Source organism: Pituophis catenifer, unplaced genomic scaffold (genome assembly GCF_029215685.1).
Source record: "Pituophis catenifer annectens isolate HBS135680 unplaced genomic scaffold, rPitCat1.0.hap2 SCAF_2, whole genome shotgun sequence".
NCBI lineage: Eukaryota > Metazoa > Chordata > Lepidosauria > Squamata > Colubridae > Pituophis > Pituophis catenifer.
Window position 1 is genome coordinate 9,023,621 of NW_027256882.1, and position 144,179 is coordinate 9,167,799.

The 144,179-nt window shown below is 40.7% G+C and overlaps 3 protein-coding genes across 3 annotated transcripts; all 3 read right to left on the minus strand.

Moving 5' to 3' along the window:
• Positions 1–9,471: 9,471 nt before the first annotated feature.
• LOC139309823 (vomeronasal type-2 receptor 26-like) lies at positions 9,472–44,071 on the minus strand. Its single transcript, XM_070934026.1, has 6 exons — positions 44,036–44,071; positions 41,293–41,565; positions 31,996–32,790; positions 28,526–28,738; positions 24,861–24,987; positions 9,472–10,376 (listed from the first exon to the last, which is right to left on the minus strand). Exons 1-6 carry the CDS (start codon positions 44,069–44,071, stop codon positions 9,472–9,474), a joined length of 2,349 nt encoding a protein of 782 aa, XP_070790127.1.
• Positions 44,072–47,634: 3,563 nt separating this feature from the next.
• LOC139309824 (vomeronasal type-2 receptor 26-like) lies at positions 47,635–56,956 on the minus strand. The gene is made up of 7 exons (XM_070934027.1): positions 56,825–56,956; positions 56,361–56,539; positions 54,886–55,174; positions 53,429–54,223; positions 51,035–51,247; positions 49,004–49,130; positions 47,635–48,539 (listed from the first exon to the last, which is right to left on the minus strand). The coding sequence occupies exons 1-7, from the start codon at positions 56,954–56,956 to the stop codon at positions 47,635–47,637; spliced, it is 2,640 nt and encodes an 879-aa protein (XP_070790128.1).
• Positions 56,957–59,972: 3,016 nt separating this feature from the next.
• Positions 59,973–74,029, minus strand: LOC139309825 (vomeronasal type-2 receptor 26-like). Its single transcript, XM_070934028.1, has 6 exons — positions 73,812–74,029; positions 72,763–73,051; positions 69,060–69,845; positions 64,275–64,487; positions 62,300–62,426; positions 59,973–60,877 (listed from the first exon to the last, which is right to left on the minus strand). Exons 1-6 carry the CDS (start codon positions 74,027–74,029, stop codon positions 59,973–59,975), a joined length of 2,538 nt encoding a protein of 845 aa, XP_070790129.1.
• Positions 74,030–144,179: the final 70,150 nt, after the last annotated feature.

Here is a 144,179-nt window from a genome sequence, read left to right on the forward strand (position 1 = left end):
TAGCTGAAATGGCTAAAATTTCAGCATATCTGAAGGATCACACACAAGAAAGGTACATACAGGACTGGAGAAGATGGATTGATTATATACAAAATAAGTATCAGACCAAAAAATATCAAATAGCTTATGAATGATTTCTTTTATTTGTATAAGCGTTATATAAGTGATATTAGAAGTATTATGTTTAAGAAATAGGATTTTATATATGGGGGGTTAAGAAATTTTTTTTTAGGGGTGTTAGTTTAATGATTGGTTATGCAATTTAGTTTATTGTTAAAGGTCAATAGAAATACCTTGTGTTCTGCTCTGGGAAGTCGGGGAGGGGGAGGGGGGTTGGGAGGGGGGGTTGTGGGGAAATTGTGTTTGTTTTAAAACTTTTTCAATAAAAAAAAAAAGCTAGATTTTCCTTGACAGCATGGTTGATATTCTTATCCACACAAACATCTATGTTACAAGCACTGATTATTTTTAGATTGCTGGAGACAAAAATATTCTGTATCAATAAAATCTCTATCCCCATTGTTTAGTTTAAATGTTTCTCTGGAAAATCTGTGAATTTAATGCCAAGTAATTCTGCACTACATCCTGCAACATCTTGAATCTCCAAATACCTACGCAAGAGTCCTCTTTGTAGACTTTAGTTCAGCATTCAATACCATCATTCCAGACACTCTTCTAACTAAGCTAAACCAGCTACAGGTACCTGAACACACTTGTAAGTGGATCATAAGCTTCCTAACAAACAGGAAGCAGCAGGTGAAGCTAAGCAGAATCATATCAGATACCGGTACAATTAGCATAGGGCCCCCCAAGCCTTTGTGCTCTCCCCACTTCTCTTCTCTCCGTATACCAATGACTGCATCTCTAACGATCCATCTTTTAAACTACTGAAGTTCGCAGATGACACAACAGTGATCAGTCTCATTCGAGACAATGATGAATCCACATACAGACGGGAGGTTGAACAACTAGTCTCGTGGTGCGACTGGAACAATCTGGAACACACTCAAAACTGTAGAAATGGTGGTAGACTTTAGAGAAACCCTTCCATACTTCAACCTTTCACAATACTAGACAGTATAGTATCAACAGTAAAGACCTTCAAATTTCTAGGTTCTACCATATCGCAAGATCTAAAATGGACAGCTAACATCAAAAATGTCATTGAAAAAGCACAACAAAGAATGTTCTTTCTGTGCCAACCCAGAAAGCTCAAACTGCCCAAGGAGCTGCTGATACAATTCTACAGAGGAATTATTGAGTCTGTCACCTGCACCTCTATAACTGTCTAGTTTGGTTCTGCAACCCAACAAGACAGACACAGACTTCAGAGGATAGTTAGGACTGCAGAAAAAACAATTGCTACCAACCTGCCTTCCACTGAGGACCTGTATACTGCACGAGTCAAAAAGAGGGCTGTGAAAATAAGTGTTCAGCAGAAGCCGCCAAAGTAACAGAGCAATCTTTATCATGAGAGAATATCACTATTTTGGTACATGCTCCCATTCTAATGTGTATTCCAGTTTCCAGTTCCTCCAATGGACATAGTGAAAAGCAGCTCTTGAATTCCATAGAGAAGATGTGGATGGATCTATCCTGCACCCACTATCACCCCACTCATTTTACAATATAGAAACACACACACACACACACACACACACAAACCTGTGGGACTTTGTAGGTGCCTACTAATAATGACATCTGGATGGAAATCTCCCTATCAGCTGCATCAAGAAGAGCCAAAATGTTATCCTTTCTTCCACAGCTGTAGTTGGGAACATTGGCTTTTCCAGTAGAGAGCATGTCCAGCAAGACGTCTGATGTGCCAAGAGCTTTCAAATAGTTGTCATGGATATTGTAGCCAAGTGTGAGATTGCACAGGAGCTGGATAGTCTTGTTGATCTCTTGAATGGTGAAAATAAAGCGTTCTATTCCTTTGGAAGTATAAGTTTCACTAGTGTAAAAAAATGCTTTGGTTAATACAAGCATCATCAACAGTAGTAATGAAATACCTTTTTTTCAATTTCATTCTCTTTATCCACACAAGACTATTGAGTCTGAAGCTAATATTGATCGAAAACCAGAAGCAAATGATAGACACCCATCAACATTTAATATTTCTAAATGTTGAGAAAATGGGAAGGAGATAAGAATAAAAAATAGTCTATTATTTATAGCAACAGCAATTTTCATCAGCACAGTACCCACTCTGCAAAATAATTCCCTTTTTTAAAAGTACAACCATCCTTAAATGAAGAGGATATTTCATAAGTGACCCAGAAAAGCTGTTCTAAAAACAAGTCATCCTCTATTCCTATAAGGATCAGGCATTGAATATCAATGAGCAGTTACAAAAATATGAAATTGAGCTGGTCAAGGTTAATTACAACAATCATTATTTTAAACAAAAGTCATTATTAAAGTCAGATATTCTAGATTGGACTTGGAGAGGAACATAATGTGGACTTCTTTCAGGTATTTTTTTCTGCTCCATCTTTGTATTTGTGTCTCTTCCACTAAATAAGAGAAAAGAGGAAACCCATGGAAATCTGATCAATCAACAAAATTAATCTGTTCCTGAAATATAGGAGTGAGCAGAATAAGGAGAGAAAAAAATGAAAGAGTTAGAACTGCAGATAGAAGCAATACAATTTCATCACACTGAATAACTTACAAGTAAGACTGACTATAAGGAAGCTGGTTGAAAAACAACATTTTCTGGTTTTGTGTTACTGCACTGGTGACTATACCGATGAGATGGTCTCCTGGCCTGTAGTAGCTCCATGGTCTTTCCCTATCCACGTGCACCATATTCAGTGGGCACTTCATTCTAAGCTTCCCAGAGACTGTCTGGGACACCAGTAGCATCGAGAGCAGAAGCAGGAGGTCCATAATTTATAGTGCTGAATCAATCACCTGTTTCCAAAGAAGAGTTAGATGATTTCAAAGCACTCTCAGAAAATGGAATATCCAGGGGCTTTCCTTATTCAAACAGAAACAAATTGAGTTTTATCTGGAAAAGAGGAAAAGGTCCATTCAGCAGCACAGACCCTGCCTGTGTCCTAAATTTTGTGGAAACCATTCAGCATTTGTAGAGGCTTATATCTTTTTCTGATGCAACATCCATTCCATGTTGCTTCAGTCTGAAGTTATATCAAAGATATGAAAGGTATGAAAGGTAGAAAAGGTTTAAAAGTAGCAGTAGACATCTCAAAGTCTGGGACTTTGACAATTACAGTGAGTGATAATTTCTCCTCTTCCGGGGCTCCATGTACAGAGGGGAAGCTGGAAAAAAGGATTCTTGTGAAATTTTGCATATACACCCCTGGAGACACTCCTCTATAATGGTTGTTAGTTATCCTTCTTGTCATGTCATGTCCAGAAAGTGATGCTGGAGGAAGATACTTCAATCACCAAGGAATTGATTTCTGCTGTCTGCCATCGTGTCGTATGGTCTCCAGAGGTTGCTTGAGAAGTCACCTGGAGCTATGCAGTTTGGTGGCAATCTAGGTCCTTAACATTTAACTTTAGTGCTGTCTGATACCATCTGCACCCCTGAACCCCCCTTAATGTTAAAAGCAGGTCTTCTTTGTGATTTCCTTTTCTGTGAGGTCTCCACATATTAATCCTAATTTAGATCTGATTTTAAAATTCCTTATGCCTGAAGTGACATTTCATTTCCATCTGTTCTAGAAGTATAATTTTTTGGATGAGTGATGACTAAGAGGCAGAAAAGGGACAGTCTATAGACTGTATTCTTGGGTAAATGGGGAGAAATTTATAGAAGGGATAGAAATTTTTTTATTTTGCTTGACTCTCTGTTGACCTTCAATATTCATGGAAGACACTAAAATCCTTTGTATTTTGAAGTTTCGTAGTTTATTAAATAAAGAATGGATGTGAAGTCTGCAGCTGAGATGGTAGTGGTGCTCACAGAATAAAGGATGGTGTGACCTGATTTCTTGCCAGACCCACCAGGAAACTGGATTAGGAGTACATGGTGGTCCTTTCTCTACTTCTATGGATGTACTTGGAGGGATGGGCCTCATTTGACATTCCCATCTCTCAGGCTTATCCACACACACAAGTGCTTTGAGGAGCAGTTGGGAGACCTGTGTTCCTGATTTATCTGGGTGATTTATTGCTGAGGTTATGTTTCTTACCTGGAGAACAGATAGAAATGAATTGTCACTTCATATGTAGAGCTTCGCTTTGAATGGAGAACTGGGGGTTTGCTGGGGAAGGTCATCCAGAGCTGTGGAGTTTGATTACACTCGATGTTGATGACACAACTCTAATCCTGCCTGTCTTCTAGTTCAAATATCCTTGAACCAGTGGTGAAATCTAAAATATGTTACTACTGGTTCTGTGGGCGTGGCTTGGGGGGAAGTAATGTGACTGAGTGGGCGTGGCCAATTTTTTTTTCTTTTAAAACCATTTTTTCTACAACCTCTTCGTTGAAGAGGTTGTAAAAAAGTGCTTTCAAAAGGCTCGGACGATCCCAGCTGAGTTGCCTGATCGGCAGAGGCTTTTTTTTTCTTTTAAAAGCCTCTGTCGATCAAGCAACTCAGCTTGGATCATCAGAGGCTTTTAAAAGAAAAAAAGCCTTTGATGATCAGGCAACTCAGCTTGGATCATCAGAGGCTTTTAAAAGAAAAAAAGCCTTTGACGATCAGGCAACTCAGCTTGGATCATCAGAGGCTTTTAAAAGAAAAAAAGCCTCTGCCAAGCAGGCAACTCAGCTTGGATCATCAGAGGCTTTTAAAAGAAAAAAAGCCTCTGCCGATCAGGCAACTCAGCTTGGATCATCAGAGGCTTTTAAAAGAAAAAAAGCCTTTGATGATCAGGCAACTCAGCTTGGATCATCAGAGGCTTTTAAAAGAAAAAAAGCCTTTGACGATCAGGCAACTCAGCTTGGATCATCAGAGGCTTTTAAAAGAAAAAAAGCCTCTGCCGAGCAGGCAACTCAGCTGGGATCATCAGCTGATGATCCCTTTGACGATCCCAACTGAGCCATGCAATCATCAGAGGCTTTTTTTTTTTTACTTTTAAAAGCATTTTTTCATTTGAAGAAGTTGTAGAAAAAATGCTTTTAAAAATTAAAAGAAAAAGCCTCGGATGATTGTGCAGCTCAGCTGGGCATGGGGGTGGGGGGGAGGAATTTTTGCTACTGATTCTCCGAACTACCCCCCTCCATCGCTACCGGATTGGGTGATCCGGTACGAACTGGGAGCATTTCACCCCTGCCTTGAACCCTCCCTAATGTTAAGAGTAGGGTAGATGTTTGGCCATATTTGGTGACATCTGATCTGCTACTCAAAGGTTGTCCCATTGTATGGCCCTAGGCTTCTAGTCTCAGTGCCTGGCTAAGAGATCCTTGGTGGCTCTGGGTTTTGGCTCTTGCTTTGGAGTGCCAAGTTGATGGTAAGGGGTCCCATCCCTGATGTAATCTGCCACATTTTACTAAAACTAATGGGAATCTGAGTGACTATTTGTAAGAGCCCATGTTGGGGATTACTTCATGGTGTTAAGTGGGGTGAAAAAGCAATATTTCCCCACCTTCACTAGGTCTGCTGATAGCCACTCAGCAGCCATATTTAGGGTGACTTGGTCCTTATAGGTTAGGAAGAACATCTGCTGGGCCTCTGGGAGGAATTTTATCCACGCTGTCTGGATGATAAAATTACTGAGATTTGTCCTGATCTGAAGAAGGAAGATCAAAGTGCCTGGTGCACAGTCTGGTGTTGTGATCTGGGAGGAGTTTGAGTTGGTGACTCCAAAGGAAATGGAAAAGATTCCCTCAGAGATCCAGAAGCCTCCCACAATGCTGTTTTTTTAAGGGACCTGAACATGTTGCTCTTTCTACCTGCTTCAATTAGGGAAAGAGCTAAATAGAAAGATGAGGAGCACTGAGGACAAAGATGAGAGAAATTACACTGATAAAAGTTCTCAAACCAATTCACCTAAAACAGATTTCCAGATATTACACCATGGGCTTTTTACTGAAAAGCTTTGTAGAGTTGGAAATGTGAAAAATGTGATGAGACATTTTATTTTTATTTTTTTAAAACAAAAAGTTTTTTTTTATTTTTTATATTCAAACAACCAAACATTACACAATCAATTATCATGCATCATTTTATCCCCACCCAAACCCCCCTCCCCAATCCCCCCCCCGACTTCCCAGAGCAAAAACAGGATATAGGATTTAACAAACATAAGCTAAAATATGCTAGCTATTACAGAATTCAAAACTCTCTCACACTTGTTAACTCCCCTTTTAAAAATTATACTTCAACCTTCCTTTTATAAATTCTCTTATCACATTTCACATTTGTAAAAAAAAAAAACACTATGATCTTATTTTAAATATTTTAAAATCTCTTAATACAGAACATTCTCCAAAATATAAGTTTCAAAACTTTCAAAAAGTTATCCATTAAATTTTAAGTTATCCACCTTTAGACTTCAATACTTTAAAGCTACCATAAAATTCAGAAGTTATCCAACTTTAATTAAATCTTTTAACATCATGAGACAATCTCCAAAATATGACCAGTCTTTCTTTCTTTCTATATTTTTGCCTTTAAACTTCAATACTTTAAAACTACCATAAAATTCAAAAGTTATCCAACTTTAATTAAGTCTTTTAACATCATGAGACAATCTCCAAAATATGACCAGTCTTTCTTTCTGTCTATATTTTCCCCCAGTCCTTCTTCAATAATACTTTCTTCTTCAGCATTACTCCTCCCCTTGCACCAACTTTAATTAAATCTTTTAACATCATGAGACAGTCTCCAAAATATAACCAGTCTTTCTTTCTTTCTATATTTTTTCCAGTCCTTCTTCAATAATACTTTCTTCTTCAGCATTACTCCTCACCCTGCTTTTATTTTCAAAAATTTTGAGGTTTGAGATTGTAGTTGGTATGTCTTAGGAATTCGTTCTCTTCTTGGGGTTGTTTCCTTTAGTTTGAAGCCCCCATTTTGACTCTTCCTGCATTTGTAATCCATCAGTTTGTTCCTTATATATTGATTCTGTCTGTAGAGCCAAAACTTATCAAAATATTTATCAACCTGCAGTAAAGAGTCTTCTTGCTGTTTCTCAGTTAATTGAATGGAAGCCTCCTCCAGAACCTGTGATTTCGGTATAATAACCTCCATTTTAACCCCAACAATATCTCTTTTGTCCTCCAAAGGCACATTGTCCTGATTAATTTCTTCCTCTTTTCCAGCCAGCAAGTCATTATTATTCCCCAATTTAAAATCTTGAATAGTTCTTTTAATTATCTGTCTTATCTCAGCAGTAAAAGATTTTAAAAAGTCTTTTAAGTCCTTCGCAGTCACTACTTGTAAATTTGCTGACTCATATAATCCATCTTTAATTTCAGCCATTTTTCAATTGTCTCTTTATATTTGTATTAATTCGGCTATCAGGTCATTAACTCAAATTATTTCCAGGCAAGTTAGGGATGTAAGTTAGTTGAAATCAATACCACAGTCTTTTCCATTCCACTTCCACTTTAAATCTTTTTCTTGAATAACCCGATAGCTTTAACAATGTTACTGATATTAAAAAGGACTTTCACTTATAAGTGAAGGTGCCATCTTTCCCTTTTTAAACGGAGTTAACATACAATACTTGCATTTTTAGTCTCCTGGATTAATTCTGCCAGCATCCAAAATCCAAAATCCAAATTCTTTATAATCTTTCTAGTTGCTTTGCTGGTGTGGTCGCGACGCTTCGGTCTGCTTATTTTTAAGCAGACTCGTCCCGGCTCCGGAGCTTTGAAGGCCTTTCAGGGAAATCTCACCCTGCAAACCCCAGGCTTAAAAGAAAAAAAGCCTGGGGGTCTAGGGGAGCTCTACCCAGACCCTTCTGCTCTTCTCTCCGCCTTTTCCCTGGGGGAGAGTTTTAAAGCTGCTAGACAGCTGATTTTCGCTGTTCTAGCAGCTATACGGAGTCACGGGGCTGGAGCTCCTTTTAGGAGAGCGTTTCGCAGAGCCACCGGAAGTCTGTGATGGGACATTTTATTATGCTCAGTGGACATGTAATAAAGGTTTAAAAATTGTTTTTGAATACAGAGGATGTTAAAGATAAATATTCAATATTTTATTTGAGGATTGATGGATGATCATTTAGGAAAATATCATAGGACATTGCTTTAATATGTGATTATTGTGGTGAGATTATTCAATGCACAAGGAAACATTCAGAACTACCCAGCAGGGAGGAATGGCTTGTGAAATTGACAGAACTTCCTGAGATGGACAAACTGACTACTTTGAATGGAGAAAGGGTAACATTTACATATTTTGATGACTGGAAGCCCATTATGGATTTTTTGTGTAAGAATGAAGTTGTGATTTATGGTTTTCATACAGAGGAAAGTATAGATAAAAAGAGTCACAATGTAACTTTAGGAAGAGAGAGATTAAAATGTAATTGTACTTATAATTGCTGTGAAGAATATTGGAAGGTATTTGTTGATATATTTTTGACAGTTTAGACTACTTAACATTTCCTAAAGATTATTGCTTTTTCCCTACTTGTTTTTTGTAAACATTTGTCAACCCATGCACCCAAAATTGGTATGCTGCTTAAGTAAGAAAAAGTCCAGGGATAAAATAAAGCAAAAAAGATTTTAACCGGAGCCATAGATGTGAAAGAGTTCTCCAGGGAGTGAATTCAACCCACTGTTTTATGCAGGATTGCAAATTAAAGATTAGCTCAGCTATATTTAGACCAGCTGTCAACAAAATATATCATTCAAAGGAGAACTGAGAGAAGAAAAACAAATTTTAAAACTAAACAATTAGAGTTAAAAAAAATTAACATCAAATCTTTGAAAATTCATTAATCGCATACATGATTTCAAGAAAATTGGTACATGTATATGACTAACAGTTTCTCTCCAAAACAACAGAATAACAGAAGACATGGTACAAAACCTGACCATATTACTACATGTTTCTGTAGGTGCATCGCCAAACACAAACTTTCTTCACATTGGTTAAAGGTGCAGATTGTGACACAGTCCTTAAATGCTACATGTTTATCCAGGTCCAAGAACGGATCAGGAAAGCTGAGAATTTCTTGGGTGCTAGAAAGATACAGCCATGATAACGTAACATATTTATGCCCAAACCCATATCCCTCCCTTGCACCTCATTTATGGGACACTTAAATATGGATACTATCAATTCTTTAGAATTGTTTTGCAAAACAATTTATATGGCTGTATCTCAGCTCCCCTCTTATTTTATTTCTACATAATTTGACCAGATGGATAATCCAGATTATCCAGATCTTCCAATTATATTGGAAAAGGATGGAGGACACTATCTTCCAATTGCCTTTTGATTATTTCAGCTCAAAATTGTTGCCCCAGCTCATGTATGAGGAACAGCTTGAAGCAATTTATATGCTTGCCGTTTTGGAATGTGTTGAAATTCTTCTAACTCACATTTATACATTTCTTCTGGTCATAAGATGCTCCTTTGTATTCAGGTCTGGCCTCAGAACGATAATGTAACACTTGGGGATAAAGATGCAGACCAGCAGACCAGCACTGGAGGCCAAGATGGAGAAGACCTGCACAGCCACCATGTATTTCCCCTTGGTGCTCAAGTAGGTGGGCAGGAAGGCGATCCAGACATTGCAGAAGACCAGCATGCTGAAGGTGATCAGCTTGGCTTCATTGAAGGCTCCAGGGAGATTCCTGGCCAGGAAAGCCACTGTGAAGCAGATGACAGCCAGGAAGCCCATATAGCTGAGGGTGATGTAGAACATGAATACAGAGCCTTCATTGCATTGCAGGATGATCTCCCCAGGCTGGGAGTGAAAGTCCGAGTCACAGAATGGGGGAGAAATTCCCAACCAGATGGAGCAGATCATAATTTGGACACTAGAACAAGAAAGGATGATGGAGTTGGCCAAGCTCTTCCCCAACCACCTCTTCACTCGGTTTCCTGGTTTTGTGGCCAGGAAAGCCAGCACCACTGTGATGGTTTTGGCCAAGAGAGAAGAAACAGCAACTGAGAAGATGATGCTGAAAACTGTTTGTCGGAGAAGGCAGGTGGCTTTCCTTGGTTGACCAATGAAGAGAAAAGGAGACAGGAAGCAAAGCAGGAGGGAAGCCAGGAGGATGTAAGAGAGGTCTTGGTTGTTGGCTTTCACAATGGGAGTTTCTAGATGTTTAATGAATATAGTTAAAACAAGTCCTGTGGCTAAGAACAAGAATAGGGCAAAAGAGACCAGAATGATTCCCAGATGTTCTTCATAAGAAAGGAAGGTTATAACTTTGGGGATACATTGGATTCTGTCTTCATTTGGATATTTTTCATCTGGACACTTGGTACATTTGTCTGTATCTGAGTAAACCAAAAAAGCAATATTTTTTTAAAAAATATTCTGTACTTTCACCTTTCAAGAAACACTTTCCTGGGACAACATTTGTTACCAGCAGCATTTTCTGAGAAGCTTTGCTTAAAATCTCTACAGAAAGAATGTAAGAATATAATTTTCTTAAAAAAAAACAGTTTTATTTTTATAGTTTATGTAATTAGAAGTCCTGTAAACTGAATGATTTCTTGTGTCATTTTCAGAACCTACTTTATTAGAGGTAGATAATGAATCAATTATTCTTTCTAGACACATTTCCTGGATCCTTCCAGATGGCACTTCATAATATACTTGACTCAGGATGCCTATCTTTTGAAAACTAATTAGCTAGGGAAACAAATTTAGTTCTGCAGAGAATCTGGAATCCAAACTAAAAAGCAGAAGAGATTTTTTTTTTCTGGCAGTAGAGAAGCTTGTCCAATCTGCTACACCTTCCCTCAAGGTTTTCCTGCTATTCCTCCCTCTAAATAAGAAGTGGTGCAATTTGACGGTAATAGCCATAGTGCTTAGACTTATATACCACTTCATCTGCTTTACAGCTCTCTCTAAGCAGTTTAGAGTCAGTCTATTGCCCCCAACAATCTGGGTCCTCATTTTACCGACCTTGGAAAGGTGGAAGGCTGAATCAACCCTGAGCTGGGGAGAATCAAACTGTTGAACTGCTAACAAAAACAAAAAAACTATTGATCTGTCTTTTAACTTGCACTTTCGTGACAGTGTTTCAGGTGAATCCACTTCCATAAGTCCTGTCCTTTTCCTTGGTGTCCCCCACCTTCATGAATGGAGATGGTCCCCTCAGGACAAGGAATGCAGTCGTAGCAGCAAGCAGGCTCTCCTTCTTGCTTCTGCTTGACAAATCCAGGACGACAACTTTCCACACATTGGGACAGAGGGAGAGACTAAGCAAAACAAAAAGGATCACCAAAGAAAATTTGTTAGGACTCACTATCCAGGAAAAATGGAAGTTGAGATGACATCTCTGGACTCTAGACTAAGCATAAAAGGAAGAAACGCCAAAGAAAGTAGGTTGGGATGAAGCATGCATGAAAATGGATGTAGACATTAACATTAGCCAAATAGTTCCTGGGCTTCCCTTACATCAGGGGTCAGCAACCTGCAGCTCTAAAGCCACATGTGGCTCTTTCATCCCTCTGATGCGGCTCCCTGTTGCTGATCAGCTCCACAATTGATAGGGCTTTCGGTTAGGACAGGTAAAGGAAAAAAGAAGCTTGCATGGAAAGAGAAGTCTACATTTCTTATTAGTTAAATTTGGATCCTCCTTTTGGCAGAGGGATTTAACATAGGTAGCAAAAAATGCATTCTAGGTTTTTTAGATGACGTACCCTTTTACAAGCCAAAACCTAAATCTAAGTAGCATTTCATTTCAAATTCTCCCTTGTTATTTCCAAAATGAGGAAGGGCTTTTCTTTGGATCAAAGCCTTGTTTCGCTGCTTCAGTTTGCCGGGTGATGGGCATTATCTCACATCAAAACAGCCTTTATGATTTCATGTGATACATGAAACATCTTTGGAGCTTCTTCAGAGGAGCAGAAGGCCTATTGCTTATCCCGGTGTGGTGAAAGAGAGACATGGATAACTCTGGTCAGGTTTGGGCTGCTTAAAAAGATTATAGAACATCAGAGACCTTTCAAGAGAGACATTCCTCCACCTGGACAAGGTGAGGCTTATTTCTCACACAGACCAACTGGACCTCTAACCAGTCATGACTATATTTCATTTGATTCAGTTCAAACCTTAATGCAGACACTGCTTAAAAGAACTTGAGGCTATTAGAAACACAACTGCCAGCACTTGAATATTTCTCACCCACTTGATCCATGGTCTCCATCCTAAAGAATAATCACCCAGCATCCAATATTGGTCATGACTGAATCAGTTTAATAGGATATTCCTTAACATGGTATCTGAAGGACACTCTTGTGAATAGTATTGAAATCAGAGGTAGTATTAGGCAGTTTCTGACCAGTTCTGGAGAACTGGTAACAGAAAGTTGAGTAGTTCGGAGAACTGGTAAATACCACCTCTGACTGGCCTCACCTCCATCTATTCTCTGCCTCCCGAGTCCTAGCTGGGTATAAATGGGGATTTTGCAGTAACCTTCCCCTGGACTGGGGAGGGAATGGAGATGTTACAGTATCCTTCCCCTGCCATGCCCACCAAGCCATGCCCACCAAGCCATGCCAAACCCACCAAGCCACGCCCACAGAACTGGTAGTAAAATAAAATTGAATCCCACCACTGATTGAATCCATCTAACAAAATGTTAAGTTTTCTCTTTTGTACATTCAGCTCCCAGTGAGGCAACTTTCAATTTGAAATGGGTCATAATCTTTAGAAAAAAGCAAAAACACAGCAATATTTGACCCACCTTGTTGAGCAGATTTATCCATGAAAGAGCAAATTCGTTAATAATAACTCTCTGTCTATCAATACTCCCCAGTTTCCTTTTCATCAAATCCCCCTCAGGCGAAATCACCAAGAACTCAATGTCCATATCTGCCGCTATTTCTCCATTATGGTCCATGTAAAGATTCCAGAGGGAAAGATTGTAGAACTCATTCTTCTCCAGAAAGGGATGGAACTAGAATGGAAACATCCAGGAATTTTAAAAGCAGAAAACTTGGTTTCTTATCCCACCTATGTGGCTTTTTCTTCTAGTTATTTTTTTAAATTGCAAACATGCTTAATTAGGACAACAAGTGTTACCACTAAATTGTGAACAAGAAAGGTTCAGCAAAATTTGTCAATCGGATATTGAAACATTATGTATTGAAAAAATGTAATAGAGACATCTGATCAATTATAGAGAACATTCTACAGCAGGTATCAAATTAATTGAACAACAGCAAAAAAGAGATTATTCATGAAATCCTTGAAAAGAAAGGTTGATTACACAAAAGCATGGATTTTTTCTTTTCTTTTTTGTTTTTGTAAAAAAAAATATTTTATTTCTGTTAGGATATGGTTTGAGTCTAACAGGTTGTCCAGGCAATATATGTGTTCTGTGACTTTAATATGAATATGTATTGTGTGACTTTAAGGCTTTACTGCTGAATCATTGTACTGATGAGTCATGCTGTAATTAGTTGTAAATGTATTTAAGAAAGGTACTGTAATGTATTCAGTTGATGATATACTACTATTGTGTGAGGAGTTGCTACCATTGTGCTATCATCGTTGGGTGGATCTGCTACCATCGTGGTTTGTGAACCTGTGTGAGTTTGTTATTCTAACCAACTACTGTTTGTGTGGTAAGAAGATTTTTGTATCACTGGACTGATTTAACTGGCAAAGACTTGGATTGATTTAAAAGACTACGAGATTATTTTTTCACTATAAAGTAAACTTTTGATAAACCAGTTTACAAGTATCTTATTCATTGCTCGCAGCAACGTTTCTCTGTGCTCTACACTCTGCTGGTTGGTAACACAACAACAATATCCTTAACGATTTCAATGCAAACAATCTGTCTTCCATTAAACAATGTGTCGTCTAGGTACAAATATTTTGTGCAATAATAGCTAAAGTTTACAACCATATTCATTATCGTGTCTTCGATCTGTGACCGTAAATAAAAGTTGTTGTTGTTGTTGTTGTTGTTGTTGTTGTTGTTGTTGTTGTTGTTGTTATTATTATTATTATTATTATTATTATTATTATTATTATTATTATCTTGTTTATTGTCTATTCCAATTCATGAAGTCTTAAACACTGACAAAATGTAATCTTGTACCAAAAAGGATGAACTCTGATCTTGTGAAAGAAATCACATAGGTGGACATGTTGTAAACAACAAAGGAACATTTTGTATAATGTTCTGAACTAACTTTTACTCAGACTACTTGAAATGGACCTCTGTCCCAAGGATGAAGCTCTATTTCTGCTGGAGTAAACGGATGAAAGTTGTCTTCCTCATTCCAGCATGATTCATGAGCCACTCACACCGGGGAAAGTAGAACCCAGCTGAGGCTTGTTGTTCTTGGGGTATCCTTCAAATTTATAACAGTAAAATTCTATAGTGCTAATCGCAAACCATGCATACAGGAATAGTGTTAAAGGTGCAATCACCATTTTTTTTTAAATTACAACTGTTTAATATCAAAATATATCTGCTACCAGCTCCTTGGTAAATTATCCTCCCAGCAATTAGATTGGCCAAATCTGTTGGCTTCTTGTAGCACAAGGAGGTTGATATGATTCCTTTCTTTCCCTAATGGATTCCTTCTCCAGAGGAATTTAGTTTAGTTGGATCCTTGTTGGGACCCCATACCTGCCATGGCTGCAGCCTTGGAGCCTCCAGTGTCTCTTGGATCTCCTTCCTTCTCCTCCAGGACCTAGACGAATATGCAGCCTTCAAGACGTGGGCCAGAGTCATAAAGATAATGTAAACAGAGTCACTATTTTCAATAATCTTTCCATTCAAATCATCTTCTGTCTCCACTGGAGCTTTTTGGGTGCATCTTTTCCGGCCTTTGACGGAAAAAACATGCTTTGAAAAAGAGCACTGAAAATTCTTGTCTTCGTACTGGGAGTCTACAAAGGAAAAGGGTTCAAAAGCACCATATTTTGGGCTTGTTTTTTGCAGAAATTCAAAGCTCCAAATACTATGGATGTATTTGTGATATCCAAGATGAGTCATTATATAGTTTCCCAAACTTGTGGTGATCCAGATTTTCTCTCTAATGGGTCCTGACAAAATGTCAAGTGTTAGATGAAAAATATGAAACGTGTTTGAAACGATAATATGTTCTGTGAAGTGAACAAAGACATTGACTTGTTTCCACTGAGAAAAGCTGGAATCCCTCAAGGGTGCTAGACGTCCAGTTATTGAGAATTGTTGTGATATAACGACACAAATTCCATTCCTGACAAGCAAAGGAGGAAAAATCCTCAGGAAATTCTCCCCCTCCTCTGTGTCTGGAGCAAGGAGACCAATCAAAGTCCATCTGAATACTGAAACGCTTCTTTGAGGAGCATCCGGTGGAAAAAAGGGAATTTACTTTTATCACTCAGAGAATCTGAAGCAATTCTATGACTGATCTGGAAAAGCAAGGAAGAAGACAACTCCAAAATACGAGTTTTTAATAAATCTAACTTTTTGCTTTGATAAACTTCTTAGAATAGTTTGTTCATTGGCCATTGTTTAAAATATTAAACACAGAATATTAAGAAGACTTTATATAAAAATAGAAGATGAGCAACAAATTAACAAATTAGACTCACATGTGCAGATGTTAACAGAAATATATTGTTCCAATAAAGGTCCATATTATATTTAATTTTGGGAGATTGCTACATTGATCTCTGCTTCTATATATTCTTTCTGCAGTCATCGTTTTACTGTCTTCTCCAGTTGTACAAGAGAAAAGGAGACCATAGTTCCTCATATAATTTGTCAGTTGTATAAGGTGAGAGGTCTTTAGTTGAAATTTTGTCTAACAGACACATTTTTGGGAGTCTGTAGTTTCCATAGCTTTCATTTTGCACCAATAATTAATTATGTTAATTGATAACCCAATGAAGGAACTGCCAAACAAACTAACAGCCCATCAAAAACACTCCAAGACCATTCCCATCAGTGCTTACAGGACAAGTCATTTGAAGATAAAATTGAGAACATACCCCACACTTCTTACTAGCACCCTTGATCTTACCTAGTTTGGGTAATGAAACATCTGGAAGAAAATAACCAAGCTAAGAAAGGAACAAGAAGCCCTCATTCCAACACCAAGCTACAAATATTCTCATTTATCAATTTCATTTCTCTATTTCATTCCTCTATTGATGCAGCCTTCATCTCTCTATTGATTTCTAATGTGTATTACAATTTCCAGTTCCTCCAATGGACATAGTGAAAAGCAACTCTTGAATTTCATAGAGAAGGTATGGGTGGATCTATCCTGCACCTACTACCACCCCACTCACTTTAATATATAGAGAAACACACACACACAAACCTGTGGGACTTTGTAGGGGTTTATTAATGTTGACATCCGGATGGAAATCTCCCTGTCAGCTGCATCAAGAAGAGCCAAAATGTTGTCCTTCCTTCCACAGCTGTAGTTGGGAATATTGGCTTTTCCAGTAGAGAGCAGGTCCAGCAAGACTTCTGAAGTGCCCAGTGTGTTCAAATAGTTGTCATGGATATTGTAGCCAAGTGTGAGATTGCAAAGGAGCTGGATATTCTTGTTGATCTCTTGAATGGTGAAAATAAAGAGTTCTATTCCTTTGAAATTATAAGTGTCACTAATATAAAAAAAATGCTTTCGTTAATACAAGCATCATCAACAGTAATAATGAAATACCTTTTTTTCAATTTCATTCTCTTTATCAACACAAGACTTTTGAGTCTAAAGCCAATATGGATCGAAAACCAGAGGCAAATGATAGGCAATCATCAACATTTAATATTTGTAAATGTTGAGAAAATAGGAACCATATAAGAATCACAAATAGTCTATTATTTATAGAAGCAGTAATTTTCATCAGCACAGTACCCACTCTGCAAAATTATTCCTATTTTAAACTGCAACCCACATAAAAGGAAGAGGATATTTCATAAGTGACCCAGAAAAGCTGTTCTAAAATCAAGTCATTCTCTATTCCTATCAGGCACTGAATATCAATGAGCAGTTATAAAAATATGGAAATGATCTGGTCAGAGTTAACTACAACAATCACTACTTTAAACAAAAGTCAGTATTCAGGTCAGGTATTCTAGACTGGACTTGAAGAGGAAAATAATGTGTGTTCTTTCAGATATTTTTTATTGTTCCATATTTGTATTTGAGTCTCTTCCTCTAAATAAAACAAAAGAAGAAACCTGTGGAAATCTGATCAATCATCAAAATTAACCAGTTCCTGAAATCTAGGAGCAAGCAAAATAAGGAGAAAAGAATGAGAGTGTTAGAACCGCAGATGGAAGGAATATAATTTCATCACACTGAATAACTTACAAGTAAGACTGACTATAAGGAAGCAGGTTGAAAAACAACATTTGGTGTTTTAGTGTTACTGCACTGGTGACTATACCGATGAGATGGTCTCCTGGCCTGTAGTAGCTCCATGGTCTTTCTCTATCCACGTGCACCATATTCAGTGGGCACTTCATTCTAAGCTTCCCAGAGACTGTCTGGGACACCAGTAGCATCGAGAGCAGAACCAGGAGGTCCATAATTTATAGTGCTGAATCAATCACCTGTTTCCAAAGAAGAGTTAGATGATTTCAAAGCACTCTCAGAAAATGGGATATCCAGGGGCTTTTCTTATTCAAACAGAAACAAATTGAGCTTTATCTGGAAAAGAGGGAAAGGTACATTCAGCAGCACAGCCTCTGCCTGTCCCAAACATGTGCCACCCAAGGGGTTTATCCTTTTCTGATGCAAGATATTTTGCATGTTGCTTCAGTATGATGTTTACATCAAAGGCAGTCACTGTAGAAGTAGTAGATGTCAAAGACTGGGATGATGAAAATTGTAGTAAGAAGCAACTTCTCTGAGGACCCTGAAGTTCTTCCTGATCTCCATGAGCAAAGGGGAGGCTGAAAAAAGCATGTTAGTGAAAAATCACAGGTATATCCCTGAGGGCACTTTTTCATAGTCAGAAAATGTCCACTAAGTGAAGCTGGAAGAAGATAGTTCAATAACCAGGGAATTAACTTCAAAGTGGTCCCTTGTCTCCAAAAATTGCTGGGGAAGGTCACTCAAAGCTATGGTATTTGGTGCCACTCTATGTTGATATAACACTTAAGTGTATTCGTGCCTGTCTTCTAACCCCATGGGGGCAATCAGTATCTATGAGCCATCCCTAATATTACGAGTATAACCTGTTTTTGTTTTGCTTTTCCATTACACTTCCACAGGTTAATCCTAAACTGGAGCTGATTTATTGGCCAGAATTTTTTTTTTAATTTGATTTATATGCCGCCCTTCTCCGGAGACTCAGGGCGGCTTACAATGCGCTAAGCAATAGCCTTCATTCTTTTGTATATTTATACAAAGTCAGCTTATTGCCCCCACAACTGGGTCCTCAATTTACCTACCTTAGAAAGGATGGAAGGCTGAGTCAACCTTGAGCCTTGGCGAGATTCGAACCTGCAGTAATTGCAGGCATCTGGTCTTAATAACCAGCTTAATAACAGGGTGCCTTAGACCACTGTACTACCAAGGCTCTTGGTAGTACAGAATTGTGATTTCATTTCCCATACGTTCTAGCAATGTCAATTTTTGGATGAGAGCTAAGAGATAGGAAACTGAGCTCCTGTGGACTGTATAGTTGGGTCACTAGGGGGAAAGTTATATAGCAGATAGGAATATTTTCCCCCCTTGATACTCTCTTTGTTGTCCTTCCACATTCATGTAAGACAATGAGATCCTTCATATTAGGTAGGAAGAAAAATCAGGTCCAGTTCCAATCCGGGTGTTTTTCTATCGAAGCACTTGGTCTACCCCAATATGGGAGGGAGCATACTGCTTCTCTTTTGCCTTTCAGCTCTAATCCAGGAGCCCTCGGGCAGTCGCATTCACAACAATGAATGAATTATATTTGGTATAAAATGGTTTGTTGCGAATGTGACCACTTGAGGGCTCCTGGACTGGAGCTGAAAGGTGAAAGGGAAGCAGTATGCTCCCTCCCATATTGGGGTAGACCAGGTGCTTCGATAGAAAAGCACTTAATCTCTCCCCTGGCTCAAGCTGAAGATGAGAACTTGTGGCTCAGAGGTTAATACAACTGCCTAATATGCAAAGGCAGCCCAAGTTTGAATACAAGTATGGCTAGCTGAGGAGAGTTAAATAGCTTGAAATAGATCTATACTAGTCTCCCTTTATTTCTTTATCAGCAAAATAGTGTGTGTATGTGTGTGTGTGTGTGTGTGTTTGTTTTCTGAGGTTGTATGTAGGTCTTTGGTTATTCAGGTTTTCTCCCGCGTAAAATTGGAAGTACCTTGGTGACGTTTCGACGTAGTCTCATTCGTCATCTTCAGGCTGGTGTCTTCAGCCTTGTGCTTCTAGGAGCAATGTGTGATCGTGGTTGTTTCTTCTTTTCAACTGCCTTTGAACTTTGCAGTTCAAACTTTCAACTTTGCAGTTGAAAAGAAGAAGCAACCATGATCACACATTGCTCCTAGAAGCACAAGGCCGAAGACACTCAAGATGTTTGTATAGCCATAGTTGGGTGATATCTCAAATCACCACTTTCAGGCTTTATCAGACATTTTGTGTTGTCTGCTGTGAGACTTAAGGGAGACTGGGATAGTACTATTTCTGCCTTATGAGGCTTCTTCAGCCAGCCACACCCTTATTTTATGACTCCTCCCTGTAAAGGTCAAATATTTATTTTTATTTTGTTCTTTTATTCGTAGGTTTATATGTATAATACTTTTCTAGTCAGGGTTTTTTCCTACGTAGCTCAAGATGTTTGTATGTATATATATACATATATACATATATACATATATACATATATACATATATACATATATATATATATATATATATATATATATATATATATATATATATATATATATATGTGTGTGTGTGTGTAGGTCTTTGGTTATTCGGGTCTTCTCCCACGTAAAATTGGAAGTGTCTTGGCGACGTTTCGACGAAGTTTCATTCGTCATCTTCAGGCTGGTGTTCTCGGCTTCGTGCTTCCAGGAGCAATGTGAGATCTCAGCTGTCTCTTCCTTTTAACTGCTAGTGGGGGTGTGAGCTGATTGGGTGGGGACTTGGCTGTGTTCTGATTGGGTGGAGGTGTGTTCTGATTGGTTAGGGGCTTGGCTGTGCTCTGATTGGATGGGGGGTTGGTTGTGCTCTGATTGGCTGGGGGTGTGTTCTGTTTGGGTGGGGCCTTGGTTGTGCTCAGCTTAGTCTGAGTTGCAGGGGGATTTGAGCTGGTGAGCTGCGTTGTTGTTGTTTGGCTTCGTGTTTGTGGCCGTGCGAGCTCTTCATGCTGGGTGTCAGTCTGCTTCATGTATGGATTGGAGGGGTTTAAAGTGGCTAATGATGCAGCTGCGGTCTGGCTTCTGGTCCTTGGTTGTGGCTCATTATCAGTGTGGGTTTGAGTCTGCTTTCTGCGTGGATGTGTGGTGGTGACATCCTGTGTGGCTCTCGTGAGTGTGGGTCTGGTGTCATTCGTCGTGTTAGGGACTCGTTTGTCAATAAGGGCGGGTTTCCAAATGGCTGGTAGGCGGGAGGTATCGTCTCGTTTGTTCATGCTGTGTGGGCGTTTTTCTATCTCGATGGCTTCTCTGATTATTCTGTTGTTAAAGTGTTCAGTTTTGGCGATAGTTCTGGTCTTTTTAAAGTCAATATCATGTCCTGTGGCTTTAAGGTGTTGGACCAGGGAAGAAGTTGGTTCCTCTTTTCTGACTGAGTTCTTGTGTTCTTCTATGCGTGCACTTATTTGTCTGTTGGTTTGTCCGATGTATGTAGTGGGGCAGGCGGTGCATGGGATTTCATATACTCCTTGATTTTCTAACTCAATTTTGTCTTTGGGGTTCCTTAGGATGGTGGATATTTTTTGGTTTGTGCAGAATGCTGTCTTGATGTTATGTTTGTGGAGGATTTTGCTTATTCTGTCTGTGGTGCCTTTTATGTATGGGAGGAGGGCTTTGCCGTTTTCTTGTTCTCTGTCTTGGATTTTAGTGGGGGTTTCTTTTTGGATTAGGTTGGTGATCTTATTTCTTTGGAATCCATTGGATGTTAGTACGTTAGTAAGAGTGTGTAGTTCGGTTTTTAGGTGTTGTTCGTCAGCTAAGCGTTTTGTTCTGGAAATGAGTGTCTTGGCTACAGAGTTGATCTGGGCAGGGTGGTGCTGTCTCTTCCTTTTAACTGCTAGTGGGGGTGTGAGCTGATTGGGTGGGGACCGCTATCTGCACGCACTCTCACACCACCATCCTGCCCAGATCAACTCTGTAGCCAAGACCCCCAGCCAATCAGAGCACAACCAACCCCCCATCCAATCAGAGCACAGCCAAGCCCCTAACCAATCAGAACACACCTCCACCCAATCAGAACACAGCCAAGTCCCCACCCAATCAGCTCACACCCCCACTAGCAGTTAAAAGGAAGAGACAGCTGAGATCTCACATTGCTCCTGGAAGCACGAAGCCGAGAACACCAGCCTGAAGATGACGAATGAGACTTCGTCGAAACGTTGCCAAGACACTTCCAATTTTACATGGGAGAAGACCCGAATAACCAAAGACCTACATACAAACACCCGCAAAAACCTGAGAAAACAAATATATATATATATATATATATATATATATATATATATATATATATATATATATATATATATATATATATATATATATATTTGTTTTCTCAGGTTTTCGCGGGTGTTTGTATGTAGCTCTTTGGTTATTCGGGTCTTCTCCCACGTAAAATTGGAAGTGTCTTGGCGACGTTTCGACGAAGTCTCATTCGTCATCTTCAGGCTGGTGTTCTCGGCTTCGTGCTTCCAGGAGCAATGTGAGATCTCAGCTGTCTCTTCCTTTTAACTGCTAGTGGGGGTGTGAGCTGATTGGGTGGGGAAGCACGAAGCACGAAGCCGAGAACACCAGCCTGAAGATGACGAATGAGACTTCGTCGAAACGTCGCCAAGACACTTCCAATTTTACGTGGGAGAAGACCCGAATAACCAAAGATATATATATATATATATATATATATATATATATATATATATATATATATATATATATATATATATATATATATATAAAGTTTATTGTCATTGTACGTATTTACACAGTATACCCATACAACGAAATTTACATAACACCCAGAGACAAAGCCCAACACACATGACAATCTTCAGACACACACCACACACACCAAAAATTCCCCACCCCTAAACCACCCAAGCATCCACACAACAGACCAAGTAATGCTGACCAACAGCTCACTGATGGTGGCCCTTTAGTTCATTGTTGAGTGCAATAATGAACTAAAAAAAGGGGGGGGGAGAGACCTTAGCCTAGTTGAAAATTACAGACCAATCTCTTTATGTTGCATCACCTGCAAAGTCATGGAATCAATCATTAACCAATCTATTACCCTACACCTAGAGACAAACAGTCTACTTTCTAACAAACAATTCGGTTTCAGAAAAAAATTATCCTGTAATTTACAACTACTACATTGCAAAAACATATGGACTACACATCTCGATCAGGGCAAAGCAATAGACGCAGTTTACATAAACTTCTGTAAAGCCTTTGATTCGGTGGCATACGACAAATTACTTCTAAAACTAAAATCCTATGGCATTTCTGGACTCCTACATAAATGGATAGCTGCCTTCCTGTCAAACAGACAACAAGTGGTCAAAATAGGCAGCACTCTATCAAATCCTGTACATGTTAATAGCAGTGTTCCCCAAAGCAGTGTCTTAGGTCCAACACTCTTCATAGTTTACATAAATGACCTTTGTGATCATATTAAAAGCAACTGTGTTCTCTTTGCTGACGATGTTAAACTATTCAACACCACCGACAATGCAACTACCCTTCAAGAAGACCTTGACTATGTGTCAGATTGGTCTAACAAGTGGCAACTTCAAATCTCAACCAACAAATGCTCTGTCTTGCACATTGGCAAAAAAAATCAAAACATAAAATACAAATTAGATGGACATGATCTTGTAGATGACCCTCACTCTAGATTCACATTTTCACATTTCTTTTTAGCATAAGCTGCTCTTTTGTATTAAATTCTGGTCTCAGGGTGATAATGTAGCACTTGGGGAAGAAGATGCAGCCCAGTAGACCAGCACTGGAGGCCAAGATGGAGAAGACTTGCACAGCCACCATGTATTTCCCCTTGGTGCTCAGGTAGGTGGGCAGGAAGGAGACCCAGACACTGCAGAAGACCAGCATGCTGAATGTGATCAGTTTGGCTTCATTGAAAGCCCCAGGCAGATTCTTGGCCAGAAAAGCCACTGTGAAGCAGATGGCAGCCAGGAAGCCCAGATAGCTGAGGGTGATGTAGAACATGACAACAGAGCCTTCGTTGCATTGCAGGATGATCTCTCCAGGCTGGGAGTGAAAGTCTGAGTCACGGAATGGGGGAAAAACTCCCAGCCAGATGGAACAGATGATAATTTGGACAGCAGAACAAGAAATTATGATGGAGTTGGCCAAGCTCTTCCCCAACAACCTCTTCACCCGGTTGCCTGGTTTTGTGGCAAGGAAAGAGAGCACAACTGTGATTGTTTTGGCCAAAAGAGAAGAAATGGTAACTGAAAAGATGATGCTGAAAACTGTTTGTCGGAGAAGGCAGGTGGCTTTCCTTGGTTGACCAATGAAGAGGAAAGGACACAAGAAGCAAAGCAGGAGGGAGACCAGGAGGATGTAAGAGAGGTCCTGATTGTTGGCTTTGACAATAGGAGTGTCTCGGTATTGAATGAATGTAATTAAGACAAGGACTGTGGTTAGGAAGAAAAGTAAGGCAAAAGAGACAAGGATGATGCCCAGATGTTCTTCATAAGACAGGAAGGTTATAACTTTGAGGATACATTGGACACGTTCCTCATTTGGATATTGATCATCTGGACACTTGGTGCATTTTTCTGTATCTGAGAAAACCAAAAACCAATATTTCTTTAACATTCTGTCCTTTATGTTTCAAGTAACATCTTTTTGGGATAACAGCTGATGCCAACAGCATTTTGCAAAATGTATTTCTTAATCTCTGCTCAAAAAGAAAATAGGAAAAATATCATTTTCTAAACCATACAGAGCTAACATGTATGAAATTGGGGAAAAACCTAGCACCAAAATGATTTTCTGTGTATTCTGTTGAATTTTCATAGTAACCCAAGGTTATTAGAGGTAAATAATGAATCAGTTTATCTTAGAAGGCACTTTTTTTTTGGATCCTTCCAGATGGATCCAAAACTATACTGGACTCAGAGAATGCCTATCTTCTGGAATCTAGTTGGCTGGAAGAGAAAGGTAGGATCTTGCAAATAGTCTGGAATGACTACCGGAACCAGTGGTAATATAGGTGTGATGAGGTGCACCCATAACTGTCCATACCACTTCATTGTGGACCAGTGATACCTTCCAGTGATCCACAAGGGGAGGCCCATGTAGAGTGGTTTACAATAAATGGGTCTAAGACAATTCTCTAACTTTCAAAGAACTCAGATGTTTCTAGAAAGATAAATGTAGAAGGACACATGCAAACTAAAAAGCAGCATTTTCTCTGGCAGTAGCAAAACTTGTCCAATATGCCATACTGTCCAATCCCCATCAAGATCTTTACTATTTTCCATTTTGATAAGAAATCATGCAGTTTGAAAATAAACAAAAAATCAGTAGAGATTTGTTCTGTCCTTTAACTTTCACTTTTATGAAAATTGCCTTGGATAAATCCACTTCCTCAAGGACTTCCCTTTTCATTGGTGTCACCCACCTTCCTGAGTGGAGATGGTCCCGTCCGGACAAGGAACGCAGTCGTAGCAGCAAAATGGTTCACCTTCTCGCTTCTGCTTGGCAAATCCAGGATGACATTTTTCCACACATTTGGACTGAGGCAGAGACTAAGAAGAAAAATAAGGAATTCCAAAGAATATATGTTAGCACTAACCATCCTGATATGCTGACATACTCTTGAAATAAAAGTGACTGCTCAGTTTCTAGAACTGTAGTGATATGAGGTAGAGGTGAGGTCATAGGAATAGCAATAGCACTTAATTTAATTTAATTTCATTAATTCAATTTATATGCCACCCCTCTCCGAAGACTCAGGGCGGCTCACAATACATTTTAAAAAATCATTATAAGAAACATTTAAAAATTAAAAACATTAAAAACTCATTCACGCCATTCATGGCCTGATCTTGCCAGATCACAAGAGCGAGATCAACGGCCCCATGCCTGCCAGAAAAGCCATGTCTTCACTGCTTTTTGGAAGGCCAATAGGGTGGGGATGGTCTAGACCTCAGGAGGTAACTGGTTCCAAAGAGCTGGGGCTGCCACAGAGAAGGCCCTCCTCCACGGGCCCACCAGCCGGCACTGTTTAGCTGATGGGACCCGGAGGAGACCAACTCTGTGGGATCTTACCAGTCGCTGGGAGCTATGCGGCAGAAGGCGGTCTCGAAGATAACCTGGCCCTGAGCCATGTAGAGCTTTAAAGGTAATAACCAACACCTTGAATTGTGACCCGAGACCAATAGGGAGCCAGTGCAGCTCGCGGAGAATTGGTGTAATGTGGGTGTATCTAGGTGCACCTACGACAGCTCGCATGGCTGCGTTCTGGACCAACTGTAATCTCCAAACACTTTTCAAGGGTAGCCCCATGTAGAGCGCATTGCAATAATCTAACTGTGAGGTGACAAGGGCATGAGTGACTGTGAGGAGAGCCTTCCGATCCAAGTAGGGTCGCAATTGGTGCACCAGGCGAACCTGTGCAAAGGTCCCCCTAGCCACAGCTGTCAGATGTTGTTCTAATCTTAGCTGTGAGTCTAGGAGGACACCCAAATTGCAAGACTTAGACTTAGACTTATTTACCGCTTTACAGTGCTTTACAGCCCTCTCTAAGCAGTTTACAGAGTCGGCCTATTGCCCACAACAATCTGGGTCCTCATTTTACCCACCTCAGAAGGATGGAAGGCTGAGTCAACCTTGAGCCGGTGAGATTCGATCTGCTGAATTGCAGCTAGCAGTCAGCTGAAGTAGCCTGCAGTACTGCATTGCACCACATTGGCTCTGTCATGAGGTCATGAGAACATGTCTCTCAGAAAGTGTAAGCCAGAAATCTTTTGCTGCAATGCTTTAGTTTTCTGGGTCAGGACATTATCTCAGTAACAGTAACAGAGTTGGAAGGGAACTTGGAGGTCATCTAGTCCAACCCCCTGCTCACGCAGGAGACCTGTACTAGGGATTCGAACCTCCGAACTGCCGGACTTTCTGATCAACAAGCTCAGTGTCTTAGCCACTGAGCCACCTAGTCAGGCTAAGCAATCCAGTCATGTTGATTCCATGTCAACAAAAATTCTTGGACCTCCTTCATAGGAGCAGAAGATTGGAATAGATTGGAATAGATAATGCTGGCCAGATCTGGGCTTCTTAAAAACTTCTTGCCGTGCCCTTCTATGGGACACTGACCCCAACCAGGACAAGGTGAATCTGATTCCAAATCTTATTCCCCACTGGAACCAAAATGGCCTCTGGTCTGGATTCAATTTCATCAAATTCAGTCCAAACCTGAATTCAGGTACTGATCAACAGATTTGCCTTCTTATTTGCTATTTGAAGAGGGCTAAGGATTAGCCCTATCTAGCCCTTCATAGGAGCAGCAGGCCAATTGCACTATCCCAGTGGGATGTGAGATTGGAATAGATAACTCTAGCCAAGTCTAGGTTTCTTAGAAACTTCTTGACCTGCCTTTCTACGGGACACTGGCCCCAACCAGGACAAGGTGAATCCTAATTGTACTACAAACTAGGGCATAGAAAACCTTTACTAGACCAATTCTTGAATACAGCTCATCTGCCTGGAATCCACACTGTATATCTAATATTAACACAGTTGAGCGAGTTCAGAGGTATTTCACGAGAAGAGTACTCCATTCCTCTGCTCACAACAGAATACCTTAGGCCACCAAGCTTGAAATTTTGGGCTTGGACAACCTAGAACAGCGATGGCTAACCTTTTTGCCATCGCATGCCAAAAGCAGAGGGAATGTAGGGGGATCACATGCATGTGTGCCCACACCCATAATTCTATGCACCCTGCCCCCCCCCACACAGAAGAGCCTGTAGTACAGTAGTACAGTGGACTAAAGCACTGTTATTAACATCTGCTGCTTGCAATTACTGCAAGTTCAAATCTCACCAGGCTCAAGGTTGACTCAGCCTTCCATCCTTTCAAAGGTAGGTGAAATGAGGACCCAGATTGTGGGGGCAATAAGATGACTTTGTATAAAATATACAAAAGTATGAAGGCTATTGCTTAATGCATTGTAAGCCACCCTGAGTCTCCGGAGAAGGGTGGCATATAAATTAAAGCAAAAAAAATAAAAAATGTGTGCATGACCCCCCCTCACTACCACCGCTTTTGGCAAGTGATGGCATGGTGGGCCCGGTAGGCCCATTTTTTGTTCTCCTCAGGCTCCAGAGCCTTTCTAGGAGCCTGGGGAGGGTGAAAATGGCCTTTCCCACCCCCCTGGAGGCCCTCCAGAGGCCAGAAACAGACTGTTTCCTGACTTCCAGTGGGCCCAGAAGGTCCAAAAATCAGCTGGCTGGTGCACACATGCACGCCAGAGCTGAGCTCGTGTGTTCACCGATATGGCTTCATGTGCCAATTGTGGCATGCGTGCCATAGGTTCACCATCACAGACTTAGAACTACACCGCCTACAGTCTGACCTAAGCGTAGCTCATAAAATTGTCTGCTACAACGTCCTACCTGTCAATGACTTCTTCAGCTTCAACCTCAATAATACACAGGCAAACAATAGATACAAACTCAAGGTAAACCGCTTCAAACTCAATTGCAGAAAATACGACTTCAGCAACAGAGTGGTCAATGCCTGGAATGTTCTACCTGACTCCATTGTTACAGCCTCAAACTCCCACAGCTTCAACATTAAACTGTCTACTGTGGACCTCACCCCATTCCTAAGAGGTCCGTAAAGAGGGCGTGCATAAGCGCACCAGCGTGCCTACCGTTCTTGTCCCACTGTCCCATTTATTTGTACTAATTACCTATGCTCATGTCCATGTTTATACTTATACCAGTTATCTAGTACATGTTTGACAAATTAAATAAAATTAAAAAAATAAAATAGTTTGAAAGCTTATTTCCAAGTGGAACAAAAGGACAAAGCAAAAGAACAAAAGTCTTGATTCAACTTCATCAAATTCAGTCCAAACCTGAATTCAGGCACTGGTCAACAAATTTGGCTTCTTGTTTGCTGTTTGAAGACAAGGAAGAAGTAGATCACAATCCCTAGCACTTGAAAGATTAGCCCTCTCTTACCATTTTCATGCAGTTTCTCCATTTCAACACTGAGCCAGGGTGCATAGGCTTAGCCCAGTAAAATGGATCAGAGAAAAGACACCAATATTTCTCCTACCCTGTTGTGCAACTTTAGCCATGACAGATGATCTTGGTTGATAATAATTCTCTGTTTTTCAACAGTCACCAGTTTTTCTTTCACGGAGTTCTTCTTGGGGAGAAACACCCAGCTAAAGATACTCAGAACAGCCTTTAAATCTCCATTTTGGTCCAAGTACAGTTTGTATTCAGAAAGATTGCAAAACTCATTCTTCTCCAAAAAAGGATGGAGCTAGAATGGGAACATGCAGGCATTTCAAAAGCAGTAAACGTGGTTACTTATCCCTTTTGTCTGTTCTAACTTGAATCTTTCTTCTACGACAGTGGTCTAACTTGCAAACATTCTTGGTTGGGAGAACAGATTTAACCACTATCCTCAAAAATGACAAAGAATATTCAGCAAAATTTATCAATTGTATATTGACAATACATGGTTTGAAAACAATATGATTGACAACATTTGTCAGTTGTAAGAAACTTTCTAAAGCAGGTCATAAATAAACTGCACGAAGAAAGAGAATATTCACAAACTACTTGAAAACAACAAGTGATGACCAGAAAGCATGGATTTATTAAGAAGAAAGTTGGCAAAGCTAATCTCCTCCCAGGTAGACCAGATTATAAACATATACAGATGGGATCATTTTACTTTATTGTACGGTTACATTAAGAGAATATCTATCTATCTATCTATCTATCTATCTATCTATCTATCTATCATCTATCTATCTATCTATCTATCTATCTATCTATCTATCTATCTATCTATCACTTTTATCTACGTAACCTCCCTCCCTCCCTCCTTCTTCTATTATCTGTCTGTTTTTCTGTCTGTCTGTCTATCTATCTATCTTCTCTATCTTCTCTCTCTCCCACCACCATCTCTGTATCTTATCTATCTATCTATCTATCTATCTATCTATCTATCTATCTATCTATCTATCTATCTATCTATATCACTTTCATCTACGTAACCTCCCTTCCTCCCTCCTTCTTCTATCATCTGTCTGTTTTTCTGTCTGTCTGTCTATCTATCTATCCTCTCTATCTTCTCTCTCTCCCACCACCATCTCTGTATCTTATCTATCTATCTATCTATCTATCTATCTATCTATCTATCTATCTATCTATCTATCTTATATCTTTCATCTACTTAACCACCCTCCCTCCTTCTTCTATCCTCTGTCTGTCTGTCTGTCTTCTCTATCTTCTCTCTCCCCCATCATCTCTGTATCCTATCTATCTGTCTGTCTATCTGTCCGTCCGTCCATCCACCCATCCATCCATCCATCCATCTATCCATTCATCTATCTACCTATTCTATGGCTAAATATACAAGGTCCTTTCTATTGAAGAACTACAATTAGGTAACAACAACTGGCATGGAAGAGTAAGCCCATGTTATTAGTTAGATTTGGAGCCTCTTTCCCCCCAGAATGACTTAATGTAGTTAGCAATAAATTAGCAGTAGTAGTATTTTGATTTTATTTGATAATAATCGTATAATTAATAATTAATTGAATGATCATGTCATCCATGATTTGGATGAAATGGAATTGAATGGCTACTGGTTGGTAGCTGATATGAAATGAGGTGTATATGTATCGATGTGAATCGGCAGTGTGATGTTAACAGAAAGAAAGCAAATGCCTCCATGATCATCTCAGGAAATGAATATTGATTTGGTGGGGGAGATCCCAACTGCCCCTTGCAGGCACCACATTTGGAAATGAAAATATTGCAGGAAAAAACAGGATCGCTTTAGGGGCCAGTCATCAAGCCAAGGAGAAGCTGCTTTTAGCCTTGAGGACCCAGTTGTGGGGGCAATAAGCTGATTTTGTATAAATATACAAAAGAATGAAGGCTATTGCTTAGTGCATTGTAAGCCGCCCTGAGTCTCTGGAGAAGGGTGGCATATAAATCAAAAAATTTTTAAAAAAGAGAGAGAGAAGAACTATGTTGGGTTACTGGAGCAGAAAATCAGAAGGAGTCTGGGAACATCTTTTCCAACTAATAGAAGCTCTTAGATGGAGAATAACTGAGAGATGTTACACAAACACTTAAGATCTGTTCAATGTTATTCCAGAGTGTGGGACATGGAGAAATGAATTCAGTTAGGGTAGAGAAGATTCTGACTGAACAAGAGGGGGGAAAAAACCTCTTAAAAGAAGAGGAGTTTCAATGTTGAGCCAGATAATTTCAATCCCCAGTCAGAGAACTTTGAACTGGGACCTCTGCAAAAGAGAGAGAGAGAGAGAGAGAGAGAGAGAGAGGGAGGGAGGGAGGGAGGGAGAGAGAGAGAGAGAGTGAGAGGGAGAGAGAGAGAGAGAGAGGTTTTGCTAGGTAGTCTAAGGGATTCCTTCAAATTTATTATGATAAAATTCTATGATGCTAATTACAAACCCATGCATACAGGAATTTATTTAAAATGTGTGAATCATTTAAAAATTAGCAGTTTTTAATATCGGGAGGGAGGGAGGGAGAGAGAGAGAGAGAGAGAGAGAGAGAGAGAGAGAGAGAGAGAGAGAGAGAGAGAGAGAGAGAGAGGTTTTGCTAGGTAGTCTAAGGGATTCCTTCAAATTTATTATGATAAAATTCTATGATGCTAATTACAAACCCATGCATACAGGAATTTATTTAAAATGTGTGAATCGTTTAAAATTTAGCAGTCTTTAATATCGAACTATATATGTCATAATTTCCTTTCTTGGGAACATTATTGCTTAAGTGGTTAGATTGGCCAAACTTGTCGAACTTCTGCAGAGGTAGAAGAAAATGTGAGCGCATGCACGCACATGCTCGCTTCGCTCACACATGTGCTTTCTGTGCATGTGCACAGACTTCCATGCATGTGCTTTGCTCATGCACACAGCTTGCATGCATGCACACCGGGGTGGGTTCTACTTACCTTTACTATCGGTTCGCAACGGGTAGCATGCACAGATTGCTTCTGATGATGTCAGGGTCAGTGGGCGGAGCCTCCCATCAGTTTTACTACCGGTTCTATAGAACCAGTCCGAACCGGGGGCTACCCACCACTGATGCACGCGGCTTAGAAAACGTGGCTAAATAGGATGGCAGAGTGCTGGAGCGAGTGGGCGAGGCAGGTCGCAACTACCGTTTCACCCAAACCAGTCCGAACCGGCTGAATACGACCTCTGGACTTTTGTAAAACAAGTAGGTGGGAGAAGATCCCCCCTTCTTCTCCTTTGGATTCCTTCTCAAAAGGAACTAAGTTGAATGAATCCTTGTCAGGGCACCATTAGTATAGTATAACCTTTATTGTCATTGTACATCATGTATACAATGAAATTGGTTTTAGCCTCACTGGTGCAATCCATGACAAAAAAAAAAAATACAAACAACACAAATAGTATAAAGAATAATCCCTATGCAAGTAATTAGGGGGAAAAAAGAAAAATTAAAACTAGTCATACGTTTCTGCGTGTGCGTAGAGTGATTGTGGTTGTGTTTAAGAGTCTGACATACTTGCCACGGCTGCAGCCTTGGAGCCCCCAAACTCCCTTCGCCCTCTTTCCTTCTCCTTCTTGATCTGGAAGAATAGGCGGCATTCAAGGCATGGGCCAGAGTCTTAACGGGACTGTAAAAACGGTGGTAATTCATGGCCCACACCAGATTCTTTTTCTTTTGGGTCTCCAGTGGTGATTTCTCAGTGCATCTTTTCCGGCCTTTGACAGAAAAGGGGTGCTTTGAAAAAGAATAGAAAAATGACTGATGTCCAGAGGGCGGATTTAGAAAGAATTTGTCTATAAAGTCATCCTTTATCGGCCCCTTTTTTCTCTCAAAATCAACAGTCCAGATATTATCCACATATCTGAGAGCTGTGTGCTCTCTCAGTGGAAAGATTACAGTGAGTGTTGTGATCCAGACCTTCCCTTCAATGGGTCCTGGCAAACGCCTAAGTATAAAATGAAAAGGAAGAATTCTCTCAAAAATAGCACCGTATTCTATGTAGTGAATATAGACATTAACTTGCCTCCACTTAGAGAGAGCATCACCGTGTGGGGCTGTAAGTCGGGTTGTTGAGAATTGTTGTGATATAACAACACAGATTCCGTTCTTGACAAGCAAAGGAGAAAAAGTCCTCATGAAATTGTCTCCATTTTCGGTATCAGGAGCAAAGAGACCAACCAGGGTCCATCTGAAGTGAAGGAGCACTTGGACAATTCCTGGGTAGAAAGTCCCTTTTTGGGGGAAAAGCTGGTGATAAAAGGGCAATTGACTTTTGTAATGCAGCGAATCTGAAAATAATTCAAAATTGATCTGGGAAAAAACAACGAAGAATGCTGCGTTATATTTGGGGTCAGATCAATTCCAAAATATTAGCTTTAAAGAAATACAATTTCATGAACTTTTTCAAATAGTTTGTTGTTGATTAGTCATTAACCCATATGAAAATAAATAATAAAAATATATAACATTAACAAAACTGTATATAAAGAGAGTATACAAGAAAATAAGTTGAAAAGAGTAAGAATAAAGAATGCAAAGCATATTTCTGTATCACCCCTACATCTCCGACCCACATATCCATAGGTCAACTGAAATGTTTTGTTCTAATAAAGAGCCATATCGAATGCATTTTTTAAAAAATTTTGACCAAACAGGAAATATGCTATTTTATTAGAAGGCTCCAAATATGTTGTTGGTTGAATGGCAGTATCACTTTTAGGGATCTGACATGCTACCCTCCTTAGAAAACAAAAGGGTCCACCTGTAAAAAAAAAAACAAATACACACAAGATTTCAAGATTTCATGATAGTATATCAACAAGGTTTGTTAGGGTATTGGGAGTGAAATTTTCTCAGTAAGATTGGAGCCCTAACGTGGTGTTTGGCGACCCATTCATTGTGTGCTGATGGTAAATGTTTCCAAGCAACTAAGTATTGAACTTTCCCTCTGTGGATCCTAGAATCAAGGTTTGGGTTCCATCCTTTTCTTGTCAGCTTGAATCTTAAAAGCTTCTCTAGCTTCCTGTAAGGCTAATCTAACCACTGGCCACGTGTTTTGCAAATTGTCCATCCACTCCTTAAGTGAGGGGATGGTGGGTTCTTCTGTGGGTAGTTCAGGCATGGGGCTGAAATCCTGGCCTGTTGCTACTCTAAAAGGGGTAAAACCAGTGCTTGAATGGACAGCATTATTAAACGCAACTTCAGCAAAAGGCAAAAGTTCGGTCCAGTTATCCTGTTGAAAATTAATGAAACATCTTAAATATTGTTCTAGTACCGAGTTCAAAATTTCAGAATTGCCATTAGTACATGGATGAAAAGATGTGCTCAACCCCTGGCCAGTACCAAGTAAGCCCAAAAACGCCCTCCAAAAGTTGGAGGTGAATTGAGCCCCTCTGTCGGAGATGATCCTTTGTGGAGCACCATGAAGTCGATAAATGTGTATTAGGAATAATTTGGCTAAACTTTTAGCAGTTGGGATCTTTTGGCAGGGTATAAAATGTGCCTGTTTTGAAAATAGGTCTGTCACAACCCAAATAACAGTATTTCCCTCACTGTTTGGCAATTCCACAATGAAATCCATAGCAATCTCTCTCCAAGGCACTGAAGGTTCAGCTACCTTCTGCAATAGACCTGGGGATTTCCCCTGGCGTCTTTTTGCTGCTGCACAAATGGGGCAGCTAGCTACATAGCTTTCTATGTCCTTTTTTAGTGATGGCCACCAAAATTGTCTTTTAATCAGATGTAAAGTTTTCACAAACCCAAAATGTCCAGCTAATTTGGAGTCATGGCACCGTACCATTAAGCATAGTCTTTGGCTTGCAGGGACATACAACTTCCCCCCCACCCAAGCCAAGTCTTCTTTCATCAGACAGCTGGATTTGTTGTTCAAAAACCATTCATCAGTGGCCAATGCTTGTTTAAAATTTTGGGTGATGTCATTGTCTGTCACTGTTTCTTGTTTTTCCTGGGATCTGGTGACTACTTTAGTGGCTAGTTGACTGTTTTGTACTATAGGTTTGATTACGTCTGACCTTGCACGAATGTATTGCGGTTTTCTGGATAGCACATCCGCCAGGAAGTTTTTCCCCCCGGGAGGTATTTTAGAGTAAAATCAAACCGTTTAAAGTACTGAGCCCATCGTACTTGTTTTGGGGAGAGTTTCTTGGGGTCTTTAGGGCTTCTAGATTTTTATGATCAGTCCAGACTTCAAAAGGGGTCTTACTGCCTTCTAGGAAGTGCCGCCAGGTTAACAATGCCCAATGAACTGCATACGCCTCTTTCTCCCAAATAGCCCACCTTTGCTGAGTCTCATTCAACTTTTTGGATGTGTAAGCGCAGGGTTGTAGTTGGTCTTGCTCATTCTTCTGAAGCAGGACCGCTCCTATTGCCACATCGCTGGCATCTGCTTGTATGACAAATGGTTTCTCCGTGTCCGGGTGTTGTAGAATTGGTTCTGCTGAGAACAGCCGTTTAAGTTTTTCAAATGCTGCCTGGCATTCCATAGTCCAGTTCAATGGTTGCTTTGGTTTAGGATTGTCCTCCCCCTTTGTTTTTAAGAGCTTGGTGATGGGGAGGGCAATCTGAGCGAATGCAGGGATAAACTGGCGGTAAAAGTTGGCAAACCCCAGGAAGCTCTGTAACTGTTTACGTGTACGTGAAGGGTCCCAATCAAGTACACCCTGCACTTTTAGAGGATCCATCTCAACCCCCTGGTGTGAAATGCGGTATCCCAAATAGTCAATCTTCTCTTGATGGAATTCACATTTGGAAAGTTTGGCATAAAATTTGGCAGCACAGAGTTTGTTTAAAACTGCCCTGACTAGTTTTACATGTTCTGCTTTGGTCTCGGTATAGATTAAAATGTCGTCCAAATAGACCAGAACCCCCTTATATAAATGCTGATGCAGCACTTCATTTATTAACTGCATAAACACTGCAGGAGCTCCTTGTAACCCAAAGGGGAGCACCTTGAATTGGTAGCAGCCGAGGGGGGTGTTAAATGCCGTTTTCCACTCATCCCCTTCCTTAATTCTGACACGGTAGTAAGCCTCCCTTAAGTCCAGCTTTGAAAAATTTTTCCCTTTAGCGAGGTGTGCTAACATATCTTTCATAAGGGGGAGAGGATACATGTTCTGCACACTGATAGTATTAAGGTTTCGGTAGTCAACGCATAAGCGTTTTGAACCATCTTTTTTCTCTCTAAACAACACTGGGGCTGCAATTTTTGGTCGGGCTGACTCAATGAAACCCCTTGCTAGGTTTTTCTCAATGAATGTTCTCAGCTCTTCCAACTCCCTCGGTGACATGCTGTACATCTTGGGTTTAGGGAGTTTCGTGCCGGGTAAGATTTCTATTGCACAGTCAGTGGCGCGGTGGGGGGGGAGCTCATCTGAGGCTTTTTCGCTAAAAACCTCAGCTAAATCCTTGTATTCTATGGGTATGCCCTCAGTTGGTGTGGCATGACCAGGCATGGCTGTTTCTCGATTCTCTGCCCCCTCAAGTCCTTTATGTGGATACTCAGCAAAAGTCACCTTCTGCTGAAATTTTATGATGCCTTGTTTCCAATTGATTTGTGGGTTCCATCTTTTTAGCCACGCAAGGCCCAGAACCAACGGCCATTCCATGCCAGGTGCCACTATAGAGGTAAGCCTTTCCTCGTGGCTTCCAATGCCTATATGTAGAGGCACGGTGGCCAGAGAAGCTGGCTCCCCTCCTGCTATTGACCCATCTAGTTGGCAGAAAGCAATGGGGGTTTTCAGCTTTCTTACGTTAATCCCTAACTTCCCCACTAAGGTTGGGCTGATCAAACAACGGGTGCACCCCGAATCCACTAGGGTGGGGATACTTATCTCCCTGTTCTGGTTTGGGATAAATAGTCTTAAGGGGAGGGTAAGCGGTTTAATTGGTTTGCTTACCAGTGGCTCATCATCTGGATCGCTTCCAAACGAGTGTGATTCCTCCTGTTCAGATGCCAGGGTTTCTTCCCCAAAGAGGGGAGGGGATGGGACTTCTATGGCCTCCCTGCTCCTCAGGGCAGTCTCCTTCCCATGCCGACCCAGTTTTCCAGGACCCTCCCCCGGTGGGTGGTTCCGGGCGGGTGTTTGCGAACGACACTCTGCAGCTCGGTGCCCTTATTTTCCACACTTGAAACAGGCTGAAGATCTCGGGGAGAATGCAGTTTGTGGTTTGTGGGGCTCTTGCTTCCATTGGGGTGAGGATTTCTTCCATGCTCGCCCCGCTCGATACTGGTTTCTGGCCATATCGATCTCAGCTTCTTCGGCGGTGACATACCATTCATGTAGGTCATTCAGTGCCCCTCGGGCCACGCAGGCATTGTATAGATCGTCTGTCCTTAAAACAGCTCACCAAAATATCTTCCGGCCAGTGCACACGACACGCGAGGTCCCGGAATTCTTCAGTATACTCTGCTACTGGCCGTCGCCCCTGCCTCACCACCTTAATGCGGTCACGTGCTTTGCGATCTGCCAGTGGGTCCTCGAACCGACGTCGCAGGGCCAACATGAAATGGTCGAAATTCCGCAGTTCTGGTGCATTGGCATTATGTAGGGTCACCATCCATCTGGCTGTGGCACCCTCTAGGGCTAGGGTCACAACTCGCACTCGGGAGCCTTGGGTTTGGAAATCACGCCCATACTCTTGCATGTAGGTGAGCACATGTGCCACAAAGAATCCTAATTGTTGCGGATTCCCATCAAACTTCACCCCAAGAGGGGGAGTTTCTCTTTCCAGCTGAGGAGCCCGGGGTTGAGTGGGAATGGGCGCCGGTGTGCGTGCTGCCTGGGGGGGAGGGTTTGCTGGGTCCTCTCCCATAGCTGCTGCACCATCTGCTCGATAGGCGGCCTCCAGGAGGGGGGTGCCTCCCCTGGCATCATCCATGACTGCTGCCCTTTCAGTGCTCTTTGGTTGTTGTCCTGGCTCCCTTCGGATGTTAAGATTTTCCAAAGTCTCCATCACCAATTGGGTTATATGCCTCTTCAGATAGTCCTCCCTCAGGGGTGCTTCGGTCAGCCCCCCCGGTCAGTAAGGGCTTCTAGTTCCAGTTTCCACCCCGGTTTTCAGTTGCCATGGTTGAGGGTGACTCCTCTGGTTCTCTCATCCCAGCCATCTTTCTTCCCGGTGCCAATCGACCAGCGGGGCTTTTCAGGATTCTCCAGGGTTACCTCATCCTCTCCGATGGGTTGCACGAGACAGGCATCCAACTGGGTGGTGGTTACTGTCTCTCCCCAGCAATCAGTTTCTTCCAGCTCTCTGCTTTGTTCAGACATGGTTTGCAAGGTCCCCTCAGTAGAGCAAAGATTGCTTCTCTGGGTTGACCGTTTTGCAGATTATGCTTTCTGTAAGGATCGCCTCTCCTTCCAACTTAAGAAAGTACGAACTCTTGAAACGTAGTTGTTCAAAAGGATTCTTTTATTAAGCAGAAGTGAAAACCATCCAGCTAAAGCACAATCTGAATGCCCTTAGGCAAAGCAGTAGGATTAAAGTGGTAGAGACCCCTCCCTTTAGGTCAGAATGCAGATTTCAGCCAATACACAAGTGTGAAGATGTTTTCTTTACTATTTCCTTTGAGAACCCGAACAAACATGCATTCCCACCATTTCTCTTTAAAGTGAGACAACCCACATGGCTATCATATAAATTCCTGCAGATAAAGGGAATCTCAGGCTTCCTTGGCGCCAGGATATAGGTTGTAAAATATCTGATGACACAGGCCATGCTAGTAAATCGAATCCACGTCCCCCCTTCCTTCACTTGAATGGCAGTATCACTTTTAGGGATCTGACACTTATACAACTGACATTCAAATAATAAATGTGGTTTGTCTATCTCTGGAGCTTGGCAAATGCAAGTCTGTTTATTATAAGGGTCTTGGTTAACTCTTCCATAGTTAACCACTGTGTCCAGTGCTCAAATCTTGCTTGAGTTGTTTAGTTGTTCAGATGTTTAGAAAGGGCTGCATTGATCTACTTGCCAATTTGGAAGTACATTTGTAGAGGTCCACCTATTTCAACGTGCCGTCCTTAATTAGTATTGTTGTTGTTAGTTGCGAAGTCATGTCCAAGCCATCACGAACCCATGGACAATGTTCCTCCAGGCCTTCCTGTCCTCTACCATCCTCTGGAGTCCGTTTAAGCTCACGCCTACTGCTTCAGTGACTCCATCCAGCCACCTCATTCTTTGTCGTCCCCTTCTTCTTTTGCCCTCAATCTTTCCCAGCATTAGGTTCTTCTCCAGTGAGTCCTTCCTTCTCTTTAAGTGGCCAAAGTATTTGAGTTTCATCTTCAGGATCTGGCCTTCTAAAGAGCAGTCAGGGTTGATCTCCTCTAGGACTGACCAGTTTGATCACCTTGCAGTCCAAGGGACTTGCAGGAGTCTTCTCCAGCACCATAGTTCAAAGGCCTCAATTCTTTGGCGCTCAGCCTTTCTTATGGTCCAACTTTCACAGCCATATATTGCAACGGGGAAAGCCATAGCCTTGACTATATGCACTTTTGTTGGCAGGGTGATGTCTCTGCTTTTTAGGGCCGGGTGCCATGATTTTAGTTTTCTTAGTGTTGAGTTTCAAGCCAGCTTTTGCACTCTCTTCCTTCACCTGCATCAAAAGGTTCTTTAGTTCCTTTTCACTTTCTACCATTCGAGTGGTATCATCTGCATATCTGAGGCTGTTGATATTTCTCCCGGCAATCTTAATTCTAACTTTTGATTCATCTAGCCCCACCTTTCTCATGATGTGCTCTGCATATAAATTAAATAGGCAGGGCAACAATATACAGCCTTGCCGAATTCCTTTCCCAATTTTGAACCAATCAGTGGTTCCGTGTCCAGTTCTCACTGTTGCTTCTTGACCCACATATAGGTTTCTCAAGAGACAAATAAGATGGTCTGGTACTCCCATCTCTTTAAAAACTTGCCACAATTTGTTGTGATCCACACAATCAAAGGCTTTAAACATAGTCAATGAAGCAGAAGTAGATGTTTTTTCTGGAATCTCTAGTTCCTCTGCCTTTTCAAAATCCTGCCTGTACTTTTGGTAGTTCTCGATCCACATACTGCTGGAGCCTAGATTTTAAGCACAACTTTACTAATATGTGAAATGAGCACAATGGTATGATAGTTTGAACATTCTTTGGCATTGCCTTTCTTTGGCATTGGAATGTAAACTGACCTTTTCCAATCCTGTGGCCACTGTTGAGTTTTCCAAATTTGCTGGCAAATTGAGTGTAGCACTTTTACTGCATTGTCTTTCAAGATTTTGAATAGCTCAGCTGGAATACTATCTCCTCCACTAGCTTTGTTGTTGCTCAGATTTCCATTTGATTTCACATGTCTGGCTTGAGGTCAGTGACCACCCCATCTTGGTTTATCGGGGACGTTAAGTTCATTCTTGTATAGTTCTTCTGTGTAATTTTGCCACCTCTTCTTAATCTCTTCTGCCTCTATTAGGTCCCTGCCATTTTGGTCCTTTATCATGCCCATCTTTGCATGAAACGTTCTCCTTCATATCTTAAATTTTCTTGAAGAGATCTCTGGTCCTCCCTATTATATTGTTTTCTTCTATTTCTTTACACTATTCATTTAAGAAGGCATTCTTATCTCTTCTAGCTATTCTCTGGAATTCTGCATTCAATTGGGTGTATCTTTCTCTTTCTCCCTTGCCTTTCACTTCCCTTCTTTCCTCAGCTATTTGCAAAGCTTCCTCAGACAGACAGTAGCATATTATTTACTTTTGCATTTTATAATACTCTACAGTATCTGTCTGTCTGTCTATCTATCTATCTATCTATCAATGTGTGTGTGTGTGTGTGTGTGGGTGGGTGGGTGGGTGGGTGGGTGTGTTCCAGCATAACTCTGGAATGCCTCGAGAAATTTCAACCAAACTTGGTACACAGATGACTTACTCTCTGGAAAAAAAAACTGGGGGGGGGGGGGTAAAGTCACCCCTAACACCCTTCAGGGTGTGTGTTCTATTAAGATACAACCTGTTGTGCCTTAAAATGGCTTCTACTGTTTTGCCTTAAAATGGCTTCTACTGTGCAGCACAGTGGAGTTGCCATGGTAACGGCTTCACAGTACTCCATAGGGTGGCTCCCTCTGGTAAGGGGGAAAATCCAACATTAGAAATTACGTTTGGTCTGGACATTTTCAACAAGGCTTTGATTATTCTTGAGGACAAATGTATGGTCATGATCAATAAAACATTACTGCAACTCAGCTTGCTTGCGCCACTATGAGACCGACACAACATACTTCACGCAGATTACATATAAGAAAAGAACTACAATGTCTAACAGCATAGTGCTTATATCGCGGACAAGAAGCTACTTCTAAACCAAGATCAGAAAAAAGCATACCAAATGATCATGGATCAGCTAGCAAAACAACAAGGTGGCATCATTTTACTTGACGCTTCTGGGGGCACAGGGAAAACATTTTTAACTAATTTAATTCTCGCTGAAATCAGGGCTCAGGGTGAAGTTGCTCGTACTGTCTAACTCTGGATTGGGATAAATAAATACCCAGGCAAAGCTGGGTTATCAGCTAGTAACCTAATAAAAAATGTTTGGGGAGAAAAAAAAGATTACAGAGCATCTTCCCATATTCCCAAATGAAACAGAAAAGCCAGAGCAATGATGATGATGTCTTTGGTCATTACCCGGTAACCATGACACCTACAATAGCCATGATGAAAATCAGTTCTTCACTTCCAAAGTAAAAAAAAAAATATGGTTGAATCTATCACATACCAACCCACCACCATATTTAATTTACCTATAGAAGAATAAGCATACAAACCTGAGGGACTTTGTAGATGGTTCCTATTGTTGACATCTGGATGGAGATGTCAGTAGCAGCTGCATCAACAAGAGCCAAGAGGTTGTCCTTCCTTCCACAGGTGTAGTTGGGAACATTGGCTTGTCCAGTAGAGAGCATATCCAGCAAGGCTTCTGAAGTCATAAGTACATTGAAATAGTTGTCGTGGATGTTGTAGCCAAGTGTGAGATTTTGCAGAAGCTGGGGAGTCTTGTTGACCACTTGAATATTAAAAATGTGGCGTAATATTCTAACCTTATCAAAAAGTAAACTAACATAAAAAAATGTTTATGTCATCATCCTCATCATCATTAAGAGCAATAACAAAATACTTTTTCAATTTAATTATCTTTGTCTCGGCAAGACTTCTGACTCTTAAGCCAATTCTAGTATAAAACCAGAGGCGAATGATAGATATCTGCCATGTTTCCCCGAAAATAAGACCCTGTCTTATATTTTTTTGAACCCTGAAATAAGTGCTTGGCCTTATTGCCATGCGCTCAAAAGCCCGATTCGGCTTATTATCAGGGGATGTCTTATTTTGGGGGAAAACAGGGTATCACCATTCCTTTTAATGAATGTTGGGGAGTTGAGATGGAGATAGTTTTCCGCTAAAGTTAAGAATCACAATTAAAATATTATTTGTGGCAGTACTAATTTTCAACTGCTGAGTAACCAGGATTCAAAATCATTCAATCATTAAAGTAGAACCATCATAATCTGAAGAGGCTCTTGCGTAAGTGACTGAGAAAAGCAATTCCAAAATCAAATTATTCTCTTATCAGGCATTGAATATGAATGAGTGATTAAAAAAAATATGGAAACGGTCTGGACAGAGTCAACTACAACCCATTCAATAACTACTTTAAACCAAAGTTGGTATTCAAATGATAACTCAGGAATTAGACCAGGAAATTTATAGAATCTGGACTTTTTTTCAGGGTTTGTTTGTTTTTACTGCCTCATCTTTGGATTCAAGTTTTTTTCCCCTCCCCCATAAAATAAGACAAAAGAAAGAAGAAATGGAAATCAAAATGATTCAAGAAATAATTCTTACAATACAGGCAGAAGTGAAATAAGGAGAAAATAAGGAGAACTGCAAATAGAGGGAATGCAACACCGTCACACTGAACGACTTACGACTCAAACTGACAACGAGGAGCCTTGTTGAAAGGCAATGTTGTTGTATGCAATATTTTTGTTTCAGTGGTGATGATATTAATGAGATGGTCTCCTGGCCTGTAATAGCTCCATGGTTGTTTTCCATCCTGGTGCTTGAAATTCAGCGGGCACTTCATTTTAAGCTTCCCAGAGACTGGCTGGGGCACTAGCCACAACAGAAGCACAAGCGGAAAGTCCATAATTCATAGGTCTGAAATCAATCCCCTTCCTGTTTTTTAAGAAAGGACAAGAAGAAGAGTTAAGTGAATTGAAAGCACCTTCACAATGTAGAAATTCTAGTGACTTTCCTGATTCCGAGAGAGACAAGCCAAGCTTCACCTGCAAAGGAGAGAAAATACATTCAAGAACACAGTCCCTTACCTGTCCTCAAACCAGTGCCACAGTGTTTGTGACTGAGGGGATTTATCCTTTTCTGATGCAAGATCCCTTCCATGTTGTTTCAGTTGGATGTTTACCACAAAGACAGTCTGATGTTTACCTCAAAGAAGTAGTAGAAGAGATCTCAGAGACCAGAATTTCGAAAATTACAGTGAGAAGTAACTTCTCCTCTGGGGATCCTAAACTTCGTCAGGGCTCCCTTTCCAGAGGAGTAGCTGGAGAAAAGTTCTAAGTGGGGGGGAAAAACCACAAATCCACCCTTAGGGACATTATTCTATAGTGGTTGTGGTCTTTCCTGTCAGGTTTTGTCCAAAACTGATGCTGGAGGAAGATAGTTCAACATTCAGGGAATTGGCAGCTGCTGTTCTTCAATGAGGTAACTTATCTTCAGAGATCACTGGGGAAGGTCATCCAGAGCTATATACTTTGGTGACATTCTATGTTGGTGGCACTTAACCCAAGTTCTGCCTGTCTTCTAATGCCAATTAAACAACCAGTACCATGAATTCTGTCTAATGTTAAGAGTTGGGTGTCAACTTGCAAAGCTTTCAAGTTGCCATGAGCAGGAGGGAGGGAGAACTGATAGAGCTGATTGATTTCCCTACCTGAAGTGCATTCCATACATTCTTCCTGACCGCAATCAGAAGGAGGGTGTTGGATTTCACAGCCAGCCAAAGTGGTTAATTGGAGAATGTGATTTATGACATGCCCAGAGAGGAGGGGAGAGACAGGGTCATAGGGGAACGTAAATCTACATGGGATTAGTTCTAACTGCATCCGAATATTGCCAAAATGGTGCTCCTAATAAATGACTGTATTTCTTTTGAAGTTCGGCTCATGGCTCATGAATTAATTAGGGCATCTTTCGGAAACTTCACATTGGGCCTGTTTGTGATTTCTATTGTATGTCCATATATGAATCCTGATTGGAACTGCTTTTAAAATTGCTTGTGACTGAGGTCAAATTTTTGGACGAGACTTAATTAAGAGTAGGAAATGACAGCCTGTGGACTGTACATTTTGCTTAATACAGAGAGTGGATAGAACTTTTACTTTTTCTTTCCTTGATGCTCTCTCTATTGTCCTTCCATATTTATGTAAGCATTGAGAAACAATATTTTGACTTTTTTATTTTACTAAACATACAGAGGGCTGTGAGACCTACAGCTATGATGGCAGCAGTTCCCACAGCATGGTCCATGGCGTGTCATGATTTCTTGTCACATCGTCCCTGAAATTGTTCCCTCTTGTGTTCCCTCTTCCATTTTTGTAGATGTAGTTGGTTGGTGGAGTGGTGGCCCTTTGGCCTACCCATCAGTAGTGGGTTTCACTCACCTTCACTACCAGTTTGGAACTGTGAGCGTGCACTTACTTTACTCATGCACATCGCCTCTGCACATGTGCAGAACCTTCTGCGCATGCACAGAGCATCCATGATGATGTCCAGGTGGGTGGGTGGAGCCTCCCACTGCCGCCACTACCAGTTCATCCGAACCGGTAGAAACTCACCACTGCTACCCATCTCTGAGACTGTGTGTGAATACCCCCAAATCTTGTCAAGTGTTTCATAGATTTGGTTGGGAGTCCCTGTGTTCCTGATGTCTCTGTGTCAGTTTTTCTCTTGAGATTACATTTCTTATCTGGAGATGGAGAACATTGATATGTACACCTTGACCTACAAGAGTTAACTGGGGCTTTGAGTGAGAGAGGGAAGCTGATGGGATAAGTAGAATCATCCTATCATGACAGGTTGAATGTGGGTCATACTTAATGATATCTGATCTGCTATTCAAATCTTGTCACACTCTATGGCCTTTGGCTTCTACTCTCAGTGCCTGGCTACCAACTGTTGCATTTGTCAGCCGAATCTCCAGCATGGGCCTTTCCTTTGATGTATGCTTGCTACTGGCTGCCATAGTAACAGGGAGGGGAGGGGTATGGCATTTGGGTTGGGGAAGTGAGCTACTAAGTTGAAGACTTATGTGAGCTAAAAGGGAGGTTTGCCTACGTGGCTAGCTGCCCAGTGTGTGCGGCTGCAAAGAAGCCCCCAGGGAAACCTGCTGGACTCCTCTAGAGTGTTGAGAACCCTAGTGCCCCATGGAAGGAAATATCTATGGACTTTATTGTTGAACTACCTGAGAGTGGGGGGGAGATTTCGGTTATTTGGGTGATTACGGACTTATTTTCCAAGCAGGTGCACTTTTTACCCTGCCCCAAAATACCCTCTGCAAAAATACTCATCAAACTATTTATTCAACATGTGCATAGGTTACATGGGATTCCTGACCACATTATTTTGGATTGGAGGGTACAATTCACCTCCCACTTCTGGCAGGAATTCCTGGAGTTGTTAGGCTCCACCCAGGGTTTAATCTCCACCCATCACCCCCAAACTAACGGGGCCTGTGAACGTACTAACTCGGTTCTGGAACAGTACCTTAGGTGCTATGTAAACTAACAGCAGGACAATTGGGCCAACTTGCTGCCATTTGCAGAGGTCATCTACAATAACTCAATCCATAGTAGCAGTGGTTTCACCCCATTTAAAGTGGCTTCTGGTCAGGATTTCATCCCCATATCCCAGGGGAAGCCTTAAATCCCCTCCTTTAGAGGAGTGGATTGAACAGCTATAATGTATTTGGCCAGTCACCCGTAAGGCATTAGATGAGGTACATCAGGCCCATAAGAAACAGGTTGACAAGAAAAAGGCTACACCGAAAGAATTTCAAGTGGGGGACAAGGTTTCCTACCTACAAGGTACTTACAAACCATTCAAAAATCTAAGAAACTGGGCCCTAAGTATGTAAGCCCTCTCCTGTATTGTAGATTACTTCTATCCTTGTTTTCTGTGTCTTAAGTTTTTCCTTAGGGCTAAAGCTTCCACTGCAGGAGGGCTGAATGTAAGCCGGATCTCCAGCATGGGACTTTCCTTTGATGTATGCTTGCTATCGGCTGCCATAGTAGCTGGAAGGGGGAGGCATGGCATTTGGGTTAGGGAAGTGAGCTGTTGAGTTGGAGGCTCAAAGGGAAGTTTGCTTTCAAGAATTACTGCACTGCTGGGTGTAGTTGTTTACACCCTGTCAAGGCCAGAAGTCCTAGAGCTCCAGATAGGTGAAATCAGGATTCCAAGTAGTACATTCAATAAGAACTCCGAGGCAGGCAAATTCCTCAAAGAACATTTTATTGGGACACATCAAATTGGATGGGGGTGGCAGCAAGGATCCTGATTGACCAATAAGTGTTGCCCCAAAGACAAATGACCTGAGAAATGAAGGACTTCATAGGAGGGGCAGGTTATTTATTTATTTATTTATTTATTTATTTATTTATTTATTTATTTATTTATTTATTTATTTATTTATTGGTTCAATTTATATGCCACCCTTCTCCAGAGACTCAGGGCGGCTTACAATGTGTTAAGCAATAGCCTTCATACTTTTGTATATATCTGCTTAGTAGGCTTTTGGGGCCCCTAAGTGGTGTTCTTATTTATTTATTTATTTATTTATTTATTTATTTATTTATTTATTTATTTATTTATTTATTTATTTATTGGTTCAATTTATATGCCACCCTTCTCCAGAGACCCAGGGCGGCTTACAATGTGTTAAGCAATAGCCTTCATACTTTTGTATATATCTGCTTAGTAGGCTTTTGGGGGCCCCTAAGTGGTGTTCTTTTTACACAAAGTCAGCTTATTGCCCCCACAATCTGGGTCCTCATTTTACCTACCTCGAAAGGATGGAAGGCTGAGTCAACCTTGAGCCTGGTGAGATTTGAACTTGCAATAATTTCAGGCAGCTGGCAGCTAAGTGCTACTTCAACAGCACTTTAGCCGCTGCACCACTAAAGTTAACACTGGAGACAGATTTCCCCATATTACATGGTGGCAAGAATGGCATATTGAATACTAAAGGGAATCAAGCCCTCCTCCCCCCTCCCCCCCCGGCAGCAGAGGTCACACACCATCCACAACTTTTTCATGTTGTTGCTAGAAACTAAGAATAATGGATAGGCTAGATACTGCATCTTTACTCAGATACTAAATGAATAGTTATAAGTCATGGATTATGCATTCTTAATCAGTTGATTCAGAAGTAGCAAAGAGTATTGTTAGGCAAGCCTTGTCAGGAAAGCACAGGCTATAAAAGTGTCTCCCACAAGACACTCCTCACCAGAAGTCAAAAAGACTGTTTAGCATCTCCTTCCAAGAAACTGGAACTAGAAGCTGAGAGAGAGGAAGCCATGATGAGGATGGACCTTGATCTGGAGTTCAACTAAGTGGAGATTGTTGAGAAAGGGCACATCCGGAGAAAGTGAAGGAGCACCAACACCAGTTAGGACACTACCCAAACTTCAGTGGAATGAAAATATCAATTCAAAAACAACTGTGAAAGAGATGTTGAGACATTCCTAACTAACTTTGAAGATGTTTCCTGAGCTGAGAGTACTCCAAAACCCAGGACAAGGTTCATATTTGCCCTCTCTTGAAATAATGCTTAAGCCAAATATTCACTAAACTGAGTGTTCTGATGAAAAGGACAACCAATAGTTTTAAAAAAACAGAAATATTATTAATTCATTTATTTCATGTTTGAGATCATTTTGGATTTCTGTTTGATTAATCTTACACTCTTCATATTTTTATTTCATTTGGTTTTAAATAATCCTAATTGCAAGGGAACACATGCAAAGGAAGCATACAAAGCAATCATAATTGCAATAAGTAATTAAATGATGTGAATCTAAGAAACAATTTCATTATCAGTTTCCTATTTTTATCATTAAATGTTCCTTAGTGTTTAGCTCTGGTCGCAGGATAATAATATAACACTTGGGGAAGAAGATGCAACCCAGCAACCCAGCAGCAGAAGCCAAGATAGAGAAGACCTGCACAGCCACCATGTATTTTCCTTTGGTGCTCAGGTAGGTGGGCAGGAAGGAGATCCAGACACTGCAGAAGACCAGCATGCTGAAGGTGATCAGCTTGGCTTCGTTGAATGCCCCAGGCAGGTTCCTGGCTAGGAAAGCCACTGTGAAGCAAACAGCAGCTAGGAAACCCATGTAGCCAAGGACAACATAAAACATGGTGACAGAACCTTCATTGCACTGAAGGATGATCTCTCCAGGCTGGGAGTGCAGGTCAGAGTCAGGGAATGGGGGAGAAACTCCTATCCAAAGGGCACAAATGAAAATTTGAACACCAGAACAGGAAAGGATAATAGAATTGGCCAAGCTCTTCCCCAACCATCTTTTCACTCGGTTTCCTGGTTTTGTGGCAAGGAAAGCCAATACCACTGTGATCGTTTTTGCCAACAAAGAAGACACAGCTACTGAGAAGACAATGCTGAACACTGTTTGTCGGAGAAGACAGGTGGTTTTCCTTGGTTGTCCAATGAAGAAAAAGGAGGACAAGAAACAAAGCACGAGGGAGATGAGGAGGATGTAGGAGAGGTCCCGGTTGTTAGCTTTGACAATAGGAGTTTCCAGATATTTAAGGAATATGATTAAAACAAGGCCTGTGGTTAGAAACAAGATTAGGGCAAAAGAGACCAAGATAATGGCCAGATGTTCCTCATAGGACAGGAAGGTTATTCGTTTAGAGATACATTGGAGTCGGTTCTCAGTTGAATATTGATCATCTGGGCACTTGGTGCATTTTTCAGTATCTGGGATAACAGAAAATAATATTTATTTTATAGTCTCAAATTTCAAGAAAACTTTCTTTGAATGAGATGTGATACTGAGAGTTAGGAAAGTCATGGAAAATTTACCCTAGTAAATGTTAAAATATATGCTTGTATATAAAATGTTTAATTTTATGGGGTTTTTTTCTTTTTTTCACATTTTATAGTTTTTTATTTGCTTATAATATAAAATACAAAATCAGAAAAGCAAATAGTAGGGAACAAAGGGAAGGGAAAGGGTAAGAAGGAAGTGTAGGAAAGAAGTGAAAAAAATAAAAAAAGGCTTTGACTTCAGATTCCCTCTGGTGCAGTAGAACAAGACAATAACATCAAACCACAACTTTTTACTTTGAGATTCATTCTGTCCTTTAACTTTCACTTTTATGAAAATTGCCTTGGATGAATCCACTTCCTCAAGGCCTTCCCTTTTCTTTGGTGTTACCCACCTTCCTGAGTGGAGATGGTCCTCTCTGGACAAGGAACGCAGTCATAGCAGCAAAATGGCTCTCCTTCTCTCTTCTGCTTGGCAAATCCAGGATGACATTTTTCCACACATTTGGACTGAGGCAGAGACTAAGCAGAAAAACAAGGAATCCCAAAGAAAATATGTTAGCATTAACCATCCTGACATGCTGTCGGACACTTGAAATAAAAGTTTCTGCTGAGTTTCTAGAACTGTAATGATATGAGGTAGAAGTAGAGGTAAAATGTAAGTCAGGAATCTTTTGCTGCAGAATGCAGAATGAGCTGTGTGAGGGAATTTCTAAGGCCCAGCTAGGAATCCAAACGAATCTATCTTCTCTATCTTCTCTCTCTCACCCCCATCATCTCTGTATTCTATCTCTCTCTCTATCATCTATCTATCTATCTATCTATCTATCTATCTATCTATCTATCTATCTATCTATCTATCATCTATCTATCTATCTATCTATCTATCTATCTATCTATCATCTATCTATCTTATATCTTTCATCTCCCTCCCTCCCTCCATCCATCCATCCTTCTTCTATCATCTGTCTGTCTGTCTGTCTGTCTTCTCTATCTTCTCTCCCCCCATCACCTCTCTCTTTCTCTCTCCCTCTCTTTCTCTCTCATCTATCTATCTATCTATCTATCTATCTATCTATCTATCTATCTATCTTATATCTTTCATCTCCCTCCCTCCCTCCATCCATCCTTCTTCTATCATCTGTCTGTCTTCTCTTATCTTCTCTCTCCCCCCATCATCTCTGACTCCTACCTATCTATCTATCTATCTATCTATCTATCTATCTATCTATCTATCTACCTACCTACCTATTCTATGGCTAGATATACAAGGTCCTTTCTGTTGAAGAACTACAATTAGGTAACAACAACTGGCTTGGTAGAACAGATCCATATTTGTTATTAGTTAAATTTGGAGCTCATTTTCTCCCCAGAATGATTTAAAGTAGCTAACAATCAAGATAAATAATTGCATTCAAGGTTTTTTTTTTTAAATGAAGTACAAGTCATAGCCCAAATCTAAGCAACATTTCCTTTTAATTTGTCCTTCATTTTTTTCAGATCTCAGGAAAGGCTTTTCACTGAGTCAAAATCATATTTCAGTGCTTCAGTTTTCTGTGTCAGGACAGCAATCAAGTCATTTCGATTCCATGTCAAAAAAAAAAAATTCTTGGACTTCCTTCATAGGAGCAGCAGGCCAATTGCACTATCCCAGTAGGATGAATGATTAGAATACATAACTCTAGCCAGGACTGAGTTTCCTAGAAACTTCTTGCCCTGCCCTTCTATGGGATACTGGCCCCAACTAAGTCAAGGTGAATCCGAGTTCCAAAGCTTATTTCGAAATGGAACAAAAGGCCCTCTCTCCAATCTTGATTCAACTTCATCAAATTTAGTCCAAACCTCAATTCAGGCACTGGTCAACAAATTTGCCTTCTTGTTTGCTATTTGAACACAAGAAAGAAGTGGATCACAATCCCTAGCACTTGAAGGATTGGCCTTCTCTTACCATTTTCATGCAGCTTCTCTATTTCAACCCTGAGCCAGGGTGCATAGGCATAGCCCCAGTGGTGGGATTCAAATAACTTAACAACCAGTTCTTTGCCCTAATGACCGGCTGGGTGGGCGTGGCCATGGTGGGCATGGCCAGGGGTGTGGCAGCAACACTCGGCCTCCTGCACCCCCCTGGGAGTGAATCCGGGCCACAGGGGGTGATGTGTCACACCCCCTCACCCCGTTTTGGCCTATGAGGCCTCCCTAAAGCCTCCTGGGAGTGAAAACAGGCCTAGTAGACCTCCCTACACTTACCTGGGAGTCAAAATGGGGCACGTGGGGACTCCTGGAAGGGCAGGGTGGGGCTAGCCAGCAATTTAACTACCGGTTCTCCCAAATCAGCCTTAACCGGCTGAATACCACCACTGCTTAGCCCAATGAAATGGGTCAGAACCTTTTGGAAAATAGAGAAAAGACACCAATATTTCTCCTACCCTGTTGTGCAACTTTATCCATGACAGATGATCTTGGTTGATAATAATTCTCTGTTTTTCAACAGTCACCAGTTTTTCTTTCACGGAGTTCTTCTTGGGGAGAAACACCCAGCTAAAGATACTCAGATCAGCCTTTAAATCTCCTTTTTCGTCCAAGTACAGTTTGAATTCAGAAAGATTGCAAAACTCATTCTTCTCCAAAAAAGGATGGAACTAGAATGGGAACATGCAGGTATTTCAAAAGTAGTAAACTTGGTAAATTAGCCCCTTGTACTCATTTGGATCTTTCTTTTACAGAGGTCTAACTTGCAAATATCTTTAGTTGGTAGGTTTAACCACTATCTTCAAAAATGAAAAAGAAAGGTTCAGCAAAATTTGTCAATCATAGCTTGACAATATATGTTTTGAAAACAATATGATTGACAACATTTGTCAATTGTAAGAAACTTTCTAAACCAGGTCATAAATAAACTGCAGAAAGAAAGAGAATATTCATAAATTCCTTGACAACAACAGGTGCATGTCATTAAGCATGGATTTGTCAAGAAAATTGCCAGGCTAATCTTCTCCCAAGTAGACCACATTATAAATATATCCAGATGAACTAATTGTACTTTATGGCTACATTAAGAGAAGTCTGTCTGTCTGTCTGTCTGTTTACATCATCAAATTTATATGTGGCTTATCTTGTGGTGCAAGGCCACCATGCATGTCTGGAGGTACAAATGTCCCAACTACTCTTTTTACAATCTGAGAAGTTAGGCTGGGTCCTATTTGAGCTTCTGTCTTTATGTAGTTATGGGCTCCCCCTGCTTTTCTGATTACACATTTTTTAACACGTTGTGGAACTGCTGGTGATGTAATTTGATTTCAGCAAAGCATCAGCAAAGTAATTCCTGATGTGATGATTAGAAATCGAGTTAAATGAAGTCTGGATGTTAAAATAATGAAGTGGATAAAACTGACTTTAAAATTGTATTCTTTTTAAAAAGACAACACTTCCAGAAAAACATTTAGGATTTCCTGATAGAAAAAAGTGCCTAAGTAAAATCCATTAGAAAATATAAAATTAATATTTTGTCAATAAGAGCTGGGGGAAAAACTAGATTGAATTTAAGAGGAAAAGCAAGTACAACGTCTTCCACATTGAAGAAGAAAAATGAAATGCAGAGTAAGAATGATGGGGGATATCAACCTTGATAAAAATATTTGTGATAATCATACACAATAGAATAGAATAGAATTCTTTATTGGCCAAGTGTGATTGGAAACACAAGAAATTTGTCTTTGGTGTATATGGTCTCAGTGTACATAAAAAGAAAAGATACATTCGTCAAGAATCATAAGGTACAACACTTAATGATAGTCATAGGGTACAAATAAGCAATCAAATCATACTAGGAAACAATCAATATCAATATAAATCGTAAGGATACAAGCAACAATAATATGTTTTATGACTGCATTAGCCTCTTGCAGACACCACACTTTTGAAAAAATATTGCAGAAAAATTAGATCAGCTTTACAGTCATGAAGCCAAGGAGGAGCTGTTTTTAGCCTTGAGGAAAGCCAAGAAGAAGGGCCAGGTTGGTCTACTGAAGCAGAAAATCAGAAGGAGTTTGGGAACATCTTTTCCAACTAATAAAAGTCCTTAGAGGGAGAATAACTGAAGACCAAGCAGCCATCAATAAAAAAAAACCCTTTAAATGGGATTCCTGCAGAGAAGGCAGGTTGGACTACATGATCTAAGGGGCTCCATCAAATTTATGAAAGTAAAATTCTATGGTATTTATCACAAACCCCTACCTACAGGAATTTATTTAAAAATGCATGTGTCATTTTGTAAATTAGCAGTGTTTAATATCAAACTATAGGGACGTGGTGGCTCAGTAGCTAAGATGCTGAGCTTGTCGATCGAAAGGTTGGTAGTTCAGCGGTTTGAATCCCTAGTGCCGCGTAACAGGGTGAGCTCCCATTACTTGTCCCAGCTTCTGCCAGTTCTGCCAGCTTGTCTCAGCTTCTGCCAATTCTAAAGCACGTAAAAAATGCAAGTAGAAAAATAGGGATCACCTTTGGTGGGAAGGTAACAGCGTTCTGTGCACCTTTGGCATTTAGTCATGCCGGCCACATGACCATGGAGACGTCTTTGGACAGCGCTGGCTCTTCGGCCTTGAAAAGGAGATGAGCACCACCCCCTAGAGCCGGGAACAACTAGAACCAAACTATATCTGTCACACTTTCCATTCTTGTGAACGTTCTTGCTTAAGTGATTAGATTGACCACATTTATTGTAGTCCTGTTAACACAAGTAGTTAGGTACAGTTCCCATTCCTTTTCCTTTATTTCTTCTCAACAGGAACTAAGATTAATGGATCCTTGTCAGGATCCCATACCTGCCACGGCTGCAGCCTTGGAGCCCCCAAACTCCCTTTGCCCTCCTTCCTTCTCCTCCTGGATATGGAGACATATGCAGCATCCAAGGCATGGACCAGAGTCTTAATGGCACTGTAACAATGGTGGAAATTCAAGGTCCACACCATGTTATTTTTATTTTGGGTCTCCAGTGGTGATTTCTCAGTGCATATTTTCCGGCTTTTGACAGACAATACATGCTTTGAAAAAGAACAGAGAAATGACTGATGCCCAAAGGGTGGTTCCACAAAAAAATTGGGTATAAAGTCATCCTTTATTGGCCCCTTTTTTCTCTCAAAATCAACAGTCCAGATGCTATTCACATATTTGAGAGCTCTGTGGTCTCTCAATGGATATGGTGAAATGAGTGTTGTGATCCAGATTTTCCTTTCAACGGGTCCGGGCAAATGTCTAAGTATAAAATGAAAAGGAAGAATTCTGTCCAAAGCAGCGCCATGTTCTATGTAATGAATATAGACATTGACTTGTCTCCACTTAGAGAGGGCATCGCCATGGGGTGCTGTAAGTTGAGTTGTTGAGAATTGTTGTGATATAACAACACAAATTCCATTCCTGACAAGCAAAGGAGTAACAGTCCTCATGAAATTGTCTCCATTTTCAGTGTCTGGAGCAAAGACACCAACCAGCGTCCATCTGAAATGGAGGAGCACTTGGACAATTCCTGGATAGAGGACCCCTTTTTTTGGGAAAAAACTGTGATAAAAGGGCAATTGACTTTTATCATGCAGCAGATCTGAAAATAATTCAAAATTGATCTGGAAAAAAACAACGAAGAATGCTGTGTTGTATTTGGGGTCAGATCAATTCCAAAATACAGAAATAGATCTATACTAGTCTCCCTTTATTTCTTTATCAGCGAAATATAAATTTGATATATATATCCTTCACAGCAGCTTTATTGCTCTTCAAGCCATTTATGATTAATGTCATCATGAACACTTCAGGGTAAAAAAACAATATTTAACATGTTGGCTAATGTGCTTGTAATTTTTTAAAAAATAAAGTGTTTGATTAATGATAGTGATCCCTATGAATTTGTAAGACATACTGTATGTGTTTTGATCATCTACAGATAAGATAATACATTTGGATTATATTGTTTTTGCTAAGATTATGTACAAAAAATGCTGCCTCATGCCTGCTGCATCTTCCTTTTGTACAAAAGATCCTTCAATGGAACACAGAGCCTCTCCTTGCATTTCCAAATGTGCAGCAGAAGGCTACAATCAGTTATGATAATTTCATGAGAGGATATCACTAATTTGATCCTTGCCTCCTAATCACTGTGGATCCCAATCCCTTAACCATGATGCATATAATGGCCATGATGAAAAATAGTCCTTCAGTTCTAAAGGGATCTATTACATACTGACCCACCACTCATTCAGTTTACCTATAGGAAAGTACACATACAAACCTGAGGGACTTTGTAGGTGTCTCCTAACGTTGACATCTGGATGGAGATGTCATAAGTAGCTGCATCAACAAGAGCCAAAATGTAGTCCTTCCTTCCACAGCTGTAGTTGGGAACATTGGCTTCCCCAGTAGAAAGCATGTCCATCAAGGCATCTGAAGTCAAAAGTGTGTTCAAATAGTTGTCGTGGATATTGTAGCCAAGTGTGAGATTTTGCAGAAGCCGGGGAGTCTTATTGACCACTTGAATATTAAAAATGTAGCGTAGTAGTCTATACTTATCAAAAGGTAAACTAAGATAAAAAATGTTCATGTTATCATCATCATCATTAAGAGCAAAAGCAAATTATTTTTTTCAATGTAATGCTCTTTGTCTCCATGAGCTTTATGATTCTTAAGTAAAGTAAATACTGATCCAAAACCAGAGGAAAATGATAGTTTTACCCATCAGCATTTCTTTTAATAAGCGTTGGGAAAAGGAGATGGAGATAGCTTTCCACTAAAATTAAGAACCACTAATCAAATTATTTAATATAATAGAGTAACAGGGTTGGAAGGGACCTTGGAGGTCTTTTAGTCCAACCCCCTGCCCAGGCAGGAAACCTTACACCACTTCAGACAAATGGTTATCCAACTTATTCTTAAAAATTTCCAGTGTTGGAGCATTCACAACTTCTGCAGGCAAGTTGTTCCATTGATTAATTGTTCTAACTGTCAGGAAATTTCTTAGTTGTAAATTGCTTCTCTGCTTGATTAGTTTCCACCCATTGCATCTTGTTCTACCCTCAGGTGCTTTGGAGAATAGTTTTACTCCCTTTTCCTTGTGACAACCCCTGAGATATTGGAAGACTGCTATCATATCTTCCCTACTTGTTCTTTTCATTTACTAGACATACCCAGTTCCTGCAACCGTTCTTCATATGTTTTAGCTTCCAGTCCCCTCATCATCTTTGTTGCTCTTCTCTTTGTTGCTCATTTGTAGCAGAACTAATTTTCAACTGACAAGTAACCAGGATTCAAACTCATTCAGTTATTAAAACAGAAGTATCATAATAGGAAGAGGCTGTTTCATATCTGACCCAGGAAAGCAATTCTAAAATATGGTCATTCTCTGTTCCTATAAGGATCAGGCATGGAATATAAATGAGGGGTTGTAATAATATAGACATGAGCTAGGCAGAAGCAAGTACAATCCACACAATAACTACTTTAAACCAAAGTTGGTATTGAAGTATAACTAAGGATTAGACCAGGAAAGTTATAGAATCTGGATTTCTTTTGCCAGGTTTTTTTTTTTTTTTCTGCCCCATGTTTGGATTCAATTTTTTTTTTCTACAAAATGAGACAAACGAGAGGAATCAAAACAATTCAAGAAATAAGAATTTCTTATTCCTACAATACAGGCATAAGTGAAATAAGAAGAAATGAACGAGAACTGCAAATAGAGGGAATGGAAATCCATCCCAGTGAACGACTTACATCTCAAACTGACAATGAGGTGCCGTGTTGAAAGGCAACATTGTTGTATGCAGTATTTTTGTTCCGGTGTTGATGATACTAATGATGTGGTCTCCTGGACTGTAATAGCTCCATGGTTTTTTTTCATCCTGGTGCTCACAATTCAGCGGGCACGTCAGTCTAAGCTTTCCAGAGATTGGCTGGGACACCAGCAGCAACAGAAACACAAGCAGAAGGTCCATAATTCATGGGTCTAAAGAACAATACGAGTTTGATGAATTGAAATTACTTTTATAATGTGGAAATTCTAGTGACTCTCTGGATTCAGAGAGAGATAAACCAAGCTTCACCTAGAAAGGAGAGAAAGTACATTCAAGGACACAATCCATACCTGTACCAAAACTAGTGCCACATTGTGTGTGCCTGAGGCATTTATACTTTTCTAATGCAAGATCCCTTCCATGTTATTTCAGTCTGATATTTACCTCAAAGTCAGTCATTGGAGAAGTAGCAGAAGAGGTCTCAGAGACCACAATTTTGAAAATTACAGTGAGAACTAATTTCTCCTCTGGGGACCCTAGGACTCCATTACCAGAGGAGTAGCTGGAGAAGAGCATCTTAGAGAAAAATCACAGATCCACCCTTGTTGTGTAGTGGTTGTGGTCTTTTCCTGTCAGGTCTTGTCCAGAAAGTGATGCTGGATGAAGATAGTTCAACACCCAGGGAATTGACTTCTGCTGTCCTTCAATGTGATAACTTGTCTCTGGAAAACATTGGGGAAGATCATGCAGAGTGATGTAGTTTGTTGACATTCTGTGTTCATGGCACTAAACTCAAGTGCTGCCTTATCTTTTAATAGCAAGGAAGTAATCAATATCCTAAGTGGGACATGGTGGCTCAGTGGCTAAGACGCTGAGCTTGTTGACTGAAAGGTCGGCAGGTCAGCGGTTCAAATCCCTAGTGCCGCATAATGGGGTGAGCTCCCGTTACTTGTCCCAGCTTCTGCCAACCTAGCAGTTTGAAAGCATGTAAAAAATGCAAGTAGAAAAATAGGGACCACCTTTGGTGGGAAAGTAACAGCGTTCCATGTGCCTTTGGTGTTTAGTCATGCCGGCCACATGACCACGGAGATGTCTTCAGACAGCGCTGGTTCTTCGGTTTTGAAATGGAGATGAGCACAGCCCCCTAGACTCAGAACGACTAGCACATATGTGTGAGGGGAACCTTTACCTTTTAATTAATATCCTTAAACCCTGCCTAATGGTAAAAGTTGGGCCTGTTTGTGATGTTCTTTTCTATTAAGTCTCCATATATGAATCCTGATTGGAGCTCATTTTAAAATTACTTGTGAACGAGGTGAAATTTTATTTCCTATTTTTTCTAGAAATATCAATTTTTGGATGCGACTTGACTAAGAAACTTTATAGTCTGAAATCAGATATTTTACTAAATATACAGAGTCATGTCTACCATTGTCATGCTTGCAATTCCCACAGCACAGTCCATGGTGAGGCATGTGTCAACCTGCAAAACGATTACAGCTGAAGCCATTCTTCCTCATGTTTACTACTGCTTTGTTGCCATTCATGGGAGTGGGGGAGAGGGAAGGGGGAATTTAGGAATGTGGTGCCTCAACTGCTAGTCAAAATATCTACCAGCCAGTGGGTGAACCAATGCCATGTCAATGGACATCTGTCAGAGCCGAACAGGAACTTATGACTGAATTGATTGGCCTGTATGACCTAAAGGACACGGGGGGGGGGGATCCTATTCTTTTAACTATCCCTAAATGTGGGAACTATTTAGAGCTAGTTTCACCTATCTAAATGCCGACATGATGTACTAAATAAAGGATTTCTTGAACCTGCACAAAGTGTCAGAGTCCCGACTTCCCTGAGTTCATCGACCGGAATGATGACAACATGATTTCTTGCTACACCCTCCCAGAAACTAGTTTAGGGGGACCTTATGGACAGTGGTGGGATTCAACCAGGGGTGAAATCTAGCAGGTTCTGACAGGTTCTGGAGAACCGGTAGTGGAAATTTTGAGCAGTTCAGAGAACTGGTAGTGGAAATTTTGAGTAGTTCGGAGAACTGGTAGTGGAAATTTTGAGTAGTTCAGAGAACTGTCAAATATCACCTCTGGCTGGCCCCAGAGTTGGGTGGGAATGGAGATTTTGCAATATCCTTCCCCCAGGAATGGGGGTGGGAATGGGGATTTTGTAGTATCCTTCCCCTGGAGTGGGGTGGGAATGGAGATTTCACAGTATCCTTCTCCTGTCATGCCTACCAAGCCACCCCCACCAAGCCACACCCACAGAACCGGTAGTAAAAAAATTGGATTTCACCACTGGATTCAACGGGTCTAACAACTGGTTCGCTGAACGCATGTGGTGCATTTAAATTCAGCTCTAAAACTTACCTTTTACTGCAGCCACGGTGAGTAAAACAGCTGAGGCGCGGCAATCCGCTCTGCCATGCCGATCAGCTGGGCAACCGGTTCGCTCTCAGCTGATCGTAGGAGCTACTGGTTCGCCCGAACCAGTCTGAACCGGCTGAATCAAACCCCTGCTTGTGGACCTTCGTCTTTTTTATTAGATGTAGTTGGTGGAGTGGTACCTCTTTGGCCTACTCATCTGTGAGATTGTTTTGAGAAACAACCCCCCCCCCCAGATTGCCAAGTGCTTAGTGGGTGTGCTTGGGAGTCCCTGTGTTCCTGATGTCTCTGGGTCCATTTTTGTCTTGGAATTACATTTATTATCTGGAAGGGATGCACATTGATTTGTTCATCTTAGTCTGTAACTGAGGGTTTGAGGGAGAGGCGAAACTGACAGGATAGGTAGGGCCATCCTGACTGTGATAGGTAGAATGTGGGTCGTACTTTATGACATCTGATCTGCTACTCAAAGGTCATCCCAATGTATGGCCCTTGGTTTCTACTCTCCGTGCCTGGCTAGCAGATGTTTGGTGGCTCTGAGATCCAGTTATTGCATTTGAATGCCAGGTTGATGCCTAACAAGGTTATGTTTTTTAAAAAATAGTTCATCATGAAAGCGACTGCCTGCGAAGGCTCCTGGATTGCGGCTGAAAGGCGAAAACAGAAGCAGTGGCTCTATCCCATATTTGGGTATGCCAGGTTGCCCTGATAGTCTGATTTCACTGGAAAAAACACCTAACAAGGTTGTTGTTGTTTTTTCCAAGTCTAGAAAATGGGCCAAAAAAAGCCTTGAAAATGGACCGAAGAAAGCCTCAAAAACAGGCCAAAAAAACCCTCAATAACAGGCAGAAGAAAGCTCCAAAAACGGGCTGAAAAAAGCCTCAAAAACAGGCTGGAAAAAGGCCCCCAAAAAGGCCCCCAAAAAGGGAGGCCAAAAACTTTTTGTTGTTGTTGTTTTCCTCTTCTAAATTTAGGTGCATCTGCATCTTATAGCCCAAAAAATACAATAATTCATTCATTTCATGTTTGAGATAATTTTGGATTTCTGTTTGATTAATCTTACACTCTTCATATTTTTATTTCATTTGGTTTTAAATAATATTAATTGCAAGAGAACACATGCAAAGGAAGCATACAAAGCAATCATAATTGCAATAAGTAATTATATGATATGAATATAAGAAAAAAATTCATTATCAGTTTCCTATTTTTATCATTAAATGTTCCTTAGTGTTTAGCTCTGGTCGCAGGATAATAATATAACACTTGGGGAAGAAGATGCAACCCAGCAACCCAGCACCAGAAGCCAAGATAGAGAAGACCTGCACAGCTACCATGTATTTCCCTTTGGTGCTCAGGTAGGTGGGCAGGAAGGAGATCCAGACACTGCAGAAGACCAGCATGCTGAAGGTGATCAGCTTGGCTTCATTGAAGGCCCCAGGCAGGTTCCTGGCTAGGAAAGCCACTGTGAAGCAAACAGCAGCTAGGAAACCCATGTAGCCAAGGACAACATAAAACATGGTGACAGAACCTTCATTGCACTGAAGGATGATCTCTCCAGGCTGGGAATGCAGGTCAGAGTCAGGGAATGGGGGAGAAACTCCTATCCAAAGGGCACAAATGAAAATTTGAACACCAGAACAGGAAAGGATAATAGAATTGGCCAAGCTCTTCCCCAACCATCTTTTCACTCGGTTTCCTGGTTTTGTGGCAAGGAAAGCCAATACCACTGTGATCGTTTTTGCCAACAAAGAAGATACAGCTACTGAGAAGACAATGCTGAACGCTGTTTGTCGGAGAAGACAGCTGATTTTCCTTGGTTGTCCAATGAAGAAAAAGGGGGACAAGAAACAAAGCACGAGGGAGATGAGGAGGATGTAGGAGAGGTCCCGGTTGTTGGCTTTGACAATAGGAGTTTCCAGATATTTAAGGAATATGATTAAAACAAGGCCTGTGGTTAGAAACAAGACTAGGGCAAAAGAGACCAAGATAATGGCCAGATGTTCCTCATAGGACAGGAAGGTTATTCGTTTAGAGATACATTGGAGTCGGTTCTCGGTTGGATATTGATCATCTGGACACTTGGTGCATTTTTCAGTATCTGGGATAACAGAAAATAATATTTATTTTATAGTCCCAAATTTCGAGAAAACTTTCTTTGAATGAAATGGGAAATAAGAAAGCCACAGTATATTTATGCTTTTATATAAAATGTTTTAATGGGTTTTTTCATGTTTTACAGTTTTTTATTAGCTTATAATATAAAAATGAAAATACAAAAGGAAACAGTGGGGAACAAAGGGGAGGAGAAGGGGAAGAGAAATGTGTAGGAAAGAAGGGAAAAGGGGAAAAAAAAGAAAAAACAGGCATTGACTTCCGACTCCCTTTGGTGCAGTAGAATAAGATCAGGGGTGAAATGCTCCCGGTTCGGACCAGATTGCCCGATCTGGTAGTGATGGAGGCGGGTGGTTCGGAGAACCGGTAGCAAAAATCCCTGGCCCCCCTCATGCCCAGCTGAGCCGCATGATCATTGGAGGCTTTTTTTTCTTTTAAATGCCTCTGATGATCCAAGCTGGGATCGTCAGAGCCTTTTGAAAGCATTCTTTTACAACCTCTTCACTGAAGAGGTTGTAGAAAAAATGGTTTTAAATGTAAAAAAAAAAAAATTGGTCACGCCCACCCAGTCACATTACCCCCCTCCCACCAAGCCACGCCCACAGAACCATTTGTAACAAATTTTAGATTTCACTACTGAATAAGATGTAACATAGAATCTCAACTTTTTACTTTTCCATAATAATGCAAACTAGCCATTTCTATAACAACAAATCTATCTAATGAGTAAAACCCAAAACCGAAGTTTCATTTTTTCCACCTCAAGCCCTAAAAGTTTGTTTTATTTTTCAAAACAAATATATCCATCCACCCATATATGCATTCACATACAAAACTTTGTGAAGCTTACACTCCAGCAAAAAAAAAAAAAAAGCAATGTTTTTTTTAACATTAAAAAAATGACTAAAGTAAAATGAAATAGAGATTCTGGAAAAGCTAATCAAGCAATGAATCTGTGAACACCTGGATGCAAGGAAAGTTATAACCAGCCTCCAACATGGATTTCTCAAAGACAGATCTTGCCAGACAAATCTTATTGCATTCTTTGACAATGTGACAAAATGAGAGGGTGCTGTGGACAGAATTCACTTAGATTTCAGTAAGGCATTTGATAAAGTAGACCACAACCTACTATTGATGAGATAGCAAAATGTCAGTTGAAGGACACTTCCAATCTGACAAGTAGAAGAGACATTTCCTCTGACAGAAGTAAATATACAATATCTTTCTATCTCCTCCTATCTCCTCCTTGAAGATTGTTTTTGATACTTCATTCATTACGGAAGAAATTGGGCATGTTGAAAATAAAGAACAACAAGAAAACAGTTGAGCTTAATGTACTCTTTTAAAATACTCACTGATCGAAATGCTTTTGATCCATCCAGTAGTGTTCCCTAGTATCACTCACCTTCCTGAGTGGAGATGGTCCCCTCTGGGCAAGGAATGCAGTCATAGCAGCAAACTGGCTCTCCTTCCCGAGCTTGCTTGACAAATCCAGGATGACATTTTCCCACACATTTGGACTGAGGCAGAGACTAAGCAGAAAAACAACAAACACCAAAGAAAATGTGTGGAAAATGGAGGTCAATATGAACATTAGCCAAATGATCTCTGGGCTTCATTTAGATTAATATGAAATTTCTGACTATGTCCAAATGATTTCAAGAGGTTTAATTAGTGGTCATTTCTTCATTTAGTTACTCACTTTGGCTACTGGCACATCACATTGCAATACCAGACTTTTCTACTTAATAAAAAACTGGAGGGATGGAATTGAGGAAATATTTAAACATTAAGTAACAACCAGTTTGTTCCTTCTCATAGCTACATTAACATTAATTCCTCCACCCTTCATGTATCCATGATTTTAACTATGATAGCCTCTTCATATTAATATTTAGAATAAAATTTATTTTAAAAGAGTTTATTCTCTTAGATTTATAAAAAGTAGAATAAAACTGTGACGCAGAAAGTAACTTCTGACTAGTATTATCAGAAAATCTTTTTTTAAAACTATGATTGTCTTTCAAATTGGATCCTATTTAAAATACAAAGGAAGAATTTCTTTCAAATTAGGACTGTCAATCTGAAAGGAGAAGTTGTTTGTGTGTGTGTGTGTACACACAAATACACACACACGCAAAAATCAATTTATCTGGTTGCCTTCCTAGCTGAATAAGACTAAAATCGATTGCTTATTTTCTAGGATTCCAGTGGCATGAAATGGATGTGAGATCATGAGAACGTGTCCCTCAAAAAGGGTTAATTCAGTGATGGCATGGCACAGTGGTTAAAATGCGGTACTGCAGGCTACGTCTGCTGACTGCTGACTGCCTGAAATTTGGCCATTCAATTCTCACCAGGCTCAAGGTTGACTCAGATTTCCATTCTTCTGAGGTTGGTAAAATGAGGACCCTGATTGTTGGGGGCAATAGGCTGACTCTGTAAACCGCTTAGAGAGGGTTGTAAAGCACTGTGAAGAGGCATATAAGTCTAAATGCTATTGCTATTGCTATGCTATATTTTGCTGCATCTTTCTGAAGTCATAAAGGGATATTTCTAAAGACCAGTTTTGCTATTGGAGACAAGGTGTTTGCTGTTGAAGGACTACAATTAGGTGACACCAACTGGCATGGAAAGGTGGGTCTACATTCCTTTTTGCCCAGGGAGACTTAAGATAGCTAACAAACAAGATAAACAATTGCATTCAAGGTTTTTTTTTCCCATATCAAATGCCCTCTTACAAGCCAAAGGCCAAATCAAAGTATCATTGGACAAGATGAAGTTTATTTCCCACCGGGATCAACAGCTCCTCCCATCCAGTCTTGATTTGATTCTATCTGATTCAATCCCAACACGAACTTGGGAACTGATCAAAATAATTGCTTTCTTCTTTGCTATTTGAGGACAAGGAACAAGTAAGTGTGAGGCTATTAGAAGCAGAATTTGGGAACACGAACTTGGGAACTGATCAAAATAATTGCTTTCTTCTTTGCTATTTGAGGACAAGGAACAAGTAAGTGTGAGGCTATTAGAAGCAGAATCTCAGCACTTGAGGTCCTCTATCATTTGTTTTATGGAAACACAAAGTTGCAGTGGAAACACAAAAGGCCCATGATCTGCATTCAAAATGAATAATCAACCAGCATCCCATGTTGACATGGCTGAATCAGTTTCAAATTGGGTTCCATATTATAGCATCTGAAGGATACTTTAGTCATTCATACTGAAATCTCACAAGTAGTCTAATAGAACAATAGCTGTGCTACTCCCCACATTCAGTTCTCAGTGAGAGTCATCCTCCTTGGTGATCAGGCTTAGGCTACTTGAAATGGGTCCTCAAGCTTAGGAAAACAGAGAAAATATGCCAATATTTCACCCACCTTGTTGAGCATCTTCAGCTTTGACAGGCTATCTTGGTTGATGACAAATCTCTGCCGTTCAAAATTCGCTAGTGGCCTTCTGATAAGATACTTCTTGGGGACAACCACCCAGAGTGTGATGTCCAGATCTGCTGCTATATCTCCATTTTGCTCCAAGTACAGTTTCATCTGAGAAATATTGCAAAAGTCATTCTTCTCCAGAAAGGGGTGGAACTAGAATGGAGACATCCAGGAATTTTAAAAGTAAAAGACTTGGTTTCTTCTTCCATTCTTCCAATGTGAAAAGACCATGTGGTCTTTTCACATTGGAATCTTTCTTCTATAGTTGTTTAACTTGCAAATGTTCTTACTTGGGAGGTATCTCACTATATATCATATCATCATCATCATCATCATCATCATCATCATCATCATCATCATCATAAGTTTATTTGTCAAGCATATATAAGATAACAGGTAAAAGTATAAACGTAATTTGAATACATGAAAAGAGTAAGTAAAAAGGAATATTAGGACAGGGACGGTAGGCACACTGGTGCGCTTATGCACGCCCCTTACAGACCTCTTAGGAATGGGGTGAGGTCAACAGTAGACAGTTTAAGGTTAAAGTTTTGGGGGTTTGGGGAAGAAACTACAGAGTCAGGTAGTGAATTCCAGGCATTGACCACTCTGTTACTGAAGTCATATTTTCTGCAATCGAGTTTGGAGCTCTTTACCTTGAGTTTGTATCTATTATTTGCTTGTATATTGTTGTGGTTGAAGCTGAAGTAGTCATTGACAGGAAGGACATTGTGGCAGATAAATTTATGTACTATGCTTAAGTCAGACTGAAGTCAGTGTAGTTCTAAGTTGTCTAAGCCCAAAATTTGGAGTCTGGTGGCATAAGGTATTTTATTGCCATTAGAGGAATGGAGGACTCTTCTCGTAAAATATCTCTGGACTCCCTCAATTGTATTTATGTCCAATATGCAGTGTGGGTTCCAGACAGATGAGCTGTATTCAAGAATTGGTCTAGCAAATGTTTTGTATGCTCTAGTTATATCTGCACTTTCTTTCAAAGTGAAAAACAAATGTTTATCATCTATGGATAATATATATGTATTGATAAAATATAATTGTAAAAAATTGTCAATTATAGGGAACATTCTAAAATAGGTCACAAATAAATTGAACAAACATATGATGAGATTATTCATAATCTCCTTTAGGACAACAGGGTGATTTCTAGGAAGCACTGATTTATCAAAGAAGTTGCCAGGGTAATCTTCCCTTCTCCACAAGGGAGACAGCCAGATGGGCTAACTTTACTTTATTGGAGGACTACATTAAAAGAATCTTGCAAGTCCAAAAGTACAAATCTCCCCAACAGCTATTTTACAACCTGAAAAGTTGGGGAAAATCCTCTCTGAGGTTGTTTTTTTTTAACTGAATAAGAGTTGGAAGGGACCTTGGAGTCATTCTAATCCAACAATTGTTGTCCAGTTTATTTTGGAAAGCGTCCAATGATGGAGCATCCACAACTTCTGAAGGCAAACTATTCCATTGGTTGATTGCTGTCATTATTAGGAAATTTCTCCTTAGTTCTAGGTTGCTTCTCTCCTCGTTTAGTTTCCAACCATGGTTTCTTGTCTTGCCATTTGGTGCTTTGGAAAATAGTTTGACCTCATCTTTGTAGAAGCCCCTCAAATATTGAAACAGGAATATTATGTCACCCCTAGTCCTTCTTTTCATTAGACTAGACATACCCAATTCCTGTAATTGTCCTTCATAGGTGTTAGCTTCCAGTCCCCTAATCATTTTTGTTGCTCTTCTCTGCATTCTATCCAGAGTCTTAACATCTTTTTTGTATTATGGTGACCAGATGTGGTTTTCTAAGACTTTTTAAAGCAGCACTAGAACTTCATGTGATCTTGATTCTATCCTTCTATTAATGCAACCTAGGATTGCATTGCCTTTTCTTTTGTTTTGGCTACTGCTGTACCTTATTGGCTCATATATAATTGATTGTCCACTAGGATTCCAAGATCTCTCTCACAGTCACTAGCATTAATTAATTAATTAATTAATTAATTAATTAATTAATTAATTTGATTTATATGCCTCCCTTTCTCCAGAGACTCAGGGTGGCTTACAATGCATTAAGCAATAGCCTTCATACTTTTGTATATACCTGCTTAGTAGGGCTTTCGCCCCCCCACCCCAAGCGGTGTTCTTTTTTTTATACAAAGTCAGCTTATTGCCCCCACAATCCAGGTCCTCATTTTACCTACCTCAAAAGAATGGAAGGCTGAGTCAACCTTGAGCCTGGTGAGATTTAAACTTGCAGTAATTGCAGGCAGCTGATGCTACTTAACAGCACTTTAGTCTGTTGTGCCACCACTGCTCTTAACTTGTTAAGCAATAAGTTTCACCTAGTCTATACCAATACAGTAATTTTTTCCTGCCTAAATGTAAACCTTACTTTTATTTATGTTGAATTTCATTTTGTTATATAGGGCCCAGTGTTCAAATCTGCCTTCATATGTTTTATCTTGATATGTCCTTCTTCATATGTTTTAGTCTCCAGCCCTCTGATTGTCTTGGTTGCTCTTCTCTGCACTCTTTCTAGAGTCTCAACATTTTTTTAATATTGTGGTGACCAAAACTGGATGCAGTATTCCAAATGTGGCCTTACCAAGGCATTATAAAGTGGCATTAACACTTCATATGGTCTTAATTCTATCCTTCTATGTTGGCCTTTTTTGGCAGCTGCAGCAGACTGCTGGCTGATATTTAAGTGATTGTCCACTAGGACTCCAAGATCACACTCACAGTTACAGCTACTGAGAAAAAGTTTCATCTATTCTATGTTGATTCTAAGTCTGCCTGTTATGCAGATGTAGTCTCCCTCACTCTTATCTGATCATTCTCTAGGCAGCATTTTGTCCCTGTGATGATATGTTATTCCCACGTATCATCACACTTCCTTAATAAATTGTAAGGATCCTGGTGAAATAACTTGATTTCAGCAAATCACTTCCTGATGCGATGATTAAGTGAGGGCTGGATTCAGTGGTGGGTTTTAAATTTTTTTACTACCAGTTCTGTGGGTGTGGCTTGGTGGGTGTGGCGTGGCTTGGTGGGCATGGGTTGGTGGGCATGGCAGGGGAAGGATACTGTAAAATCTCCATTCCCACCCTACTCCAGGGGAAGGTTACTGCAAAATCCCCATTTCCTCCTGATCAGCTGGGATTTGGGAGGCAGAGAATAGATGGGGGTGGGGCCGGTCAGAATTTTTACTACCGGTTCTCTGAACTACTCAAAATTTCCACTACCGGTTCTCCAGAACCACCTCTGCTGAAAACCCACCTCTGGCTGGATTATGTAATGATTAAACTGATAAAACTGTCTTGGCATCTACAAAGGTAAAGTTTTACAATATTAATCACAAACAAATATATACAGGAAAGTCAACCCTGAAGCTGACCTGGCCTAAACCATCTTGTAGCTTCAGTGTTGCTGGTCCCAGCTATCAAATTATGTATGTTTATGTTTATGTTTGTTTATGTTTTATTAAATTTATATACCGCCCTACTGCCGAAGGACTCAGGGCGGTGAACAGGCACAGAATAAAATACATAAATACAAAAGTTAGAAACAATTTAAAACCAAATTAAATAATTTAGCCCAAGACAATTAAAAAACCCCCATAATTTAAAACAAATTAAAATTTCAGTTTAAAAAATTAAAAAATGTCATGTTATGTATGTCATGATGGAGCTGAGCGATAGGGAGGGGGGATTAGAGATAGCTGGGACTAGTGGTGGGATTCAGCCAATTCGCACCACTTCGGGAGAACCAATTAAGAGCCTTGATAGTACAGGGGTTTAGTGCACCCTGTTATTAACACAGCTGCCTGCAATTTCTGCTGGTTCGAATCTCTCCAAGGCTCAAGGTTGACTCAGCCTTCCATCCTTTCTAAGGTAGGTGAAATGAGGACCCAGTTTGTGGGGGCAATAAGCTGACTTTGTATAAAATATACAAAAGAATGAAGGCTATTGCTTAACGCATTGTAAGCCGCCCTGAGTCTCCGGAGAAGGGCGGCATATAAATCAAATTTAAATAAATAAATAAATAAATAAAAATTGTTAACTTTCTGAGCAGTTTGGCAAACTGGTTGTTGGAAGAAATAATTAGGGCAGAGAATCGGTTGTTAAATTACTTGAATCCCACTACTGGCTGGGGCTGTGTAGTCAAAATAAAATACTTTCCCCTGGGAACCAAGGACATTCTCACACCTGGCCGGAGGAAGGAGGAGTGATGTCACCAGACCTGCGGACGCTGCCATGATTGGGCCATGTGACTGATTGTTTGGGTTTTGGGGGGGGAAACTTTTACTTTCAATTAGGTGAAAACCAAGGGGCCTCCCAGAATTGGTTTTCACCAGATATGTGCCAATTTGATATTTCCAGTAAAGCTATTCTTTGAGGAATCTACCTGCCTTGGAGTTGTTGCTTGCAATGGATCTATTACTTGGAACCCAAGTAATAGGGTTCCAAGAATAGAACCCTATTCAAGGAGTTTTATTTGAAACTGCAAACATCCTTTTTAAAATTAGCAGTGTTTAATATCAAATTATATATGTCGGGATGCTTGCACTTTGGAATATTATCCCCTGAGTGATTAGATGGGCCAAACCTGCTGGCCTTTTGTAGCAAAGTAGAGTGAGATTGTGCCCCTCCTTTTTCCTATGGATTCTTTCTCCAAAGGAATTAAATCTGATGGATTCTTGTCAGGACCCCATACCTGCCATGGCTCCAGTCTTAGACCTGTGATCCTCTCTTTGCCCTTCTTCCTTCTCCTCGTGAATCTGGGGAAATACACAGCATTCAAGGCACGGGCTAAAGTCTTAATGACACTATAAAACGTGTGGTCATTTGTCATTTCATTTTTGTTTCGGATTCCCAGTGGTGCTTTCTGGGTGCATCTTCTCCTGCCTTTGACGGACAAGAGGTGCTTAGAAAATAAACAGTGAAAAGACCGATCTTGAAATTGGGGATCCACAAAAAAACTGGGTTGAAAGGCATCATCTTTTGGTCTTTTCTTCTCCTGAAAAGCAAAGGTCACAATACTATGGACGTATTTGAAAAGGTCATAGTAACTAATGTGCCAAGTAACAAAGAGGGTCATAATCCAGATTTTTTTTTCAATGGGTCTTGGCATTCCTTCAAGTGCTAACTGGAAATAAAGAAGTCTGTCCAACCAGGAATGATGTTCTATAAACTGAACATAGACATTGACTTGTCTCCACTTAGAGATGGCCTCCCTGATGGGTGCTGTATTTCCAGTTGTTGAGAATCGTTGTGATAGAACAACACAAATTCCATTCCTGACAAGCATAGGAGTCAAGGTCCTCATGAAATTCTCTCCGTTTTCTGAGTCTGAAGAAAAGAGACCAATCAAGGTCCATCTGAAATGGACAAGTAGTTGGACAATCCCTGGGAATTGAACCCCTTGTTTGGGGTGCATCCGGTGGAAAAATGGGAATTGACTTTTATCACTCAGAGCCTCTGAAACAAATTCATGACTGATCTGAAAAAGTAGTGAAATAGTGCTGAGTAATATTTGGGGTTAAGTAAAATATTGGTTCTTAATAAATCCAACTGGATTTTATTTATTTATTTTATTTATTTTATTTATTTAAATTTCTATACCGCCCTACTCCCGAAGGACTCAGGGCGGTGAACAGCCACAGGATAAAACACATAAATACAAAAATTTAAAATAGAATAAAAATGAATTAAATAATTTGGCTGAACAAATTTAAAATACCCCATAATTTAAAAATAAATTAAAATTTGCATTTAAAAAGGGGAGAAGATTTAGGCCAGGCCAGCTTGATGAAATAAAAAAGTCTTAAGCGCGCGACGGAAGGTGCACAGATCCGGGATCCTCCGTATCTCAGGGGGGAGCTCGTTCCAGATCGTAGGTGCCCCCACAGAGAAGGCTCTCCCCCTAGGGGCCACCAGTCGACATTGTTTGGCCGACGGCACCCGGAGGAGCCCCTCTCTATGGGAGCGTACTGGCCGGTGGGAGGCTATTGGTGGTAGCAGGCGGTCCCGTTCATTAACATATTAGAATAGTTTATTGCTGATTAGCAATTAGGCCATTTCAAGATATTGAATATAAAACATAGAACTTTAACAAGACCATATACAAAACAGAAAAGAAAATTAAACTAAAAAGAATAAGAATAGAGAGAATCATATCCCTGTATCACTCCTACAATTTACCAAAATGAGATTCAAATAGCTTATGCAGATGTTAACTAAAATAAAGGATCATAATATTTGTAATTTTTGAATTCTGACAAAAAGGGAATATGTTGTTTTAATATAAGGATCCCAACAAGATGTTGGTCTAATGTGCAATCCAAGAAATTTATCTTTCTAATTCTTATATAATTTCAATAATAGATGTGCTATGTCTTCTATCTCTGGATCTCTGTAAATATTGTGATTATTTTAAGAGAGATGATTAAATCTTCCATATTTAACCATTGTATACAGCTTCTGAAATGTTGTTCCAGAAAATACTGCCCTAAGATCTTTAGATATTTCTGCATTTAAATACTTGACAATTTAGTAGTTAAATTTGTAATGGCTGATCAAAAATCCTCTTATACTACCAACTCTTACAATACTAGACAACACAGTATCAACAGTAGAGACCTTCAAGTCTCTAGGTTCTATCATATCTCAAGACTTAAAATGGACACCTAACATCAAAAACATCATCAAAAAAGCACAACAAAGAAGGTTCTTTCTGCACCAACTCAGGAAGCTCAAACTGCCCAAAGAGCTGCTGATTCAGTTCTGCAGAGGAATTATTGAGTCTGTCACCTGCACCTCTATAACTGTCTGGTTTGGCTCTGCAACCCAACAAGACAGACTCGAACTTCAACGGATAATTAGAACTGTAGAAAAAACAATGGCTACCAATCTGCCTTCCATTGAGGGCTTCCATATTGCACGAGTCAAAAAGAGGGCTGTGAAAATATCTATGGACCTCTCACATCCTGGACATAAATTGTTTCAACTTCTACCCTCAAAACGATGCTATAGGGCACTGCACACCAGAACAACTAGACACAAGGACATTTTTCCCAAATGCCATCACTCTGCTAAACAACTAATTCCCTCAACACTGTCAAATTATTTATTAAGACTGAATTACTACTATTCTTCTCACCCTTCCTAGTACCTATCTCTTCCCACTTATGACTATAACCATGTTGCTTGTATCTTTACAATTTATATTGTTTTATTTGTTTCCTAGTATGATTCGATTGCTTATTAGTAACCTATGACTATCACTGTTGTATCTTATGATTCTTGATGAATGTGTGTTTTTTTCTTTATATACACTGATAGCATATGCGCCAAAGAAAAATTCCTTGTGTGTCCAATCACACTTGGCCAATAAAGAATTCTATTCTATTCTATTCTATTCTATTCTATTCTATTCTATTCTATTCTATTCTATTCTATTCTATTCTATGCTATGCTATGCTATGCTATGCTATGCTATGCTATGCTATGCTATGCTATGCTATGCTATGCTATGCTATGCTATGCTATGCTGCTCTACTCTTCTACTCTACTCTACTCTACTCTACTCTACTCTACTCTACTCTACTCTACTCTACTCTACTCTACTCTATTCTATTTGATGTGCCATAATCTTTCTTAGGATGACTATATCTTTCTCTGCTTTGATATCCTAATTCTTTCTGCAGCTAACCTTTTATCTTCCTCTTCAGTTGTACAAGAAACAGGGAGACTACAGCTCCTAATATAATTTGTCAGCTGTATAATCCAAGAAGTCTTTTTTTGAATATTTGTCTGTTGTAACAGATACAATTTCGGGAGTCTTGTCAGTTTCCATTTTACACCAATAATTATAAATCTTGATTTTACACAAAGATCAAATTTTATCAATTCCTAATTTAGTTCTCAGAGCAGCATTTATTTATTTATTTATATATCGTATTTCTATGCCGCCCATTCTCCGAGGACTCTGGGTGGCTTACAACAAAGACAGTATACTAATTAGCATATTGCCCCCAACAATCTGGGTCTTCATTTTACCCACCTCGGAAGGATGGAAGGCTGAGTCAACCTTGAGCCGGTGAGATTTGATCTGCTGATCTGCTGAACTAGCAGTAGCTGCAGTACAGCACTCTAACCACTGCGCCACCTCAGCTCAGCTCAGCATCACCCTCATAGGTGTCTGGCAGAAGACCCTGAAGTACTGGGAAGGGTGTCATGAGAGGATAGGTCTGATTTGATCTTTGCTGCCTCCCCACTATGAACCCCAATCCCCAGCAATGACCGCAGAAATGGCCATAGTGAAAAGCAGCTCTGGAATGCTTAACAGAATATATAGTTGAATCTATCGTTCACCCATCGCCACTCATTCTGCCAGATAGACAATGACACAAACAAACCTGTGGGACTTTGTAGGTGCCTACTAATGTTGACATCTGGATGGAGATGTCCCTCTTAGCTGCATCAAGAAGAGCCAAGAAGCTGTCCTTCCTTCCACAGCTGTAGTTGGGAATGTTGGCTTCTCCAGTAGAAAGCATTTCCAGCAGGGCATCTGAAGTGCCAAATGTGTTAAAATAATTGTCAAGGATGTTGTAGCCAAGTGTGAGATTTCGTAGGAGCCTTGGATTCTTGTTGACCACTTGAATATTGAAAATGAAACGTAGTAATTTTGACTTGTCAAAAGGTAAGCTAATGTAAAAAAAAAAATTGTTCTTAGCGTCATCATCAACAGCAGTAACAAAATAAGTTTTCAATTTAATTCCCTTTATTTCCCTAAGTCTTCTGAGTCTTAACCTTAAATACTGATCCAAAACCAGAGGGAAATTATAGTCACTGTTTTATTTTAATGAGCGTTGGGAAAATGGCATGGTGATCATTTTCCACTAAGGTTAAGAATCACAAAATCGTGGTTATTTTGTAGTACTAATTTTCATCTGCCCAGTAACTAGGATTTATAATCATTCAGTTATTGAAGTAGTACCATTATAAAAAGAAGAGGATGTTATATAAGTGATCTTGAAAAACCCTAAAAACAAATCACCTTCTATTCCTATAAATTTATAAGTTAAATAAAATAAATAAAATAAAATAAATTCCTATAAGGATAGAAACTGAATATCTATGATGGTTTTATACATATGTTAATGGGCTGGGCTGAGCTAAATATAACCATTTCAATCACATCTTTAAACATAAGTTCCTATTAAAATGATGAACTCAGGATTCAGCAAGGAGAGGAAAATAATCTGGACTTCTTTAAGGTTTTTTCTGCACCATAGAAATTGGATTTCAGCGTCTTCCACAAAATAAGACAAAGAAAGAAGCCATGGAAATTAAAATGATTGGTAAATTAGACGGATCCTGCAATATAGGAGTAAGTGAAAAAAAGAAGAAAAGTGTTAGAACTGCAAATGGAGAGAATGCAACTCCATCCCACTTAATGACTTACGAGTCAAAATTTGTATAAGGAGCCGTGTTGAAAGGCAAAGTTATACTTGATAATTTTCTTCCAGTGATGATTATACCAATGAGATGGTCTCCTGGCCTGTAATAGCTCCATGGTTTTATTCCATCCTGCTTCTGAAAACTCAGCAAGCACTTCATTCTAAGCTTTCCAGAGACTGGCTGGGACACTGGCAGCATCAGAAACAGAAATAGGAGATCCATAATTCAACAAGAAGAAGAGTTAGAAGAATTCAAAGCACTCTTGCTAGACAGAAATCCTGAATCTTTCCTGATTCAGACAGAGACAAACTGAGCTTCGCATGGAAAGGAGAGAAAGGTACCTTCAAGAACACAGATTCTGCCTGTCTCAAAACTTGTGTCACACAGAGTGTGATCTGAGGCATTTATTCTTTTCTCGTGCAAGATCCCTTCTATGTTTCTTCATTTTGATGTTTATTTCAAATACAGTGACTGCAAGGTCGAAGAGGTCTCAAAGACCTGGATGGTGATAATTACAATGAAAAACAACTTCTCCCCTGGGTATCCTGAAATTTTACAGGACTCTGTGTGTGGAGGGGTTGGAGAAAAATGGTGAAAAATCACAGACACACTCTTGGGGGAACTGTTCTGTAGTGCCTTTGGTTCTTCCTGTCAGGACATGACCAGAAAGTGATGCTGGAGGAAGATAATTCAACATCCAAGAAACTGACTTCTACTGTCCTTCAATGTGGCATTTTGTCTTCAGAGTTTGATTGGGGAAAGTCACCATGAGCTATGGCATTTGGTGATGCTAGAACTTCAAACCAGGGCATACAAAACTTTTGCTAGACCAATTCTTGAATACAGCACATCTGTCTGGAACTCAGACTGCATTTCAGACATTAATACAATCAAGCAAGTCCAGAGAGATTTCACGAAAAGAGTCCTCCACTCCTCTGCTCACAACAGAATACCTTATGCCACCAGACTTCAAATTTTGTGATTAGACAATTTAGAACTTCGACATCTTCGGTCAGACCTAAGGGTAGCACATAAAATTATCTTCTGCAATGTCCTACCTGTCAATGACTACTTCAGCTTCAACCACAACAATACACGAGCACACAATAGATACAAATTTATGGTAATCTGCTCTAAACTTGATTGCAGAAAATATGACTTCAGTAACAGAATCATTAATGCCTGGAATGCACTACCAGACTCTGTGGTTTCTTCCCCTAACCCCAAAAACTTTAACCTTAGACTGTCTACTGTCTAACTCACCCCATTCCTAAGAGGTCTTTAAGGGGCATTCATAAGCGCACCAGGGTGCCAACCGTCCCTGTCCTAACATTCCCTTTTATATGTATCCATTTAATGTATTCATAATTATACTTATATCTGTTACCTGTTATTACATGCTTGACAAAATAAATAAATAAATAAAATAAAAATAAATAAATAGTTTGGTGCCTTTAGTTAGTTAGTTAGTTAGTTAGTTTATTATATTTATATACCGCCCCCTCTCCTGAGGGACTCGGGGCGGTGAACAGCCAGCAAATAAAATACCCAGATACAAAATTTAAAACAATATTAAAATCCAATTAAATCAATTTGGCCCATAGTTAAAAACCCTATATTAAAACCCCTAATTTTTTAAAACAATTCTTTTTAAAAAGAGTAGGTCAGGCCAGCCCGGCTTGATGAAATAAAAACGTCTTTAGGGCAGTTCGGAAAGCATGAAGGTCAGGGATCTGCAGTATCTCTGGGGGCAACTCGTTCCAGAGGGCTGGTGCCCCCACAGAGAATGCTCTCCCCCTGGGGGCCACCAGCCGGCATTGTCTGGCCGACGGCACCCTGAGGAGGCCCTCTCTGTGGGAGCGTACTGGTCGGTGGGAGGCTACCGGTGGCAGAAGACGGTCTTGTAAGTACCCGGATATATATACTGCATTTATACTGCATCGTTGTTTAAATTAGGGGAAAGCTTTAGGGTGGATAGAATTTTATGTTGTTAATGACATTCTATGTATTTTTCTTCCATATGGATGTAAGACACTGAGATCCTTTATATTCTGAAGTTTTCTAGTTTATTAAATAAACAGTGGCCTGTGAGTCCTGCAGCTAAAATTATGATGGTCCCGTAAGCATGGTGAATGTTATGACCTACTTTCTTCCACACCCACCTAGAAACTGCTTGGGGGGAGAATTGGTGGCCTTTCTCCTGCTTAATTGGACATACTCAGTGGTGTGGGGACCCTTTGGCCTTCCCCTCTCTGAGGCTGTGTGTTAACTCTCCCCGCTTCCCAAAAAATCCCACCAAATCAGGGGTGGGTTCTAAAATTTTTACTATCGGTTCTGTGGGCGTGGCTTATTTTGTGGTGTGGCTTGGAGGTCATGTGACTAGGTAGGCATGGCTAGCTGGTCAGAGTCATTTCTGGAAGGTCCTCGCACTTATGACCAGTCCTCGCACTTACGACCCAACTCATTTGTTTGCTGTTAACAATGATCAGCTGTAGGACGGCCCTTTGAAGCCCCGCGGCAAGAATTTAAACAGTTTTTTCCCCTCTAGTCATCAGCTGGGACTCAGGAGGCAGCAATAGATTGGGGGTGGGACCAAATAAAAGGTAAGAATAACGTACGTGGGTGGGTGGGGGGGTGGGAGGGCGCGGGGAACCCACCACTGCACCAAATGGTCAGAAGGTGCAATTGGGAATCCAAATGTATTTACTATATCTGGATAGCTGGTTGGGGGGATTACATTCTTATTTGGGGGAGGGACATTGATATGTACACTTTGGCCTATGAGGAGGAACTGGAGTTTTGAGTGATGGGGACTTGAAGGTATAGGCAGGACTATCCTGACTGTGATGGGCAGAGGGTGGGCCGTATCCCCATCGGGTCCAGTAGTTTAAAGTAGTCCCAGTGCTTCAACTCTCAGTCCTTGGTTAAAGGGCCATGGTGGCACTGTGGTTAGAATGCACTACTGCAAGCTAACTCACTGCTCAATCCAGGAGTTTGATTATGAGAGGCTCAAGATTGACTCAACCTTCCATCTTTCTGAGGTGGGTAAAATGAGGACCCAGATTGCTGGGGACAATATGCTGACTCTGCAAATTGCTTAGAGAGGGCTGTAAAAGCACTATGTTTCATTTTGGAAACAACATCCTACCAATGATGGATTTGGTACCATTGCATCCTTGTCTTTCTACACTCCCAAATTTTTTTTCTTGACAATAAAATTAGCATTTCTGAGTTTGGAACTAGAAGGAGAGCATGTGACTAAAAACAAAGGAAAGGATGATGTTTCAATGCAAGTTTCTAAATTTTGTCAACCATAACAATGTCCTGCCTTTCTTTCCCTCTCCCTCCAAACACACACACACACACAAACATACACTAACTTTTGAATTTCAATTCAGCAATTAAACCTTTTAGTGTGTCAGGAATCTTGAAGGGGGTGAGATGGTGACAATATAAGGAAAGTTTGCCTGGGATGCTCCTAGTTTTGGCTCTCAAACCAGCTCAATAAAAACAGATTCACAGAGATTATGTCTTGTGATTTTTATTGGAAAGCTTTGTAGAATTGGAAAAATGGAGAACATGAAGGGACATTCCTTCAGGCTTGGTGGATATGTATGAAAGCTTACAAGATTGGATTCAAATACATACACAGAGGCTTTTAAAGATATAGTAAATATTCAACTGAAGTCAGAATGTTTTCATTCAGGATTGATGGATAAACAATTGGAGAAATGCCATGGAAGATTATTTCAGAATAGGACTGCTGTCACAAAATTTATTTATTTATTTATTTTATTGATTTGATTTGATTTCTATACCACCCTACTCCCGAAGGACTCAGGGCAGTGCACAGCCAAACAATAAAACACATACATACAAAATTTAAAAGTAGAATAAAATCAAATTAAATAATTTTGGCCCCGACAAATTTAAAACCCCAAACTTTTAAAACCAATTTAAAATTGAATGTATAAAATACTAAAAGATATTTAAAAATTAAAAATCTTTTATAAAAGAGGGAGAAAATTAGGCCAGGCCCACCTGGTGAAATAGTAAGGTCTTTAAAGTGCGGCAGAAGGTGCGCAGATCCGGGATCCTCCGTATCTCTGGGGGGAGCTATACACACAAAGTTATACTATATGCACAAAGTTAGAAAGAATTCAGCATACCCAGCACTGAGGAATAGTCAGTGAAATTGTCAAACTTGCTGAGATGGACAGACTGACTTCTTTGATTAGAGAAAGGACAATATCTACATTTATTGATGACTGGAACACACCTATCAATGTTTTGCATAAAAAGTCCACAAAAAATGAATTTGCGATTTATGGTTGTGATGATTAGGCAGGATTTATTTTATTTTATTTTATTTTATTTTTATTTTTTATATTTATTTTTATATGCCGCCCTTCTCCGGAGACTCAGGGTGGCTTACAATGCGTTAAGCAATAGCCTTCATAATTTTGTATATTTTATACAAAGTCAGCTTATTGCCGGGTCCTCATTTTACCCACCTTAGAAAGGATGGAAGGCTGAGTCGACCTTGAGCCTGGTGAGGATTGAACTCGCAGTAATTGCAGGCAGCTGGATGTTAAATGCTGCCTTAGTAGGAGGCATTAGCCTCCTACGCCACTCAGGATAAATTATAGAAAAAAGAAAGTTACAATGCAAGTTTAGACAGAAAAATTAAAATATTTCTCTCTTTCTTTTTGTTTTTCTCCGCTCTAATTTACTTTATATTAAATTTTACTAGGACATTCCCCCAGGAGGAAATTTAAAGGATCTTGTGCCAAAAAAGCCTCACAAATAATGGAATTTTTAGAGCCTCTCCCAGCAACTACAGGTAGTCCTCGAGTTACAACAGTTCATTTAGTGACCATTAAAAGTTACCACAGAACTAAAAAGGGGATTTATTACTGTTTTTCACACAAGCATCCTTGTGGTCACATGATTTACATTTGGATGCTTGACCACTGACTCACATTTATTTATTTATTATTTATTTATTTATTATATTTCTATACCGCCTTTCTCCCATAGGACTCAAGGCGGTGTACAGTCAAGAAAAATATAGACGCACAAACATCATAAAATTGCTAAATTAAAATTATTACTTAGTTTGGTCAATTAAATAAAACCCAGAATTAGTTAACATTTATGACAGCTGCGGTGCCTCAGGGTTGTGTGATCCTCTTTTGTGACTTTCTGACAAGCAAAGTGAATGGGGAAGCCAGATTTGTTTAACAACCGTGTTTCTAATTTAAGACCTGCAGTGATTCACTTAACAAATGTGGCAATAAAAGTCGTAAAATGGGGCAAAGATCGCTTCACACATTTCTCACTTAGCAACATAAACTTTGTGCTCAATTGTGATCGTAAATTGAGGCTTATCTGTATATATTTCTGGCATATCAACAAGATTCCTATTGTACAAATGCCGTGTTTCAAAAACCTGGGTGTGGCATCTTAAGCTGCAAGTTGGTAAAGGTGATTGGACAGATATGGTTCCATGAAGATTCAAAAAAGCTCAGCAAACGTATTTGAATTTTATTGTACAAAATAGCAGACACAATCTTCCAAACACCCTTTAATTATGTCAAGGAAAATTATTGGCCTACTTAGGTATGGAGAGCAGCTTGGACCAATTTATTGGTGTAAACTTTTGGAAAAGTTGAGGCTTAAAATTCCTCTGTCTCACATTTATACTTTTCTTCTAGTCGTAAGATGCTCCTTTGTGTTAAGATCTGACCTCAGGATGATAATGTAGCACTTGGGGATGAAGATGCAGCCCAGCAGAGCAACACTGGAGGACAAGATGGAGAAGACCTGCACAGCCACCATGTATTTCCCTTTGGTGCTCAGGTAGGTGGGCACAAAGGAGATCCAGACGCTGCAGAAGACCAGCATGCTGAAGGTGATCAGTTTGGCTTTGTTGAAGGCCCCAGGGAGATTTCTGGCCAGGAAAGCCACTGTGAAGCAGATGGCAGCCAGGAGACCCATGTAGCTGAGGGTGATGTAGAACATGACAACAGAGCCTTCATTACATTGCAGGATGGCCACTCCAGGCTGGGATTAGAGGTCTAAATCAGGGAATGGGGGAGAAACTCCAAGCCAGGTGGCATATATGATGATTTGGACAGCAGAACAAGAAAGGATGATGGAGTTGGCCAAACTCTTCCCCACCCATCTCTTCACTTGGTTTCCTGGTTTTGTGGCTAGGAAAGCCAACACCATCATGATTGTTTTAGCCAAGATGGAAGAAATGGCAATTGAGAAGACAATGCTGAATACTGTTTGTTGGAGAAGACAGGTGGCTTTCCTTGGTTGGCCAATGAAGAGAAAGGAGGACAAAAAACACAGGAGGAGGGAGACCAGGAGGATGTAGGAGAGGTCCCGGTTGTTGGCTTTGACAATGGGAGTTTCTCAGTATTTAATGAATATAATTAAAACAAGGTCTGTGCTTAAGAACAAGAATAGGGCAAAAGACACAAGAATGATGCCCAGATTTTCTGCATAAGAAAGGAAGGTTATAATTTTGGGGATACATTGGCTTCTGTCCTCATTTGGATATTGATCAGATGGACACTTGGTGCATTTTTCTGTATCTGTGAATAACAAAATAACTGTGTTATTTTTTTAAAAAAAACTATCACTCCTTTCGCATTTTAAGAAGTAGCTTCTTGGGACAATGTCTATTACCAGGAACATTTTCCCAAATATATATATGACGGATGGAGGGAGGGACGGAGGGAGGGAGGGAGGGAGAAGGAGAGGGAAAGGAGGGGGAGAGGGGGGAGAGAGAGAGAGATGGAGGGAGGGAGGGAGAGATGGAATTTGAAGAACTTTTAAGACCGAAGGATTTTGTTTTGTATATTCCTAGAAATATACAGTATTAGAGGTTAATGATGAATCAGTTGTTCTTTCTAGATATCTATTGAGATTCTCAGTCACCCAGGTCATGGAATAGAATAGAATAGAATAGAATAGAATAGAATAGAATAGAATAGAATAGAATAGAATAGAATAGAATAGAATAGAATAGAATAGAATAGAATAGAATAGAATAGAATTCTTTATTTGCCAAGACTGATCGGACACACATGGAATTTGTCTTGGTGCATAAACTCTCGGAGTACATAAATGAAAAGATACATTTGTCAAGAATCATAAGGTACAACACTTAATGATAGTCATAGGGAAACAGTCAATATAAATCTTAAGGATACCAGCACAAGGTTACAGTCACACAGTCATAACTCGTAAGGTTACAGTCATAAGTGGGAGGAGATGGGTGATGGGAACGATGAGAAGATTAATAGTAATGCAGATTTAGTGAATAGTTTGAAAGTGTTGAGGGAATTATTTGTTTAGCAGAGTGGTGGTTGTCTCAAAGGTACTTTTTCAGGAGGCAACTGGACTTTCTGGTGAGCTGAAGAATCTTCTTGAATTAGAAGCGAAATGTCTTCAAAGGAAAATCAGAAAGTCCAGCTGCCTCTTGAAAATGCACCTTTGGGACTTTCTAGCTATGCATACTGAGTCCTACAGGGTGGTATGTCTTAATATACTGGATTCAGAGGATGTTATCTTGTAAAATCTACTAAACTGGCAGAGAAAACTAGTTAGGAAAATAATATAGTATGGCTAATGGAAGCAGTGGTAATATGAGTTGGATAAGGTGTCCCTATAACTGTCCACAGCATGTCCTTGTGGACAAACAATACCTTCCCAGTGATCCTCACAGGGGAAGCCCATATAGATTCCATTGTAATAATCTTTCCAATAATTATCCTAAAATAATTCCTTAAGTTTCAAAAAAATCTGATCTTCCTAGGAGTCAAAATATATAGAAGGCAGGGGTGAAATCCAGCAGGTTCTGATAGGTTCTGGAGAACCAGTAGGAGAAATTTTGAGCAGTTCAGAGAACCGGCAAATATCAACTCTGGCTGGCCCCAGAGCGGGGTGGGAATGGAGATTTTGCAGTATCCTTCCCCCAGGAGTGGGAAGGGAATGGGGATTTTGCAGTATCCTTCCCCTGGAGTGGGGAGGGAATGGAGATTTTGCAGTATCCTTCCCCTGCCACGCCCACCAAGCCACGCTCACAGAACCGGTAATAAAAATTTTTGGATTTCACCACTGATAGAAGGAAACATCCAAACCAAAAAAAAAACAGAACAAATATTTTATCTTGTAAAGCTTGTCCAATCTGCCACACCCTGTTATCTCTTCCCATATAACATTCATCTTCCTCATCTTCTAATTAGATAAGAAATTGTGCCGTTTTAAAATAAAGAAAACCGTTGAGCTTCAACCTGTCTCTTAACTTTGACTTCCATGAAAATACTCTGGATGAATCCTCTTCCACAAGACCTCCTTCTTCCTTCCTTCCTTCCTTCCTTCCTTCCTTCCTTCCTTCCTTCCTTCCTTCCTTCCTTCCTTCCTTCCTTCCCTCCCTCCCTCCCTCCCTCCTTCCTTCCTTCCTTCCTTTCTTCCTTTCTTCCTTCCTTCCTTCTTTCCTTCTTTCCTTCCTTCCTTCCTTCTTTCCTTCTTTCCTTCTTTCTTTTTTAATGTTACCCACCTTCCTGAGTGGAAATTGTCCCCCCCCCCCGGACAAGGAACACAGAACATAGCAGCAAATTGGCTCTCCTTCTCGCTTCCACTTGATAAATCCAGGATGGCATTTTTCTACACATTTGGACTGAGGCAGAGACTATTCAAAAGAAAAGAAAAAAACAACAACAAGGAATGCCAAAGAAAATATGTTGGGACTAAACATTCATAGAAAATAAAGGCAAATATGAACATTAGCCAAAGAGTCTTCATTTAGATAACTCTCTAACTTGTTCCAAATAGTTGCAGGAGATGCAACAACTGACAAGACAACTGACAGGTTTTTCATTTAGTTCATCTTTTTTGCTTTTGGAATACATCATTGCAATAAAGGACTTTTCTACTTAATAAAGTCTGGAGAGATGGAATTTAAAAAAAGATGTAGCCATCAATTGTCAAACAAAGGGTTCCTTGTTATAGCTGTATTAACTTTATTAACATTAATTCCTCCATTTTTCATATATCCATAATTTTAATGTACAGTACATTCAAATTTAGAATAAAATTTATTCTGAAAGACTTATTAAAGTTTTATTCTATTAGATTTATGAAAATAGAATAAAACTGTAGTGAAGGGGGGGAAAAACCCCTATGACTGGTACGATCTGCAAAGGTTTCTTTGAGACTACATAAAACATTACAAAGCTGCTCCCCTTTCAAAGTACAGTATATAGTGGTTCCTCGGTACTCAACAGCTTCAAAACTCATCAAATTTGGTACTTGACTCATTTTGATGTGGAAACATTATCCCAGTACTCATTGTTTGCTTGGTACTCGATGAGCTGTGATAGGAAAAGGGGAAAGGCCATAGAGAATGGACAGGAAATCAGCTATGCCAGGAAGGTTACTGACATAGAAAAGAAACAGACAGGAAGTCCATCCTGGCCAAATTAAAGGGTTATGTGGTAAGTCATGTGGTTTGTTTGGCACTCATCATTTTTAGAACTCGTTGCTCCTCTTTGAACCAATTAACCATGAGAACTGTGGTACCATTGTAGTCTAAAATAGTTTCTCAGTTAAGATACATAGGAAATAGCCCTTAGAATTAGAGCTGTCAAACTTAAAAGGAGATATTCTTTGCTTATTTGTAATTTTTTTTTTTCTTCCATTTATATGGCTGCCATCTTGGAGACTAAAAGTGAGTGCCTAGTTTCTAAAACTGTAATTAGATGATATAGAGATAAGGACATGAGAACATGTCCCTCAAAAAGTCAAACATCTTTTGCTGTGGGAGATGAATGTAAGTATGAACCCCTTGTTGGCAAAAGTTATTTCTAAGGCCCAGCTAGATATCCAAGACAAGATCCTTTCAGCTGAAAAATTGCAATTAGGTGACACAAATTGCTATAAAAGACAGACCCATGTTTGTTATTAATTAAATTTGGAGCCTCATTTCTGCCCAGAGAAACAATCCTGATAAACAATATCACTCAAAGAGTTTTCAGATGAAATTAATTTAATTTAATTTAATATTTAAATTTATATACCACCCTTCTCCCGAAGGACTCAGGGCGGTGAACAGCCAGAAGTAAAAAACATCAAACACAAAATATAAAAACAATTTTAAAATGAATTAAACAATTTGGCCCGACAGTTAAAATCCCCCATTAAAAATCCAAATTAAAATACACAATTGGAGAGATTAGGCTAGCCCGACTTGACGAAATAAAAAGGTTTTGAGGGCCCGACAGAAAGTATGTAAATCTGGAATCGTTCGTATCTCCGGGGGGAGCTTGTTCCAGAGGGCAAGTGCTCCCCACAGAGAAAGCTCTACCCCTGGGGGCTGCCAGTCGACATTGTTTGGCCGACTGGCGGCCCCCGAAATGCCCTCTTACAAGCCAAAGGCCAAATCTAAGTAATATTTCCATGCAGATTGTTGCTTGTAACTTGCAATATCAGGAAGGGCTTTTCTCTGAATGAAAGTCATGCTTCATTGTTCCAGTTTTCTGGGTCAGGACTTTATCTCACATCAAGCCAGTCATTGTGGTTTCAGGTAAAGAGAATCCTTTAACCACCTTCAAAAGAGCAGAAAGCCTATTGCTCTATCCCAGTGGGGTGAAAGGAAACCATGGATAATTCTGGCCACATCTGGACTGCTTAAAAACATTACTGACTAATGGACCTTCCTTTTCAGGGGACAATGTCCCCAGTTAGGACAATTTGGATGCCGAAGCATATTTGCCAAAGGGACCAAGAAGGTCTTTGAATCCAGTCTTGATTGAGTTTCATTGGATTCAGTCCAAACCTGAACTTGGGAACTGTTTAAGAATTGCCTTCTCCTTTGCTATTCTAGAAAAAGGAACAAGCAGAGTTGAGTCTATCAGTACCACAATTGCCAGCACTTGAGGGCCTCTCTCGTCAGTTTTATGGCGATACCAGATTGCAGAAGATGCACAAAAGACCCATGACCTATGTCCTAAAAATATGTCACTCAGCATCACATGTTGGGACAGTGCAGAATCAGCTTCATAATTGCTTCATATTTTAGCATGTAGAGGACATCTTAATCAATAGTAAATAAATAAATAAATAAATAAATAAATAAATAAATAAATAAATAAATAAATAAATTTATTTCTATACCGTCCTTCTCCCGATGGACTCAGGGCGGTGTACAGCCTATTAAAAAACACAAAAACAAACATCAGTTAAAAATAATTAAAATTATTACATAATTCGGCTGAAATTTAAAATCCCAAAAATTTAAAACCCAATTTAAAAATCATTAAATTGATAGCCCGGCTTGGCGGAACAGCAGGGTCTTGAGGGCACAGCAAAATACATGGAGGTCGGAGAGCTTGCGCATTTCCGGGAGCCGTTCATTCCACAGGGCAGGGGCTCCCACAGAGAAGGCCCTCCCCCTGGGTGTCACCAGCCGACATAACTTGGCTGATGGCACCCTGAGGAGACCCTCTCTGTGGGAGCGAACTGGCCGGTGGGAGGTTGTTGGTGGCAGAAGTTGGTCTCGAAGGTACCCGGGTTCTATGCCATGGAGCACTTTAAAGGTGGTGACCAACACCATGAATTGCACCCGGAAGACCACTGGGAGCCAGTGCAGTTCGCGCAGGAGGGGTGTCACGTGGGCACAAAGCTTTCCATGTGGTCTTAGAAAACTGAGATTTTTACAATCAGGAGGTTGTGAGTTTGATCCTAGGTAGAGGCAGATATTTGGTTTTTTGATTTTTTTGTGGCTGTGTGAGGTTCCTGCTTGTTGCAGGGGCCATTTCGGGTCTAGCACAGCTGCTTTTACATTGTGGGTGAGCCAGTTGTGTTGTGTTGTGTTTTGTAGGTTAAAAAAGGGCAAAGCAGTGACATTGACTTGGCCACACCCACCCAGTCACCTTACCACCTTACCACCAAGCCCCGCACACTAATTAAGCCACGCCCACAGAACCAGTAGCAAAAAAATTTAGATTTCACCCTTGAGTGACAGCCCATAGAAGAGACTGGATTCCCTCTCTTCTCTTTGCTGGAAATAACATTTAACTCAAGTATGATCCCTATTCATGAATTTCACTCATGAACCTTACATGCTTGGATTGGCTGACACTTTCATCGTGGACCAATTTTGACTTTGGAACAACTTTAGATGACTCTTTTGCAAGCTCCTCTTTGAAAAACAGACTTGGCAGGCAAGTCCTGGCTTTGTTCCACATTTTTTGGGAAATATTATTAGAAGAAAATTCTGGTTCAAATCCTGATTGGATCTTCCAAAGAGCACACAGCACAAATTGCTTGAGGCAAAGACGATGTTTATTTGACATGGTTACGTTTATAAAGCAGCTTTTCTATTGTCCCCAGAAATGTTTGAGGATTATGTTGGAATTTAATTTCATTAGTCTTATACTGTTCATATGTTTATTTGCTTCAGTTTTAAAAAAGCTTAATTTTCACATTGACGCAAAGAAAAAATACAAAAGCACAATAACTACAACAAAAAAATTCAATGTTATGAGTCTAATTAACAATTTCAGTCATTTCCCTACTTTTATCATTAGATGTTCCTTAGTGTTTAGATCTGGCCTTAGGGTAATAATGTAGCACTTTGGGAAGAAGATACAGCCCAGCAAACCAGCACTGGAGGTCAGGATGGAGAAGACCTGCACAATCACCATGGACTTTCCTTTGGTGCTCAGGTAAGTTGGCAGGAAGGACACCCAGACACTGCAGAAGACCAGCATGCTGAAGGTGATCAGCTTGGCTTCGTTGAAGGCCCCAGGCAGGTTCCTGGCCAGGAAAGCTACAGTGAAGCAAATGGCAGCTAGGAAACACATGTAGCCAAGGACAACATAAAACATGGTGACAGAGCCTTCATTGCATTGCAGGATGATCACTCCAAGCTGGGAGTTTAAGTCAGAGTCAGGGAATGGGGGAGAAATTCCCAGCCATAAGGCACAGATGAAAATTTGGCCAGCAGAACAAGAAAGGATGATGGAGTTGGCCAAGCTCTTCCCCAACCATCTTCTCACACTGTTCCCTGGTTTTGAGGCTAGGAAAGCCAGTACCACTGTGGCCAACACAGAAGACACGGCTATTGAGAAGACAATGCTGAACACTGTTTGTCGGAGAAGACAGGTGGTTTTCCTTGGCTGTCCAATGAAGAGAAATGAGGACAAAAAGCAAAACAGGAGGGAGACCAGGAGGATGAAGGAGAGGTCCCGGTTGTTGGCTTTGACAATGGGAGTTTCTAGGTATTTAAGGAATATGATTAAAATAAATCCTGTGGTTAGGAACAAGAGTAAGGCGAAAGAGACCAGGATGATGCCCAGATGTTCTTCATAAGACAGGAAGGTTATTCTTTTTGGGATACATTGGACTCTGTCCTCGGTTGGATATTGATCATATGGGCACTTTGTGCATTTTTCAGTATCTGAGAAAACAAAAAGTAATATTTCTTTTATATCTCTTTTCACCTTTCAAGAAAGATCTTCTTTGGATTTCAGATGATACTGACCAAGAATGGCAGGTGCCAATATTCAAAATACAAATGGGAGCTGGTTGATAATACTAACTGTGACTGTGGGAACATCCCACAAACTTTATACAGTATCATATTGCTACGAAATGCCCCCTCAGAAGGTTCCCTGGATTCCTGCATTAAATACACCATCTTGAGGGCATTGTTGCCCAATGGCTAAAGAGTCTAGATATCCAGCCATAGGTTTAGTCAATCTGGTAATTGTTCATACGTAATTTAATTTTATTCATAATTGTACCCATCCTTTCTATTATGCATTCTTGAAATAATTCACCGTTCTGGTGTTTTATATTTTGATACACATTTTTATATCCTGTTTCTTCTAATTTTATGTAATCATGCTGTATTCTTTTACACCATACAAAATGAATATAATTGATTAGTGTATTTTTTGGAGTATAAGACGCACCAGAGTATAATACACACCTTAGTTTTTGGGGAGGAAAATAAGAAAAAAGCTGATTGGTGGGTGGATCACCCTCACAGAATACCTCCAATCAGCTGTTCCCAGAGATGAACTTTAGCAACAGGTTCATTGGTTATGAGCTTTGCGCTTTGCTTTTTTTTTTCAGCCTCTGAAATCTCCTTTTAAGAGGCTTTTTTCAGCCTCTGAAACCTCCCTTTAAGAGGCTTTTTTTCAGTGGTGCTACATTCAGTGTATAAGACGCACCCAAATTTTCACCCTCTTTTAGGGGGGGGGAAGGTGCTTCTTATACTCTGAAAAATATGGTAATTGGTTTTCTGATTCTAATTTCTGATTCTGATTCCTTTTAATCCCAATAGTGGAAGTAAGGCTTTCTCCCCACCCCCCTTTTAGAACCACAACTGTATTCCCTTTTTGTTGCTGTTGTAATTGTTGGTATTTCATTACTTAATATCCAAGAAAATTGGAAAGATAAAAAGAAAACAGAAGTCACAGTAGCAATCCAACAAAGAAAACTATGATAGTGGTTATGCTGAACCTGGGAATGTTAAACTGGGCTATAAACAATATTTGCGTTTAATCCATTATATGAAAAATTAAAGCACTAAAAATAAAAGAGGCAGATTGTTAATAATGATAATTTAATTTATGTTCCTTCTTTCATGCAGATGACCTCTCCCACTTCTTTATGGCAAGTCTTCTGTGGGTATTTGTTGTGGCCCGCCAGTGGATCTGGAAGAAAATGCGGACAGTGAGGAGGTTGGGAGAGGAACATGGGCCAGTCCTGGAGTCTGAGGAAGGCTCTGATGAGTGCTCTGAATCAGAGGCAGAGATGGAGTCAGGGCCGTCTGACAGTTGTCAGCTGCCTTCAGAGTCGGACATCAGTGGGGCAGAAGAACAGCAGGAGTCTGTTCCCAGTGTGAGCATGCGCAGAGTTGCCAGGAGAAGGGAACAGCTAAGGAACAAGGGTCGACTCAGGAGTAAAGCCACAGATGGATGGTGAATGGCTTCTCCCATAGGGAATAAAGAGGAGCAAAAGGGGAGGGGAGTTTGCAGGAGACAATTAGTTCAATTCATTAGAGTGGAGATCTGTTCCTGACTTCTTGCCAAGTATTCTCTGCTAGAGAGTGACATTTGGAAGATATCGGCCTCGAAGCTCTCCAAGCCTGGTAAAGGTCTGAAGTTGTGAAATCTCTTGAAAGACTGTTGGACTGGACTTTGCTGGAGAGGAATTCACTTTAAACTAAATAAAAGGACGAGAAGTTGGCTTCGTGCTTTTGGGAAGCCTAGGTCAGAACAGTATTTCACTCATCCCTTGAAGCCAAACACTCTCCCTCCATGATTCCCTAAATTAGACCTTTCTGCTTAGGGGGTTCCGTGATCTTAATAAAGATTGACTGATTAATGAATTGATTGATTCATATATCTTTTGGGCTGTAATATAAACTTGGTTTTGGGGAGCAAAAGCCATTGATCTGCAATCATTTCTCAATTTCAAAGAATGCAGATGATCCTAAGAACAGTCAACATGGGAGGACAGTTCCAAACTGACAAGAAAAGAGAAGTTTCCTCTGATGCAAGTGATCTTGCACAATCCACTGTGTCCTTCTATCTATTCCTACCTCATCCCTCAAGATCTTTTTCTTATCCCTCTCATTATGGAAGAAATTGGGCACCTTGAAAATTAAGAACCACAAAACTATCAACCGTCGACATGTCTTTTTTAAAATGCACATTGATCAAAACGCTCTAGATGAATCTAGCACCCTTTCCTCTGGTGTGGCCCACCTTCCTGAGTGGAGATAGTCCCTTCTGGACAAGGAACACAGTCATAGCAGCAAACTGGCTCTCCTTCTCGAGCCCGCTTGAAAAATCCAGGATGACAATTTTCCACACATCTGGACTGAGGCAGAGACTAAGGAAAAAACAAGGAATGCCAAACGAAGTTTGTTAGAAATAATCATCATTGAAAAATGGAGGTAGACATGAATATTAGTCAAGTAGTTGCTTGGGTAAGTAAATAAGAAGGTAAATAATGTAAATAAGAAATTTTGAACTAACTCTCAATGTTGCAGGGGATCTAACTACCGGCATATTTTTCACTTAGTTCCTTCCTCTTGCATCTAGAATATCTCATTGTAATACAGGATACTTCTATTTAATAAATTCTGGAGAGAAGCAATTGAGAAAAGTTTGAAGCATGACGTGACAATTAGTGGTTCCTCCATATGGTTATATTAGCATACATTCCTCCTTTCTTCATCTATCCATGAGTTTAAAGTATGATGCGTTAGTCATATTAAAGTTTAGAATGAAATTTATTCTGAAAGGTTTGTGAATTTTTTATTTTACTAGATTTATTGAAACAGAATAAAAATGTGATGAAGAAACTTCTGGCCGAGGCTTTCGGTTTGCTCCTCGTCGCTGCCAGACGGTCCCTCGGGACCGCCAGCCCCATCGCCTGTAAAGAGCCGCCTTTACAACGGAAAGGCAGCTCAAAAAACTCCATTTCCATGAGGAAATGCGAGACAGAGCCGGCGAGGGTAGGTAGAGCTCTCTGCGAAGCCCCAAAAGTTTTTTTTACTTTTGGGGACGAAGCAGATGAGGCTCCCTTTTTCCCCCCACCGCCGCTCCGGGCTTTGGGAGACCTCTGCTTTTTTGCAGAGCTAGGCGACGAGAACAAGCCTATTAAAGAAAACTAACAGATCAATTAAAGAGGATGAGAGCTGGACCTGTGACCCTGAATCACAAGTATTTTCACTTATTTTATAAAAGTTACTGAAGAAGGAAAAAAGAATTTTTAAAATGGCGACTGCCGAGGCTTGAGAAGGGGCTGAAAGGGAAAGTCCTTCGGTCTCCTATTAAGTTACAAAGTAGCGGAAAAAATTCTCCTGGCTACAATTGAAGATAAAGCTCCACTTTTGTGTTTTCTCTTTCCTGGAGATTTGATATTGATCTTTTTTGGAAAGAAGCTTTTTTTCCCCTTCTTTTCTTTTCTTTTCTTTCTTAAAAGAGTTTGTCTGTGTGGAAATATGGCGTTTAGACTTACAAAGCCGGACAAACAAGCAGTGGGGGGGGGGATTCCCCGATCTACAAATTATATGAACAAGTTCTAAACCTACAGTCTCAGAAAACTGATTTTAATATAATTGAATTTCTCTTGGAGGAGATTGTAAGAAGGGATGAGATTGTGAATCAGAACTTTGAAAAATTTAAGCAGGAAATTAAAGAATTGGTGCAATTAAAGTTTGATATTTTGCAACGAAAGATTGCAAAAGTGACTAATGGTTTCTCAGAAATTATGATCAAGTTGGATACAAATATTAATTTATTAGAGTCTAAAATGGAGGAAATTGAGGATAATTTGGACAATAAAATACAAAAAATTGAAAATGATTTGATAAACATTCAAGACAATAGCTTAGAAGAAAAACCTAAAATGGAAGCTGATCAAAAGACTTGTAATGCAGAAAACATAAAACAACGGATTGAAAAAGAAGTTTTAATGATGCAATATAATTTCACTGAATATGCGATTAGACTGAGAGGATTACAGGAAAATAACAGAGATGACTTAAGGAAAATATCTTCTGAAATTCTGGCTGGGATCTTAAAGGTTCACCCTGAGGAAGTATTTTGTAGGATCGACAGAGTTTATAGAATAAACTCCTGGATTGCAAAGCAAAGGCAACTGCCTAGAGATGTGGTGATTTATTTTACAGATAAAGAAATAAGAAATAATATTGTGCAAAAATCTTTTAATTCTACTTTGCAATTGTTTGGAAGAAAGATTTGGATATACAAAGAGCTACCGCCTAAGATGTTATTGGAAAGAAAGAAATTTGGTTTTTTGGTGACTGAGCTTAAAAAACGAAATATTTTATTTAGGTGGGATGCTCCAGTTGGTATAATATTGAGATATCAAGGAGAAAGATACCAATTAAATACTGTTGAAAAAGCGGAAGAATTTCATCAAAAAAATTTGAAAATGAACTCAACATCTCTATGCACAACACAAGACAAGCAGAAGGAGTTGGAAATAAAGGAAAAATATCGAGTTACAGAGGACTCTGTAGATGAATTGCCTTTGGATTTTTTAGATACCTCAGCTGGATTATCTATAAATAAGAGAGAAGTGGCATCGGATTCTAATGTGATGATTCATCAAGTCACAGACAAGCATGGAAATCAATTAGTTGATACACAACTTATAGAAAAGAAATATGAGTCACAAAAGCAAAACCAACAAGATCAAGTTATAAATCAGAATGAAAATCGATCAGACGACATACAATTTGTAGAAAGGAGATTGGGATGGAGATCAAATCCACAAAAAGCCAAGAAAAAAAGAAATAGATCTCGCAAAAACAAAAATTTCTAAAATAGGCAACAGTGAAGCCAGTTATTTAAAAAATGACTGAATACACGAAAAGATAGGGGAGGCGAAGTATTAATATTATCCTGAGGAGAGTGACAGACCTCTGCAATGCTGTAATCTTGGGATGTGAAAAGGGCCTTAAATTGTTGGACTGGAATTATCTATTTTGGACTCTTTTTTTTTTTTGATAAATATATCATGTTTATGTTGAGCTACATGGCAAGAGAGCTATGCTGGGGCATGCAGAAGATCTGGTCGTTACCCCAATGATGGTGGGAATCAATAATCCTGAAGAAATCCACTATTTCAGATATTATATGGAATACAATTATAATGTCACTCGGGTGGTTGTTTTCTTTTTTTATATACATGAAGATATTTATTATTGATGGGGGCAGATGATAACTGAGGATTTTGAACATTCTGTTGCAATCAGGATGTTATGTTACCCTAATATGGGTGATGGAGTTCACAATCCAGTGGAAAGACACCAAAGAAGACATTATATGGATTATAAGTTTAAAGTCATTGATTTTATTTATATAAGGGAATATTTTTTTTTTAAGTAGGGTGGGCAGAAGAATAAAGATATTAAGAATTGTTACACATGGTAATTTTGTAGGATACTTTGTGGGTGGATACAGGCTAGTTTAATGATTGTTTAGTTTAAGAACAGGGAGGTTTCAGATATGTATTTACGGGAGTGGAGGAAATGGACAGATGTTGAATTAGGATTTATTATATAGTCTTATAGGGGAAGGCTGCTTTGGAATGTTATATTAATATATACAAAAGAGTAAATGTTACAAAAGAGTAAATGTTAAATTTGGATTTATTATATAGTTTTAAAGTGGAAGGTTGTTTCGAAATGTTATATTAATATGTAGATCTATGTATAGGGGAGGAAAAAGGGCAGATTATTATTAAATTGGGAGTCATAACAATATTACTGTGTTAAATCAGAAGTTATTATACAATGTTATAGTAGAATGTTATTTTGAAGTGTATGATAAAAGGGGGAAGTAATAATATTAATAATATTATTAGAAAGTAAGGGTCAGTATTTGGAGGAGGGAGTAAGGGGATGGTAAAATATTATATAATCTGTTATGAATTAGGTTTTTATTTTGAAGAAGTCACAGGGGAGACGGGTGGTGAGGGGGGGTTAGGGAGGAGGGGGGAGAAAAAAGGGGGGAAAATTTGTATTTGAAAACTTTTTCAATAAAAAAAAAGAAAGAAACTTCTGGCCAATGGGATCTGGGAAGGTTTATTCTAGACCACATGTATCATTGTATCATCTTTCTTCTTGTGCCATAATCATCATCGGACATTGGCCAACGTGATCACCAACATCCGATGACGGATATGGCACAAGAAGAAAAAGACATATATCATTGCAAACCCACCCCCATTTGTAAGTGGACTAGGACAACCTTCCATTTAAGATATAAAGGAAAACTTTGTCACAGATTAGGGTTGGATTTGGTGCAGTGCTTAGAAGGCAGAATTGCAGGCTGACTCTGCCCACTGCCAGGAACGTGGGTAGTGGCCAAAAGACTTGCATTCTATTTTGCTAATTTTAAGCAAGGAAACAAGACAAGTTGGTGCCATGAGCACCAAAATCCCCAGCACTTGATGTCCCCTTTCAGCAGTTTTATCCAGATACTAGTTTGCACAGGGGACACAAAATAGCCATCATCACCCAGCATCCCAAGTTGGACATGGCTGAATCAATCAATTTAAAACCATGTTTCATAATACCGCATCTAAAGGACACTTTGCCAATTATATTGACGCCTCCTAAAACATTTTTTAAAAATTAGAAGGATTCTACTCCCCAAATTCAATTTTCACTGAAGCCTATTTGGTGAATAGGCTTAGCTACTTGAAATGTTCCCTAAGGCTTTGGAAACCAGAGAAAAGACACCAATATTTAATTCACCTTGTTGAGCAACTTTAGTTGTGAAATAGCATCTTGATCAATAGTAAGTCTCTGTCTTTCAAAAACCCCTAGTTGCTCTTTAATGGGATCCTCCCTGGAGAGAACTATCAAGCTTACGATGTTCAGATCTGCTGCCACATCACCATTTTGGTCCAAGTACATTTTCATATGGGAAAGATTGCAACTCTTTTGAAGAAACTCATTCTTCTTCAAAAATGAATGGAACTAGAACAAAAATATCCAGGAATGTTAAAAGCAGAAATGCTAGTCTGGAGTAGCCTTCAAAAGTTATACGTGCTCCATCACTGGTGGCTTTCAAAAAGAGACTGGAAAACCATATGTCTGAAATGGTATAAAGTCTCCTCCTTGAGTAGGGGGTTGGACTAGAAGACCTCCAAGGTCCCTTTCAACTCTATAATTCTATGTCCATGTCCACATCTCTGTCTAACTACACTTGATAAGAATATTTGTGGAAATGATATGAAAATAGTAGATTGCAAACCAAATGGGAGTTGGCCGTGTGATGCTCATGGAAAGAGGGCAAATGCATCCATAAAAATCTTAGAAGTAAATGTGCAGGTTTGGAGAGAAATTGACTCAAGTACAAAGTCCCCTTGCAGGCACCCCCTTTGAGAAGACATTGTACAATTAACTGGATCAGCTTTAGAGATGGGCAATGAAATCAAGGAGGAGATCAAAGGAACTGGTCTTAGCCTGGAGGAAAGGCTACAAGGAGAGGAGTCATGTTGGTCTTTGGGGATGAAAATCAGAAGGAATCTGGGAGCACCTTTTACAATGGAGAAAATCTCTTGGCTGGAGAAAGGAGAATACAGCACTCTTCCAATAGCTGAAAGATGTTACCTGTCAGGTTCCAAGTAACGCATCCCTCACAAATCAAACTCCAGGGCATTTCCTTTCCCCAAAGGAAAAATAACAGATGTTTACTGTTATTCCAGAGCAGGGGTATCAATCTCGATTTCATGGAGGGCTGCATTAGGGTTGTGTTTGACCTCAGGGGGCTGGGTGGACAAGGGTGGGGTGGGTGTGGCCAGGCTGGGCGTGGCCAGCTTGATGTAACTTGTGTTGGGGGCACCTGTGGTGGCCTGGGCAGGGCTGGGGCGATCCAAAAATGGAGGTGCAGAGGGCTGTAGGAGGCCATCGCGGCCAAAAATGGAGACCAGAAGTGCAGCCCTCCCAAGCTCCATTTTCACTGGTAGAGGTACCACGGGCCAGTCCTTCACTCTTTCCAGGGCAGCCTCACAGGCCAGATCTGGCCCACAGGCCTTGAGTTTGACACCCCTGTCTCAGAGTGTTGGACATGGTAAAAATGAGCTCAGTCACAAGAGAAGAGATTCTGGCTGAAGGAGATGAAAAACATCCTAAAAGGAGGAACAATTTTAGAGCTGATCTAGTGAAGTGGACAAGCTCAAGTTTTCTCTTCACTGATTGATTCAACGCAAAGATCCAGCAGCCATTACTTAAAGAAGCTTTAACTGGAATTTCGGCAGGCATGAGGGGTTGTACTAGATGGCCTCAGGGACTCCTTCAAATTTATGAACATAAAATTCCAAAATGCTAATCGCAAATTCATAAGGACTGGAATTTATTTAAAAATGCATATATACTTCGTAAAATTAACACTGTGTTAATATCAAAATGTATATGTCACGATACCCGCTCTTTGGAAAATTATCCACAAGTGATTGGGTTGGTCAAACGTGTTGGCCTTTTGAAGCATAAAACGGTTGAAATGGTTCCCTGCCTCCTTTGTATTCCTTCTCCAAAGAAAATAAGTTTCATGGATCTTTGTCAGGACTCCATACCTGCCATGGCTTCAGCCTTCGAGTCCCCAGCCTCTCTTCTCCCTCTTTCCTTCTCCTCTTGAATATGGAGGAATAAGCAGCATTCAAGGCATGGGCCAGAGTATTCATCATAGCATAAACATGGTGGTTATACCGGGTCCACATCATGTTACTTTCCACTTTGGTGTTCAGTGGGGATGTCTGAGTGCATCTTGTCCGGCCTTTGACAGAAATGTTGTCTTTTGAAAAAGAACACCGAAAAGACTGATTGGTGAACTGTGGTTCCAGAGAGAAATCTCGTTCGAAGGAACCATCATTTGGCGTTTTTTTCCACTGTAAACTGTAGTACCAAACGCTATGGACATATTTGAGAAATGAGTGGCTTCCTATTTGCATTTCCCCATAGCCTGCATATAGCCAGACTTTTCCTTCAATGGGTTCTGGCAAACCTTGAAGTGTTGAATGGAAAAGAAGAATTCTGTCCGAAAGCGAATAATAGGCTGCGAAGTGAACAAAGACATTGACTTGTTTCCACTTGGAGATGGCATCCCTGAGGGCTGCTGTACGTGCAGGGGTCGATAAAAGTTGTGAAATAACAATACAAATCCCATTCCTGACAAGCAGAGATGTCAAAGTCCTCATGAAGTTCACTCCATCCTCTGTGTCTAAAGCAAAGAGACCAATCAAAGACCATCCAAAATGGAGGAGCAGTTGGACAATTCCTGGGTAGAGAATCGCTAATTTGACGAGCATCCGGTAAAAAAAAGGGAATTGTCTTTTATCATTCAGAGCTTCTGAAGCAGTTGAACACATCTGGGAAAAAATATGAAGAATGCTGTATTTGAGGGTCAGTTTTTGGCTTTCAATAAATCCAACTCAAACAACTGATGTCAATTTCTAAGAACCATAACTTTTCAGCTTGCTTTATTAATAAGTATTAATAAGGTTTATGGAGACAACAAACCTTTATTTCCCCTGACTGACATATTGTGTGATTAGATTCAGGGGTGGTACTTTCCCTACCGGTTCACAAATATGAGCGCACATGCCACTTCAGCACATGCGCACGGCTTCAAAAATGTGCCTAAATAGGACTTCATACAGCCAGAGTGGGCCAACCCGCGATTTCCACTACTGGTTCACCCAACCAGTAGTGGGTTCCTCCTGGTTCGGCCCGGTTCCGCGGAGCCGGTAGCAGTGACGATATGACGTCACTGAACTGGTTCTGCCCCGCCCCACCCTACCCACCCACCCCCTGCGTTATTCTTTCCTTTTATTTGGCCCCACCCCCAATCTATTTCTGCCTCCTGAGCCCCAGCTGATGGCTAGAGGGAAAAAACTCTTTAAACTCTTGCCACGGGACTTCAAATGGCTGCCCTATAGCTGATCAGTGTTAAAAGAAAACAAATGAGTAGACTGTTGCCTGCAAAAATAAATGGGTAGACCCAGTGGTGGGATTCTACTTCGGTAGAACCGGTGGTTAAGTAGTTAAGCAGTTAAGCAGTTCGGAGAACCGTTTGTTAAAAGAAATCTCCTTTTGTTTTTTTCCACTTTACAGGGTTAATCCTGTAAAGATTAATTACAACATTTGGTGTTGTTTTCTAGCCTAATCTTTATTACAGAAACGGCCTCTCCTGGCACTATGCCTAGACTTACTGTCACTTCCAGTTCCGATGCTATTTTTTTGCTTGACTTAAAGGGGAAGGGTTGTTTTAAGCTTTTTACACCGCTGTTTGGAGAACAGTGTTGGAACTCCTGTTGGAGTTCTTCCAGCCAGGGTGCAATGATCAGCACTTTGAAGAAATAATTGAATAACGAAGCAGAGCTGCTGGAAAGAAGCTTTTAATGACAAGGAACCAAGATGAGTGACATTCAGCAAGGCTTCTTGGCTAGCTAGAAAGATTGACATTCAAATGTGAGTTTACATACCCTTTCTGACTTTTGGTCTAAAACTGGTTTTTGGTGAAGTTTAATTCTGTGTTTAGTGATGGGATAATTTTCCCTATTCAGCTTTGTTTGGAAGGAAAAATGTTAATCTCTGTTCCTGAAAAGAAGCAGCTTTGGAAATCTGACAAGTTCTGTGTCTATTTGTTCTGGTCATTGGTTTAACAAGCAACAGATACTCTGTTTGCTCCTTTGCTTCATTCTGGAGAGCTTAAATGACCTCTCTGCTAAAGGGTTTCACTTTATGAGCAAGAGTTGGCTGCTGATAGTTATCACTGCATTTTAACTATTTTAATTCCTCAAGATGCTCTGGCACCCTCCCTGATTTGTAACTCCAGTTTGCAGGTATTTCTAATCTAATGATTGGTATTTAGGGCACCTTTTTGCAAGCAAAGAAGCTTTTTGTATTTTTGTACAGGAAATTCTTGACTTACAACAGTTACAATGGCACTGGAAAAAGTGACTTATGACCGTTTTTCACATTTATGACCATTGCAGCAAACTAGGGCAAAGAAGCGATGACACATGAGCACCTGGACATGCCCACCCAGTCACATAAGCACCGCAGTTGTGAAATGAGTGACACGGTTGTTAAGAATGCTGCAGCGGGCATAAATGATGACCAGTCATAAGTGCGAGGACCAGTCAAAAGTGCGAGGACCTGTCAGAAATCACTTTGTTCAACCCTCTGGGTAGTCCTTTTGTGCATATGGACTACTCAGAGGGCTGAAAAAGTTATTTTTGACTGGTCCTCGCACTTTTGACCAGTCCTCGAACTTACGACTGTCCTCACATTTTACGTTTTTCGCCCTATCTTGTCACATGGTGAAGAGAAGCAGTTGTGAAATGAGTGACACAGTTGTTAAGAATGCTGCACGGGCATAAATGTGAGGATGGTCATAAGTATGAGAACCAGTCAAAAGTGTGAGGACCTGTCAGAAATGACTTTTTTCAGCCCTCTGAGTAGTCCCTATCCACATAGCCATGGCCACCCACTCACATGACCTCCAAGCCATGCCCACAAAATAAGCCACGCCCAAAGAAACGGTAGTAAAAATATTTAGAACCCATCCCTGTTCCGAACCAGTCCGAACCGGCTGAATACCACCTCTGATTACACAGTTCATGACAAAGCAATTGTCAGCAATGGATTATCTGTGTCTAAATCCTTCCTATTCTTTGTTCTCCTTCATCTTTCCACTCTGAACTTTATTCAAGAGGAACAAGATATTGTTTTTAGCCATAATATCTATTAGACGAATCTATTATTTATTTGTGGAGAAGAACCTGCAAATAGTAGGTCCCACAGATTGGGATATTTCTTGAATCATTCAGACAATAAAAAATCCTTTCCAGGAGCTTTGTTGCTCTTCAAGTCCTTTGTATTGAATTTGATGATGGACTGATTAGGGTAAAAAATAGTTGACATATTGATTAATATGCTTGTACTTTTCTATTTATTATTTATTTATTATTTAAATTTTTATACCGCCCTTCTCCCGAGGGACTCAGGGCGGTGCACAGCCAGCAATAAAACACACATATACATAAAATTTAAAAACAATTTAAAATATATTAAATAATTTGGCCCCAATATTATTAAAAAACTAAGACAACCATTAAAATTCATGTTTAGGCCAGCCCAGCTTGTTGGAACAATAACGTCTTGAGGGCACAGCGAAAGGCGCGTAGGTCAGGGATCTTCCGTATCTCTGGGGGCAATTCATTCCAGAGGGTGGGTGCCCCCACAGAGAAGGCTCTCCCCCTGGGGGTTGCCAGTTGACATTGTTTGACCGATGGCATCCTGAGGAGTCCCTCTCTGTGGGAGCGTATTGGTCGGTGGGAGGCTATCAGTAGCAGAAGGCGATCTCATAAGTACCCAGGTCCTAAGCCATGGAGTGCTTTAAAGATGGTAACCAACACCTTGAATCACACCCAGAAGACCACCTGGAGCCAGTGCAGCTCGCGCAGGAGAGGTGTTACATGGGTGCGCCGTATCGCTCCCATAATCACCCGTGGGGCCGCATTCTGGACCAGTTGAAGCCTCCGAGTGCTCTTCAAGGGGAGCCCCATGTAGAGAGCATTACAGTAGTCCAGACAGAAAATGATGAGTGCATAAGTGACCATGCACAAGGAGTCCTGATCCAGAAAGGGACTCAACTGGTGAATCAGGCGAACCTGATAAAAAGCCCCCCTGGCCACAAGTGTTACATGATCTTTTAGAGACAGCCGTGAATCCAGGAGGACACCCAAGCTGCAAGCCCTCTCTGAGGGGGCCAAGATCTCACCCCCAATAGTCAGCGATGGAACTAGCTGGCTATACCGGGACACCGGAAACCACAGCCACTCGGTCTTGGAGGGGTTGAGTCTGAGCCTGTTCCTCCCCATCCAGACCCGCACGGCCTCCAGGCAGCGAGACATCATATCAAGGGCATCGTTGGGGTGGTCTGGGGTGGAGATGTACAGCTGAGTATCATCAGCGTACTGATGGAACTTCACCCCAAAACCACGGATGATCTCACCCAGCGGCTTCACATAAATGTTGAACAGGAGGGGCAAGAAGACCAACCCTTGCGGCACCCCACAAACAAGGTGCCTCGGGAACAACCTCTGTCTCCCTGCCAACACAGACTGCATGCGGTCAGAGAGGAAGGAGGAGAACCACCGCAACATGGTGCCCCCTATCCCTAACCCCCTCAACCGCTGCAGCATGATACCATGGTCGATGGTATCAAAAGCCGCTGAGAGATCTAATAGGACCAGGACAGAGGAGCAACCCCTGTCCCGAGCCCTCCAGAGATCATCAACCAACGCGACCAATGCCGTTTCCGTGCTGTACCCCTGCCTGAAACCCGACTGGTACGGGTCTAGATAGTCAGCTTCATCCAGGTACCGGGGGAGCTGTCGTGCAACCACACTCTCAACAACCTTCGCCACAAAACGAAGGTTGGAGACCGGACGATAATTAGCTAATACAGCCGGGTCCAGGGAAGGCTTCTTGAGGAGAGGCCTCACCACCGCCTCTTTCAAGGTGGTGGGAAAGGCACCTTCATTCAAAGAAGCATTTATAATCCCCTGGAGCCAGCCTCGTGTAACCTCCCGAGAGGCCAGTGCCAACCAGGACGGACACGGGTCCAGTAAACATGTGGCAGCACTAAGTCTACCCAGAATCCTATCCACGTCCTCGGGAGCCATAAGGTCAAACTCCTCCCAGATAACACTCTCAAGACCCACCTCCATCACCCCATCTGAACCTACCCAGTTGGAGTCCAAGCCTTCCCGAATCTGAGCAATTTTGTCATGCAGGTATTGCACAAAATTCTCAGCCCTACCCTGCAAGGGGTCTTCCCGTGCTCCCAAATGAAGTAGGGAGTGGGTCACCCTAAACAGGGTGGCTGGGCAGTTATCTGCAGACGCAATAAGAGCGGAAAAATAATTAGATTTTGCCGCTCTTATCGCCACTAGGTAGATCTTAATATGAGACCTCACCAGTGTTCGGTCAGATTCGGAACGGCTGGCCCTCCAATTGCTTTCCAGGGGTCTTTTCCAGCGCTTCATTTCCCTCAGCTCCTCAGAAAACCAGGGAGCCAATTGGGATCAGCACTGGGTCAGAGGCCGCAAAGGCACGAGGCGGTCCAAAGCTCCAGCGGCCGCCCTATCCCAGGCGGTCACCAGTTCGTCAGTCGAGTCATGAGCCGGAGCCTCAGGGAATGGCCCAAGCTCCATAAGGAACCTATCTGGATCCATCAGGCGCCTGGGATGGAATCACCTAGTCGGTTCCATCTGCCTGCGGCGGAAGGTAGCGGCTCGAAAGTCTAGGTGAAGGAGTGAATTATCTGACCATGACAAGGGCTTGATGACTATATCCCCTGTTTCTAGATCATTCAACCACTGACCAGAGACAAAAATCAGGTTTTTTTAAATGAATTGAATTAATTAATGGGAGTGGTCAGTGTAAGTCCACAAACATATATTTCTTATAAGCTTTAGGTAATATAAGCCATTGGGATTCTTTTCGCAAACCAGGAATGTATGAATCATTGATAATATTATTTTGGCTAAGCTGATAAAGAAAACGGAAGCTTTCCATCTGTGCTTCCTTTTCTACAGAAGACCCTGTGATTGGACACAAAGCCCCTCCTCACCTTCACAAGTGTAAAGTTGAACAGTTTTACAAAAAGAAAAAAAAATTCCCCCAATATTCCCCCCACCCTTTCCCTCCCCTCAACCCACTCTCCCCCCCCAGACTTCCCAGAGCAAAATACAAGGTATTTCAATTAACAATCATAAGCTAAATTAAACTATTTATCCTTAGACTACTAGATTCCCTCCCTGAAGCCTTAACTCCACTATAGATAACATAATACTTCTAGTACTTAGCATTCATTCATAAGCTATTTGATATTTTCTTGTCTGATACTTATTTTGAATATAATCAATCCACCTATTCCATTCCAATACGTATCTTTCTTGTGTATAGTCCTTCAAATACACTGAAATTTTCGCCATTTCTGCCAAATTCTTTTCTTTCAGTATCCACTCTTCAATAGTAGGCAAAGAGTCCTTCTACCAGTATTGCACTACCAACAGTTATAAGCCTATGAAACCAATTCACAATCAGTTCCCCACTTTTATCATTAGATGCTCCTTAGTGTTTAGATCTGGTCTCAGGATGATAATGTAGCACTTGGGGAAGAAGATGCAGCCCAGAAGCCCAGCACTGGAGGCCAAGATGGAGAAGATCTGCACGACCACCATGAACTTTCCTTTAGTGCTCAGGTAGGTGGGCAGGAAGGAGACCCAGACGCTGCAGAAAACCAGCATACTGAAGGTGATCAGCTTGGCCTCATTGAAGGCCCCAGGCAGGTTCCTGGCCAGGAAAGCTACAGTGAAGCAAATGGCAGCTAGGAAACACATATAGCCAAGGACAAGATAAAACATGGTGACAGAGCCTTCATTGCACCGAAGGATGATCTCTCCTGGCTGGGTGTGCAAGTCAGAGTCAGGGAATGGGGGAGAGATTCCAAGCCACGTGGCACAGATGATAATTTGTCCAGCAGAACAAGAAAGGATGATGGAGTTGGCCAAGCTCTTCCCCAACCATTTTCTCACCCTGTTCCCTGGTTTTGTGGCAAGGAAGGCCAATACCACTGTGATTGTTTTGGCCAACACAGAAGACACGGCTACTGAGAACACAGTGCTGAATGCTGTTTGTCGGAGAAGACAGGTGGCTTTCCTTGGCCGTCCAATGAAGAGAAATGAGGACAAAAAACAAAGCAGGAGGGAGACCAGGAGGATGAAGGAGAGGTCCCGGTTGTTGGCTTTGACTATGGGAGTTTCTAGGTATTTAAGGAATATGATTAAAATAAATCCTGTGGTTAGGAACAAGAGTAAGGCAAAAGAGACCAGGATGATGCCCAGATGTTCTTCATAGGTCAGGAAGGTTATTCTTTTTGGGATACATTGGACTCTGTTCTCGGTTGGATATTGATCATATGGGCACTTTGTGCATTTTTCAGTATCTGAGAAAACAAAAAGTAATATTTCTTTTATATCTCTTTTCACCTGTCAAGAAAGATCTTCTTTGGATTTCAGATGATACTGACCAAGCATGGCAGGTGCCAATATTCAAAATACAAATGGGAGCTGGTTTATAATACCAACTGTGACTGTGGGAACATCCCACAAACTTTATACAGTATCATATTGCTACAAAATGCCCCCTCAGAAGGTTCCCTGGATTCCGGCATTATATACACCATCTTGAGGGCATGTTCTGCCCCAGCTCCGGATCCCAAGGAGTGTGACACACACAAAGCCCCAAAAACTCCATTTAATACAAACAGACCCCTTTCAAAATGCAGGCTTTCAGTGCAAATGTCCTTATCAGCCTGCTATGAATTACAGAGATTAAACAAAGTCTGACAACAGTTGGCAACCAGCCCAGAAACCAAGTTGTAACAAGAAACTCACTCTCAAAATGCTCACGTTGTTTCCAGCAGCGTTTGCTATCTGTGTGCGAACTTAAATAGGCTAAGGGAGTGGCCAATTAGCCCCAAGCCTTACTCTCGAGGACACTTCAAGGTAGCCACTCTTGCCTTATGGCAGCCCTGCATGCTCGAGCATTGAGAAGAGGATCCTCCGCTTTGATTTCTTCACTTGAAGGAACCTCTAGAGGTTCTGAAGGCCCTCGCTGAGTCTCTGCCTCTGGCACCACATCCTCTTTAGCCTCCTCGCTATCCAACGCGAGAGCCAGCTGCACAGGCTGCTGGCGCGACACCCCACCATCCTCCACATAGACGGGATCAGCCACAATCCGCACAGGCCACTGGTGGGCCACAACAGCGGGAGGACCTCCTCCTGCGCATGCTCAAGATGGCGACTCCTAACTGAGACGCCGATGCTGAATGGGGTGATTTTCTAGTCTTTTGGGCTCTTCAAAGGGCCAAATCGGTCATCTTTGGCCTGGCCTGGCAAATTGAGCTTTCTCTGGTCTGTTGAGAGCTTTTTCGCTCTCCGGAACACCTTGCCCATTGAATAGAGCTGATATTTATGGGCGCCGTTGAGAGGATGGCGGGTGCCATCGGAAGGACAGAGGCAACGATCGGGACTGTGGCAGTCTGCTCGGCGTTCATTGGTAGCTATGGCAAGAACGGTGGCTGCAATGCAGCGATGGCGGTGGCAGCGGCGGCGACGGCCTTCATCAGGACCCTGGGAGCTCTTGGAGGACCTGGGGAGAGAAGTGGACGCTCGCGGCAGTGGCGGCGGCTGCTATGGCGACCGCTGGGACAACGCCGAGAACATCCTGAAATTGCCTGGGGCACTACAGGGTGTCTGGCTCAACTTGGGGGGCCAGCCCCTGCACCAACCGGAGATCCCCGTGGAGACCTGGGGGAGACTGGGGGCATAAACTGTGTGACCGCTGGAAGATCTGAGGGAGGTTGGAGGGGTGGAGGGCCACTGAGGAGTGGCCATCTTTGTCACCCTCATGCTGTTTCTCCCCCCCCCACCACGGCCTTGGTTCAGGCCTTGTCATGGTCATTCACCATCCAGATTGATTCTTCCCGCTCCGAAATCTCTCTCTTCAATCCATCTTATCCTTTCCTTAGTATCGCCACTTTTCTGATCCCATGCCCGGCTCTGTATTCCACTCTGTGTCTCTTTGCCGTAGGAGAGTTGCTAGCTCATGGATGCAGGTACTGAGGGAGCCGGGTCTCTGCTACTGTTTCATCACCAGATATGATGGTCCATCTGTTTCCATTGCCACTTCCATTCTTGGCCAGCCACCGTGAGAGGGTGGCTTTGGTTATTTCACTTTCCGGTTACTTCAAAACAGCATGAGACTCCTCCCATTGTCGTGAGAGGACAGTGGAGCCTAGTTAATCTGCGCTTGAAGTTTTGCATTCTTTTTCTCTCCGGGACCTTTCTGACTATCATTGTTGACTCCCTGGCCATATGTCACCATCACCCCTGGCTATCGGATGTATTCAGCGGCCAAGCTCCTTGTGCTGCAAGACTCCCCCCTCTTGCTGGCCTGGCCCACCAAACTATGGAGGGCCTAGCTTGATGATGGGTTCTGGGATCCTGAGAGGTGGCATGCCACGAAGAGGAGGTTGAGGGGGTTTTTGTCTAAATTTTTAGTTAAAATTTTAAGGGGTTCCATGAGAGGGGTGGGTTATTTTGGGAATAATGGACCTGGGGGGGGGTCCGTGCAGATCAACAATTCAGTCTGTCGGACGGCCGGGGCAAGGGGGAGGGGAGGGGGGGCAGACGAGGTACGGTGCGGTGAGGGTCATTCTCTTACCATGGTGGTTTGGGTGGGCAGAGGTAGTGAGAGCAGAGGGCGTTACATCAGTGGGGTGTGGCCCCGCTGTTTGCAGATGGTGGCGCGTTCCGGCCCTCTTAGCTCTTCCTGCTCCCATGGGGGGTTGGGAGTGTGGAACCATGGACTCTGGCTGGTGTATGTTAATGCCAGCTCTGTTGTGAATAAGGCCCCCCTCATGCATGATTTCATCGATGAGGGAGGCGCGGACCTGATTTGTATTATGGAGACCTGGTTGGGCCCGGAGGGAGGGGTTCCTCTCTCCGATCTATGCCCACCAGGTTTCCGTGCGCTACACCATCCACAACTCCATGGAAGGGGTGGTGGGGTGGCAGTTGTTATTAGGGAAAGTCTTAGACCTAGGGAGGTCACTATCCCTCAGATAGGCGGATGTGAATCCCTATTGTTGAAATGGAACCCTGGAGTACAGTTGGGTGTCTGTTGCTTATGTACTTGTCTCCCAGCTGCGTATCCTCAGCCCTACCCACACTGCTCGAGGTCTTAGCCAAACTGACGGTTGCGCTCCCCAACCTGATGGTTGTGGGGGATTTTAATCTCCCATCAGCTGGCGAGACATCTGAGCTGGTTTGGGAGTTCATGGCCTCCATGACGGCCATGGACCTGACTCAAGTTGTACAGGGTCCAACTCACAACAGCGGACACACACTTGACTTGATTTTTATCTCTGGGCAGTGGATAAATGCCCAGGGTAGGGGGAAACTTTCTACTCAACCCCTGTCATGGACCGACCATTCCCTCCTTAAGCTAGATTTCCTATCCGCTAACGCCCACCACTGGGAGGCGGAACCAATTCGTTGGTTCTGCCGCAGGTGCCTGATGGATCCTGATAGGTTCCTGATGGAGCTTGGGACATTTCCCACGTATCTATCCCACAATTCCCCAGAGGCCCTGGTGGATTCCTGGGAATGGGCTGCCACTGGGGCATTGGATCGAATCGCCCCTTTGCGGCCTCTCCTCCAACAGGGATCCCAGATGGCTCCATGGTTTTCCGTGGAGCTCCGGGAGATGAAACGTTGGAAGAGATGCCTAGAGGGCTGTTGGAGATCTTCCCATTCCGAATCTGATCGAACACAGTTAAGAACCTATATTAGGTCTTATCTTGTGGCGATGGAAGCGGCGAAATGTGATTATTTCACCGCTCTCATTGGTCTGCAGAAAATCACCCAGCAGCCTTGTTTCGAGTGACCCGCTCTCTTCTTAACCAGGGAGCCGGGAGGACCCCCTGCAGTGCAGTGCTGAGGATTTTGCTCAATTTATGCAAGACAAAATCGCTCAGATCCAGATGGGTTTGACTCCGACTGGGCAGGACCTGACGAGGAGATGGGAACTGGTCTTGAAGGTAACATCTGGGTTGACTTTCACCCTGTATCCATAGATGAAGTGGACAGGATTATGGGTAGATTGGAGGCCTCCACATGTTTGTTGGACCCGTGTCCATCCTGGCTTGTTGCGGCAAAAAGAGATGTGACTGGTGGCTGGGTCCGAGTGATTGTCAACGCTTCTTTGAGGGATGGGGTCTTCCCTGCCACCCTCAAGGAGGCGGTGGTTCGACCCCTTCTCAAGAAGCCGGCCCTGGATCTGGCCATTTTGAACAACTTCCGTCCCATCTCCAACCTTCGCTTTATAGCGAAGGTTGTTGAGTCTGTGGTGGCATACCAACTCCCACAATTCCTGGAGGAAATGGATTATCTAGACCCGTACCAATCGGGTTTCAGGCATGGACACAGCACAGAAACGGAATTGGTGTCCCTGGTGAACGATCTCTGGTGGGCTCGGGATGGGGGTTATTCCTCCATCCTGGTCCTACTTGACCTCTCAGTGGCTTTTGATACCATCGACCATGGTATCCTTCTGCGGCGACTAGGGGGGCTGGGGTTAGGGGGCACTGTTTTACAGTGTTTCTCCTCCTACTTCTCGGGTTGCATGCAGTTTGTCTGGGCGGGGGGACAGAGATCCTCCCTGAGGCCCCTCACTTGAGGGATGCCTCAGAGGTCGGTTCTCTCCCCTTGCTCTTTAAAATCTATATGAAGCCGCTGGGTGAGATCATTCGTAGTTTCGGGGTGAGGTATCATCAGTATACCGATGATACCCAGCTTTACATCTCCACCCCGGACCAACCTAGGGATGCCCTTTCCATGATGTCTAAGTGCCTGGAGGCGGTGCAGGTCTGGATGGGTAGGAACAGGCTCAGACTCAACCCCTCCAAGATGGAATGGCTGTGGATACCGGCATCTCATGGTCTAGCGGCCCCATCACTTTGGATGGGGGGGAGTTACTCACTCCCTCTGAAAAGGTTCAAAATCTAGGCATCCTCCTGGATTCGTGGCTGTCCTTGGTTGACCATCTGACAGCCATGACAAAGGGGCCTTTTACACAGGTCTGCCTGGTGCACCAGTTGCACCCTTTCCTAGATAGGGATGCCCTCCGTGCAGTCACCCATGCTCTCGTTATCTCTCGTTTGGATTATTGCAATGCCCTCTACATGGGGCTGCCCTTGTGGTGCACCCGGAGGCTTCAACTAGTCCAGAATGCGGCTGTGCAGGTTGTTTCAGGGGCTTCCCGTTCCTACCGTGTTACACCTCTCCTGCGTGAGCTGCACTGGTTACTGGTGGTCCTTCGGATCCGCTTCAAGGTGCTGGTACTTACCTATAAAGCCCTTCATGGCATGGGCCTGGGGTACTTGCAGGATCACCTTCTGCCTGCCTCCAACTGCCCAGTGCACTCACATAGGATTGCCCTCATCCAGGTGCCATTGGGCAGACAATGTCGGCTGATGGCGCCCAGGATGAGGGCGTTCTCTGTGGGCGCACTGACCCTCTGGAATGGTTTACCCACTGGGCTCTGGATGGCCCCCGACCTCCCCTCTTTCCACCGTGAGCTGAAGACATGGCTTTTCCAACAAATTTGCTGATCTGATGGGAGTTTTTAACTTTAATCCTTTGGGGATTTTAATTGAGCATTTTAGTCGTAATTTTGCTGTTTGCTGTTTTGTCTTTCTGAGCCGCCCCAAGTCCTTCGGGAGAAGGGCGGAATATAAGTATAAATAAACTAAACTAAACTAAACAACAAGTCATTGTTGCCCAATGGCTAAACAGTCTAGATATCCAGCCAAAGGTTTAGTCACACTGGTAACTATTCATACATAATTTAATTTTATTCATAATTGTACCCATCATTTCTATTCTGCATTTTTGAAATAATTCACTGTTCTGGTGTTTTATATTTTGATACACATTTTTATATCCTGTTTCTTCTAATTTTATGTAATAATGCTGTATTCTCTTACACCATACAAAATAAATATAATTGATTAGCATATTTTTTGGACTATAAGACAAACCTTAGTTTTTGGGGAGGAAAATAAAAAAAAAGCTGATTGGCAGGTGGATCACACTCCCAGAATACCTCCAATTAGTTGTTCCCAGAGTTGAACTTCAGCAACAGGTTCGTTGGTTGTGAGATTTGCACCTTCCTTTTTTTTGCCTTTTCTTGACTTTTTTTCAGCCTCTCAAATGGAAGTTTCAGAGGCTTTTTTCAGTAGGGCTACATTCAGTGTATAAGATGCACCCAAATTTTCACCCTCTTTTAAGGTGATCTTGCACAATCCACCGTGTCCTTCTATCTCTTCCTACCTCATCCCTCAAGATCCTTTTCTTATCCCTTCCATTATGGAAGAAATTGGGCACCTTGAAAATTAAGAACCACAAAATTATCAACCTTCGATGTGTCTTTTTTAAAATGCACATGGATCAAAACGCTCTAGATGAATCTAGCACCCTTTCCTCTGGTGTGACCCACCTTCCAGAGTGGAGATAGTCCCTTCTGGGCAAGGAACACAGTCATAGCAGCAAACTGGCTCTCCTTCTCGAGCCTGCTTGAAAAATCCAGGATGACAATTTTCCACACATCTGGACTGAGGCAGAGACTAAAGAAAAAACAAGGAATGCCAAATGAACTTTGTTAGAAATAACCATCATTGAAAAATGGAGATAGACATGAATATTAGTCAAGTAGTTGCTTAGGTAAGTTGTTCGCTTAGGTAAATAAGAAATTTTTAACTAACTCTCAATGTTGCAAGGGATCTAACTACCAGCAGATTCTTCACTTAGTTCAGTGATGGCTAACCGTTTTGCTATTGCGTGCCAAAACTGGGAGGGGGGCGTGGGGAGGTCGTGCGTGTGCATGCCCACACCCATAATTCTATGTGCCCTGCCCCGGTGCATATGCGCACGACCCCCCCCCCGCACTCCCCCACCTTTGGCACAATGGGCCTGATAGGCCCATTTTTCTCTCTCCCCAGGCTCCAGAGCCTTTCTAGGAGCCTGGGGTGGACGAAAACAGCCTTCCCCAACTGCTGGAGACAGTTGTTTGCTGACTTCCAGTGGTCCCAGAAGGCCCAAAAATCAGCTGGCGGAGCTGAGCTCGCATGCCCACCGATATGGGCCCACTGCCATAGGTTCACTATCAAAGACATAGTTCCTCCCTTTTGCTTCTAGAATATCTCATTGTAATACAGGACACTTCTATTTAATAAATTCTGGAGAGAAGCAATTGAGAAAAGATTTAAGAATGAAATGACATTTCGTGGTTCCTCCATACGGTTAAATTAGCATGCATTCTTCGTTTCTTCATGTATCCATGAGTTTAAAGTATGATGCTTTAGTCATATTGAAATTTATTCTGAAAGGTTTGTGATTTTTTTCTATGGCACAAGGAAAAGAAGACATATATCATTGCAAACCGACCCCCATTTGTAAGTGGACCAGGACAACTTTCCATTTAAGATATAAAGGAAAACTTTGCTACAGATTAGGGTTGGAAAAGGGAGGAGGAGCCTGAACTTTTGCCTGCTAAATCCCTTTGAAGATTCCGTCTCCTCGGAGATGGGGAGGGGGAGACATTCCTGTGATCTGACAAAGAAGGAATCAGGAAAGTGACTTGGAAGATAGCCAATGAGAAGCAGAGAATTGGGGATCAGAAAGGGAGGGATTGGGGGGCAAAGGTCAGTACTGACAGTGAAAAGAGTCAGGATCAGATTGCTGTGCTCGAATAAAGAGAAAATTTCCTTAAAGATTGGCAGTTTGGAAGTTCATTTATTTTGAGATAGCATCAAAACCTGACAGCAGAATTGCAGGCTGACTCTGCCCACTGCCAGGAGTTTGATCCTCACTATCTCAAGGTTAACTCAGCTTTCCAGCTTTCTGAGATTGGTAAAATAAGGACGAGATTGTTGGGGGCACTATGCTGACTCTCTTAACTGCTTCGAAAGGGCTGTAAAACTATGGAGCAGTATATAAGTCTAAGTGCTTTTGCTATTTATTTGTTTATTTATTTGCTAATTTTATATGGCCACCATGCTGGTGAAGTAATACTAAACTGACTGCCTAGTTTTTAGAACTGTAGAGAGATGAGATGGATATGATGTGCCTTTAAAAAGGGTAAGTCATTCATTCTTTGCTGCATCACATGGGTGATGAGTAGGAGCCCTGTGTCAGAAAGAGATGTTTCTAAGGCAGGAATGTCAAACTCTATTTCATTGAAGGATGCATCAGGGTTGTGTTTGATCTCGGGGGACAAACACAATGAGTGACATTGAGCTGGCCAGGGGGCATGGCCAGCTCAATGTCACTCATTGAGGCTCCATTTTCAGCCATGATGGCCTCCTTCAGCCCTCTGCCAGAGAAAATAGGGCTCAGGGAGGCCACCGCCATCCAGGCTCCATTTGCGGGTACGACAGCCTCCTGCAGCCCATTGCCAGTGAAAATGGAGCTCAGGAAGGCTGTGCGCTGGGCCAGTCCTTCACTGTTTCCAGGGTGGGCCCATGTGACAGATGAAACCACTCCATGGACCGGATCCAGACCCCGGGCCTTGAGTTTGACACCCCTGTTCTAAGGTCAAGTTGGGTATCCAAAAAAAGTTCCTTTCTGTTGAAAAACCACCGTTAGGTAACACCAACTGGCATATAAATACAGAGCTACATTTATTATTAGTTACATTTGGAGACTCCTTTTTCCCAGAGAGACTTAAGGTAGCTAATAATCAAAATAAACAATTGCATTCAAGGATGTTCCTTATGAGGTTATAAGCTAAAGACCCAATCTAAGTAACTCCCCCCCCCCATTTGTCCCTCATTTCTTCCAATATGAAGAAGGGTTTTTCTTTGGATCAAGTCATGTTTCAGTGCTTCAGTTTTCTGGGTCAGGGCACATCAAAACCATCATTAGGATATCATGTGAACTGAAAGCCTTGGGCCTTCTCCTCAGGAGCAGAAGGCCTATTCGCCTGTCCCCATGGCATGAAAGACAAGTATGGAAAATTCTGACATATATGGTCTGTTTAAGAAGATAAGCTTGCCCAACCATGGCAAGCTAAATCTGAATTCCCAATGGTATCAACAGGAACTGCATCCACCCTTGATTGAGTTATCCTTGCTTCTTTCACTCCACCAGGAACATGGGTAGTTGTCAAAAGACTTGCATTCTATTTTGCTAATTTTAAGCAAGGAAACAAGACAAGTTGGTGCTATGAGCACCAAAATCCCCAGCACTTGATGTCCACTTTCAGCAGTTTTATACAGATACTAGTTTGCACAGGGGACACAAAATAGCCATCATCACCCAGCATCCCAAGTTGGACATAGATGAATCAATTTTAAACCATGTTTCATATCACGGCATCTAAAGGACACCTTGCCAATGATATTGATGCCTCCTAAAACATTTTTTAAAAATTAGAAGGATTCTACTCCCCAAATTCAATTTTCACTGAAGCCTGTTTGGTGATAGGCTTAGCTACTTGGAATGTGCCCTAAGGCTTTGGAAAACAGAGAAAAGACACTGATATTTAATTCACCTTGTTGAGCAACTTTAGTTGTGAAATAGCATCTTGATCGATAGTAAGTCTCTGTCTTATAAAAACCCCTAGTTGCTCTTTAATGAGATCCTCCCTGGAGAGAACTATCAAGCTTACGATGTCCAGATCTGCTGCCACATCACCATTTTGGTCCAAGTATATTTTAATGTGGGAAAGATTACAAAACTCATTCTTCTTCAAAAATGAATGGAACTAGAACAAAAATATCCAGAAATGTTAAAAGCATGTCCATGTCCACATCTCTGTCTAACTACACTTGATAAGAATATTTGTGGAAATGATCTCAAAATAGTAGATTGCAAACTAAATGTGAGTTGACCGTGTGATGCTTATGGAAAGAAGGCAAATGCATCCATAAAAATTTTAGAAGTAAATGTGCAGGTTTAGAGAAAAATTGACTCAAGCACAAAGTCCCCTTGCAGGGACCCCGTTTTCAGAAGACATTGTACAACTACTGGATCAGCTTTAGAGATGGGCAATGAAATCAAGGAAGAGATTAAAGGAGCTGGTCTTAGCCTGGAGGAAAGGCAGCAAGGAGAGGAGTCATGTTGGTCTTTGGGGATGAAAATCAGAAGGAATCTGGGAGCACCTTTTACAATGAACAAAATCTCTTGGTTGGAATAAGGAGAATACAGCACTCTTCCAATAGCTGAAAGATGTTACCTGTCAGGTTCCAAGTAACGCATCCCTCACAAATCAAAGTTCAGTCCTTTCCTCAAAGGAAAAATAACAGCTCAGTCACAAGAGAAGAGATTCCTCTTCACTGATTGCTTTAACACAAAGATCCAGCAGCCATTACTTAAAGAAGCTTTAACTGGAATTTCAGCAGGCAGGAGGGGTTGTATAACTCCTTCAAATTTATGAACATAAAATTCCAAAATGCTAATCGCAAATTCATAAGGACTGGAATTTTTTAAAAAAATTCCTTACCTCCTTTGTATTCCTTCTCCAAAAAAATAAGTTTCATAGATAAATAAATAAATAAATAAATAATTTTATTTCTATACCGCCCTTCTCCCGAAGGACTCAGGGCGGTGTACAGCCAATTTAAAAACACAACACACAACAATAATTAAAAATTAAAATAATTACATAGATTTGGCCAATTTAAAACCCCAAACATTTAAAATACCCCAATTAAAATTATTAAGTTGATAGCCCTGCCTGGCGGAATAACAGGGTCTTCAGTGCGCAACGAAACACTCGGAGGTCGGAGATCTTGCGTATTTCCGGGGGCAGTTCATTCCACAGGGCTGGGGCTCCCACAGAAAAGGCCCTCCCCCTGGGCGTCGCCAGCCGACATAACTTGGCTGATGGCACCCTGAGGAGACCCTCTCTGTGGGAGCGGACTGGTCGGTGGGAGGCTATTGGTGGCAGAAGACGGTCTCGAAGGTACCTGGGTCCTATGCCATGGAGCGCTTTAAAGGTGGTAACCAACACCTTGAATCGCACCCGGAAGACCACTGGGAGCCAGTGCAGCTCGCGCAGGAGGGGTGTCACGCGGGCACAACGAGTTGCGCCCATAACCACCCGCGCGGCCGCATTCTGGACCTTTGTTGGGACTCCATACCTGCCATGGCTTCAGCCTTTGAGTCCCCACCCTCTCTTCTCGCTCTTTCCTTCTCCTCTTGAATATGGAGGAATAAGCAGCATTCAAGGCATGGGCCATAATATTCATCATAGCATAAACATGGCGGTTATACAGGTTCCACATCCTGTTCATTTCCACTTTGGTGTTCAGTGGGGATATCTGAGTGCATCTTGCCCGGCCTTTGACAGAAATGTTGTCTTTTGAAAAAGAACACCGAAAAGACTGATTGGTGAACTGTGGTTCCAGAAAGAAGTCTGGTTCGAAGGAACCATCCTTTGGCGTTTTTTTCCACTGAAAACTGTAGTACCAAACACTATGGACATATTTGAGAAATGTGTGGCTTCCTATTTCCATTTCCCCATAGCCTGCATAAAGCCAGACTTTTCCTTCAATGGGTTCTGGCAAACCTTGAAGTGTTGAATGGAAAAGAAGAATTCTGTCCGAAAGCGAAAAATAGTCTGCGAAGTGAACAAAGACATTGACTTGTTTCCACTTGGAGATGGCATCCCTGAGGGCTGCTGTACGTGCAGGGGTTGATAAAAGTTGTGATATAACAATACAAATCCCATTCCTGACAAGCAGAGGTGTCAAAGTCCTCATGAAATTCACTCCATCCTCTGTGTCTGAAGCAAAGAGACCAATCAAAGACCATCCAAAATGGAGGAGCAGTTGGACAATTCCTGGGTTGAGAATCGCTAATTTGGGGAGCATCCGGTAGAAAAAAGGGAATTGTATTTTATCATTCAGAGCTTCTGAAGCAATTGAACAGATCTGGGGAAAATTATGAAAAATGCTCTATTTGGGGGTCAGTTATTGGCTTTCAATAAATCCAACTCGACCAACTGACTTTAATTTCTAAAAACCCTAACTTTTCATCTTGCTTTATTAATAAGTATTAATAAGATTTATGGAGACAACAAACCTTTATTTCCCCTGACTGACATATTGTGTGATTACACGCAGGGGTGGTACTTTCCCTACCGGTTCACAAATTTGAGCGCACATGCCACTTCAACACATGCGCATGGTCTCAAAAACATGCCTAAATAGGACTTCATACGTGATTTCCACTACTGGTTCACCCGAACCAATCCGAAACCAGCTGAATACCACCTCTGATTACACAGTACATGACAAACCAATTGTCAACAATGGATTATCTGTGTCTAAATCCTTCTTAATCTTTGTTCTCCTTCATCTTTCCACTCTGAACTTTATTCAAGAGGAACAAGGTATTGTTTTTAGCCATAATATCTGTTAGACGAATCTATTATTTATTTGTGGAGAAGAATCTGCAAATTGCAGATCCCACAGATTGGGATATTTCTTGAATCGTTCAGCCAATAAAAAGTCCTTCCCAGGAGCTTTGTTGCTCTTCAAGTCCTTTGTGTTGAATTTGATCATGGACTGATTAGGTTAAAAAATAGTTACCATATTGATTAATATGCTTGTACTTTTTAAATGAATTGGATCAATTAATGGAAGTGGTCAGTGTAACTCCACAAACATATATTTCCTATAAACTTTAGATAATATAAGACATTGGGATTCTTTTCACAAACCTGAAATTTGTATATCATTGAAAATATTATTTTGGCTAAGCTGTGCTTCCTTTTCTACAGAAGACCCTTTCATTGGACACAAAGCCCCTCCTCACCTTCACAAGTGTGCAGGAGAAGCCCTTAAAGCAGCGGTTCTCAAGCTGGGGGTCGTGACCCCTTTGGGGGTCGAACGGCCATTTCACAGGGGTCACCAAAGCCCTCTCTCGCCCCCCCACATGACTTCACTCACCCTCACCCTCTGCCTCTGTTGGATCGCCCGGTTGCCATTTGCTTACTCCGCCCACTCCCAATCTATTGCTGCCTCCGGAGTCCCAGTTGATGGCTAGATGGAAAAAAACTTTAAATTCTTGCCGCGGGGCTTCAAAGAGCTAGCTTGAAAGAGGTAAATTCCTGGAGCAAATTTTTTTTCCCCTAGCTATGCTGAAAAGCGAAATTGAAAGTAAAGAAGCAGGGTCTTTGCTGTAACGTGACAAAATGAGGCAGAGAGATTTCTCTTTCTTTTTCCTCACCAAAAAAAGTAGGTGCAAAACTGCAAACAATGGGAAATTTAGGGCAAGAGGAGGTTCAAGATTTTAAAACACAAAAGAAAAAAAGCTCTATTTAACTAGGGAATTGTAATAATTGAGATACTATTAATTGTATATTGTGTAGAAAGCAGAAATTGTTAAGTTGTGGTTTGGAGGAATATATGGGGGAAATTATTTGGTTTATTATTATTGGTAAATATAATTAATTGATTTGTAAGAAATTGGATTGCATGGAAATAATTGGAATATTCATGTTCATATTGATTAATATACAAAAAAGATAGTTATATAACTAATTGATTTATATTAAAATGTTGAATTTGTATTAAACAACTGTATTACATAATTAACCAATGTGAGGATGGATATAAAAATAGATGACAATGCGAAGGGGTATAATATAGAATAGAAGGGAAAAATTGAATTTGATTAAGATTATAGATGAGGATGAAGGGTAATATTGGTTTTTTAAAAAAATAGATGAGGTATAAATATGGTAAAAAGGAAATATAGAAATTGTAAATTTAATTGAAATGACTAAATACTGTGTTGGAAGAAATATCCTTCTGGATTCTGCTCCAAGTGGGGAAAAAGACACTGGAAACATGGAGACTGCTTGGAAAGATGGTTTAATGGTAGACAGGATCACATGGCTTGATGGGGCCCATTGTGTTAGTTTCTGTTGCTATGGTGTTGCAAATGTCCTTTGACAAAGGATTGACTTTCTGCCTCTGGCCCATTAACAAAGGGTGGTGGGCATGAAGGTGGGAGCTGCTTTGTCTGTAAAATATGCTTCTCCATTTCTCATCCAAGGAAATATAATATTCTGCCTTTTTAATATTTCCCAAAATATTTCATTCTTCTAGGAAAGGGGTAGGTGCTAACCTCCTACAACTGTTTAAATTTGTGAACCGGCCAAATACTCTGTTCAAAGAAAATATGTTGTATGTTTGTATGTGTGTTTCTAATTATTGCTATTTATTCCTATGTGTTCTCTTTTATTCTTTAAAGTTTAACAATTCATTCTTTATCTTAATATCTTAATATTTGTTTGGGGTTGACTTTCTTCCCTTTCTTTCCCTTCTGGAAATCTTAAAAATCTCACTGGAGATTTTTAAGAAGAGACTGGACATCCAGTTGTCTGAAATGGTGTAAGGTCTCCAGCTTGAGCAAGGGATTGGACTAGCAGATCTCCAAGATCCCTTCCAGCTCTATTTTGATTGATTGATTGATTGAATTCCAGAGAGGAGATATAGTTGGATTTTTCACTTACCCATCCTACCAATCCACCCAATTTACTAGATAGAGAGGCACACATACAAACCTGTGGGATTTTGTAGGGGGCTATTAATGTTGATATCTGGATGGAGATGTCCCTGCCAGTTCGATCAAAAAGAGCCAAATGGTTGTCCTTCTTTCCACAGCTGTAGTTGGGAACATTGGCTTCTCCTGTAGAGAGGATGTCCAGCAAGGCATCTGATGTGCCAAGAGTGCTGAAATAGTTGTCATGAATGTTGTAGCCAAGTGTGAGATTGTGCAGGAGCGGGGAATTCTTACTGACCATTTGAATAGCAAAAATATGGCGTAGGATTTTAGACTGATCAGAAGATATTCTAGTGTAAAAAATGTTCATTTCATCATCATGACCACCACCATCATCAATCTTAAAATATATGTTATATTTTTTAATATATCTTTGCTTGACTAGTGAAATGAAGCATTGTACTTCTGAATGAGCAATAGATAAACTCCTGTAAAAATGATCACATTATTATCATCACTTCTGCTGTTCACCGGCTGCCAGCAGTTTGGCAGTTTGGGTCTCGCTGGCTGAGGGTTGGCTCAGCCTTCCATCCTTCCAAGGTCGGTAAAATGAGGAGCCAGATTGTTGGGGGCAATCTGCCAACTCTGTAAACCACTTAGAGGGGGCTGTAAAGCAGTCTGAAGTGGTATATAAGTCTAAGTGCTATTGCTATGGATACCCAACATCAAAAACATCATCAAAAAAGCACAACAAAGAATGTTCTTTCTCTGCTAACTCAGAAAGCTCAAACTGCCCAAGGAGCTGCTGATCCAGTTCTACAAAGGAATTATTGAGTCTGTCACCTGCACCTCTATAACTGTCTGGTTTGGTTCTGCAACCCAACAAGACAGACTCAGATTTCAGAGGATAATTAGAACTGCCGAAAAAACCATGGCTACCAACCTGCCTTCCATTGAGGACCTGTATACTGCACGAGTCAAAAAGAGGGCTGTGAAAAAAGTTACAGAACACTCACATCCTGGACATTAACTGTTTCAACTCCTACACTCAAAACAATGCTATAGAGCACTGCACAACAGAATAACTAGACACAAGAACAGTTTTTTCCCAAACGCCATCAATCTGCTAAACAAATAATTCCCTCAACACTGTCAAACTATTCACTAAGTCTGCATTACTATTAATCTTCTCATCATTCCTATCACCCATCTCCTCCCACTTATGACTGTATGACTGTAACCTGGTTGCTGGTATCCTTACGATTTATATTGGCTGTTTCCTAATATGATTTGATTGCTTATTTGTACCCTTTGACTATTATTGTGTTGTACCTTATGATTCTTGATGAATGTATCTTGTCTTTTTATGTACACTGAGAGTGTATGCACCAAAGAGAAATTCCTTGTGTGTCCAATCACACTTGGCCAATAAAGAATTCTACTCTACTCTACTCTACTCTACTCTACTCTACTCTACTCTACTCTACTCTACTCTACTCTACTCTACTCTATTCTACTCTTTTCTATCATCATCAACAGAACCAACAACATATTTGTTTTTCAATGTAATCCACTTTGTCTCTTGAAGCCTACAGAATCTTAAGCCAACACTGACTTCAAGCCCAGAGACAAATGATACTCACCCACCTCCATTTAATTTTAATGAATGTTGGAGAGATGGAATTGATACAGGCCCCCTCCTAGGTTAAGAATTGCAAATGTACCAATATTTGTAACAATACTAATTTTTATCTGGCCAGTAACCAAGGTCAGAAATAAATGAATGATTAAAGTGGAATCACTATAGAAGGAAGAGGATGTTTCAAAAGTGACTCAGAAACCAATTGTAAAAAATAAGTCATCCTGTATTTCTATAAGGATCGGGAAGAAAATCTCAATGAATAGTTTTATTTGAAATGAGCTGGGCAGTGGAAAACCACAATAATGACTATTTTAAACAAAAGTCAGTACAGTATTCAAATCATGAATTCAAGACTGAATGGGGAGAGGAAAATAATGTGGACTTTTTTTCTGTCCCATCTTTAGACTTGAGTCTTTTCCTCAAAATAAGACAAAGAAAGGATGGAAATCAACATGATTCAGGAAAGTAGATAGGACATGTGCTGCAATATAGGAGCCAGTGGAATAAGGAGAACAAAATGAGAGTGTTCAAATTATAAACAGAGGGAATGCAACTGCATTATCCTGGATGACTTACGAGTGAAACTGATTAGAAGGCTCTGCATTGAAAGGAAGCATTATATGCACCAGTTTTGATGTAGCGATGATTATGTTAATGAAATGGTCTCCTGGTCTGTAATAACTCCATGGTTTTTTTGCACCCTGGTCCTCTAAACTCAGCGGGCATTTCATTCTCAGCTTCCCCGAGACAGGCTGGGAAAACAGCAGCATCAAAAGCAGAAGCAGGAGGTCCATCATTCGTAGGGCTGAATCAATAACTTTCCTGTTTCTAAACAAGAACAGGAAGAATTAAAAGCCCTCTCATAAAAGCCAGTGACTTTCCTGATTCAGACAGAGACAAACCAAGCTTCACCTGGAAAAGAGAGAAAGGTACATTTAACAGCACAGCCCCTACCTGTCCTAAAATTCCTATAATACAGAGTGTGATCTAAAGCCTTTATCCTTTCCTTGAGGCCACCTCCCTCCATGTTGCTTCAGTCTGCTGTTTACATCAGTTACTGGAGAAGTAGAAGACATCTCAAAGAGCAGGATGGTGATAATTACAGTGGGAAGCAACTTTTCCTCTGGGGATGATGAACTCCTTCCTTGGCTCCATTTGCAGAAAAGAAGCCAGAGTACAGCATGTTAGTGAAAAATTACAGATAGGCCCCTGAGGTCATGGTTCTCAACCGGTTGTAGTCTTTCCTGTCAGGACGCTTCCAGAAAATGATGCTGGAGGAAGACTCAGTATTGTTGTTGACTTCTGCTGCTCTTCAACATGGTTTCTTTTCTCCAGGGGCTGCTGGATAAGGTCACCCAGTGCTATGGAGTTTGGTGTCACTCTAGGTTGAAAACGTGGAATGTTTTTAAATTTTAATATGGAGAAAGCAGTGGTGAAATGTAATTTTTTTTGCTACCGGTTCTGTGGGCGTGACTTTGTGGGCATGGCTTGTGGGGGGCAATATGACTGGGTGGGCATGGCCAACTTTTTTTTTTTTTTTGCTTTTTGAGCATTTTTTTACTACCAGTTCAGGTAATCCCAAACAATGTAGGCTGGTGACCCCCAGGGGGAGGGCCTTCTCTGTGGGGGCACCTACCCTCTGGAATCAGTTGCCCCCAGAGATAAGGAGAATCCAAGACCTCAGTGCCTTCCGTCGTGCCCTTAAAACCTTCCTTTTCAAGCAAGCCAGGCTGGTTTAAGAAGAAATTTTTAAATGTTTTAATTGGTTTGTGATTTTTAATTTTTGGGCCAAATTTATATATATTTTAATTGTTTTTAATATTTGTATTTCATGTTCTTAATTTTGGCTGTACACCGCCCTGAGTCCTCAGGGAGAAGGGCGGTATATAAATTGGAAATAAAATAAAATAAAATAAAATAAAATAAAATAAATAATAAAAAAATGCTTTAAAAAAGTAAAAAAAAGTACTGCTCGACACTCTCACCAGAAGGGAAAGACATTCCCAAGTGTTCGTTGGAGCCGTGTTAACTAAAGACGAGCACCACGCTATTCGGGTTTAGCAACGGTGGCTGTTTTAGGCTTGTTTATTCATAATGTTGGTTGTTAGAAGCGGTTAGGCTGCGGATCTCAGCAACTCACATAGAAACCATGATTAGCAGCCACAGCAACGGAAGCCAAAGATAGTCCACGGACCGCTTCGCCCTCCCAAAAACCCGAATCAGCTGTAAAGCGCAATTAGGGGGGTGGGGCACAAGGCACGGTCGAGTGGTATCTTTTTTTTTTTTTAAGTTTTAAATCAAAGACAAAACACAAAACGCAAAACCACACCCAGTGTATAATACAAAATAGGGAGAAGCGGAGTAATTTTTTCTTCATCTTCAGGTCTTCCAAAATTCTCTTTGCATTGGCACTGGCATTATTTCTTCCAAGTTCCCGATTGCGTAGTCCCCAAATGGTTGCCATATCCTCCAAAATATATTTTCTTTCAATAGTCCTTTTTTGAATTTTATATCACACGTTAACTTATCATTAAGAGCAATTTTCCAAACTTCTCTGAACCATTCATTTATTTTGTATTCAATATTCAATTTCCAGTATCTTGCAATCACGATTCGTCCCATAATGACCAATATCCTTACAAGCTCTCTTTCATCAATTGTTAACACCTTGTCATTCAACTTTAATATGAGGATGGTATCTACTCCCAACTTTACCTTCTTTTTATTTTATTTTACTAGATTCTTCTTCTATTCGTAACCAAAAATTCTTCACTTTACGACATCCATACCACATGTGTTCATATGTCCCATTCTCCACTTTACATCTCCAACATAACTTGCTAGCACTTTTATTCTTTTTATATAATCTTATTGGGAACAGGTACCATTTCCAGATAACTTTATAACTATGCTCCTTTATTCTTATTGTTAAGGTCCTCATTATTCTACTATTCCAATTCAAAATCCATTCCTGTTCTGTAATATCTGTTTCTAAATCTTTTACCCAATTATCTTTCATCACCATTTGTAAATTACTATCCAAATTAATAATTTTATATATCTTACTGACCAATCCCTTAATTCCAATTTCTTCCATTCCTAATTGGGATACTATTTCTTCAAATTCCGTTTTTAACCTTTCTACCCTCATTCTATCCTTATATTTCTTATTCCAATTATTAACCTGTATCTTCTCCCACCAATTCAATTTCCACTTTTCATATATTTCCTCTTTTTAAAAATCATCTCTTACCACGTTTATCCATTCTTTTATTCCTTCCAGATTTTCCTCTTTTAACACCTGTTTCCTCTCCCTATTTAAATTTATGGGAAAATCCCCATCTTCCAAATTCCCCAATTGTAATCTGTCTGGAATCAATTTTCTGTCAAATTTACTCCAAGTTTTCAACAAACTATTGAACAAATCATTTCTAACTTTAATTTTTTCCGCTATATTCTCCATAAAATATATTCTTCCCCATTTTTCAATTTCTCCCAACTCCAATTTTCCCCATAATTCGTTTCGACCAACAATTATTTTAACTACAGTCCTCACTTGAAAGGATCTATAATAATTAATCAATTTAGGTATCCCAAGACCTCCTTCCTTTTGATTTTGATACCATAATTTTTAAACTATCCTAGACCTTTTATCACCATTACAAAATTTGGTGCCTTCCCCAATTTTATTTTTGGATCGTTTCTATAATTTCTATAATTTCTTGCTGGGTTATACTTCCCTCCATTTTTTCCTTATATTCCATTTCTATTTTTCTATGTTCATATTTTTTCAAAAAGTCCTTCAATTTCTTACTATCTATTTCCTTTTTAGAGTAAAGTTTTTGAAAAAAAATTCTAACAATCTCACATTTATCTTTTTTCTTATTACATCTTTTACCTTTTTCATCTATTAATATTCCAATTTCTCTTCTACATTTCTTATCTTTAGCCATCCTTGCCAATAATTTAGAGTTCTTATTACCAAATTCAAAAAATTCTCTTTTCAAATACATTAAATTCTTTTTAACAACTTCAATATCTTCAATTACCTGCTTATCTTTTAATAGTCTCAATTCTTCCCCAATTTTTTTATTTTTAGTTCTTGAAAATTCGTTTTCTAATTCTTGTATTCTTTTCCCTTCCATTTCCATTTTTTTAATAATCTTTATATTTTTTACGACAATTTTATACTTTCACCCTGAAAAATCGCCTTCATTGTATCCCATACCACATTATAATTCATTTCATCATTATCATTCCATTTCCAATTTTCCTCCCAAATTTCAATCATTCTTTTTTTGTCTTCTTCATTTTTGTACAATTTAGCACCATACCTCCAATTTTTTTCTTTTTTCTCAGTATATACATTCAATTCCATAATTACATTTGCATGATCTGATTCTTTAAATATCCCTACATCAACTTTTCCAACTCTATTAAGTAAATCTCTTGACACCATAATATAATCAATCCTTGAATATGTATTATATACCTTAGAATGGAAAGTATAAACTGTCAGCATCTCAGCGCTGACATAGAAAAGGGAGGATGAAGCCTGAACTTTTGCCTGCTAAATCCCTTTGAAGTTTCAGTCTCCTTGGAGATGAAGAGGGGGGGAACATTCCTGTGAACTGACAGGAAAAGGAATCAGGAGAGTGACTTGGAAGATAGCCAATGAGAAGCAGAGAATTGGAGGTCGGAAAGGGAGGGATTGTGGGGCAAAGGTCAGTACTGACTGCGCAGAGTCATGATCCGGTTGCTGTACTCGAATAAAGAGAAAATTTCCTTAAAGATTGGCAGTTTGGAAGTTTATTTATTTTGAGATAGCATCGAAGCCTGACATAAACCCTTTCTTGACCTGTAATTTCCCGCCATGTATCAAATATTCCGTTTTCTATCATCCAATTATCTATTATACTCATTTGAACATTATCACCATACCGTATTACATTAGTAGTATCATATTTACTTCAAATAAGATTGAAGTCACCCGCCACAATCAGTCTGCCCTTACTTTCTTTCCGCAGTATTTTTGATATTCTCATCAGGAATTCATTTTGTTTTTCATTAGGTGCGTAAATATTAACCAATGTTACAGTTTCTTCGTTAATATTACCAACAATTATCAAATATCTACCTTCGGAGTCCAGTACACTTTTTAATTTTTCAAATTGAACTCTACTTGAAATTAAAGTTGCGACCCCTCTCGATTTCGAGGTTCCAAATTCTTTCTCATAGAACTGTATTCCTTTTATATACAACTTATTTGAATCCTCGGACTTTTGATGAGTCTCTTGCAAAAAGATTATATCAGGTGACTCCCTTCCCATTTTTAATTCTAAATGTTTTCTTTTGATTTGATTCCCAGTGCCTTTAACATTCCATGACATAATTTTATCACACCCATCATTATATTCAATATTTTCCATTTCTTCCTCCTCCTTCCTACTGTTAATCTTTCCCCAACCCACCACCAATAACAAATAAAAAAAAAACAAAACAATTTTTCTTCTTCCCCCATCGCCTTCATTCAATTCCAGCCACCTTGTCTTCCAAGAATGGGGGAGAGGGAATGTGTCTGTCAACCCAGCCATCTCTAGCTCCAGGCATTGTTCTTATGCTTCTTTTCTTTCTATTACTCTATTAATATTACTCTATTACTTCTTTTCGGCATTCAGATCTATCACTTGAGTTGGGCCCAGAACCAAGTTGATCTTCCATCTCACTTTCTTCACCAACATTTTCTCCTCCATTTTCTCTACTTTTTTTTGAAAATCCAACCGCTCTTTTGTTGGTTTTCTTTTATGTTGTAGTTTAGCTTTAAGTTCTGGGCCCTCTCCAGCTGCAGCTCCTTGTTCCTTATCCAGATTTAATTCCTTCCTCACTCCATATCCACCCATCTGAAGCAATTCAGCTTTCATACTAATAACATCATCTTCTTTCTCAATCAGCCCAAGTTTATTCAAATAATCAACAGGATCAATTTTAGTATCAATTGTATGCATTCTTCTATTATAAAAAGTTTTTAATTGTTGTGGGAATCTCCAATTATATTTAATGCCTTTATTTCTCAATAATTTTGTAATTGGCTTTAAAGTGTGCCTCCATATACCTTCCTCCCGAGAAATATCCTGGTAAACCTCTATCTTGTCCCCTTCTATTTGAAGAATCTTATCTCCATCCTCTCTAATTTTTGACATCATTTTCAATTTATTGTTTATACTTGCAAATTTAACCAGAACGTTTCTTTTCTTTCCTTTATTACGTCTCATTCCAATTCTGAAGGAGGGGTCAATGGGTTAAGGTGGACCCTGGAAGTCGACCTCATCAGCTCCCTGCCCCCTGGTGCGGGCATGAGGTCAGGTATTTATATGTGACAAAAACCCCTCTAAATGCCTGACCTGGGTGACAATAGGTGATGTAGGCATAAAGGGTTACCTATGAAAGAATGCCCAGTTTGGATGTTAGGTATGCATGCTGTTTGTTTTGTAAAGGTTTTGTTAGTATGTCAGCTGTCTGTTCTTCAGTGTCACAGTGTATGACTTCTATGAACCCAATGTTAGAAAATTGCCTGACATGCTTATGTTTAATGTCGACATGTCTCGACCTCTGACCCACTGCGTCAGCTCTTGATATTTCAATGGCAGCTTTATTGTCCTCATGGATAGTGATTGGGTAGGTAGGTTCGGCCCAAACGTTGGTGAGTAGATCGTCAAACCAGACCAGGTTATTGGTGGCTTTGGATAGGCATATGTACTCGGCTTCTGTTGTAGAGGTGGCTACCAAGTTCTGCTTACCCGTGTACCAATGTACTGGGCTGTTGTTGAGGAAGAACATGTAACCTGATGTGCTCTTCCTACTTTTCACGTCCCCAGCCCAATCAGTGTCAGCGTAGCAGGTTAGTGTGGGTTTTGTGGATGTTTCTGGTTCCAAAGATAGGTAAGCATCAACACTGTGCTTCAGATACCTCAGTACTTTTTTGATAGCCTCCCAGTGGTACATGGTGGGGTTACCTACGTGTCAGGATAGTAAGTTAACCGGCAAGGCGATGTCGGGCCTTGTCCAATTCACAATATACAGTAGTGACCCTATGGTGGATCTGTAAAGTGTATTGTTCTTGAACGCTTCCGCTTCATTATACATGTCCTTTAAAAAGTCCGGTTGCATTGGGGTCTCACAAGGTTTGGCATTAATCATATTGCATTTCTCTAAGAGTTCTAGTATTTTGTCCCTTTATGAAAGCCGGAAGCCCTTGTTAGTTTTTGTAATCTGTACCCCTAAGTATTTGTTGACTTTGCCTAATATTTTCAGTGAAAAATGTTTTCCCAATTCATCAGCAAAATTATTGCATTTGCTGGCCTGGTCACTAATGTACAATATATCGTCCACGTATACTAGAACGTATCCAATGGAATTATTTACTTTCTTAATGAAGAAACAATTGTCCGCTGATGTGGCTGAGAACCCCATGGACCTCAAGATTTTGGATAAACACTCATACCATCATTTCCCTGATTGTTTCAGTCCATACAAGCTTCTGTTTAGGATCCAGGTTTCTCCCTTTGTTGTGTTTTTGCTGGGGGGAGCTCTGACATAAATTTCTTTATCGAGCTCAGTGTGTAGGTAAGTGGTTTGTATATCGAATTGGTGAACTTCTAGGCCTAGGATGGACGCTATCACCAGGGCGCACTTTACACTCTCGGCCCTGACTGTGGGAGAGTATGTCTCTGTGTAGTCTTCTGGGTATTTTTGTGCGAACCCCTGCGCTACTAGCCTGGCCTTGTATAAGACTTTGTTGTTCTCCAATGCCTTAATCTTGTAAACCCACCTGGTGCCTATGAGAGTCTTATCCCTTGGGACTTCGGACGGGGTGTATACATTTAGTTCCCTGAGACTATTCATCTCCCGCTCCATGGCCTGTTCCCATTTTGCCCTTTCCTTCTCTGGTAACCTTAACACATCTTCGTAGGTGTTTGGGGTTAGTTGATTAGTGTGCATAGTTAGGACGTAGTCCTCTAGTTTCTTTGGTGCTTTAGCCCTGTTTGTCCTAATTGGCCTGGCTGGTCAATGCATCATGGAAGTACCTGGCCTCCTTCTCTGTGAGTGAGTCCAGCTTAATGTTGGGGTGGTTCTCTTTCCACTCTCTGACTTGTATCCCCTGTCTCTTTGGTTTGGCCTTTTCCTGTCCTATGTCCCCTTCTGTAGTGTGTTCTGCCCCCTCTAGGCTGTTGTTGGGTCTCTCCCTACTGGGAAATACCTCATTGAGATGTATTTTAGACCAGTTGGCATTCTCATGGAAAACAGCTGTTTGGGATATTACAAATTTGTTGTTACTATCTATAAACCTGAATCCCTTGGTCCCCGGTTCATGCCCCATAAACCTCAATCTCCTAGATACTTTGTCGTCCTTGTGTCATAATTGCCTGGGGATGTGTACATCAGCTGTAACCCCGAATACGTGTAGGTGTGCTACCTGTGGCTTTCTCTTGTACATTAACTCATATGGAGTTTTGTCTAATACGCTGGACCATAGTCTGTTTAATGTGTAATTTTGGTATATGAGTGCTTCTGACCAAAAGTGTTGTCCTAACCCCGCATCCTCTAGGGCGCACCTCATCATGGTTTTCAGTGTTCCGTTTTTTCATTCTACGATGCCATTCTGGAAGGTGGAGAATGGCGAAGATGTTTAATGTAATACCCCACGTGTTTTTAACCAGTGTGAGAAATAGCTTGATAGAAATTCAGACCCGCGGTCGGTCATTATTTGTTTGATCCTAGTGTTGTGTTGCATAAAATTCCTTGAATTTTTGGAATGCTTCATTTTTATGTTTTAGGGTGTACACAAACCCATAAAGACTGAAGTTGTCAACTATGGTCAGGAAAAATCTCTTCTTGTATTTAATGGATGGCTTTAGTGGACCCACTAGGTCCATGTGTATGAGTTGAAAAATGGAATTGGTGGTGTGCATCAATTTTTTTGGCCTGGGTTTTGTCTTTAGTTTTGAGCATTTGCATACAGAACACTCGAGATAGTTCTCACAGTTTTTTAATTTTATGCCTTCGGAACAGTTCATCATTTTCTGTATAACTGGAAAGCTAATATGTCCCAACTTCCTATGCAATAAGTGTGCACAATTGTCATGCACTGGCTTCCCTATTGATGGTTTCCTCCTATTAGGTGACACATGGCCACTTGGGCCATCGGGTGTGTGTTCGTGGTTGACCCCCTCTACTTCCTTACTGTTGCCCCCTTCATCTCCACTGTCTGTAGTGTCTGGCTTGACCTTGAGATTGGTGTTCACCCTTGGGTGGGTGTCGCTATCTGGATGGAAGTATGGTAGGCCTCCCCTAACTACCGTCCTTCCTACACTTTTGCCTCCCCTGGTTATGTGTACTTCTCCTTTCTTGAATGTAATCTCAACGTTGTTGTCCCTGCTTAGTTTTAAAGTGGCGAGTATGTTGTATGGTATATTTGGTACGAGTAGTACCCCCTCTATTACTCCTATCCCTGGCATGTATGTGTTCCCCTTTCCTGTTACCTGAACATTATTTTGGTTTGCCACTTTTATTATGAAGCTCTCCTTGGTGAATAAGGTGAGTGATTTTTGATCGTAGATGGTATGATTTGTGGCCCCTGAATCTAACAGCCATGTATCCTCTTTCTTGCCCTGGTCAGTGAGATGTCCCTGGTCCCCCAGTCCATACAGTGACCCGGTTTGGCTCTACCTGGAACTATCCCGGTGTCCTCTTCTATCTCTGGGGCTGGGGGAATCTCTACGTCTGTGTCTGTTGTCAGGTGAATGTCTGTCATGAAATCTTGCCTTGTGCTCTGGCCTATCCCTACAATGTGTTCGATCCCTGTCCGTCATATTTCTAGGGCAATCCCTCTTATAGTGACTTCTAGAACCACACAGGAAACACTCAGTTATATTGTGGCCCCTGCTCTGAAATTCCACTCTTCTTGCTGGTCTCTGTTCCCTGCAGCTTAGTGAGCGGTCCCTCCTTAGTTTATCCTCAGCAATGAGTTTGTTGGTTAGTTTTTTTTTTTTTAATTTGATTTATATGCAGCCCTTCTCCAGAGACTCAGGGTGGCTTACAATGTGCTCAACAATAGCCTTCATCCTTTTGTATATTTATACAAAGTCAGCTTATTGCCCCCATAACTGGGTCCTCAATTTACAGATGGAAGGCTGAGTCAACCTTGAGCCTGGCGAGATTCGAACCTGCAGTAATTGCAGGCAGCTGGTCTTAATAACAGGGTGCTTTAGACCACTGTACCGCCAAGGCTCTAATGTAAGTCTCTAATGTAAGTCTTTCTAGGCTGAGGCTATCTAATTGTGTAATGAAACTGTCCCAGCTGGGGTCCAGTGAATTGATAATGATACTGATTATGCTTCCTTCACTTATGATTTCCCCCCTCTGTGTTAGTTCGGCCCTAGTGGCATTTAATGTTAATAGGTGTTCACTCATGGAGGCCCCTGCCTTGAGCCTGACTGAGTGGAACTCCCTAGAGATTCTTGTGGTAGTTGCTATGCTCTTGCTGTAGAATAAGCTGTGCATTTTGTGTATCACCTCTGAAACTGTTAGGTGGTGGCTAATACTGGGGTAAATACTGGGGTAAATACTGGGGTAAATACTGGCAATTAATATGTAGTATGCCTTGTGATGTATACAATCTAAATCAAAGGTCCATGGCTTTTCAGGGGGATCAGTAATTAGAAACAACAAATTTTCCTTTAGGAATGTGACTTGGAGTTGTTGGCTCCGGAGTATGCATCCGGTAGCTTTATTTTGTCTCCGAAGGCCGCGGTTAGTAGTCTTATGGCTCCATCGATCTCGAGCTCAGTAGGCGAGCTCATGGGCTTTGTTTTTGAGTCGTCCCCGTCGTTTGGGTCGTCCCCGGTGTAGGCCCCGATTCCCGCCATGAGATTTAAATCTCAGGAATCTATTGGTGGTTGGTCGGCCATCTTTGGTGATGTCACCATCCAAGATGGCCACCACAAAAAGGGCGCAAATTCTTTTTTGGCCTTTTTGGTGGGTCTCTGGCAGGGGCAATCGTCTCTTACTGCGTCTTCGGTTGCATAGTCTGGCTCAGCCTCATCTTCCTCAGTCACTGCTCCACAGTCCTCAACTAGGCTCCGGAATTCCGCGATGAGATCTGTGATGGTCGGGGCTGAGTTTATTAGCTCGAGGAGTTTCCTTTTGAGGTCGCTATCCTCGCATGCTGTGCTTTCGGATTTCTCTTCTTCCTTGTTAGATCTGGTTGGTGTGCCTGGGTTGGAAAGCTGGTCACTCGCCTCTGGTATCTCTGCTTGCATGGTTCCTGCTGACAGTAGTTGCTCTGCCATCTTCTTCGTGAATGCCCTGGTATTCACTCTGCTCGTTGCTCCTGTCGGCTTGGAGTTCCTTGGCATATCCTGGAGTGGTTTGGGCTAATTAACCATCTTCTGCTACCATTTTGTTAAAGGTGTTCAAGGATCAAGCCCAATAACTCCATCACACAAGTATTTATTTAGTTAAGAATCTTTATTCATAACATGTCTCTTCCTTACAGGTGTTGAACTGGAACTGGCTCTGGACTGCATGGCTGGACCTTAAGTACCTGTGGGGCAGAGCTAAGGTAAGGAGGGGTCAATGGGTTAGGGTGGACCCTGGGAGTCGACCTCATCAGCTCCCTGCCCCCTGGTGTGGGCACGAGGTCAGGTATTTATAAGTGACAGAGAGAGATGGAGGGAGGGAGGGAGGGAGGGAGGGAGAAGGAGAGGGAGAGGAGGGAAAAGGAGAGGGAGAGGAGGGGGGAGAGGGGGGAGAGAGAGAGAGAGAGAGAGAGAGAGAGAGAGAGAGATGGAGGGAGGGGGAGAGGGAGGGAGGGAGAAGGAGAGGGAGAGGAGGGGGGAGAAGGGGACAAAGAGAGAGAGAGAGAGATGGAGAGAGGAAGGGAGGGAGGGAGGGAGGGAGAGAGAGAGATGGAATTTGAAGGACTTTTAGGACCCAGGGATTTTGTTTTAACATGCAGAACCTTCCTTGAAATATACAGCATTAGAGGTTAATGATGAATCAGTTGTTCTTTCTAGACATTTCTATTGAGATTCTCAGTCATCCAGGTCATGTCATGTCATGTCATGTCATGGAATAGAATAGAATAGAATAGAATAGAATAGAATAGAATAGAATAGAATAGAATAGAATAGAATAGAATAGAATTCTTTATTGGCCAAGTGTGATTGGACACACAAAGAATTTGACTTGGTGCATACGCTCTTAGTGTACATAAAAGAAAAGATACATTCATCAAGAATCATAAGGTATAACACTTAATGATAGTCATAGGGAAACAGTCAATATAAATCTTAAGGATACCAGCAACAAGGTTTGTTTATTTATTTTATTTTATTTTATTTTATTTTATTTTATTTTATTTTATTTTATTTTATTTTATTTTATTTTATTTTATTTTATTTTATTTTATTTTATTTTATTTTATTTTATTTTATTTTATTTATATACCACCCTTCTCCCGAAGGACTCGGGGCGGTGAACAGCCATAATAAAAACAATGTACAAAAATAGAATTTAAAAGCAGATTAAAATAATTAAATCATAGGCCGAATTTAAAACTCTCATTTTAAAACCAATTTTTAAAACCCCATTAAAACCAAATTAAAATCATTTATCCCATCAGAGCGGCTTGCTGGAATAACAGGGTCTTCACTGCACGACGGAAGGCGCGGAGGTCGGGGATCCTTCGTATGTCCAGGTTACAGTCATACAGTCATAACTCGTAAGGTTACAGTCATAAGTGGGAGGAGATGGGTGATGGGAACGATGAGAAGATTAATAGTAATGCAGATTTAGTGAATAGTTTGAAAGTGTTGAGGGAATTATTTGTTTAGCAGAGTGGTGGTTGTCTCAAAGGTACTTTTTCAGGAGGCAACTGGACTTTCTGGTGAGCTGAAGAATCTTCTTGAATTAGAAGTGAAATGTCTTCAAAGGAAAATCAGAAAGTCCAGCTGCCTCTTGAAAATGCACCTTTGGGACTTTCTAGCTATGCATACTGAGTCCTACAGGGTGGTATGTCTTAATATACTGGATTCAGAGGATGTTATCTTGTAAAATCTACTAAACTGGCATAGAAAACTAGTTAGGGAAATAATATAGTATGGCTAATGGAAGCAGTGGTAATATGAGTTGGATAAGGTGTCCCTATAACTGTCCACAGCATGTCCTTGTGGACAAACAATACCTTCCCAGTGATCCTCACAGGGGAAGCCCATATAGATTCCATTGTAATAATCTTTCCAATAATTATCCTAAAATAATTCCTTAAGTTTCAAAAAAATCTGATCTTCCTAGGAGTCAAAATATATAGAAGGCAGGGGTGAAATCCAGCAGGTTCTGATAGGTTCTCCAGAACCTGTAGGAGAAATTTTGAGCAGTTCAGAGAACCGGCAAATATCAACTCTGGCTGGCCCCAGAGCGGGGTGGGAATGGAGATTTTGCAGTATCCTTCCCCCAGGAGTGGGAAGGGAATGGGGATTTTGCAGTATCCTTCCCCTGGAGTGGGGAGGGAATGGAGATTTTGCAGTATCCTTCCCCTGCCACGCCCACCAAGCCACGCTCACAGAACCGGTAATAAAAATTTTTGGATTTCACCACTGATAGAAGGGAACATCCAAACCAAAAAAACCAGAACAAATATTTTATCTTGTAAAGCTTGTCCAATCTGCCACACCCTGTTATCTCTTCCCATATAACATTCATCTTCCTCATCTTCTAATTAGATAAGAAATTGTGCCGTTTTAAAATAAAGAAAACCGTTGAGCTTCAACCTGTCTCTTAACTTTGACTTCCATGAAAATACTCTGGATGAATCCTCTTCCACAAGACCTCCTTCTTCCTTCCTTCCTTCCTTCCTTCCTTCCTTCCTTCCTTCCTTCCTTCCTTCCTTCCTTCCTTCCTTCCCTCCCTCCCTCCCTCCCTCCCTCCCTCCCTCCTTCCTTCCTTTCTTCCTTTCTTCCTTCCTTCCTTCTTTCCTTCTTTCCTTCCTTCCTTCCTTCTTTCCTTCTTTCCTTCTTTCTTTTTTAATGTTACCCACCTTCCTGAGTGGAAATTGTCCCCCCCCCCCGGACAAGGAACACAGTCGTAGCAGCAAATTGGCTCTCCTTCTCGCTTCCACTTGATAAATCCAGGATGGCATTTTTCTACACATTTGGACTGAGGCAGAGACTATTCAAAAGAAAAGAAAAAAACAACAACAAGGAATGCCAAAGAAAATATGTTGGGACTAAACATTCATAGAAAATAAAGGCAAATATGAACATTAGCCAAAGAGTCTTCATTTAGATAACTCTCTAACTTGTTCCAAATAGTTGCAGGAGATGCAACAACTGACAAGACAACTGACAGGTTTTTCATTTAGTTCATCTTTTTTGCTTTTGGAATACATCATTGCAATAAAGGACTTTTCTACTTAATAAAGTCTGGAGAGATGGAATTTAAAAAAAGATGTAGCCATCAATTGTCAAACAAAGGGTTCCTTGTTATAGCTGTATTAACTTTATTAACATTAATTCCTCCATTTTTCATATATCCATAATTTTAATGTACAGTACATTCAAATTTAGAATAAAATTTATTCTGAAAGACTTATTAAAGTTTTATTCTATTAGGTTTATGAAAATAGAATAAAACTGTAGTGAAGGGGGGAAAAAACTCCCTATGACTGGTACGATCTGCAAAGGTTTCTTTGAGACTACATAAAACATTACAAAGCTGCTCCCCTTTCAAAGTACAGTATAGTGGTTCCTCGGTACTCGACAGCTTCAAAACTCATCAAATTTGGTACTTGACTCATTTTGATGTGGAAACATTATCCCAGTCCTCATTGTTTGCTTGGTACTCGATGAGCTGTGATAGGAAAAGGGGAAAGGCCATAGAGAATGGAAAGGAAATCAGCCATGCCAGGAAGGTTACTGACATAGAAAAGAAACAGACAGGAAGTCCATCCTGGCCAAATTAAAGGGTTATGTGGTAAGTCATGTGGTTTGTTTGGCACTCATCATTTTTAGAACTCGTTGCTCCTCTTTGAACCAATTAACCATGAGAACTGTGGTACCATTGTAGTCTAAAATAGTTTCTCAGTTAAGATACATAGGAAAAAGCCCTTAGAATTAGAGCTGTCAAACTTAAAAGGAGATATTCTTTGCTTATTTGTAATTTTTTTTTCTTCCATTTATATGGCTGCCATCTTGGAGACTAAATGTGAGTGCCTAGTTTCTAAAACTGTAATTAGATGATATAGAGATAAGGACATGAGAACGTGTCCCTCAAAAAGTCAAACATCTTTTGCTGTGGGAGATGAATGTAAGTATGAACCCCTTGTTGGCAAAAGTTATTTCTAAGGCCCAGCTAGATATCCAAGACAAGATCCTTTCAGCTGAAAAATTGCAATTAGGTGACACAAATTGCTATAAAAGACAGACCCATGTTTGTTATTAATTAAATTTGGAGCCTCATTTCTGCCCAGAGAAACAATCCTGATAAACAATATCACTCAAAGAGTTTTCAGATGAAATTAATTTAATTTAATTTAATATTTAAATTTATATACCACCCTTCTCCCGAAGGATTCAGGGCGGTGAACAGCCAGAAGTAAAAAACATCAAACACAAAATATAAAAACAATTTTAAAATGAATTAAACAATTTGGCCTGACAGTTAAAATCCCCCATTAAAAATCCAAATTAAAATACACAATTGGAGAGATTAGGCCAGCCCGACTTGACGAAATAAAAAGGTTTTGAGGGCCCGACAGAAAATACGTAAATCTGGAATCGTTCGTATCTCCGGGGGGAGCTCGTTCCAGAGGGCAAGTGCTCCCCACAGAGAAAGCTCTACCCCTGGGGGCCGCCAGTCGACATTGTTTGGCCGACTGGCGGCCCCCGAAATGCCCTCTTACAAGCCAAAGGCCAAATCTAAGTAATATTTCCATGCAGATTGTTGCTTGTAACTTGCAATATCAGGAAGGGCTTTTCTCTGAATGAAAGTCATGCTTCATTGTTCCAGTTTTCTGGGTCAGGACTTTATCTCACATCAAGCCAGTCATTGTGGTTTCAGGTAAAGAGAATCCTTTAACCACCTTCAAAAGAGCAGAAAGCCTATTGCTCTATCCCAGTGGGGTGAAAGGAAACCATGGATAATTCTGGCCACATCTGGACTGCTTAAAAACATTACTGACTAATGGACCTTCCTTTTCAGGGGACAATGTCCCCAGTTAGGACAATTTGGATGCCGAAGCATATTTGCCAAAGGGACCAAGAAGGTCTTTGAATCCAGTCTTGATTGAGTTTCATTGGATTCAGTCCAAACCTGAACTTGGGAACTGTTTAAGAATTGCCTTCTCCTTTGCTATTCTAGAAAAAGGAACAAGCAAAGTTGAGTCTATCAGTACCACAATTGCCAGCACTTGAGGGCCTCTCTCGTCAGTTTTATGGCGATACCAGATTGCAGAAGATGCACAAAAGACCCATGACCTATGTCCTAAAAATATGTCACTCAGCATCACATGTTGGGACAGTGCAGAATCAGCTTCATAATTGCTTCATATTTTAGCATGTAGAGGACATCTTAATCAATAGTAAATAAATAAATAAATAAATAGATAAATAAATAAATAAATAAATAAATAAATAAATAAATAAATAAATAAATAATTTTATTTCTATACCGTCCTTCTCCCGATGGACTCAGGGCGGTGTACAGCCTATTAAAAAACACAAAAACAAACATCAGTTAAAAATAATTAAAATTATTACATAATTTGGCTGAAATTTAAAATCCCAAAAATTTAAAACCCAATTTAAAAATCATTAAATTGATAGCCCGGCTTGGCGGAACAGCAGGGTCTTGAGGGCACAGCAAAATACATGGAGGTCGGAGAGCTTGCGCATTTCCGGGGGCCGTTCATTCCACAGGGCAGGGGCTCCCACAGAGAAGGCCCTCCCCCTGGGTGTCACCAGCCGACATAACTTGGCTGATGGCACCCTGAGGAGACCCTCTCTGTGGGAGCGAACTGGCCGGTGGGAGGTTGTTGGTGGCAGAAGTTGGTCTCGAAGGTACCCGGGTTCTATGCCATGGAGCACTTTAAAGGTGGTGACCAACACCATGAATTGCACCCGGAAGACCACTGGGAGCCAGTGCAGTTCGCGCAGGAGGGGTGTCACGTGGGCACAAAGCTTTCCATGTGGTCTTAGAAAACTGAGATTTTTACAATCAGGAGGTTGTGAGTTTGATCCTAGGTAGAGGCAGATATTTGGTTTTTTGAGTTTTTTGTGGCTGTGTGAGGTTCCTGCTTGTTGCAGGGGCCATTTCGGGTCTAGCACAGCTGCTTTTACATTGTGGGTGAGCCAGTTGTGTTGTGTTGTGTTTTGTAGGTTAAAAAAGGGCAAAGGAGTGACATTGACTTGGCCACACCCACCCAGTCACCTTACCACCTTACCACCAAGCCCCGCACACTAATTAAGCCACGCCCACAGAACCAGTAGCAAAAAAATTTAGATTTCACCCTTGAGTGACAGCCCATAGAAGAGACTGGATTCCCTCTCTTCTCTTGGCTGGAAATAACATTTAACTCAAGTATGATCCCTATTCATGAATTTCACTCATGAACCTTACATGCTTGGATTGGCTGACACTTTCATCTTGGACCAATTTTGACTTTGGAACAACTTTAGATGACTCTTTTGCAAGCTCCTCTTTGAAAAACAGACTTGGCAGGCAAGTCCTGGCTTTGTTCCACATTTTTTGGGAAATATTATTAGAAGAAAATTCTGGTTCAAATCCTGATTGGATCTTCCAAAGAGCACACAGCACAAATTGCTTGAGGCAAAGACGATGTTTATTTGACATGGTTACGTTTATAAAGCAGCTTTTCTATTGTCCCCAGAAATGTTTGAGGATTATGTTGGAATTTAATTTCATTAGTCTTATACTGTTCATATGTTTATTTGCTTCAGTTTTAAAAAAGCTTAATTTTCACATTGACGCAAAGAAAAAATACAAAAGCACAATAACTACAACAAAAAAATTCAATGTTATGAGTCTAATTAACAATTTCAGTCATTTCCCTACTTTTATCATTAGATGTTCCTTAGTGTTTAGATCTGGCCTTAGGGTAATAATGTAGCACTTTGGGAAGAAGATACAGCCCAGCAAACCAGCACTGGAGGTCAGGATGGAGAAGACCTGCACAATCACCATGGACTTTCCTTTGGTGCTCAGGTAAGTTGGCAGGAAGGACACCCAGACACTGCAGAAGACCAGCATGCTGAAGGTGATCAGCTTGGCTTCGTTGAAGGCCCCAGGCAGGTTCCTGGCCAGGAAAGCTACAGTGAAGCAAATGGCAGCTAGGAAACACATGTAGCCAAGGACAACATAAAACATGGTGACAGAGCCTTCATTGCATTGCAGGATGATCACTCCAAGCTGGGAGTTTAAGTCAGAGTCAGGGAATGGGGGAGAAATTCCCAGCCATAAGGCACAGATGAAAATTTGTCCAGCAGAACAAGAAAGGATGATGGTGTTGGCCAAGCTCTTCCCCAACCATCTTCTCACACTGTTCCCTGGTTTTGAGGCTAGGAAAGCCAATACCACTGTGATCGTTTTGGCCAACACAGAAGACACAGCTATTGAAAAGACAATGCTGAACACTGTTTGTTGGAGAAGACAGGTGGCTTTCCTTGGCTGTCCAATGAAGAGAAATGAGGACAAAAAGCAAAACAGAAGGGAGACCAGGAGGATGAAGGAGAGGTCCCGGTTGTTGGCTTTGACAATGGGAGTTTCTAGGTATTTAAGGAATATGATTAAAATAAATCCTGTGGTTAGGAACAAGAGTAAGGCGAAAGAGACCAGGATGATGCCCAGATGTTCTTCATAAGACAGGAAGGTTATTCTTTTTGGGATACATTGGACTCTGTTCTCGGTTGGATATTGATCATATGGGCACTTTGTGCATTTTTCAGTATCTGAGAAAACAAAAAGTAATATTTCTTTTATATCTCTTTTCACCTTTCAAGAAAGATCTTCTTTGGATTTCAGATGATACTGACCAAGAATGGCAGGTGCCAATATTCAAAATACAAATGGGAGCTGGTTGATAATACTAACTGTGACTGTGGGAACATCCCACAAACTTTATACAGTATCATATTGCTACGAAATGCCCCCTCAGAAGGTTCCTTGGATTCCTGCATTAAATACACCATCTTGAGGGCATTGTTGCCCAATGGCTAAAGAGTCTAGATATCCAGCCATAGGTTTAGTCAATCTGGTAATTGTTCATACGTAATTTAATTTTATTCATAATTGTACCCATCCTTTCTATTATGCATTCTTGAAATAATTCACCGTTCTGGTGTTTTATATTTTGATACACATTTTTATATCCTGTTTCTTCTAATTTTATGTAATCATGCTGTATTCTTTTACACCATACAAAATGAATATAATTGATTAGTGTATTTTTTGGAGTATAAGACGCACCAGAGTATAATACACACCTTAGTTTTTGGGGAGGAAAATAAGAAAAAAGCTGATTGGTGGGTGGATCACCCTCACAGAATACCTCCAATCAGCTGTTCCCAGAGATGAACTTTAGCAACAGGTTCATTGGTTATGAGCTTTGCGCTTTGCTTTTTTTTTTCAGCCTCTGAAATCTCCTTTTAAGAGGCTTTTTTTCAGCCTCTGAAACCTCCCTTTAAGAGGCTTTTTTTCAGTGGTGCTACATTCAGTGTATAAGACGCACCCAAATTTTCACCCTCTTTTAGGGGGGGGGAAGGTGCTTCTTATACTCTGAAAAATATGGTAATTGGTTTTCTGATTCTAATTTCTGATTCTGATTCCTTTTAATCCCAATAGTGGAAGTAAGGCTTTCTCCCCACCCCCCTTTTAGAACCACAACTGTATTCCCTTTTTGTTGCTGTTGTAATTGTTGGTATTTCATTACTTAATATCCAAGAAAATTGGAAAGATAAAAAGAAAACAGAAGTCACAGTAGCAATCCAACAAAGAAAACTATGATAGTGGTTATGCTGAACCTGGGAATGTTAAACTGGGCTATAAACAATATTTGCGTTTAATCCATTATATGAAAAATTAAAGCACTAAAAATAAAAGAGGCAGATTGTTAATAATGATAATTTAATTTATGTTCCTTCTTTCATGCAGATGACCTCTCCCACTTCTTTATGGCAAGTCTTCTGTGGGTATTTGTTGTGGCCCGCCAGTGGATCTGGAAGAAAATGCGGACAGTGAGGAGGTTGGGAGAGGAACATGGGCCAGTCCTGGAGTCTGAGGAAGGCTCTGATGAGTGCTCTGAATCAGAGGCAGAGATGGAGTCAGGGCCGTCTGACAGTTGTCAGCTGCCTTCAGAGTCGGACATCAGTGGGGCAGAAGAACAGCAGGAGTCTGTTCCCAGTGTGAGCATGCGCAGAGTTGCCAGGAGAAGGGAACAGCTAAGGAACAAGGGTCGACTCAGGAGTAAAGCCACAGATGGATGGTGAATGGCTTCTCCCATAGGGAATAAAGAGGAGCAAAAGGGGAGGGGAGTTTGCAGGAGACAATTAGTTCAATTCATTAGAGTGGAGATCTGTTCCTGACTTCTTGCCAAGTATTCTCTGCTAGAGAGTGACATTTGGAAGATATCGGCCTCAAAGCTCTCCAAGCCTGATAAAGGTCTGAAGTTGTGAAATCTCTTGAAAGACTGTTGGACTGGACTTTGCTGGAGAGGAATTCACTTTAAACTAAATAAAAGGGATGAGGAGTTGGCTTCGTGGTTTTGGGAAGCCTAGGTCAGAACAGTATTTCACTCATCCCTTGAAGCCAAACACTCTCCCTCCATGATTCCCTAAATTAGACCTTTCTGCTTAGGGGGTTCCGTGATCTTAATAAAGATTGACTGATTAATGAATTGATTGATTCATATATCTTTTGGGCTGTAATATAAACTTGGTTTTGGGGAGCAAAAGCCATTGATCTGCAATCATTTCTCAATTTCAAAGAATGCAGATGATCCTAAGAACAGTCAACATGGGAGGACAGTTCCAAACTGACAAGAAAAGAGAAGTTTCCTCTGATGCAAGTGATCTTGCACAATCCACTGTGTCCTTCTATCTATTCCTACCTCATCCCTCAAGATCTTTTTCTTATCCCTCTCATTATGGAAGAAATTGGGCACCTTGAAAATTAAGAACCACAAAACTATCAACCGTCGACATGTCTTTTTTAAAATGCACATTGATCAAAACGCTCTAGATGAATCTAGCACCCTTTCCTCTGGTGTGGCCCACCTTCCTGAGTGGAGATAGTCCCTTCTGGACAAGGAACACAGTCATAGCAGCAAACTGGCTCTCCTTCTCGAGCCCGCTTGAAAAATCCAGGATGACAATTTTCCACACATCTGGACTGAGGCAGAGACTAAGGAAAAAACAAGGAATGCCAAACGAAGTTTGTTAGAAATAATCATCATTGAAAAATGGAGGTAGACATGAATATTAGTCAAATAGTTGCTTGGGTAAGTAAATAAGAAGGTAAATAATGTAAATAAGAAATTTTGAACTAACTCTCAATGTTGCAGGGGATCTAACTACCGGCATATTTTTCACTTAGTTCCTTCCTCTTGCATCTAGAATATCTCATTGTAATACAGGATACTTCTATTTAATAAATTCTGGAGAGAAGCAATTGAGAAAAGTTTGAAGCATGACGTGACAATTAGTGGTTCCTCCATATGGTTATATTAGCATACATTCCTCCTTTCTTCATCTATCCATGAGTTTAAAGTATGATGCGTTAGTCATATTAAAGTTTAGAATGAAATTTATTCTGAAAGGTTTGTGAATTTTTTATTTTACTAGATTTATTGAAACAGAATAAAAATGTGATGAAGAAACTTCTGGCCGAGGCTTTCGGTTTGCTCCTCGTCGCTGCCAGACGGTCCCTCGGGACCGCCAGCCCCATCGCCTGTAAAGAGCCGCCTTTACAACGGAAAGGCAGCTCAAAAAACTCCATTTCCATGAGGAAATGCGAGACAGAGCCGGCGAGGGTAGGTAGAGCTCTCTGCGAAGCCCCAAAAGTTTTTTTTACTTTTGGGGACGAAGCAGATGAGGCTCCCTTTTTCCCCCCACCGCCGCTCCGGGCTTTGGGAGACCTCTGCTTTTTTGCAGAGCTAGGCGACGAGAACAAGCCTATTAAAGAAAACTAACAGATCAATTAAAGAGGATGAGAGCTGGACCTGTGACCCTGAATCACAAGTATTTTCACTTATTTTATAAAAGTTACTGAAGAAGGAAAAAAGAATTTTTAAAATGGCGACTGCCGAGGCTTGAGAAGGGGCTGAAAGGGAAAGTCCTTCGGTCTCCTATTAAGTTACAAAGTAGCGGAAAAAATTCTCCTGGCTACAATTGAAGATAAAGCTCCACTTTTGTGTTTTCTCTTTCCTGGAGATTTGATATTGATCTTTTTTGGAAAGAAGCTTTTTTTCCCCTTCTTTTCTTTTCTTTTCTTTCTTAAAAGAGTTTGTCTGTGTGGAAATATGGCGTTTAGACTTACAAAGCCGGACAAACAAGCAGTGGGGGGGGGGATTCCCCGATCTACAAATTATATGAACAAGTTCTAAACCTACAGTCTCAGGAAACTGATTTTAATATAATTGAATTTCTCTTGGAGGAGATTGTAAGAAGGGATGAGATTGTGAATCAGAACTTTGAAAAATTTAAGCAGGAAATTAAAGAATTGGTGCAATTAAAGTTTGATATTTTGCAACGAAAGATTGCAAAAGTGACTAATGGTTTCTCAGAAATTATGATCAAGTTGGATACAAATATTAATTTATTAGAGTCTAAAATGGAGGAAATTGAGGATAATTTGGACAATAAAATACAAAAAATTGAAAATGATTTGATAAACATTCAAGACAATAGCTTAGAAGAAAAACCTAAAATGGAAGCTGATCAAAAGACTTGTAATGCAGAAAACATAAAACAACGGATTGAAAAAGAAGTTTTAATGATGCAATATAATTTCACTGAATATGCGATTAGACTGAGAGGATTACAGGAAAATAACAGAGATGACTTAAGGAAAATATCTTCTGAAATTCTGGCTGGGATCTTAAAGGTTCACCCTGAGGAAGTATTTTGTAGGATCGACAGAGTTTATAGAATAAACTCCTGGATTGCAAAGCAAAGGCAACTGCCTAGAGATGTGGTGATTTATTTTACAGATAAAGAAATAAGAAATAATATTGTGCAAAAATCTTTTAATTCTACTTTGCAATTGTTTGGAAGAAAGATTTGGATATACAAAGAGCTACCGCCTAAGATGTTATTGGAAAGAAAGAAATTTGGTTTTTTGGTGACTGAGCTTAAAAAACGAAATATTTTATTTAGGTGGGATGCTCCAGTTGGTATAATATTGAGATATCAAGGAGAAAGATACCAATTAAATACTGTTGAAAAAGCGGAAGAATTTCATCAAAAAAATTTGAAAATGAACTCAACATCTCTATGCACAACACAAGACAAGCAGAAGGAGTTGGAAATAAAGGAAAAATATCGAGTTACAGAGGACTCTGTAGATGAATTGCCTTTGGATTTTTTAGATACCTCAGCTGGATTATCTATAAATAAGAGAGAAGTGGCATCGGATTCTAATGTGATGATTCATCAAGTCACAGACAAGCATGGAAATCAATTAGTTGATACACAACTTATAGAAAAGAAATATGAGTCACAAAAGCAAAACCAACAAGATCAAGTTATAAATCAGAATGAAAATCGATCAGACGACATACAATTTGTAGAAAGGAGATTGGGATGGAGATCAAATCCACAAAAAGCCAAGAAAAAAAGAAATAGATCTCGCAAAAACAAAAATTTCTAAAATAGGCAACAGTGAAGCCAGTTATTTAAAAAATGACTGAATACACGAAAAGATAGGGGAGGCGAAGTATTAATATTATCCTGAGGAGAGTGACAGACCTCTGCAATGCTGTAATCTTGGGATGTGAAAAGGGCCTTAAATTGTTGGACTGGAATTATCTATTTTGGACTCTTTTTTTTTTTTTGATAAATATATCATGTTTATGTTGAGCTACATGGCAAGAGAGCTATGCTGGGGCATGCAGAAGATCTGGTCGTTACCCCAATGATGGTGGGAATCAATAATCCTGAAGAAATCCACTATTTCAGATATTATATGGAATACAATTATAATGTCACTCGGGTGGTTGTTTTCTTTTTTTATATACATGAAGATATTTATTATTGATGGGGGCAGATGATAACTGAGGATTTTGAACATTCTGTTGCAATCAGGATGTTATGTTACCCTAATATGGGTGATGGAGTTCACAATCCAGTGGAAAGACACCAAAGAAGACATTATATGGATTATAAGTTTAAAGTCATTGATTTTATTTATATAAGGGAATATTTTTTTTTTTAAGTAGGGTGGGCAGAAGAATAAAGATATTAAGAATTGTTACACATGGTAATTTTGTAGGATACTTTGTGGGTGGATACAGGCTAGTTTAATGATTGTTTAGTTTAAGAACAGGGATGTTTCAGATATGTATTTACGGGAGTGGAGGAAATGGACAGATGTTGAATTAGGATTTATTATATAGTCTTATAGGGGAAGGCTGCTTTGGAATGTTATATTAATATATACAAAAGAGTAAATGTTACAAAAGAGTAAATGTTAAATTTGGATTTATTATATAGTTTTAAAGTGGAAGGTTGTTTCGAAATGTTATATTAATATGTAGATCTATGTATAGGGGAGGAAAAAGGGCAGATTATTATTAAATTGGGAGTCATAACAATATTACTGTGTTAAATCAGAAGTTATTATACAATGTTATAGTAGAATGTTATTTTGAAGTGTATGATAAAAGGGGGAAGTAATAATATTAATAATATTATTAGAAAGTAAGGGTCA

Bases quoted from the DNA above. Each gene is read 5' to 3' on its own strand.
- LOC139309825 (XM_070934028.1), bottom strand. From the start codon at position 74,029: ATGGATCTCCTATTTCTGTTTCTGATGCTGCCAGTGTCCCAGCCAGTC. The intron at 73,052-73,811 runs GTAAGTCATTAA...TTTTTACATTAG, and splicing joins CCTTATACAAATTTTGACTC to CTTACCTTTTGACAAGTCAA. The intron at 64,488-69,059 runs GTATGGGGTCCT...TCTCCATTCTAG, and splicing joins TAAGACTGGAGCCATGGCAG to TTCCACCCCTTTCTGGAGAA.
- LOC139309824 (XM_070934027.1), bottom strand. From the start codon at position 56,956: ATGCTCTTCTCCAGCTACTCCTCTGGTAATGGAGTCCTAGGGTCCCCA. The intron at 56,540-56,824 runs GTAAATATCAGA...CTGGTGTCCCAG, and splicing joins CTCCAATGACTGACTTTGAG to CCAATCTCTGGAAAGCTTAG. The intron at 49,131-51,034 runs GTAGGAGAAATA...TTTTCTGCTTAG, and splicing joins GGATAAAGTTGCACAACAGG to TCTCTGCCTCAGTCCAAATG.
- LOC139309823 (XM_070934026.1), bottom strand. From the start codon at position 44,071: ATGGACCATGCTGTGGGAACTGCTGCCATCATAGCT. The intron at 28,739-31,995 runs GTATGTCAGACT...TTCCCATTCTAG, and splicing joins CAAGGCTGCAGCCGTGGCAA to CTCCATCCTTTTTTGGAGAA. The intron at 10,377-24,860 runs GTGGGTGACACC...TGGTTTACTCAG, and splicing joins GACCATCTCCACTCAGGAAG to ATACAGACAAATGTACCAAG.